General features: G+C 44.6%; 12 protein-coding genes, 1 long non-coding RNA gene and 1 pseudogene across 27 annotated transcripts; 4 read left to right on the top strand and 10 right to left on the bottom strand.

Moving 5' to 3' along the window:
- Positions 1-3,106: 3,106 nt before the first annotated feature.
- On the bottom strand, positions 3,107-8,140 carry LOC133927283 (putative cysteine-rich receptor-like protein kinase 20). Its single transcript, XM_062373676.1, has 8 exons — positions 7,604-8,140; positions 7,206-7,258; positions 5,748-5,833; positions 4,685-4,866; positions 4,345-4,540; positions 3,888-4,125; positions 3,655-3,808; positions 3,107-3,513 (listed from the first exon to the last, which is right to left on the bottom strand). Exons 1-8 carry the CDS (start codon positions 8,042-8,044, stop codon positions 3,166-3,168), a joined length of 1,698 nt encoding a protein of 565 aa, XP_062229660.1. The 5' UTR covers positions 8,045-8,140; the 3' UTR covers positions 3,107-3,165.
- A 6,034-nt stretch (positions 8,141-14,174) lies between these two features.
- Positions 14,175-20,158, top strand: LOC133927281 (uncharacterized). 4 transcript variants are annotated; one of them, XM_062373674.1, is made up of 13 exons: positions 14,175-15,069; positions 15,176-15,257; positions 15,710-15,793; positions 16,229-16,345; positions 16,430-16,624; positions 16,713-16,856; positions 16,956-17,440; positions 17,607-17,706; positions 17,838-17,897; positions 17,979-18,071; positions 18,155-18,274; positions 18,594-18,877; positions 20,031-20,158. In XM_062373674.1, exons 1-13 carry the CDS (start codon positions 14,987-14,989, stop codon positions 20,035-20,037), a joined length of 1,854 nt encoding a protein of 617 aa, XP_062229658.1. In that variant the 5' UTR covers positions 14,175-14,986; the 3' UTR covers positions 20,038-20,158. The 4 variants fall into 4 exon arrangements, with proteins under 4 accessions (XP_062229658.1, XP_062229657.1, XP_062229656.1 ...); XM_062373673.1 differs by having other exon boundaries at positions 19,972-20,096; XM_062373672.1 differs by lacking the exon at positions 20,031-20,158 and having other exon boundaries at positions 14,176-15,069; positions 18,594-19,151.
- A 12-nt stretch (positions 20,159-20,170) lies between these two features.
- On the bottom strand, positions 20,171-21,262 carry LOC133927789 (beta-amyrin 16-beta-monooxygenase-like; annotated as a pseudogene).
- A 1,474-nt stretch (positions 21,263-22,736) lies between these two features.
- On the bottom strand, positions 22,737-26,462 carry LOC133927280 (tyrosine-sulfated glycopeptide receptor 1-like). Its single transcript, XM_062373671.1, has one exon. The coding sequence runs from the start codon at positions 26,250-26,252 to the stop codon at positions 23,070-23,072; it is 3,183 nt and encodes a 1,060-aa protein (XP_062229655.1). The 5' UTR covers positions 26,253-26,462; the 3' UTR covers positions 22,737-23,069.
- A 4,750-nt stretch (positions 26,463-31,212) lies between these two features.
- On the top strand, positions 31,213-32,024 carry LOC133927278 (probable calcium-binding protein CML29). Its single transcript, XM_062373670.1, has one exon. The coding sequence runs from the start codon at positions 31,294-31,296 to the stop codon at positions 31,765-31,767; it is 474 nt and encodes a 157-aa protein (XP_062229654.1). The 5' UTR covers positions 31,213-31,293; the 3' UTR covers positions 31,768-32,024.
- Positions 32,025-36,286: 4,262 nt separating this feature from the next.
- Positions 36,287-37,407, bottom strand: LOC133927788 (uncharacterized). The gene has a single exon (XM_062374179.1). The coding sequence runs from the start codon at positions 37,262-37,264 to the stop codon at positions 36,287-36,289; it is 978 nt and encodes a 325-aa protein (XP_062230163.1). The 5' UTR covers positions 37,265-37,407.
- A 9,374-nt stretch (positions 37,408-46,781) lies between these two features.
- Positions 46,782-48,664, bottom strand: LOC133926006 (uncharacterized). The gene is made up of 3 exons (XR_009911044.1): positions 48,454-48,664; positions 47,275-47,608; positions 46,782-47,158 (listed from the first exon to the last, which is right to left on the bottom strand). It is a non-coding gene; the product is annotated as an uncharacterized LOC133926006 (long non-coding RNA).
- An 8,198-nt stretch (positions 48,665-56,862) lies between these two features.
- Positions 56,863-62,161, top strand: LOC133927277 (IAA-amino acid hydrolase ILR1-like 6). Of its 2 annotated transcripts, XM_062373668.1 has the most exons (4): positions 56,864-57,407; positions 59,197-59,322; positions 60,787-61,113; positions 61,208-62,161. In XM_062373668.1, the coding sequence occupies exons 1-4, from the start codon at positions 56,946-56,948 to the stop codon at positions 61,757-61,759; spliced, it is 1,467 nt and encodes a 488-aa protein (XP_062229652.1). In that variant the 5' UTR covers positions 56,864-56,945; the 3' UTR covers positions 61,760-62,161. The 2 variants fall into 2 exon arrangements, with proteins under 2 accessions (XP_062229653.1, XP_062229652.1); XM_062373669.1 differs by lacking the exon at positions 59,197-59,322 and having other exon boundaries at positions 56,863-57,407.
- Positions 62,162-67,320: 5,159 nt separating this feature from the next.
- On the bottom strand, positions 67,321-68,819 carry LOC133927787 (thaumatin-like protein). Its single transcript, XM_062374178.1, has 2 exons — positions 68,807-68,819; positions 67,321-68,589 (listed from the first exon to the last, which is right to left on the bottom strand). Exons 1-2 carry the CDS (start codon positions 68,817-68,819, stop codon positions 67,580-67,582), a joined length of 1,023 nt encoding a protein of 340 aa, XP_062230162.1. The 3' UTR covers positions 67,321-67,579.
- A 5,138-nt stretch (positions 68,820-73,957) lies between these two features.
- Positions 73,958-75,728, bottom strand: LOC133927276 (ethylene-responsive transcription factor 3-like). Its single transcript, XM_062373667.1, has 2 exons — positions 74,664-75,728; positions 73,958-74,372 (listed from the first exon to the last, which is right to left on the bottom strand). Exon 1 carries the CDS (start codon positions 75,546-75,548, stop codon positions 74,964-74,966), a length of 585 nt encoding a protein of 194 aa, XP_062229651.1. The 5' UTR covers positions 75,549-75,728; the 3' UTR covers positions 73,958-74,372; positions 74,664-74,963.
- A 7,197-nt stretch (positions 75,729-82,925) lies between these two features.
- LOC133927275 (pentatricopeptide repeat-containing protein At5g65560-like) lies at positions 82,926-88,985 on the bottom strand. 7 transcript variants are annotated; one of them, XM_062373660.1, is made up of 5 exons: positions 85,772-88,985; positions 85,328-85,543; positions 85,035-85,187; positions 84,884-84,965; positions 84,618-84,781 (listed from the first exon to the last, which is right to left on the bottom strand). In XM_062373660.1, exon 1 carries the CDS (start codon positions 88,880-88,882, stop codon positions 85,919-85,921), a length of 2,964 nt encoding a protein of 987 aa, XP_062229644.1. In that variant the 5' UTR covers positions 88,883-88,985; the 3' UTR covers positions 84,618-84,781; positions 84,884-84,965; positions 85,035-85,187; positions 85,328-85,543; positions 85,772-85,918. The 7 variants fall into 7 exon arrangements, with proteins under 7 accessions (XP_062229646.1, XP_062229649.1, XP_062229644.1 ...); XM_062373664.1 differs by having other exon boundaries at positions 84,884-84,957; XM_062373666.1 differs by having other exon boundaries at positions 85,400-85,543.
- Positions 88,986-94,109: 5,124 nt separating this feature from the next.
- On the top strand, positions 94,110-95,194 carry LOC133926004 (EG45-like domain containing protein). Its single transcript, XM_062371739.1, has 3 exons — positions 94,110-94,293; positions 94,613-94,889; positions 95,000-95,194. Exons 1-3 carry the CDS (start codon positions 94,191-94,193, stop codon positions 95,004-95,006), a joined length of 387 nt encoding a protein of 128 aa, XP_062227723.1. The 5' UTR covers positions 94,110-94,190; the 3' UTR covers positions 95,007-95,194.
- Positions 95,195-96,807: 1,613 nt separating this feature from the next.
- LOC133927274 (2-oxoglutarate-dependent dioxygenase 33) lies at positions 96,808-101,057 on the bottom strand. 5 transcript variants are annotated; one of them, XM_062373654.1, is made up of 12 exons: positions 100,896-101,057; positions 100,184-100,299; positions 99,577-99,698; positions 99,430-99,493; positions 99,276-99,343; positions 98,843-98,901; positions 98,611-98,764; positions 98,472-98,491; positions 98,181-98,227; positions 97,407-97,487; positions 97,230-97,319; positions 96,808-97,144 (listed from the first exon to the last, which is right to left on the bottom strand). In XM_062373654.1, exons 1-12 carry the CDS (start codon positions 100,927-100,929, stop codon positions 97,016-97,018), a joined length of 984 nt encoding a protein of 327 aa, XP_062229638.1. In that variant the 5' UTR covers positions 100,930-101,057; the 3' UTR covers positions 96,808-97,015. The 5 variants fall into 5 exon arrangements, with proteins under 5 accessions (XP_062229638.1, XP_062229639.1, XP_062229640.1 ...); XM_062373655.1 differs by having other exon boundaries at positions 99,577-99,695; XM_062373656.1 differs by lacking the exon at positions 100,896-101,057 and adding an exon at positions 100,588-100,770.
- Positions 101,058-103,594: 2,537 nt separating this feature from the next.
- Positions 103,595-111,291, bottom strand: LOC133927273 (uncharacterized). Its single transcript, XM_062373653.1, has 16 exons — positions 111,155-111,291; positions 110,922-111,074; positions 108,803-108,907; positions 108,639-108,710; positions 108,485-108,556; positions 108,171-108,407; positions 107,566-107,676; positions 107,370-107,483; positions 107,151-107,252; positions 106,092-106,160; positions 105,895-106,001; positions 105,414-105,497; positions 105,228-105,324; positions 104,957-105,076; positions 104,600-104,784; positions 103,595-104,268 (listed from the first exon to the last, which is right to left on the bottom strand). The coding sequence occupies exons 2-16, from the start codon at positions 111,024-111,026 to the stop codon at positions 103,980-103,982; spliced, it is 1,869 nt and encodes a 622-aa protein (XP_062229637.1). The 5' UTR covers positions 111,027-111,074; positions 111,155-111,291; the 3' UTR covers positions 103,595-103,979.
- Positions 111,292-116,681: the final 5,390 nt, after the last annotated feature.

The following is a 116,681-nucleotide window of genomic DNA, read 5'->3' as shown; positions in this document are numbered from 1 at the left end:
ACTACTCCACTCCTATATATTCCGCTCTTGAAAATCCCGTTTTCGTGTTTCACCTCTGGATCGCACACAATACACGTTGGTCGTCTTCCGCAACTTCTAACTGACGCCGCACATAGGCAAACCCAATGGCTAGTTTTAACAAAATTTACAAGCCTTATCCACGTTCTGAAATTTTATCCCAAATTAAGATACCCAACTAGCTATCATATTCCCTCTGGAAAAAAACATAAGAATATTACTAGTGCAGCATATAACTCGTGCATATAACTAGTACGAAAGTAGTATTGTTAACCAATTGAATTAGTGCTCTTCACCAATCCAAGTTCACAGCTCGCTTTCAGAATCTGACCTCGTCACCATCTCCTTACTCCCAGGTCTATCCCAGGTCTAGTTTCATAAATATAGTTATGTCACCAATTTTATATTACGATACTAGATTTTTTTACCCTTATCTATCAGACGAGTAATGGCACAAATTACAAGTAATGGCTTAATATGTAGGAGCTAAACTCTGCATTACCTTCACAACTCGTATTCTATCATTGTTAACCAGTTGGATCTATAGTGCTCTCTATCCAGTGACGGAGCTTGAAAAAAAAAAGTGGGAGACCAATCAGATTAGGAGGGACCATATTAGAGATCAAATTAACAATTTATTAGCACTTAGTAGTAAATTTAAATGTTTCTTCAATAAATTTTTAAGATTAGAGGGTCATGGCCCACCTTGGCCCCACTATCCTCGGCCACTGTCTCCACCAATCCAAGTTCACAGCTTGCTCTCAAAATCCATAGTGTGCTCTCCACTAACTCATATGTTGACTCTACTCAACTTACTTTTTCTCATCTACCTATTTATATAATACAGCTCTACGAAACGGGTGACGCGCATGACGACTTGGCCTAGGGGGCTGGCTCAGGAGTGAGCGGACGGGCCCACGAGTGGGCGGGTGGCATGGCCCAGTATGGGGAGCCACGGTTGTCAGAGGGTGAACTCCTCAAGCGGAGATCCGGAGGGACCCCTTTGAGATTCGGCCGAGGGGATGATTTTGAATCCGTTTCACAGGTGAAATAAATGGGCGTAAATGAGATGTAGGTGGAATGGAAGGATCGGATGCAGAAAGTAGTAAATGATTAGGGGATTTTTAGACAGGTTTAGGCCGCACTGAGCGTAACATCCTACTCCTGTGTGTATGCTATAAATGCTCTGAGAATGTCTCTCTGAGTATTTGCTGGGTTACAAGAATATTTGTCTAGTCTAGAGCTTCGTGCTCCTTGTTCTTCGGTGATCTACGCTTCTGGTCTTGTTGTTGTCCAACTTGTCTGTCCCTCTCTTCACTTAGTTCTGCCTTGTTCTTCGGCGAGCCCGCCCGGCATATATACCCGTCGGAGCGGTAGCGTGCCCAAAAAGGGATGGCGCGAGTTCCAAGGCGCCATAAATGGAAAGCAACCATCATGGGCTGCTGTGACGGGGAGGGTTGAAAACGCGTCCCGGCCGGTCTTGTTCGTCATCATGCCGTTTTTCAACGGGCGCCACGGGGAGGGCCCACTGAGCAGGCACCGAGTAGCCCGGTGTGTCCGCCCGGTCAGAGCAAGCCTGACACAGTAGGGCGACAGGCGGGGCGCCTTGGGGCTTTGCGATGTTATCCCGAGGCGCGCCGGATGTCGCGCGATGGGACCTGTGCATTAAATGTCCCCACGCCTCTCTGCCAGACCGTGACAGGGACTGGCAGCGAGCGTGGGGGGAGCAGTTGGAAGCGATATGCCACGTACCATCTTAAATGCAGCATCGGGTCTCTCACCAGCTAACACCTCACCGCTGGACCTCTGTGGGGGCCACCGACGAAGGACTTCTTAGGCCATCGGGGAACCGAGTGCTCGGGGGCCTCTGCTTGCCGCCCCGAGCACTCTCTCCCGAATATGCCCTTTCTTGGTCCTCGGGGAACCGAGTGCTCGGGGGTCACTTTTCATAGCCCGAGCACTCTCTCCCGGAACTGGCTGTTTGGGTACTCGGGGGACTCAGGTGCTCGGGGGTCACTGTTCGCAGCCCTGAGCACCCTCTTCCCGGAACTGACTTCCCTTGGGTCCTCGGGGGACTCGGGTGCTCGGGAGCCACTGTTCGTAGCCTCATAGCCCCCGATCACTCTCTTCCCGGTACTTGATCTTCTCGGGTCATCGGGGAACTCGGGTACTCGGGGACCACTGTTCATGGCCCCGAGCACTCTCTCCCAGGACTTGGTCTTCTCGTACCTCACGGAGATAATCCCCGTGGGAGGGCGCCACGTGGCAACCTGCTGATCTGGCCTCGGGACTCGGGGACCCTTGGTTCCTGTGTCACCGACAACGGTCCTTGACCCAACCATCGGTGGGTGTTAGGCCATTGAAGAGCTCGGTCTAGTCTGCACGCGGGAGGAGCTGCATGGGGGCGTGGGAAGCATGCGTGGGAGGGTTGTGCAGACACGTGAGGTTCGGTCCTATTTGGGCACGTGGCACGCAGGGATGTGGCTTGGGTGAGACACACACAAAAGGCATGTAGGTCGGCCACTATTACAAAATTCATAAAACTATTGAATATGTCATAGAAAATGTTGAAACTGTTCTCACAATATGTTGAACATGTTTTTTGAAAAGTTGAATTAGGTCTTAACAATTGTTGAATTAGGTTCTCACAAAGTGTGGAAACCGTTATCACAAAATGTTAAGCATACTTTTTGAAAATTTAAATTAGGTCTCACAAATGGTTGAATATATTCATATGGGTTTTAAATACATATGAAAAAATGCATTTAAATCAAAGGGATCAAATAATACATGAAAAACATATTAGAAAAACAAAGAAAAAAAGGAAAAGAATAAATAACTACATCTGTGGGTCGGATGGTGGATCGATTGGGCTAACTGGCCTGCTGCTGCTACAATCCTATATTGTTCAAAATCATGTTCATACCAAACCAATTTATTTTCAAAAAAGGAAAAGATTAAACTCATAATTCTAATAAGTTCGTTTTATTGCAATTCATACTACGAAAACATGTTTATTTCCACTCACAAAACGGCTCTTAATCTTAATTTCCAAAAAAGGGTGAAAACCTGCTCTTAAAATCTGAAATTTGCACGCTAATCAGGGATCACATTTCAACTTTCAGCTATAAAATGCTTTGTATCATATCAGGTATCTGGGTCTACAATGATGCGGATTCTAGTTGACACTGGAGCTGAACTTGTGATGGTTATATCTATTGTCCTGCTTGATTGACTAATGTATGTCGATAACTTGTCATCGGTAGCACCTCTGTTAATCAGCGCAGATGGCGGTTTAGGATCCGGTAATAAACTTGTGCTTTCAAAGTTCAGGAGTGCAACAACATCTGACATGGTGGGGCGATCTGCTGGATCTTCCTGAGCACATAGCAGTGCCACCTGAGCACATCTCACTATCTTAGCAATTTCATATCCGTCACTCAACAATGGGTCGATAAGGTCATGTAGTCTTCCATCATTCCACAGTTGCCATGCCTGAAACATGTTTCCAATTCATTAGCCATCAACAATGATTTGTACTGTAAACATAAACTTATAAATGTATGATGAGTGTTAACAATATTTAGGGTGTAAAATATAGCAAATGGGCAATGCTTTAAATGCATGTTCACTTACATCTCGCACGAGGTTACCAACGGTGTCTCCTTTCTGCTCTAGTATGGTATTCCTTCGCCCACTAATGATCACAAGAGCCAACACCCCAAAGCCAAACACGTCTATCTTGACTGAATAAAGGCCTCGAGATGCATACTCCGGAGCTATGTAACCACTGGAAATATATATCGGAATGTGGCATTAGCACATTGGATCACAAGTGTGCTATGTATGATGTTTAGTGTAGCTCTTACCTGGTTCCCACAATCCTGATTGTACGCCCTTCTGCTATATCTGAACTCAGTGCTCTAGCTGATCCAAAATCAGCGATCTTTGGGTTCATGTCCCGATCTAAGAGGATGTTTTCTGATTTCAAGTCCCCATGTATGATACATGAACGCGAGTGCTTGTGCATGTAAACAAGCCCATCAGCTAACCCTTTAATTATCTGAAGTCGCTTATGCCAGTTTAGCAATGCCCCCTTTGTTTTCTCTGCAGAATGTTCAAACAAGAAATGTGTTTATGATGAATAATTATTGTTTCCATACCGTTAAGAGTTAAATGAGCATAATTTCAAATGAGTTATCATCAAATCAAAGCAGTAATCAAGTGAAATGGGGGTTGTTCTAGAGTTCTAGTCTTTCGTTTGATAAGAGAAATGGAGAAAACACATATTGGAAAAAAAAAACTATGGTGTTTGGGAAAACATACCAAAGATGATGCGGTCCAAGCTGCCATTGTCCATGAACTCATACACTAGAATCCTTTCTTTTCCATTTACACACCACCCCAGTAACCTAATAAGATTGATATGTTGAAGACTTGCAAGTTGCAATTCACTGTCAAATACTGTTGCATGTTCATCCAATCTTTTTATGGCAACCATGATTCCATTGGTCAACTGAGCCTGCAGTTGTTACTAATAGAGTTTAGACGGCATTCTCATAACAAATCAATGTTTTTGTTTGGGGAGTGGTGAAGCCAACGAGTACAGTCAATTAGGCATTCATCGTTCATTGTTCATTTCTTTAATGATTATGTTGATAGTTACCTTGTAAACTGTACCAAATCCACCCCTTCCAACAATTCTTTTCCCCGAAAAATTGTCTGTGCCATCCACAATCTGAAAGAAATCAAACTTTTTGAATCCTGGGCAGCTCGCTTCAGTTCGAGTACAAAGCTTCACCAACTCTTCCACATCCATGATTTTCTGTTCTTGCAATTCCAATGTTCCTGAATCATTGAGTAATCTCCCCATGTCACAAAAGCAGTTCACTAAACAACTTTTTATTACCATAACTAGTGGTTTTCATGATGTGCAGGACAATATAATTGTTTTGTGGGGAAAAATCCCCCAAGAAAATGACCATGAGAACAAATGAAATAGCAGTACTAGAATGGCATTGCTATGCTGAACTTGTCAACTTCGTCAAGTGTAAAAATGTATGATACCTTAAGGGTCCTGCCAATCCAAAAAAGGTCTAAACATTTCATTTCCCTCCCGATCCAAGGGGATTTGTAACATTCCTGCCTATCCAAACAAGGTGTAAACATTTTTTCCTGCTGTTGTTTGTGGAACTTTTGTATATGTCAACCAATGCCATACACTAACTGGTACTCTTCTATGAAATGTGCTACAATTTTTCTCATGAGCTAGGATGCATGCGTAACTAAAATAATATCAAAAGTAGTCATACATGAACGAGTTTGAGATGCCATGCAATTGTATTCAGTGTTGTGCACGGGTATATGTAGTTGTTTACAGAGTACAACAGCAGATAACAAACTCCTAAACTAGCTCTAACCACTACTAACCGAGTCATACTCGATGCTAATACACAGGCAGGTGAATCGGTTAGAGAGCAGGAGCGCTAGCTGAAGAATAGGCAGGCAGCGCGACTGAACTTGGACTAGGCTATCTGCTGGAGTTTCGCCAACAATACAGACAATCTGAATTTTCCCAGTTACAAAATAGTTGTAAGCACGAGGAATAGTATTACTTCGATAAATGACAGGGAAAATTATAAGTTTCTGAAAGCGAATAGCATTGATTTTAGTTTTCATATTTTTTAGTCCACAGATGAGAACGGTAAGAAAATTGTATGAGTAACTACCTTCTAACAGTTGTCCCCCAACTTTACAAGGTACAACGGCTCCTTGAGCATTTATTTCAGTGAGCTCCGCAGCTCTTCTTGGAATCCTACGAACGGGCAGATCTTATCATTATATGCCAAAACCTTTAATTGTTCTGATTTCATTCCTAACAAAATGGCAAGCTACATACCAACTCAACTTCCAAGATATGAGTTCTACTGATTTTGCAAACAACCATTTTCAACTGAGCGTAAAATAAAATGGACAGGTATGACAATTATTTACAGGAGTTTCACTTCAATTCATTTTAAGAAAGTTCCCTGATACTATATGGATAAACGTACGAAGATCTCCTGAGAAATTAATAATTTCATTTACTACAGTTGAAAAGAAGTACTACAGTTACCAAAGTTTCTTAAAAACTCAACTTGATCACAAGCTGATCAATATGTGATGCATCCACAGTTCAAAGTTTTAAGATAAATAATGCCAAGCAATTCTACTTCTCTAATCTAAATCAATTGAGAATCAACAAGATATGGTCAACAATTCCCTAGTGTTCAGCATCAACAAGGGAAAACTGCAAAAACCCCCTCAAAAGTCACTTGGATTTTGACTTTCCCCCCCAAAAGTTGTTTTGTTGCAAAAAGCCCCCCAAAAGTTTGACTTTGTTGCAAAAAACCCCCTAAAAATTCAAAAAAATAAAAAAATCATTTAAAAAATTCTAAAAAAAACTAGAGACAATTCTAAGACCTTCTGTGAAATTTGTTTTCAAAAATAATATCCTTTGCATCATATTTCATGGAGAGGAAGTTTGGAAAAAAAAGAAAAATGTGCAGCTCATTTATTAACTCATGTTATTTTAACTTTTTTATGTCTACCATTATTTTTCCTACACAAATAATTGTTTAAGTAAACTAATAAAAGTGGTTTCACTAATTTTGGGGGTGTTATGGATTAGTTATGAATTAATCTATCTGCAACCCATTTACTGAATCCTGCACGTTACGATAACTATTTCAAGATTTCATGTATTTTTACAAGATAGAGGATCATGTAAGAAGACTAAAAAATTTTGTTTCATGATTTTTGGATTAGTAAATAATTAACTATGCATTTAACTCGAATTAATAAATGAGTTGCACGTTTTTCTTTTTTTTCAAACTTACTCTCCATGAAATATGATGCAAAGGATATTATTTTTGAAAACAAATTTCACAAAAGGTCTTATAATTGTCTCTAGTTTTTTTTAGAATTTTTTGTGATTTGTTTTAAATTTTTTTGAATTTTTGGGGGTGTTTTTGCAACAAAATCAAACCTTTGAGGGGTTTTTTGCAACAAAACAACTTTTGGGGGGGAAAGTCAAAATCCAAGTGACTTTTGGGGGGGTTTTTGCATTTATCCAAGTGATTCACCTTTTAAAAAAATGGTATTTTTGTCAAACACACAACATCTTTTTAAAACGTGAGGTGTCCAACCTTGTGTGAAGGTTTGAATAGCTTGCGACCACACTTGGCACACCCTCTGCAGACTGCCAGATAAGAGAAAATGACAATTATTATTGATATAGAAGTACAACTGACCATCATATGTCATCTGGGGGTTTTCTCTCTTTCTTTTCTATTCTGCCATTTGCCCATTTGTATATTTTTCCTTTCCATCTTGTAACTGTTTTAATCGCTCTGCGATTATCAATGAATCCATAAGGTAGAGATACTTTCTGCTTCAAAAAAGGTTGTCTAATTCGAATCTGCAATTGCTATTGGACATTTGGACCCCAATTGAGACGCAATCATTCATCCAAGCTGAACACAACTACATAATCAAGCGATCACCAAAATTTCTACTAGTGACCAACAAGCCGAAACACGCGTACCTTAGCCCGACGATCATGAGTAGTGTCGACGAGTGCGATGAGCGGGACGAGGCGGATGAACATGTCGATCTCCTGCTCCGCGGCGCGGAGCTCGTCGGCCATCCGGGCGCCGACGAGCAGGCTGCGGAGGTACCCGCAGTCCTGGCACGCCGTGACGAGCGCGTAGCACCGCCGCAGCGCACAGCGGAGCTGCTCGAGAGGGCGCCGCGTGGCCTCCCTCCGCATCAGCTCGGCGAGTTCCAGCTCTCGAAGCAGGCCTCCGACGAGCTCCACATGCTGCGCCAGCCGCCGGCACGCGTCCCGGTGGCGCCGCGCCGCCAGCGCGGCCTGCACAACCATGGACACCAGCCCGAGCGCATCCACGCCGACCAGCTGCGCCACGTTCGAGGCCTGCCCGAGCGCTGCCCACATGCCGCTCGAGCTGTCCAACGGGCTTGCCATGTCCACTTCCTGCCGCCTACGCTGCGGCCTCTCCGGCTCCGGACCTCGTCGCCGCCATTGACAGGCGCATTTGTATGGGTGAGGCGAGGGAGGGGTAACGGCGACTTTGACTAAGCGTGGCTTTTTGTGTGGAATTTCTGTTTTTTTAATTATTTTTCTGTTGCGACGATAATCTTTATAATTTAAATCTCCTCTCCTTGTCACTGAGCCACGTCGCTCATAAAATGAAATCCGTCGGATTGGGATCGGACGGTCACAGCATGATTTGCCCCCGTTCGTTCCGGAACTCGCCCCCTCCCGATTAAGATTGTCAGGATCCAAATACGAATATTAGAATCTTACGATCCTATAATACTGTAAAGTCGAAACGCTTAGTGGGTGTACGTAAAACAAGCCCCGACCCTAGCCCCATCGGGAACCCGAGACCCGTTAGGGGGTCTAAAACTCGGGAGGAGGCTAGATCTAGATCTACCTTCCTCGACGGCGATGACAGCTTGTCTTCTCTGTGGTGATGGTGTGGCGACGCAACACGGTGCGACGCAGTGATGCAACACAATGCGATGATGGCGTGGCAGAGGCGTCATCGCTCCAGGAGGGAGATGGGCCGAGGGTAGAGCAGGGGAGGCTAGGAGGGAGATGCACCGCCGCGTGGCCACGCTAGCTCACCACACACAAGCTATCGCCTAGGTTCTGCGTTACGGTGTCGCACACAAGATGGTCATGCACTCACGCGGGCTAAAGGCCTAAAGGCGCTATGTGGTATGGGTTGTCCGAATAAATGTGTAATGGGCCTTAGATTTCTGGGCCCGTGGGGCACCCGCAGGTGCAAATTGTAACCCAAACCGACTCGGGTCGGGCCCTCAACCCAATGGAATCACGGGGTTGTTTTCCTGCCTGAACCCGTCCCCACCGGGTCTAAAACTCGTGGGGACCCAACCTGACCCACTGCCACTCCTAGTCGTTGAGCCCCCCCCCCCCTCGGTCGAAGAGGAGTTGTGAGAAACTATCCAAATAGTATTCCAATTAATCATTATGATGATTATTTTCTTAATCACGACCATGATGATTAATCGAAATACCATTCTGATAGTCTCAAAAATATGTTTTGTGTCCAAGATCGAAACACATGCTTTTCTAACATATAACATCACAACAAAGCTTAAGAAAAAACGAGTAATTAAATTATATTACAAGTTCTTAAGCATTTAACTATTTACAACAATTTATATCAAAATATGTCTAGGAGGATAAAGAACAGTTCACTTAACAAAAATTAGAAACTATGCAGCGGAAGATTAACAACTATGAATCAACAAAAGCTAGGTGAAACCATATACCCTTAGGCTTCACCTAAAAATCTTGCCACACGAGTAGTTTGCACTACTCATTCCCGTTACCTACATCGGTGGGCATGAAGTAGCCAAATACAAGCTCCTCCTGACTGGTAGAACCTGAAAGAACAATGTGAGTACGAAGGTACTCGCAAGACTTAATCCATAATGGATACACATAATAACCTGACTTCAAGGATTATGCATTTAAGTCATTAGCAAGGAGTAGGTCATAAGGTTAAGTAAATTCATATACATAAACAACCTTAACACCTATGTATGAGCACCTATACTTAACCACATATATTTTTCTACTTTGTAACCCCCGACCTGCATATAAACGTAAATGGAACTATCTCATGAACATAGCTGTAAATCTAACCATCTCAAATCCATCCCATCCAACCATACCACACATCTCATATTGACAACTCTACGACTGCTGCAAATGGACAGAAGCATGCTCATGACCGAGAGCGGGGCAATTCGAATTGTTCTTACACCCTGCAGGAGTACAATTTTACTCACATGACTCGAGGACCATTCGGCTTGAGTGGCTACAAAGGCACACACAAGGAGGTACTCATGTTAGTCTTTCTCATATCCAGAACTACCCACTGGCACATACCCCTATGGCACCGGAGTTACTGCGAGCGTGTCCCGGCCACCTCCAGCTCTCCACCATTTTGCTTCTCCTTTTCTTTTTTCTCTTACTCGTCATAGGGACGCACGGCAAGCGTCAGCACAACGTATGCTAATCGGCTTGTCTTACCATTAGATCAACATGTGGTTAGTACGAAAAGTGCTAGAGCCAACTGCAACAACGAATGGTGCTTAAATAATACAAGTGATCTATAACATCTGAGTTCCTCTCCCGAACTACACTAAGGAACTCCTCTGGTGAAGTATCTAAGATACCCCTAGCACCGACCATATCTCGCCTCATACTCACAACTCATAGAATCCACATCATTATTATTGCGTTTGTAAACAATAAGTAAGCTCTAAGCTCGCGAACAATAGTTGCACCATCACTCGACTTCTATCGGGGAGTTATGTATTGGTAAACATTTCGAATAACTCTTAAATTAGACATCGACAAGGTTAACAAGGCTATAAGGATATGGATAATCAATAGCTCAAGATAGAGGTAATGCAATTCAATATAGGTTCTACCCATATAATCTGACATCGACTCGCTAACCATGCGAAGATACATAAGCGACAACTTATCGATTTAGACTCCATTTAATTCAAACAAAGATGCTATATGCTTAGATGCTTGCTTTGCTGCTTTGGTGTTTGATTAACACTCCCGACGCAACACTCACAAAACTCAGCCAGTTTGGCGTCACCTTCACTCGCTTGGACCATCGGCGCAACACTCTCTAAACAAATCAAGAAATGCATTGCATAAACAAATGAACGATAGAAAAATATGCAAGTGATGCATGCTTGGATAATAATAGAGCATCGTGTTTTAAAAATATTTGTAAAAGACCACCAAATGATTAGGGTTCCGAAGTTTGAAACTCCGGATAAGATAACCTAAGTGCACAAAGGCTTGAAGAGCTGACGGTCAAACCGCGAGCGTGCAGAGAGTTTAGGGTCCTGGCAATCAAACCGAAGGCATGGTGGTGGTCAGATCGCCGACCAATAGTCTGACCAGCCCTAATGACGATCTGACTCCTAAATCCAGATATTCTGAAATGACCTACTAGCGGTCAAACCGGCCCTAGTGGCGGTCAGATTGCTAGACCCTGCCGGTAGCACCTTCGCAGGGTCACCGGCGAGGACTCCGTCAAAACATTCAACAACGAAGGGCACCAAAATACTCCATAGAACTAAGGGAACGTATTCTATGATTATTCGGACGACATGCATGGTCCGTATTCGTAAAACCCCAAAAATGAGATCTAGACCTAGTATTCACTAGGGTTTCATGGCGAAAATCAAAATGGTGATCACCTAGGGCTAGGAAATGACGGGAAAATGGTAGGAGGATGTTTACCTCGGTGTAGAGGAACTTTGTATTGGATCGGAATCTTATAGGGAAACTTTGATCCACTGATTGGACTCCCGGAGGGTGAATGAGCTCACGGAGGAAGAAACGGCGAGGAAACCCTTCCGACGGGAAGGAAAGGGGGGAAGAAACTCTAGGAAGTCATACGGGAAGCTCGTGGGAGTCCCCACCTCCGATCTCTGGCCATCGACACATTGATTTGGAGCTATATCTCTCTCACTAGGGTTTGTTGGAGTGAGAGAGTGAATGAGAGGGAGAGAGAGGCAAATGAGAGAGAGGGAAGGAGTGAGAGAGGTGATCGACCACTTAAGGGAGCCTCTATGCGCTGGCGGTCAGACCGCGGAAAGGGTCGGTTAGGCCGCGAAAAGCTCATGTAGCAAGCCTACGTGGCTGTCCACCTGGTGGTCAGACCGCGGAAAGGGTCGGTTAGGCCGCGAAAAGCCCATGTAGCAAGCCTACGTGGCTGTCCACCTGGTGGTCAGACCGCGATTGAGCCTGGTCAAACCACGAGAAGGCTTTTTGCTGAATTTTATTCTAGTTTCCTTCTCTTTCTTTCTTTTCCTTCTTTTCTCCAATGTATTTAGGATCTTCCTATCTCTTCCTATACCATTTTCACTCTTAAAATATATAAAATAATAACTAATCACATAAAACATACTGTCATAATGATTATGCATGCTTAATCCTATAATTAGCATTTTGGGATGTGACAGGAGCAAACCCCGCGCGTGCAGTAGAGAGAGGGAGACGCGAAGAAGCTTACCCCATGCTTGGCTTGGACAGGGGAGTCGCAGTGCAGTCACTCAATGATGGTGTGGCAGAGAACCTTGCCAGCGACGGAGAAGACGGCGGGGACACGCTTGATCTGACGAGGAATTGGTGTGCTTCGGTCGGGATTTGCTCAAGGGTGTGTCGGTGACCTTCCTCCAGCTTCCTAGCAGCTTGGGCTCGACGGAAACGGCTGGAGACGCAGCAGATTTCTCTGGTGACACTGTGCAAAGGAGCTCGATGCCAGAGTCGATGAAGATGGGCGTGGCTTTGTGCTTCCAGCGAGGAGGGGCGGCACACTTGGTGGAGGAAGTTGCCGGAGCTCTTGGTGATGACCCTTGTGGCAGATCTATAGTGGAGGGCAGCTGGGCTTCGTTTGCCGACGCTCTTTTTCTCGCTGCGAAGGTGGGCGGTGACACGATGGTGTCCTGCTCATGTGTCACTCGACTGAGAGAGAAAAGAAAGGGAGGGAGAGCAGGAGGGAGCCAATGAGAAAAGAGAGGGAGGGAGAGCAGAAGGTGAGCGCGGTGACCTCCTCGCGTCGGAGGCTGCGGTGGTGGGCCTCGATGGGGAGCACGAAGGAGACGAGGGTATTTTAGTCTATACCAAAATACAACCACCTGCAGGTGGATCTAACAACACCGGAGCGGTACATAATGGCATATTGCAAAGCCACATAATTTATAATGGGACCAGCCAGGTGTTGGCCTTTGTAATATTATTTTTTTAAAAAGATTTTATAATGATATGAAACAAATTTACCCTTTTTTCTATGCCTTGTACGTAGCTGGCCAAACATTGATTGGTTGGGTTCCCTCCAAATCAATATTTGGTCAACTACATGCAGCGATGGATTGTAACTTCCTATCAAGCACTCTTACGGGCCTCAAAAGTTTGCCTCGAAGTATCCGAATGAAAGTCCAGGCTAAGATGTGTCCGTCAGTTTTGGTAACTTAGGTAGAAAATTTGACCCGGCTGCATCTTCTTATCTGTTTATTTTTTGGCCGAAGTTGTACTCTAACGGGACTCCTACTTATATAGTTATGGCATATTACGGAGTCTATGATCCATCGGTCATAGTTTATTAAGCGACCAAATCAAGGATCTAGTATTTCTCTTTTTTCTTAGCATGTTTTATCTGAGAATCACCGTGGAGTTACAGAGGAACATCCAATTAGTAAATATATGATATGATATGATTGTTGTCTACCTGTATCTGCTATAATCCAAATATCCTTACATTTTCGATGTTTCAATATTGTGCTCATGACCAAATTTTTGCATGGCAAACAAGCTCTACCCCTACTGAGCTTTAACCAATGAAGGTAGAGCTAAAGTTTTCCTTCTTAAAAAGATGAACATGGCAAATGCTGTTACTGGGACATGACTCATGACCTTTGGTCTAAAAACATGACTTCCGATTTGAACTGCAGATTAACTGTAGACATACTAGTTAGGGCTCTTTGCAACGTAGGAATGAAAAAACATAATTAAAAAAACATAGAAATACAATAGGGTGGTGGTTGAAAAATAGATAATTGAAAAACATAAGAAATTTTTCAAAGTTAGTGTTTGGATGAACAGAAAACAACGAAATCTACCTCAATCCTACACGACCAGAAGAGAAAAAAGAGCTCGAAGTGAATATTTTTTGCTTTATTTTTCCTGTAAAATCGAGCGCAAAGAAAAATTTCTTATGTTATTTCTTTATGCCTATTCTTTATGCGCAAAGATACACAGTGAGCATAGAGGAAAATTTTCTATCCCTACGACTTTTCTAAGTTTTTTTCCTGCGAACCGAAGGGGCCTAAGATGATGGAGTTAAATAAAGGAACAGTAGCAGTGCAGGCAGTAATCATCTGACGGCTGTGAATGCCACAAGGCACAAACACCCTGGCATTGAGCTGAGAGCATGGGAAAACGGCTCAGCTTTTTGACGGGAAGGCGCAGGGAAAGCGCGTCGTAGCCTGCGGGCGGCAAGAAAGAAAGAAAGGCTGTCGCTGCTCAGCTCAGCTCAACACTCCGCTCCAACCCCGGCGGAGATCCCGATCCTGGAGGCTGGAGACACCCGGATGGCGTAGTACGGGCGTCGCTTGCCTCGGAAGTTTCATGTGCAAGACACGGGATCCGAACCAAAGCAATCAAGATGTGGTCAGCTCCAGTACCAGCACTAACCTCCGACGATCTGCAGCTCAGAAGAAGAAAATTCATGGTGATTACTGGAAAGTTTCACGCGGATTCATGCAGCAATTCGTCTCGGCCCCTCTTCTGGCTCATCAACTCCACCAAACCACCTCGCTCCCTTCACTCCCGCCCCCTCGCTCTCTCCCACTGCGCCGCGGGCCCCGGCAGCCACGCGCGAACAAGAACCGACCAACCTGAGCTACCACTCCACGGCCCTTTTCAGACGCCCCTGTCCTTCCTGCGTCCTTCTCCTCGCCAGGGTCTCAACAAAACAATTATTGTTGCAGTGCAGCGACAGGTGCGGCGTCAATGGCGTGGGTCTGAGCACTGCCCTTCCTAGCTACGCTACTTAGCTAGCTAGTCATGGTCATGGCAGCCATCATCGCTACCACCTCACCGCCTTCCACGCTCATCGTCACCAGCTGCTAGCTACCGACAGTGCAGAGGCTCCGTTCACACGGTGAGTGGCCACGGGTTGGGTTGTGCCACACATACTTGCGGCGGCGGCGGCCTTGTCGTTTGCCTTGTTCCGGTTGGCCGGGGGATCGGGTTTGTTTAGTGCCGGAGCTGTACTGCGGCTGTACGTCGCGCCCTCGCGGGTGGGGAGGGGGGAGTAAAGAATTGGAGGCAGATTGGATGCTGTGCGTGCGCGCGGAGGACGCGCTGGCCGCCGCTGCAGCCGCGGCCGAGGCGTCCGACAAGATGCACTCCATGACCCTGTCAGTCTCTCGTCTCTCTCCCCCTCGGCCTTGCAATTTGCAAATGCGCTTCGGCTCCTGGAGGTTTGCTCACAGTTGGCTCTTCTCTTGGTCTGCGTGCGTGCAGGGGCGGCTCGATCCAGAGAGCGGTGCGGAGGATGGCCGGCGGCTGGAGGAGGTCGGCATCGGCGTCGGCAAGCTGCTCCGGGGTTGATTCTTCAGTTCTTCGTCTCCTTAATGATCAAAGCCCGTTCTTTTCTCATCTCTTCTTGAAGCTTCTCTTGTGCTCGCGCTACTGCCATCTAACAACTGTTTAGTTTCCGTACAATTTGGGTTCATCATTCGAGGATTTTTGTTCCGAGAATTTGGCAAGAATATGCAGTGCATCTGTCCCGCATTGGGCAGGGTAAGGCAGCATCAGCTTCAGACAAGCTGCCTGCTCGCGTTCCGTATTCGAGGGGCCCAGATGAAGTGTCACTTTCCCCTTGCTAGTTCATCACTGTCTTGTGAAGCAGTGGACGTACATGCTTGCAGGGTGTCGAGTGTTTTGTCCTCAGCTGCACCGTCCAATGGCAATCTTGGTTGTTTCTTTGTTCTAGGACCGTCTCAAGTGGACTGTGAATCTGATGCCTCTGGTCTGGTGCTTGTGTTTTCTTTGTAGGATGATAGCAGCATTGGGAGTGCCAAGAGGGAAGGGGGACGAAGGGGCAGCATGCGGCGGTACAGATCGCAGCTCGAGCAGGAAGTGAGTGCTTTTATTGGTTCCTCAGCTCTAGAATTTTTGAAGTTTGTAGAATGTTGTTTCGAATTGAAAGCGTTTTGCCTGTTTAAAGTTGTGGTGAGCTCTGTTCCAGTTAAATGGAAGCTATTACTAATGGTGCAGGCCACTAAAGGCCGTGGCACAGTTCAGTGCTTCCCTAAAAATTGTTTCTGAGGAATGGTCCTCCAAGGAAATCCAATCTCTAAAATATATCCCGTATGATTTGTTTTGTGTATGTTTGTTTCTCATGAACTGCATGGCTAGGACAGGCTTTCAACATTTTACTATGGCAAATGGGCATAATTCATTCCAAATAGACTATGCTCATGCTTGAAAAATCTTGAATTATTTGTAGTTCTGGACCAGGACAATAACTTTTGCAAGTTCAAAAGAATAAGAGGTCCTGACGTACCTGTGCAGGTTAAGAAATTGCAGAGGCAGCTCCAAGAAGAGCTTGACTTGCATCTGGCGTTGGCAGATGCCGTTACACATAATGCCGCACTGATACTTAAGTCTTCTCAAAAGCTTCCAGACAAGGTGCACACATTAGATATTATTTCAATCAAGTGTTTGTTGATCTAGGGCACCCTGTAATCTTATGTCAATCTGTCCTCTTTAAAGGCACATGAGCTAATAATTAGCATAGCCTCTTTGGAGATTGCTGTCTCAAAGCTTGAAAAGGACCTAAATCACCTGCAGTACCAGTTATGTTCTGTAAGGAATGAAAGGCTACATGCAGAAAATAACCCAGGATGCTTGCTACCTACATCATCAGATTGCCAACCGTCCACACCTTGTAATTGTCTAGGCGAAAAAGTAAGTTTTCTTCATGGTAATAATAATCTAATTTTAATGTGCCATCTTTTTGATATGCAGTTAGTGACAGTTTTATTAATTTTCTAAGCACATATTAACGTTAAGAGATTTGAGATTTGGAGATTCTCAGTCAATGTGGTCAATGAAAGAAGATTTATCAATTGAACTTGAAGACCAACAGGATTATGAAAAAGATAGTGAAGATAGACTGTTGGAGCACCGAGCTGAAGAGGTCCACTTCTTCATATTTCTCTGTTCTAGACATCTTGGTGCTAATATGCTATATGGTAAAAAAAACTAATGAAGAAAATTTTAATTTGCATTCCTGCAGATGCAAGAGGCATGCTCTACGAAAAAAGATAACAATGAAGATCAGAAGATAGACGCATTACAATTTAGTCAATCCAATTTGAAGAAAAGTAGCATCAGTGGAAATATGTGGAATAATCCAAATAAGCTCTCTGAAGAGATGGTGCGCTCCATGAGAGATATCTTCCTACATTTATCTGAATCACCCAAGATACCACTGAAGGCACCTTCTTATAATTCATCTTCATCAGCAGAGCGTCTGTCTGGTTCTACATTGACATCTTTGTCAGATTCACCCGTGATAGCCTCAGTGCTGCGCAGTCCTTCAGTTGACTTGAACCATGATGATGGTATTATCGATGAAGTAAGAAACTTCGATCCATACGGTGTTAATGGGAAGGAAGCCCGGAGAGACATTGGAACTTATTATTCAGCAGCTGAAGTGTCTTGGGTGTATGTTGGCACGGATCAACTTGAATATGCATCTGGGGCTCTGAAAAAGTTCAGGTTTCCAGTTAAACACTTGCCTTCTGCTATTAATTCTAATTGACACATTGCATTGCATGTTTACAATAACGGCCTTGCCTATGTGAGAAAATGTTGCAATTATGTTGCATTGTAATTTACTTGTGAGGTACGTGCTGTAAACTGTTTCTACCGTTCTCTTTCGCAGCTTTCTTGTGGAGCAACTATCAATGGTTGACCCTACTCGTATGAACTGTGATGAGCGGTTAGCATTTTGGATTAACCTGTACAATGCATTAATAATGCATGTAAGTATGATCTGTCACTTAGTGTTTTTTTAAGGATTGTCACTTAGTTATTTGTTTACCATACATAGAAGACTTTTTTGTTAAATAGTATGCATGCTGAATTTTTTGCATGTTTTCTTTGATCTTACCAGGCATATTTGGCGTATGGTGTCCCCGAAAATGACATCAAGCTTTTCTCGCTAATGCAAAAGGTTTGACTAATATCTCTTTGATTTAGAGTTTACGCTAGAGTTTGGACATACAGTATTGAACAGCTAGAAATAATGTTGCAGGCCTGTTACACGGTCGGTGGTCAGTCCGTCAGTGCAGCTGAAATAGAGTTTGTGATTCTGAAGGTGAAGACTCCAGTGCACCGGCCACAACTTGTATAACTCTGTTCCTCATTTGCAAGTTCCTCTATTTATCATACCATACAAGTCACAATGCATCTTACTGTTTCCCTCTTCAGTCTTTGATGCTGGCTCTTCACAAATTTAATACTTCAGAGAAGCACAAGAAATATTCTATCAGTGATGCTGAGCCCATTGTGCTGTTTGCGCTTAGTTGTGGGATGTTCTCTTCACCTGCGGTAAGTGAATGAATTACAATGGAACTCTGTTACAGAAACTAAAGTTACCAGAATATTTTGTAATACTATCTGCTTACCATGCTATAACAAATTATTCGAATACTTTGATGTACAGATCCTAGAGTTAAAACTTTTCTCAAATGGTAGTGTTACATGCTTCAGAACAATTGAGCATTACCATGGATCTGAAGACTATGGCTTTAAGAAATTCTGAAAACAAGAAATTCAAGTTCCAGTGCTCATTGTGAAAACTTTAATTATAATGAAACTGTGTTCTTGCCTATCCATATTTTGGAAATGATAACTTGCTTTTACCCAGGTAAGGATTTTCACGTCTGCAAATGTTCGACGGGAGCTTCAAGAATCAATGAGAGACTACATCCGAGCATCAGTTGGAATAAATGACAAAGGAGAGCTTATAGTACCAAAGTTACTGCAGAGCTATGCCAAGGGCATCGTGGAGGACTCTCTGCTTGCCGATTGGATCTGCCGTCACCTGACACTGGACCAAGTCGCTGCAATACAAGATACTTCATCGTCGCACAAGCAGCGGCTTCTTGGGGTGTGCAGTTTTAGTGTCATCCCGTTTGATTCAAAATTCCGGTACCTGTTCTTATCTGACAACAGTGGGTACCAGAACTGAACAAGCTGCCTAACCTATGTGCAGAAAGAAACTAGAGTGGGCATTTTAACATAGTAAAAAATGTATATCTATCTATTATATTATTATTTGAGAGCAAAAATGAGCCATCACATTCGCTCATAAGATCACAAAATTACCATGTTAATTGAAAAAAATCTAGATCACTTATTATTATGAACATCTAACAGTCTAAATTAAATAAAAGAGCATATATCAAATACGATTAATAAATAGAAAAATCCAAAAACCAAAGAGTCTATATCAAATATGATTAATAAATACCTAAATTCGGAATTAAAAATTATGAAAAATTAGCAGTTCGATTTTCATACAGTTCAGAAAGCAAAATATCTAAATAAAGAGTCCAAATAAAATAAATAAATAATAATTAAAATTGAGGTTATAATAGAAAAAAATAAGTATTCATATCAAATACCTAAATAAAGAGTCCATGTAAAATACAATTAATCAATAGCTAAATTTCATAATAAAAATAATGAAAAATTCAAAAATCTTACTAAGATAATAGATTAAGAAGCACCGTATAGCTCAAAGTCGTCACATCAAGCAGGTAGCAGGGAAGGCACAACACGTAGGCAATGCAAACCTATTCTGATTTTGGTTGGGTTGCTTCCACTTACGCACGATTTTGGCAGTTGATCAAAACGTATACGAATCGAAACAATACGTGTAAACGATTCAGATACAAGTTTGGAGTATAAATAATTTTCTTTTCCACTAACATATTTTTTTTCTTTCTAATTTTACGTGTTTTATAACTAAATGACAATAACCTTATAAAAAAACTAAAGAGACTAATTTTTAATCAAATATTATCGTGATAAAATATTGCAATGAGGCTGGCTACGCTATTAGCGTGTGCCACCTTGCTAATTTTATAAATTTTGGCGGCAATTTATGATTCTTCTCTGTAGGTAAAGTTCACTTAAGTTTTGTACTAATAACTAGCCAAATTGCCCGCACATTTGCGCATCTAGTTTTAGATATAATTGTATTAGTTGTATAACTGTAACTTATATTATATATGGTTCAGTTTCAGGTTACTGGCTTAATTACTGCAACGTAACGCAAAATTATACTGCAAATTTATAGGCACTAAACGTGGCTGTACATCAAGGAAACTGATCGGCAGCTGTTACTGAATTTTCTCAAGGCGCCTGCTGCTTCTGCGCGCATGGATTCCTTGAACTGAACGGGATGCGATCAGGAATTCATTTCTGAACATGTTCCCTTTAATGCATAGGCTCAATGTCGATGAGGAAGCCCTGAGACGGGTACGGCAGCGGGAACCTGTAGAAGCTGCCACCTGAAGCGCGTCACGATGTAGTGCAAGGTCACCAGCGTCTCCACCCTGGCAAACTCGTTCCCGGGGCAGACGCGCGCGCCGCCGCCGAACGGCACGAAGGCAAAGGGTGGTACCGCCGACGGGTTCTCGAACCGCGTTGGGTCGAACCTGCCGGGCTCTGGGAAGATGGCCGGATCCTACTGCGTCATGTTGGCCGCGTGCATCACCTGCCACCCTTTGGGTATGAGGTAGCCGCCGTACTCGATGTCGTCCACCGTCTTCCTCAGCATGCTGAACACTGGAGGGACCATCAGCAGCGTCTCCATCGCCGCCGCCCAGGTGTACGGTGTACCGCATCCTGCCGAGGTCCTCCCACGACAGAGCCTGCCCCGGCGCCTTGCTCCGCGCAATCTCTTCTTGCTCTGGTCGATCCATTACATCGTCCATGGACTAGAACCCATCAGGCCATCAGCATGCATGCTATTGTTTGCTAACTTATGATAAGACCGCAAAGCCAATTACCCTGGACAACTTTAGCGTAGACGTCCTTGTCGGCGTCGAGCTCCCGGATGAGGAAGGTGAGGAGGGCGGCGGTGGTGTCGTGCGCGGCGATCATGAGAAACATGGTGTTGTCTATGATCTCCTCGTCGGGCAGGCCCTCCGCGAGCATGTGGGTGACCACGTCGTTGGCCGGCGAGGTCTCCCCACGCTCCAGCTTGGCCCTCCTCTCTTGGATGACCCCAGCGACGGCGCGCCGCCCGCGCCGGCTAGCGGCGAGGCACCTGCCGAAGGTGGTGAAGGGCAGGTTGACCGGGACCGCCCAGATGCCCCTCACGATCATGAGAAACGCGGTGATGCTTGTTGGTTTGAAGTTGGATGTAGGGACAAGCTGAATTAGACAGCAACTGAGAGTGACATCAAGATTAACAGGATGAAGAAAAAGATGGTATCTCTGAATAGGCTGCTAGAAAGGCACCAAGGTTGTGGTTCCTTTGACTGACTGTTGGGACACAGAAATGAAGAGCTCCATATTCTGCATGTTTCTAAGTTTGGACATCTTGGTGCCAATGACAAATATTAAGTTTTCGATGAAGCAAAATTTAATTTGTATTCCTGCAGATGCAAGAGGCATGCTCGATGGGGAAAAAGAAAAAAAAAAGAAACAAAAGAAGACAGACGCGTTATGATTTTATTTTATTTTTCCTGATGCCGGTGCACTCGGGGGACAACTTAGCTTCACCTCTATTTTCTTCTCGTTAATTCTAAGTAGGAATTAACATAGCGCTCATTGCTCTTCTAGTTGTTAGTTACGTCATATGGAGTACTAACTTCGTTCTCTTTTACTTGTCATTTAAGACATCGATACGATCTCCAATAAATATGTTTAACCATTACTTTTGACAACTGTTTCTTGATAAAAATTAGATAATGTTAAAGTATTTTTATGATAAATTCATTACTATTATTTTCATATGTCAAATTCAAATAGTTTTGTGTATATTAATGGTTAAAGTTTTTAAAGTTTAATTGCACATATTTTAGAACGATATTTATTTTAGAACGGAGGTAGTAAGTAAACGTTTGCAACTCGTCATATTTTGTTATTCAAATGGCACTGTTTTTTAACAGTTGCATGCATACGCTCGCGTATGAGGAGATGAAACCAGATATCAAAAGCAGGATTATCACTGATGCCCAAGAGAGCAAAGTGCATGCCGTATGACTGAGAACAGTTCTTACATGCTTTTGCAGGTCAGCAATTCAAACTGAGTCCAAGGAATCAGAAAGTTAGCATTGCACCGACATGATTCAGATTTCTGAATTTTGGTTATTATTTAAGATTGGCCTGGTTAAGCGGTGACCGTTTTGAATTTCAGAAAATTAACCTGAAGAGCAGCACTTGTAGTAGCTAGTCTTTTACTCCCTCTGTTTTTCAATACTTATCACTTTTGATCAAACACGTATATCAAAGTAGTACCAATTTTAAATAGAAAATAACAAAAATGCTTTTAGGAACTAACCCAAATATTCTAGAACCCACCGTAAATAACTGATAAGAGATATTATTTTGTAAGGATAAAATTGTGACAAGTATTTTAAAATAGGGGAAAAGAAGCTCTTTGAATTGAGCAACACTGAGGATGCTCCCAAGTTAAATTCTAAACAGTATTAGTTTATATTACGTCCCCTTTTTGGAGCAATCAACTACAAGTTAAATTCTAAACAATTCTAGTTCATATTTCGTCCCCCTTTTGGAGCAATCAACTACAAGTGAAATTCTAAACAGTACTACCTCATATCTGTCACTTTCCGGAGCAACCAATGCAATCCATCTTTCTTTATGAATTATGCTGTCCACATATTCACGCCTTGTTTAGTACAATTGTTTCTGTTAGTATATTAAACAGACCGAGAAATGTAGATGAATTAAACAATAGCTCAATATGCTTTTGATGCACTTTCAATGTTCATACAATTGAGCTTGGAAGTGCAAGATTTCTGCAAAAAAGAACGAAATTCGAATACAGAAGCTCATAACTGTGAGCCTTTTCTTTTCAGAGATGTACACATAACTGTACAATTTGTTAGAAAACCAATGTACACGAATTAAGCACGATGTCAATGCACTTTCCATGTTCGTGCAATTGAACTGGAAGTGCAGTATTTCCACACAAAAAAAGAGAAGGAAAATTGAATACAGGAGCTCATAACCGTGAGCCTTTCCTTTTCAGAGATGTACACTACACACACAATTGTACAATTTGTTAGAATGCCATTCTTCTACTGAAGTTAAACCTAGTCTGATGAAGTACAAGATTACCACTTACAGGTTTGTTCTCCTTTAACTATATCTGCACCTGCTGGTCCACATCTACATTCTCCAGGCAGTGCACCACCTCTTGGATGGTTGGCCTCATGCAAGGATTGTGGTTGATACACTTGCAAGCGATTTCAAGCACCTTCAGCATTTGCTCTTCATGCCCTCTTCCTCTGAGTGCTGGATCCAAGACCTCAATCTCCTTTCCCTGGGACCTCATCTCCCTTACCCATTGGACTAGTTCCTTCAACTTGGTCAAGACCTGGACAGGCCTCTTCCCTGTCAGCAGCTCAAGCAAGACCACTCCAAAACTGTATATATCACCTCTCAGCGTGGCCACCCATGCTTGCCCATACTCGGGAGGAATATAACCCAGGGTGCCTACGAGCTCTGTTGTGACATGGGTGTTATAAGGAAGGATCAATCTGGAGAGGCCAAAATCTGCAACATAAGCTTTGAATTCTCTGTCAAGAAGGATATTGCTGGACTTGATGTCACGGTGAACAATGCGAGGCTTGCAGGTGTTGTGGATATAAGAAAGGCCCCGGCTTGCTCCTTGTGCAATCTTGAGCCTTGTTGGCCAGTCAAGAAATGAGTTGGCGTCGTCCCTGTTGTGAAGCCAATCGTCCAGGCTCCCATTCTCCATGAAAGAATATATGAGGAGCCTTGAGCTTCCCTGGATGCAATAACCCCACAGTGGCACAAGATTCTCATGCTGTGCCATGGAGAGTGCTTCAACTTCTGCAGTGAATTCTCTTTCCATCAGGCACATCTCACCATTGAGTTTCTTGATTGCAAGCTTTGATCCATTGGGTAGCTCTGCCCTGTAGACTAGACCATTGCCTCCACAGCCGATAATGTTCTGCTGGTCAAAGTTATTTGTGGCCTTTAAGATATCACTGAATGTAAGATTGTTAGATTCTCCCTTGCTCTGAGGTACCATCACCAAAATGCTTCCCTTTATCATATCGCTCAAGTGCTTGGAAGCAGAGTTGAATGAAGTTGCTTCTATGTCCCTGTTGTTGCTGTCCTTGTTTCTGTTGGCAGATTTTATGCTTCTGATGGACAAAAGAAGACGTCCCAGCAAGAAAAGGATGGCAAGCCCCCCGAAGAACACACCTAAAGAAAGTGCAAAAATTGTCTTCTTGTGCCTCCTTTTTATGGAGGCTGAAGGTGCTTCTACTGAGTCACAACGGAAGCTGAGCACAGGGCCACATAGCTTGGGATTCCCACTGTAGCTAGAATTTGAAAATGTATCAAATTGTCCTCCAGTTGGAACTGGTCCTTGTAGATCGTTGTTAGACACATTGAACTTTGAAAGGAAGTGCAGATCACTCAATGCAGATGGGAGTTCACCTGTGAGCTGGTTGTTTGACAAGTCTAGCACTTCCAAGCTTGCGAGGTTGCAAATTTGTTGCGGTATTTCTCCAGACAAGCTGTTGGAGCTGAAGTCTAGGATATTGAGTACTTTCAAATGACCAATCTCCAGGGGAATGACGCCTGTCAAGCTATTGTTGCAGAGACTCAATACACTGGGGAAAGCATTGAGCTTGCGGTATTGACGTGCTTGTGTCCAATATACAGGTAACTCAAGGAACTTTGGATCCAACTTGGCAGCATTCTTCTCGGATTGTAGCATCGGCATCTCCATCAATGTAGTTGGGATATCCCCTGTAAGCTTGTTGCTTGATATGTCCAGAAAGAAGAGGAGTTGCAGTCCGTTAATCCAGGATGGTATTGGTCCAGTAAGTTGATTGTTTGATAAATCTAATATCTCCAACTTTGTGAGCTTTGATAGCCAAAGAGGGATTTTCCCAACCAATGGGCATGCATCTATGGTCAGAACCTGAAGGTTCTCAAAACCATCAATTCCTTCATCTTGAGGTATGGTTTCACCGTTGAAGTTGGTTCCAATAAGCAGGGAGGTCAGGTTCTTGCAGCTCTTGAGTTTCTGAAGTGCATCTGTGATATTTGTGAATGAGTTATTGGTAATTGAAAGGAAGGAGAGGGACCTGAGATTGCCTATTCTTGGCGAGAACTGGCCACTAATATTATTGTAAGCCAACCGCAGCGCAATTAGACTGCTGCATGCATAGATGCTTTCAGGAACTGTACCAGTAAAATAGTTCATTGAAAAATCTGCAATTCTCAAATCCAACTGGGCAAAGTTAATCCTGCTAAGATCTCCCCTAAAACTGTTGTTTCTGAGGGTGATGTACATGAGACTTGTGCAGTTACCTAGGGCCAATGGCAGCTCACCAGACATGTTGTTGTTGTCTATGTGGAGCTCCTCCAATCTTCTCAGCTGGCCAATGGAATCTGGCATCCTGCCGCCGAGCCCAGTTGATCCGAGATCAAGGACAACCAGATTGCTGAGTTTGGCAAGGTTGGAACCATCAAGAACTCCTTGTAAACCATTGTTTGGAAAAGAGAGGTGCTCCAATGAGGTAGCCCTGAACAGTTCATGAGGTAGAGCCCCATTAAGGTTGTTGCGGCCAGCCTTGAGTACTGTCAACATGGAGCAATTGCCAAACTCTGGGGAAATAATGCCACTGAATTCGTTGTAACAAAGGTCAAGCATGGCAAATGATGGGGCGTGGTTGCAAATAGAAGATGGCATCGGTCCCATAAAACTGTTGTTGCTTGCATTAAGAGCAATCAGATTCTTCATCACTTCCAGTGTTGTGGCTGGGAACTGTCCTGTAAAGAAGTTGCTTGACATATTCAGTACCTTGAGAGGAAGGCCAGGATATGAGGATTGCCGCTCTTGCAGAGAACCAGATAGGCGGTTGAAGCTGACATCCAGGACGATGATGCTGCTAGAGAACACCAGTTCCATTGGCAGACTTCCGTAGAGTGAATTGTGGGACAGGTTGAGGTGCAGCAGCCCGGTGAGATTGCTGAGAGATGGTGGGATGCTCCCTTTGAGGCCTTTAGAAGCCAGCATGACATCCGTGACCACGCCATCGCTGGTGCAGGCTATTCCTTCCCACTGGCAGCAGTCTGTGCTGTTCACCCATGACACATTGAGGCCGCCATTGCCGTCTGGCGAGAGCCCATCTAGGAAGTCGACGAGGGAACTCTTCTCTTGCTCCGTGCAGGAGCTGGTGGGGGAGGCGAAGGAGAGCAGGAGGACGCAGGCAATGACAAAGAAAGGCACGGGTAATTTGGTGCTGCTGTTGTTGCTGCACGGTAAATTGAATGGCTGCATGGTTCTCTCATGAAACTGGCCTGCTGCAGAGAAGCTTAATTTGGGCTCTGATTGGCTAGAGAACCAGAGGTTCGTTCTGCGGCAGCATGGGGGAAGAAGAAGCTGTTTGCTCTTTCTGCGTTGTTGATATTTCCTTGCCTTGTACTCTTGTTCCCTCAAAGAAAATGGCAAAGGTTGATGCTACAGACACATCCAAATCAGTTTGTACACGTTTGCCACTAGAGTATTTTCAATCCAGAGTGGAAAAAATAAATACTTTCGTTGCCCAGTTCACTTGTTTAACGTTTTGCTTCGGTAGCTACAATTCTACGTGCAAAAGTCCAACTTTCCTGTTCAAAGCCTTAGTCGTTATCCTCCTCCAGATCGTCATCAAACTTTGAGAGTTGCTATTGAATAGTTTTTTTTTTGGAGCCCAGGTTGCTATTGAATATTGCACCATGCCCATAGAATTTATAGTTGCATATATTCATGCATTGATCTTCTGAATCAATGATATGACTTAAACCAAACCATGAATTTCACCAACCTAATTGCACGATAATTTTTTGCTTGATATTGTTGGTATAGCACATGAAAACCTTGAGAGGAATCACCCAAAAGTCGAAAATTCTAACCTCGGACAGTTTAAATTAAGATTTTTTTTACACAAACAAACAGCTCGATTGCCTACCCAACTTGCTTAGAACAAAGGCTGCTATTGTTGCTGTAAACAAACAGCTCGATTGCCTGTCCTGAGCACATAACAAACAGCTCGATTTCTTTACATATTTCATCACAATGTTCTCCTCACACTTGGAAACCTTTTTCTGAAATGTTTTTGCTGAGCAGGGAAAATGCGTCCTCAGTGCGCGAAAGGAACAGGTGCTGAAGATTCGAGCGTCTGCGAGGCACTTGTGGAGGAGGAAGTGGCAGGTGCATGGTGAGCACTTTCTTATCTTGACACATAATTTTAAAAAGATATCATTAGCGTCGTCGTTGTGTACGTCTGTGGTTGATTGAGGAGCAAGTGGAGCGCAGGATAATGGCGACATCGGGAGGGGGTGGGTCTATGGGTGGGTACTCCCGGGCCGTTTCAAATTATTCAGTCTTCACTTGATTACCATCAGCGTCATGCAGTTCACATCTATTGGTTACAATACACTAGGGACTAGTCAGATGTGTGCATGATTTACATACAAGCTAGTTTTCAACTCGAAGACCGTATATAAAGGAGGGATAAATCGCCGGCCTATAGACTCGATCGGCCGTAGGTCATAAAAACTTAGACAATTTGGATATGATTTGGGTTGAACTTTTGAAACTTTGACTATCAATATCTCTTAAAATATATAGTCTGAAAACATAGAAATAATATGTAGATTTGTCTTAAATGCACTTCTTAGTAGTATCATAACTTATTGGATTTCATAAATATACTTTGATACAAAATAGTGGTCAAAGCTATGCTTTGAAAACCATATCGTTATCCAAAACACTAAGTATTTATAACCGGAGCTTACATATTGCTTCCTGCCTTTACACTATGAGTTTATCGGCTTCGGGTGGTAAATGAATTGAATCACATCGATAGCCGTCTCTTTTTTTATGTAATGGCAGTACAATTTTCGACACAGTAGTTTTTTAAATAAATATTAAATTTCACGTCTAAAAGAACTCAAACTTGAATAATTTAAATCGTACATATAACACTCTGAACTGTCCCTATCTCGATGGATGGCTGCGCATTAATATTGCATGGATGGATCATCAGATGAGTGATCCATCTCATAGAAACACCAGGCGTTGCCGGGTAAGTGCTTCGCCCACATACTTATCTGATAGAGATGCGTAATGATGCTTGGGAGATATTTCACTTATCTCCACTAAAAATATACAAGCCATTGATAATCACAAGGGTCATATAGTCAAGATATTTCATCGTGCATGCTTAGCACTTAACACCACTTACATTTTTCACATAGAAACTTTATTTTTTTGCACATACAAAGCATGGGGAAAATCATTAGTCAACTAATTACGCTTCATGCACCTCAGAAAACATATGCCGTGTGTTCTGGTTTCTTAATTTTGCATGCCCAAATCTCTCTTCAGTGTAAAGTCAGAAATGTATTCGGTCCCATGCTTGCATTGTCAACGTCTTTGGTGAACGGATTGGTTTTCCCGTTTGGCATTTGGGATTAGGTGAGGTGGTTTTGACGATTGTTTAATTAAATTACATGTAACATAATCTAACACAAAGTTTAATTGGACGGCCGGCTTTCGAACGGAGACCAAACTTACTCCACCGAAAACGAGTAATATATCGAATCGCATGCCACGTAAATCCATCAAATCCTGTAAGATTATGGTGAAATCTCGACATAAACAACCCTCAGAATCCATGATTTCGGGGTGAAAACAGGAACTAAACCACACCGGCAGGTTAAGCTGGAAGAAGCTGATTTGCATGCTGAGCCCCATGTCTTACCAATTCTCTGAAAAATGAAACAGTTGGTTGCTACCTCATCACTTATTAAAAAATAGAAAATTTTATTGACTCTTATGGTTAAGGTGTACGTAATCGTAACCTGTTATTAGCTTTGACTTAAATGCATTTGCTTCCTCTGATCCTGAACCCTACTTCAGAGTTCAGACTCTCGTGTTCAACGGCACGGCTGGTCAGACTGGGTAAGTAAGCCGGCCGGATTGAAGAGCATATCTCTGCATATCTAAGACCGGTTCTTCTGGGGCCCTTGGAGAAGGTTCAGGTTCTGAATTTCAGATACAATGCCTCCTGGAGAGACTGAAAAATCGTTCTGCTGACTTTGGATTTCTTTCTTTTTTTTGAGAACGCGCAGAAGATTGAGGTGGGTTTTGACAAATTCATAGGGTTCTGGATCGGTCAATTTCATAGGGGCTGCGTGCATTCTTGTGAGTCAGTTTGATTTGGCTCCGGCGCTTTGCCAGTCGTAGCTAGGGGTTGTAATTGGACTTAGGGTCCGGGTACCTATAAGTTCTGTATTTGATAGGTCTGGATTTGGATCTAAATTTTCACCTACGGGTATGACAAGTCGAGTACGTGAAATAGATAGGGTCAAGCTCCGGTTTTCAGTTTCACCAGTGGATGCTCACATATCACCCGAAATCCATTCTCGCGGTCCAACCCAACTCACCCATAAAACGGACCCAACTCACGCATGAGCTCCGTTCAACAGCAACAACTCATGCACAGCTCGCCGTCACCTTGCCCGGCCTCCCTACCCAGCCTCCTATCTCCCCACCGCCCGACCTCCACACCGCCCCGCCTGGCCTCCCCGATGCCGCCCCGTCCGGCCTCCCTGCCCGTTGGGTAGCACAATCGGTGCTTGCCATGCGGCCGTCGCCGACTGTCGAAGCCGGGCGATGCAGCGGCCCCTCCCAAACCTTATCCCTTCGCCGGCCCCTCCCCTGTTGTCCATCTCTCCCTCATCTCCCTACTCAGCTGCAAGGAGCAGCAGGCCTCTTTTCCCCTTCATGTGTTTCCTCTCTGAACAACAAAGCAGCAGCTTATAAAATTTGTGTTCGCCTCTTTCGGCCTTGTTTGTCAGCGAAGCTCTCAAACCCGAGGGGCACCCGGTGGGTGTAGGTTTAGGTGTCATTTTTCATCTATTTGTCATTTGGGACTCAGCTAGAGTTGAGATTAACGGGTTTCGGGTTACGCGTGGTTTTGCTCCACCTGACCCGACCCGACCGTTATCATCCCTAACTGTAGAAGCATGGAAGCAATGCCAAAGCGAGTCAGTCGTATGCAGTTGGTGTTGAACAGAAAAGAGGCATATTTTCTTTTCTTTTTAGGAAAGAAAAGGATCCATGCTTTTTTAGGAACGAAAGGAAGCAATTTGATGGGTACTTAATTGTCACATGGAGAAATGGCACCAAAATTAACGTTAGGTGGTGATCTGGAAGCCTTTCTGAAGGATTTGGTAGACAATGCCGGACAAACACGTTGACGAGCATGAGTTTTTCTTCCTTCTTTTTCTTGGAGGCAAGTTTTTTCTTTAAAAACACAAGTATAACTCGTGGACGCATATATTCACACCATCATAAGAACGTACTCATACAACGACTGCCGAAGATGCTAAACTTGAAAATTAACGAAGTCACCATAAACGGCTCGCTGTCTATGAGTACGTCATCTATTACTGAAAAAATTACATGTTGATAAGACAAAAAAAACCAAATATGAGATTTGATCGTAATAGATAATAATATAACATATCTCCACTAACCATCTAGTTCTCCTTCTAGGCAAGTTGACCTGAGCGAAAAGAGAGGTCTTATACAATCCGGCGGATTTGAAATGTTGGCCCTGTCCGTACTCCATATGGCTTGTTAAGAAAAAGAATTCAGCCCCAAGATATCCTCCCTAGTCGAGTTTCTTTTTTCTTCAAAGAAAATAAAAAGAAAAAGAATCAGATAATGGAATGAGAGCCGAGATTGAGAGGATTTAAGCCCATCAAAGATGCAATTGGCGGCCTACGACATCATCAGGCCCAGTCGTCTCGACTGCTAGAAAGATGAAGCTGAATGAAGAAATGCAGATGGCCCTACTCATCAAGAGGGTTTAGGCCATCAAGATGTGTTCATTGAGCCGAAAACCTCTCATGATGTAGTGAACAAATGAAGCCCAGCAGCTGAGTATGACAGTACTCATCGAATCATTTGTCCAGCCATCACGTGAGAATCCCGGCGGCTTGTCCAAAAGCCAAGGCATCGCGGCGCCGGAACAAGATGCTCGGTTCCATTGATTCCATGTCGACACAAAGCAACCAAAGGTTCAGATTCCCCGGTCCAGTCTATGTCGTGCACCGCGGCATCGGCACAGACCCGATGCCGTGCAAAACGTTCGGTGCACACTGCCTGCTCTCACTGACGTATGATAAAAAATCGACGCGCGAGGTGGTGATCACACGCTGGCTCTCGCCCTTTTTAAGACCGCGCATGCAGCCGAACCGGGATTCACAAGCACACAGCAGCCAGCAGAAAAACTCAGTGTACACCTGCAGCCTCGTGCACGCGCGCGATGGCAGCGGCCGGGCGGCCGCTGACGGTGGACTTCGAGGCGCTGAGCTACATCAGCAGCCTGGTGGAGGCCTTCCAGGCGTTCGATTCCGACGGCGACGGCCTCGTCACCGCGCCCGAGCTCCGCGGCCTGCTGGCGTCCCTGGGCCTCGACAAGTCTGAGGCCGAGGTCAGCGACATGCTGGCGCGCGCCGACGCCGACCGCGACGGCCGGCTCAGCGTGGAGGAGCTCCTGGACGTGATGAACGCCGGGGAGCTGGGGCTGGGCGCGCTCGGCGCGCTGCTCCAGTCCGCCGTGCCCGCGCTCGAGGCCGCCGGCGGCGCGCTGATGGGCGCGGACGAGCTCGCTAGGGCGCTCGGCGTCATGGGCACTGTCAGCGTCGAGGACTGCGCGGCGATCATCGAGTGCATGGATGGAGACGGCGACGGCGCCATCAACATCGAGGAGTTCAAGTTCCTGGCCGACCTGCTCTAGATCGAGCCTTGAGTGTACACGCGTGGAGGTGAGGTTCATCTTCGTGCTGTAATCGACAATAATGAAGCAAGAGTGTTTGAGAGTCGTGGAATATGTGTTTATGCTGACTCTCCTATATAAAACATAAGTTTAGTGCGCTCACCCCTCCCTCCTCTCCCACTGTTGTTAAAAAAGAGAGTAAATTTTATTTTAGATCATGCATTAGTGTACTTGGTGCACTTTGAACTATATTTATCAACAACTTCCACTTTAAACCATATATTTGGTGCTAATATTTTAATTTGCATCGTGTTTAAGAAATCAACATTTGATTATGCTCACGTGACGAGCAATTTCATCCATTTTAACTCTATGTATTTATCTGGAAGGGTGGACTAATGTTTCCAGACCAAGCTCTCATCCTCTCAGTTCATTCTTCGTTACATACTTTCTCTTTGGCCTTAAGTTGATAGAGCTGTCTTTCCATATCACATATGATGGTATCGAGTTTATAGCGCCGGTGAACATCCAAAAAGTTAGCATCCTACATGTAATCTGCCATGTTCGCTAGCATTGCAGAGATATGCATTAGGCTGGCGGCGAGTTAGAAATGGATGAGGTGGTGCGACGATGCAAGTGCTGACTTGAGGAGAGATGGTGGCAGGTAGATATGGCTGGAGAGGAGCAGCCATGCAGACGGCAATTTGAGGTGATGGTGTCAGCGAGGAATATAAGCAGATGATGAATTCTATGAGCGGTGGAATTTGGACTCTAAAGGCTCAATATGTAAAGGTAGCCTTAGCAACTTAAGACCAAATGGGAAGCATGCAACAAAGAATGAACTAAGAGAAAGAAAGCTTAGGTTGGAAACAATAGTCCACTCTCCTAGTTGAATCCGTAGAGCTGATGTGAATGGAACTGCTCGTCACATGAGTACAGTCAAATGCCAATTCTTAGACATGGTGCAAACCGAAAGATTAGTGTAAAATATATGATTCAGAGTGACACCTATTGTAAAATATGGTTCAAAGTGCATCGAATGCATTAATATATGGTCCAAAGTGAAATTTGCTCTAAAAATACTAAAATTGTTTAAAAAAACAGCCGTAAAAAACCCCATAGAAAACCACATGAGTTTGGTGCTTTTTCTACAGTGGTGTGCAAGTGCATGCGGCTTTGAGCGGGATTTTTCCCAACTCGTGCAATCTGTAGTGGCCTTCGAGCAGGATTCTACCTAGCTTGCATGATTTGCGGAAGCATTCGAGCTGGATTCGTGTGGGGGCACGAACCAAATCCTCCCCCAATTGTTTTGGAATGGTGGCGGCCCTTAGCGTAGATGGCAGGTAGTGGTGGTGGGACTATGGTTGTTTCAGCTTGGAGGCGTGCAACGGTGGCCCTCATCGTGGCACCGATTGTCGAAGATTAGTTCCCGTCAATATGTCTGTAAATTGACCAGGTACCTTCGAGGGTAGAGATTTAATAATAAAGCGAGACAAACGATGTATACAGATTCGGGCCTTCAATTGGAGTAATATCATACGTCCTGTGGGGGGTGTTGTTGCCTTGTATTGATGATCTCGAGTACAAGCAAGATGGCTCAGACTATTACAAGGAGTTGATTGGATCTAATCTATCCTAGGGCTAAAGTCATCGAGTAACTCCTCTATTGTTGTCTTTCGTGTTGCTTGTTTTCCTCCCCCCAGCCTTTCCGCCTTATATAGGGGTAAGGTGCTGACTCCTATCTAGTTGTAGTTGATAGGGAGTTGTCTTCTTTGATGTACAAGTAGATAGATCTGTTTTGAATACATGTCGTATCAGGTTGGATAACCTTCTTGGTATATACTTATTTGATTCCAGGTGTATCAGGTACCGCTGATTCGGTTCTGTGATACCTGGAGTTACCGAATATGCGTCGTATATACCCTGTCTGTATATGATGTACTCCTTATGCGTATATACTTCATAGTTAGATATTCGACAATAGCCCCCTAACTCTACTCTGGAGGAGAGGTTTTCATGAACACCTACTCGAGTATTGCCAAGTTTAAGCTTGGTCGAGTAAAGTAGATCAGGCTCATAGTCGAAAGAATTGAGTATGGATGGATCCTTTCTCGAATATCGAGTGGAAGCTCAGTCGGGTCAATTGCCCTGTGGCTAACTGCACTTGAGACTTGAAGAAAAAGATTTAAAGAACCCAACTGATCGACATCCGACTCCGAGTAGAATTAAAGAACCTTTCAAAATTTGAAACATCGGGTATATGTGCATTTAATACAGGCAGAAGGGCATGCAGAGATTTGCACGTCGTTATCATTCCTTTTTTCGCGCAGTTGGACGCAGCAGTTGCTGGCGCCTCGCCCGATCAGTATGACGAGGCGAGGTTCATGATTGAGGTCTGGACGCCCTCAGCTATGCAAGAATCTCGGCTGGCGGAACTCGAAGCAGAAGGAGTGGTGCCGCCGCGCGGCTTGGTCGAATGGAGAACAGCAATGGGTGAGAGATTCCCTTCCTGGAAGATCGAGCACGAGTTCATAGTTTTTAAGTCTTTCTTCCATTGTGGTTTCAACATCCCTCCTTCCAAGTTTGTTCTCAATGTGCTCGATCGATACCAGATTGAACTCCACCACCTGAACCCCAATTCTGTCACCATGTTTAGTGTTTTTGTTCATCTTTGTGAGGCTTTCCTTGGTATCAAGCCAAGTTTGAATATTTTTCAGTATTTTTATAAATTGAAGAGGCTTACTGAAAATAAATGTGTCGATGATGTGGTTTCCAGTTAAGGAGTGGAATGAAAAACTCCTATATATTGGCTTCCCTAACTTCCTCTTGGTCGAAGGATTGAAAGAAACTTTGGTTTTACATCTCCAATCCCGACCCGATCGGTTTTTCTGTACGACCTGTGGAACAATATCGTACATAGAATCTATCCCAAAATGTCCACGTGACTAAACACTAGATGTCTAAACTACTCTCTCTAGCCGAACACCAATATTACCGATTCTATCATCTCCGAAAACTCGACCAATCCATCAAGTCGCTTGCTGAGTGAGCCACATCTTTAATTCCGCTTGACTAATGATTGCTAGTAAAAACGGCTAAAGCATCAACAAGGAATTTCCTATGACTTCTCTTCATGGCTTTACACGACATCTCACTCTAACTGAGCCGAAACGGATAATTAAATCACTACACCGATAAAATCTTATCAGGCCGCACATCAACAAGGAACGGCTCCCGCTAACCGTTTAACCGAATCAAACGAGACCAACACTATTAGAACGACCTTGATGATACCTATGACTTATGTTTTAATCACAAAGCCGAACTTGGCACTTATTTTCAGCTTCCAAACTAAGCCTATGCACGCCAATCGGACTAACCATCCTCAAATACGGCGATGTATTCTACCATCAAACTCCATTTATGGACAAATAAGGATTACGTAGAGGTTACCCTTGATGCAAGGATCACGAGGTGATGATGAATCCAACGAAACCCCCCGCAAATCCCTTCTTCCTCTTTTCCTCTTTCATTTTTCTTTCTTTTATTTTCCTTTTTCCTCTTATGTTCTTCCTTTGTTGCTTTGCCTCCTTCTTTTCTCATAGCAGAACAGCGCAGCAGTGCAGTCGTGGCACAGAATGGCAGCCGAGCACGCGGTGAGGAGGACGGCATCCGCAGCTACTGGTGGAACACCGTCGAGCAATAGGGTGATGTAGCGGCTAGCACAGGAACAAGGGGCGACAAGCGACGAGCAGGCGACAACACAAGGGACTGCTAACGGTGGCCTGCGGTTGGGCGGAACCGAACGTCAGCGATGGTGGATGGTGGTGACGGGGATGGCGACAGCCGGTGGCCAAGCGCGATGGAGACAACGTTGGCTTGGCGACGACACGGCTAGGCGACGTGAGCTCGAGGCGGCGATGGAGAGGCACGACCCGGTGGCGACCGACGCAAGGAGTGGCGTGGTGACTGAAGCAGGTGGCGGCGGTGATGGCCAAAGGCTGGGTGGCAACAACGGTGTGCTAGGGTTAGTGATTGGGATCAAATGGGGTTCGGGTCCGATCGATCGAGGCCTCGGTCCCTTTTATGCGACGGCTGGTCGACTAATCGAGACGGTTGGTTGGTTGGGATTATTTTTTTCTTCTTTTATCCAATGATCTAAATTTATTGGATTCTTTACAGATCACCGGGTGTCCAAACGGGGCGTTTCAATAGTCAAACGGATTTGTTTCGACGAGATCTACGCATCCACGATATCTGATCATTCATCCGAGCGATGATTCAAAAACCACTTTTCGTTGATTTGAAATAATGTACGGTCAACACCCCTTTCTTTCTTAAATTTCGTAGTACACTATTCTCATTACACTTCCCAAAACTCGGAATATTACAACAATTTCTTTAACACATACTGAACAGAACAAAGTCAGCCCTTTGTTGCAATGTACAGATGATCGCATTATGCGTGCGATATTAAAGAGAGATTTGATCCTACCATTGATGCACCAATGGCCAAACAATATTAAACTCCTACAGGGCCCTAAACTCTATGAAACGATGGCATCAAAGAACGCTTCACGGCCGTGGAGCTCGCGTATCGCGCTTGGCTCCGCTCCCGCATGATGGGGTGCATCTGCCACTGCCTCTGTTCCAGCATCTTCGGCACCTCGATGACATGGATCTTTCGGTGCCGCTTCGCGTCCGCCGCTTCTTGGTAGCCTTCGTGCAGCTTGCGCTTTGTAGCCTCCATCTTCTTCTCGGGATTGGAACGCATTACACGGTCGTCGCCGGCGGCGTGGCCAAGGAAAGGCGGCGCCTTATTGGGTAGCGGCTGTGCAATCTTGGTTGAAGCTTTTGTGTTCTCCATCCTCGCGCGATCGCTGCCAGCAACCAGTGCTGTCTTATTTAGCAACGGATCAAAGATCTCTGCCGCCTTGACACGACAGCAGCTGGCGCCGACGGGAACTATCTTCTTGGGGTACGGCTGGCTCTCTCGGAACTTGGCTTGGTTCTTCGTCTTCGCGTCATGATCCGAGGGCACGTTGTCGCTGTGGCCGTCGGAGAAGTGGTGCCCCGTGTTCTCGGGAGGCAGAGGCTCGGGCAGAGCATCCAGCTTCTCCATGGCGGCCTCGGCCCTATTGATCTCGTCCTCAATGGAAGCCCTCCACCCGCGGACGACGTCGCGCGCGAGGCCGCGAACGCGCTCCGACTCGTGATCCCTTAGCGCGGCGATGGCCTTGGCGAGGTCGGCGGACGACGCCAGGATCCTCGGCACCACCTCCGCGGGCACCGCCTGCAGCGTGACGAGCGACAGGGCCATCGCGTCGTCGAGCACGAGACACAGCTCCTCCGCCTTGCCGTCGTCCGAAGCGTCGCAGAGCAACTCGACGATCTGGCCCCTGACGAGCCGGAACTTGTCGCGGGAGAGCCCCGGGCCGGCGTCCTCGATGGCGGCGTCGACGTGACCGAACGCCGCGAAGAACGGCTTCCAGCGGCGGAGCGCGCTTTGCCCGGCCATGGCGGCTAACCTGCCTAGCGAGTGGTGGAAGGATGGAAGGGGAAGAGAGTGGCGGCGGGACTCGGGAGTGGGCGTTGGCTTATATTGCCCGGGCGACAATTCGAATCGAAAGCGGATCGGTGAGCAACGCCCTCACGCGCTTACCAGACACGTTCGGACTGAAGTGAGATGAGTTCGGATTGACAGTTCGGATTAAAAACTTATCAGTTGAGGAGGGAGTCTTCCTGTTCTTTGATTGTTTCCAGAAGCTTTAGAAGCTCTGCATGTCCGCCCTTCACCGTCACAAGGTAGAACTACGTCACAAGCAGCATCTCCCTCCCCCACATCGATCTGCATGTTGTAGCTTGCTCGACGATATGAAAGGAACACCAGGGAAGTTCCCAATGATTTGGAGATCTTGAGGCACGAAAAATGCGGAGCCACTTTATATTAATATGACACAAACACACGCGGGGAGAGAGAGATATCGATGGAGAGATAGATGCCCTTATTGAGCTCTTGCCGCCGAGCATTCCTCCATTGAATCGGAAAAGGTCGCGCGATCATTGTGAAGCCGCGCCGCCTGCCTGGTGTTGATCCATCACCTGGAGGTGCCGTTTCGATTCTGAGGAGGAGGAGGAGGAGGACGTCGTTGTCCTCCATCGACCATCGTGAGTAGTGCAATGTGTATGTGCGTGTGTTCAGTCTACTTCCGCCTGCAGTCAGTGCCAGTGCGTGCGCGCGCCGCGGGGGTTGAGCCCTGCACGCTTCTGTGGAGCTGGAGGCGCAGGGCCGGCTAAGGGCAATAGCACTGCACGACGAAGAAATCCCCATTGCGGAGCGTCTGGTTAACCGGAGTAGAACAAAAGCGTACAATGTGCTTGCACGTTAACAACATGGCTAGCACAAAGCTGCACAACTAAACAGTGCATCGTGATTCATGGTAGGGGAAGAGGTACCTGAGTGACCTGCTCCTATGCATTCAGACTTCAGTTTGGTTCCACAAGAAGGAGAGGGGGAAACCGGGCAAGCATATATGCAGGAATCTATTCGATGGGGAGCTGCGCCTGCGAGCATAACACATGTAAACATCTCATGCTGAGCAGCAGCAGCTTGGTAGGTTGCCTTGGGTTGCATCATTCTCATGCAGGGCATGGGGCCTGCCCGGCCGGCCTGCTAGTTCAATTCTTCGGAGTAGCCTGCTTTGAGAAGAAATTTGCACAAGTGTTATAGACAAGCAAGAGACTGAAGAGAGTCATGCGAGGTTGTTGTGTGCTGCAGATTGACTTGTGCTGTTTGTTTTTCATAATTACCGAATGCTATCTTCTGAACATCGACTAAATTGCACAGCTCAGAAAACAGTATGGTTTGCATAGAATCTCAAAAGTGTACTAGTACAGGCCAACATGTTCTTGCGAACAGGCACGGTGCCTAGTGGCAGAGTTCTAGGCGTGAGCCGAGCTCACCGGGGTTCCATCCTCGGTATCGCATCATGTCAAAAAGCCTCCAACGAAAGCTCAAGAAAGAGGCTCGGTGTTAAAAAAAAAAGTAACTTGTTCTCAACTTTGAGTGTTAAAAGCACACGTTTTTGATGACCCGAATTGGTATGCACGTACAAACCGTGCGCCTGACCGGCTCGCCGAGGCCTCACGGCGTCGCGCACCGGAGACTGGACTACGGGAGCAAGGTGCGAACACGAACAAACGACGCTTGCAACTGGTGAGACGACACTGATCAAGCAGCCGTGACTGAAAAGCTCAGGATTCAGGATTCGTTGCTGCCAATGCATGCGCGTGCCACCGATTTGAGCCTTGCTTTGAGCAGAAATTTGCACACAAGTTTCAAACAAAGGCATATGGTGACCGAGGTTAGGCGCTAGACACTCAACAGCGTTGCAATATCCTAAAGAATTTGGAGAAATCACACGGTTAGCAACTTAGTAACATACAGATCAAAATAAAGTCAGCTATTTGCTGCAATGTACCACATTACATGTGCCACATTAAACAGAGATTTGACTCTGGCTAGGATCGATGGCCAAAAGATTCTAAAACCCTACAGAGCCCTAAACCCTCTGAAACGATGGCATCAAAGAACGCCTCACGGCCGCGGAGGTCGCGCATCTCGCTTGGCTCCACTCCCGCATGATGGGGTGCATCTTCCTCTGCCTCTGTTCCAGCATCTTCGGCGCCTCGATGACATGGATCTTGCGGTGCCGCTTCGCGTCCGCCGCTTCTTGGTAGCCTTCATGCAGCTTGCGCTTTGTAGCCTCCATCTTCTTCTCGGGATTGGAACACATCACACGGTCGTCGCCGGCGGGGCGGCCAACGAAAGGTGGCGTCTTCTTGGGCAACGAAATCTTGGTTGAAGCTTTCGTGTTCTCCGTCCTCAATGTCAGTCGTGGAGACGGCGAACGCCTGCGGCGGACACTCGGTGAACGCCGGCGGCGAGCTCGAACACGAGGGAGAAGAAACACAACGCGAATGTTTGGACACGGGAGTTGTGCTTCAAAATCGCGCAGCCTTTTCTGTTGTATGAGTTGCTATTTATTTGAAAACGGGAGAGATCATGCCGCTCATGGCGCGCACGACGCGAGGAGTGTGCGCGTCCATCCCCACGCACCGCGACGTCCGGCCATGGCGGCATGTCAACTAACTACCACTATTCTAGCGCGCGATCACCACAAACACGATGTCTGCGCGCATGCACGAAAATGGAAACATGCTGCCTATCCTATCTATAGCACATAGGAGTGACTAACAATTCTCCTCCTACTCCTAGTGTGCCTGCTGTACATGATGAACACCAAGCTTGGAACGCAGCTCGCAGAACCGTTCACGCCCCAGAGCCTTGGTGCAGATGTCCGCCAACTGCTCCACCGTCCCAATGGACTGAAGCTGAACCCTGTTCTCCTCGACACACTCTCGAATGTAATGGAACTTCACGTCGATATGCTTACTTCGGTCGTGGAACACGGGATTCCGGCTGAGCGCGATGGCGGACTGGTTGTCAATCTTCAGCGAAATGGTGGCCGCCTCCTCGCCCTTGAGCTCGGCTAGAAGACGGGCAAGCCAGACACCTTGGCATGCAGCAGTGGCCGCGGCTATGTACTCTGCCTCGCAGGAGGACAAGGCCACGACGCGCTGCTTCTGTGACTGCCAGGTGATCACGTTGCCGCCGAGGAAGAAGACCACTCCAGTTGTGCTCTTGCGGGTGTCAATGTCGCCGGCCAAGTCGCTGTCGCTGTAGCCGACGAGCTGAGCTTCCTTCTTCCTCCTGTAATAGCATCCGAACTGCAGGGTATCGGCAACGTACCTGAGCACCCTCTTGACGGCGGACAGGTGCTCGGTGGTGGGATTCTCCATGAATCTGCTGATGTAGCCCACCGAGTATGCGAGATCGGGCCTTGAGTTCACCAAGTAGCGGAGGGAGCCGACGATGCTGCGGTACATGGTTGGGTCGACTGATGGAGCCGAACTCAGCTTGCTGAGCTTCAGGCGGGGCTCCATGGGAGTGTGACTGGGATTGCACCCAGCCAACCCCGCCGACTCCAGGATCTTAGCGGCGTATGCGCTCTGGCAGACGGTGATCCCGGCCTCACTCTGGGAAACCTCCAGCCCCAGGTAATAGTGGAGGAGGCCGAGGTCACTCATTTTGAACTTCGTCTTCATCTCCTCCTTGAACGTGGTGATGTCATCGCCGCTCCCGCCGGTGATCACCAGATCGTCCACGTAGACACCGACGACAAGCCGACGATCGCCCACACCTCGTAGATACACGGCGTGCTCGGAGGTGCTCCGCTGGAAGCCCAGCTCGATCAGGGAGGAATCGAGCTTGGCATACCAGGCGCGGGGCGCTTGACGCAGGCCGTATAGCGCCTTCACCAAGTGCAGGACCTTATTCTCTTGGCCGCGCAGGACGAAACCAGGCGGCTGCTCGACGAAGACTTGCTCTTGGAGTACACCGTTCAGGAATGCCGATTTAACGTCCATGTGGTGCACTGCCCAGCCTTGTGAGGCGGCATGGGCGAGTAGCAACCTCACGGACTCAAGTCGGGCCACCGGCGCGAACACTTCCTCAAAATCGATGCCCTGCTGCTGCACATATCCTTTGGCGACGAGACGAGCTTTGTGCTTGGTGATCACGCCCGTGGCGTCCTTCTTGGTCTTGTAGACCCATTTCAGGCCGATCGGCCTGACGCGTAGAGGAGCATCGACGAGCTCCCAGGTTCCGCTTGCCTCGATGGACGTCATCTCATCCAGCATCGCGTGACGCCAGTGCTCATGCCGCATCGCCTCCTCGAACGTCGCCGGCTCGGCGTCGCTTGCCAGCATGAGGTGCTCCTCCAGGTTTCGCTCGACGAAACCGGGCAGAGTTGACTGGCCGATGATGTTGTCGACGCGCCGAAAACGCAGAGGTGCCTCGTCGTCGTGGTCGAAGTCCAGCTGCTCGCTGAAGCCGGACCCGGGCGGCGTGGCGAACTCGACGTCGTGGGGCTGCTGTGCGCTGGACGAGCCAGGAGCTGGAGTTGAGGCCGGAGTGTGCGCTGGCGCGAACGGAGGTGAGGACGAGCCTGGGGATGCCGGAGTAGCCGAGCCTGACACAGTGCTTGCCGACGGAGTGCGTCCCACCGTCGCGCTGGTGGTGGTGATCACGGTGGGCACCTCCACCGCTGGCTCGTCGATGATGAAGTCGGCGTCGCCTCCGTCGTGATCAGCAGGCCATGCCCACTGAGCGCCTTCGTCGAAGACGACGTCCCGACTGATGTGAACTCGGCGAGTAGTAGGATCATACACACGGTATGCCTTGGACCCGGCCTCGTACCCGACGAAAATCATGCGCCTGCTGCGGTCGTCAAGCTTCTTTGGATTGGGCGAAGTTACCTTGACATGGGCGATGCTGCCGAACGTGCGGAGGTGATGAACGCCCGGCGCACTCCCCGTCCAGAGCTCGTAGGGTGTCTTGCCCCCAATGCCCTTTGACGAAGACCGATTCAGGAGATAGACGGCCGTCGAGACCGCCTCGCCCCAGAAGACGCCAGGGAGTCCTTTGGCCTTCAGCATGCACCGCGCCGTGCCCACGACGGACTGGTTGCGACGCTCCACGATACCGTTCTGTTGCGGTGTATACGGTGCCGTGAGCTCGCGACGCAGTCCGAGCTGGGCGCAGTACTTGACGAAATCCGCCCCAATGAACTCGCCACCCCGATCGGTACGGAGTGCGAGCAGCTTCTTGCCGGTCTTCCTCTCCGCGGCTGCCTGGACCCGCTTGATGGCTGACGCTGCCTCGTCCTTGGACGGCAACAACACCACCCACATGTATCGGGAATAATCATCGACCAGGAGAAGGAAATACCGGTTGCCACTGGGCGTCGGCGGCGTGATCGGACCACAGAGGTCGCCATGGAGAAGCTGGAGGACCTCGGTGGAGTGCCCCAGCGCCTTCTGCGGGAACGGCGTGCGGCGCTGCTTGCCGGCGAGACACGCGTCGCAGACTTGCTCCACCTGGCTGAGCAGAGGCAGGCCACGGACGAGCCCTTCACGGGCCATTTTGCGGAGGGCGGTGAAGTTGACATGCCCGAATCGGGCATGCCAAACCCACGCGTCCTCAGCGCCCCGCGCCGCCAGGCACACCAGACGTGCGATGGTGACGTCGAGCACGTACAGGCGGCCTGGGCTGCGGGGAATCTTCGCAAGCAGCCGCATCTCCTCGTCGCGGACGCGCATCACGCCTCCCTTTACCAGGACTTCATAGCCGCCCTCGTCCAGCTGGCCGACGGAGATGATGTTCGCCGTCAGACGAGGGAGGTAGTAGACGTGCGGTAGTGAGCGGTGCTCTCCATTCTTGCAGGAGAGGAGCGCGGTGCCGCTTCCCTCGATGCGGGCGGTGGAGCCGTCCCCGAATCGCACGGATCCGGTGATGCCGGTGTCGAGGCTGGCGAAGGCAGACCGGGCGCCCGTCATGTGGTTGGAGGCGCCCGTGTCCAGAATCCATCGGCGCGGATCCCGGTCGACCGCGGAGTCGAAGGAGGCGAACACCTTCCCCTCGGTGAGGTGGATCTCAGCGGCTGGTGGCGGCGGAGATTCGGTGGAGAGCGCAGGCGGCGTGGAGGATTTGATTTCCTCCTGGTGGGCAGTGGCGAGGGCCAGCATAAGTGTGGCCTCTTCCTCCTGGGTCACATGAGCCTCTTGTGCCGACTCCTCCTTCTTCTTGAGACGGCAATCACGGGCCCAGTGGCCCTTTTTGCCACAGCGCGGACATGGATCGTCCGGCGGCAGGCGCGTAGAGCTGGAGCCGCCCTTGGAGTCGCTGTTGCCGCCGGAGCTGCGCCCGCGGCCTCTGCTGCGGCCCCTGCCGCGACCACCGGAGCCAGAGCCACCACGCCCAGACTCCGAGGCCTTTTTCTTGTACCTTTCCACCCACTGCTCCTCGGTGAGAAGCAGTTTGCCGCTCGCGGTGTGCGCCGGAGCGGGCTCGACGTCGTCAGCGACTTTGAGTCGGCCGGTCACCTCCTCGATGGAAAGCTGAGAGATGTCAAGCAATGTTTCGATGGAGATCACGAGTTGCTTATACCGTGGACGGACGACGCGCAGGTACTTGGCGACGACCTTCTCGTCGGGCTCCGGATCACCCAGCGTGGCCAGGCGCTGCACCATGCCGGTGAGACGTAGTGCGAAGTCTTCGATGGGCTCGCCTTCCCGGAGCGCGATCGACTCGTACTCGGCGCGGAGGTTCTGCGCCGTGGCCTTCCGCACCCGGTCGTCGCCGATGCGAAGGGTTTTGATGGCCTCCCACGCCTCCTTCGCCGATGCCTTCGTCGCGAGCGCAGGCACCATCTCTTCGGGCACAGCGCTGCAGATGGCGTCGAGCGCGTTCCGGTCGTCGTCGAACTCGACGTCGTCGAATTCGACGGCTTCCCAGAGGCGCCTAGCCTGCATCTTGAGTTTCATCCGCAGCGACCACTCGTTGTAGTTGGTTTTGGTCAGCTGCGGCCAGTTGCCGGAGCCACCACCCTCGCGAATGATGTGCTCGATGACGACTTCCCGCGGACGGCGTGCGTCGCGAGTGCGCGAACGGCGCGACGGAGACTTGCTCGGCGCGCGCGGTGGCGACTTGTCGCCGGAGCCGTCACCCTTCTCCTTCACGGGCGGTGTGCGACCGCGGCCTGGAGACGCCATGGTGACGGCGGGCCCCTCGTACGGCTCTGATACCACTTGTCAGTCGTGGAGACGGCGAACGCCTGCGGCGGACACTCGGTGAACGCCGGCGGCGAGCTCGAACACGAGGGAGAAGAAACACAACGCGAATGTTTGGACACGGGAGTTGTGCTTCAAAATCGCGCAGCCTTTTCTGTTGTATGAGTTGCTATTTATTTGAAAACGGGAGAGATCATGCCGCTCATGGCGCGCACGACGCGAGGAGTGTGCGCGTCCATCCCCACGCACCGTGACGTCCGGCCATGGCGGCATGTCAACTAACTACCACTATTCTAGCGCGCGATCACCACAAACACGATGTCTGCGCGCATACACGAAAATGGAAACATGCTGCCTATCCTATCTATAGCACATAGGAGTGACTAACACTCAAGCATTGGCTGCCAGCAACCGGAGTCGTCTTCTTTGGCAAGGGATCAGAGGCCTCTGCCTCCTTGACACGACCGGATCCGACGACGACGGGAGCCGTCTTCTTGGGACGCGGCTGGTTCTCCTCGATCTTGGCAGGCTTGTTCTTCTTGGCGTCATGATCCGAGGGCGCGTTGTGGCTGCGGCCGTTGGAGACGTGGGACGCCGTGCACCCGGAAGGCAGAAGCTGCGACAGAGCATCCAGCTTCTCCATGGCTGCACTAGCCCTGACGATGTCGTCCTCAATGGAAGCCCTCCACCCGCGGACGACGTCGCGCGCGAGGCCGCGAACGCGCTCCGACTCGTGATCCCTTAGCGCGGCGATGGCCTTGGCGAGGTCGGCGGACGACGCCAGGATCCTCGGCACCACCTCCGCGGGCACCGCCTGCAGCGTGACGAGCGACAGGGCCATCGCGTCGTCGAGCACGAGACACAGCTCCTCCGCCTTGCCGTCGTCCGAAGCGTCGCAGAGCAACTCGACGATCTGGCCCCTGACGAGCCGGAACTGGTCGCGGGAGAGCCCAGGGCCGGCGTCCTCGATGGCGGCGTCGACGTGACCGAACACCGCGAAGAACGGCTTCCAGCGGCGGAGCGCGCTATGCCCGGCCATGGCGGCTACCTGCCTAGCGAGTGGTGGAAGGATGGAAGGGGAAGAGAGTGGCGGCGGGACTCGGGAGTGGGCGTTGGCTTATACTGCCCTGGCGACAATTCGAATCGAGAGCGGATCGGAGAGCACGCGGTTACGAGACACGTTCGGACTGAGTTCGGATTGCCCGTGCGGTTGCTTCGCTTTGGTTTTGCGCGGGGAAGAAGCAGATGTGGCGCTCAGAGTTGTAATGTGATTGACACTTACCATGTATAGCTCATGTTGTTACTATATAAGCAGTACGTGTGCAAAGGAATAGATTATGCCGTGACCAACCCAAATCTTCCATTCTTTCACCAACAAATACAAATTTTTAAAAAAAAGTATTTGTGGAGTACAAAATTTAGGGTCTTAAAGTGCTTTCCCACAAATACAAAATTCAAAATATCATAATATTTCTAGGCATTACAAATTAAGGATGCTAAGTGTTTTTCCACAAATACATAACATTGCCAAAGACTTATATCTATTTGACTTGCATGTGATGTGCACAACTGATTCAGATAGCTTATAAGATGAACTAACCTGATCTTCGAATAGTCTTGCAGGATTAGGATTCTAGAAACATGTTGTTACATGAAAGCAAGCAAAGGAAAATATCAAATTGTGACCATGAATCAGGGCAATATTGAAGAGCATTCAAATGTCCAAGCATCCAAAAATTCTGATCAGGTAGAAAATAATTTGACAGATGGGAATTTCTTAGACAACTGAAAGCAGTACATGTTGGGTATCAAACATTCAGGGCCTGTTTGGCAGAGCTTCTCCTGATTCAAATTCTCTAAAAGAATTGATTCTCTGAAGAAGTGATTCTGTGGCTGAAAGTGATTCTTAATGATTCTCTAGGATAAACTCTATGAATTAGGAGAATCAGCGTGGTCAGCTCCTCAGGAGAAGCTACTTTTTTCAGCTCCTCAGCTTCTAGTTCATTTCAGTGAATCAGGAGAAGTGATTCACTCAGGGAGCTAAAGTTAAATTCTGCCGTTTGGCAGAGCTCCTCCAGATTCAGCTCAGAAACTGAATCTGGAGCTCTGCCAAACGAGCCCTCAGTAGAACAACGACTATGTTGCAATGAAACTATAAGAAATTAAAATTTTAGTGCAACCATAGATAAAAAATGATATAGTTTGACTGCAAATCAGTAAACAAAAGCTATTTGGTCAACACATGCATTGTGATAACCTTCAAAGTCTGAATCATCCGACTCACCACTGCTAAATAGCTCTACTAAGACAGGAGGCCGTTTTCTAGCCATCTAAAGGTTAAAATCGTAATAAGTAAGGGCAAAGCACATAAGGATTAAACAAGATGAACAAGATCGTTCCAAAACTAAATATTAATCAAATCTGTGTTACAATATAAGAACTGATATATAAGAACATCTATATCAGGTCCAAAATATTACAATAACATCTCTCACAACTCACGAAAGAGTAAAAAAGAAAGAAAACTACAAAAGGCTAACTATTCATGTGACATACATCAAAATATACTACATGCACAAGTACAAAAAGGCTCATCATTATGCCCTGGAGATACAACTTTAAGAAATGCCATAAACAAAGAGTATTCAAGTGATGAGCAGGGAATTAATCCATCTTCACAGAGAGAAATATAACCCTGAATACAGTGAACTCAATAAATCTGCCCATCAACAACAACGGAATGCAAAAAAAAAAAAAAAAAAAAGACTGATGTTAGCAAATCTCACAACAAAAACTTCAATAATGAACAAATGTCACAATAAATCTGCCCATTACTTCAGTTATGAATACACGGACGATATGGCCCGGTGTGGTCAGCGCCTGCACAACTCAAGTATATGGGCTGCAAGGAGGGCACTACTCGGCTGGATACCTGTTGTGAGCACATAACGGTATGTCGATTTTCTGAACGTTTGATCATGATTCTGTGGCTCAGATTTGTTTTCTCTTTTGTGTTGATTTAGAAATGGGGTGTTTCTGAGCTGCTCAACACTCGATTTTCTACCCTTTTGATTTTAATCAGAGGGCTCGGATTTGATGAAGCTTTTCAACTTGAATTGGGCTAGAATTTGATGCTGGGCTTCGCCGCTACTGCCGAAGAACAAATAGGCTGGCAAAAAAAATCAGGTGACATAAAAACTGATGAGAAAAGGATTTAATAAAAAGAAAAACCCATACGAACAGGTAGGCTGAAGTGAAGAAAATACAGAATATAGGGTAATAAGTTCATAAGTTCTTTACACACACTTAGCAAAAATAAATTTATTGATTACAATCAAATTAGATAAAGAATACAGTAAAATTATCACTGTAAATTTAATAAAAATGTGTCGTAACTACAGAGTAACTAAACTGTAAAACGTACAAATGTTCATAATATATTAGTAACAAGTTTTTAAGTCATGCTCATAATTTGTTAATTTGTGATGTAACTATGCGAATTTGAACCTATAGCGTACACAAGGGATCACAATAAACCCTATACAAAGCTCGCAAGAGAGTCCACTTGACAGGTGGGGTCAGCAGGAGCCCACTCCAAATTTTAGCTGGGCCAAACAACTCATAAAGGCTTCAGAAAAAAAAATTAAACACTGCATACAAGTCATAGGACAGTAAAATGCAACAGAATGTAAAAAAAAAAAAAAAATCTTTGCACTACAAAAATTAGGATCCTATGTGCTTTCCCAAAAATACAGACATCAAAAGTGTCAAAATTTTTCTGTGATTCACAAAATTGAAGATCCTATGTGCTTCATAACAAATACAAAGAAGGCTTCAGATAGCAATCAACGGCAAAGCAACAGAAACATGGGCTAGCCCACACTACCAGCACACATCTCAACACACATCGCACGGTCACAAAATCTAGTGACAAAGCATCCTGAAACACGCGAGCATTGTTTAGCCTTTAAAAAAAAAAAAAAGAGGTGGAGGAGAAGAAGGAGGAGGAAGAACCTGAAGCATTGGAACCCTAGCCCTCTAGAGCTCGCCACCGACCGCATCATCACTATGCCCCTCTTTCATTTTCTGTAGTCCTCGTGCGGCCGCTGAATCTTATCGGAAAACGACTGTGCTGTAGAGCAACCCCTCTCACCGGTCGCAAATAATTAAGCGGCGGTTGACGGATGCCTTTTCTCATTTCGCCGCGTGATGAACGTGATCCTGCTTGTGGCGACGCCGGCGACAGGAACCGAAGCACCGCCGGCAGCGTCCTTTCTTTTCATCGATGGATTCACGGTCAGCTTCTCTCTGTCCTCTTTCTTTCTTTCTTTCTCCAAGATGCTTTTCGCACGTGCCAAACTCGATCTGATGAAGGTGATGCATATGTTCGATGCGGCCCGCTCGGTGTCTGTCTCGCATATATGCACCGGCATTATTCCGTTCCAGGTTTGAGAGAGAGCGGGAGAGATGCTGGCATGCATTTATACTTTTATAAAATAATTGGGTTATGATAAATCTAGACGATCTCTACTGTATATGTTACATATCAGATAATATATAATTAAAATTAGTACCACATTTCCTCCTTATTTTATAATATAGAAATTCATAATTAATTAGCTGATTAACAATCAATCTATTTCTCACACGTGTATTTAATCATCTTATATGTAAATTTCTCTTTTTTAAATTACTATATCCTAAGTTGATGACGATAAGTAGACAGCAGTGAGGCTGTGGCATGCCACCTCGGGGTTCACTAGATGAGAATGAGATTGCACAGTCTTGGTTCCGCGACGGCCGGTGCCAGACGGTGGTCGACGGCAGTGTAGGGAGCGGATCGATGTGGTGCCGCCGTAAGTTTCGCTGCGACACGAGGCGCCGGGCCGCCTGGAGCTGACGAGCGAGCTACCCCGAAGCCGCGCGCGGCGCGCTGTCGCGTAGCTAGCAGAGATGCCGTTACGCGACTGAGTGTCATCAGTTGCCAGCGCTGTTCAGTGTCCAGTTCCTGCTTCAGATCAGACCGACAGGTCACGTCTGCGTCTTGCCGCATTTTCCTCGTGCGTGGCATATCGCCCCCAGACATACAGGCTTGCACGGTTCTCCGAACTGGGTGGTTGCGTGCTGGCCCTGCACATGTGTAGCGTAAGAATGGAAATTTGAAAGGCTCAATCTACTATTTGATGGTCAGTTGCACTTTCTTTCTTCCAAAGGAAATGTAATTAATTCGGTAAAGCACGAGACTCTTTCTCCTTCACAAAAAGCAAAAAACTAGACTAGCATGCATGTTTAATTTGTTTGTACATGGTGATTCTACACGATAGGAGTAATGGAAGAATTCAGTGGCACCGGAGGGATCAATGGCCGGTTTGCTTTTGGCACATGCATACGCGTCAAACCCGAGCGAGCCAATTATTTGATGGAGAAATCGGCCGCTGGTGTTTTCGTACAGCGTGACGTGAACATGGGTGGGGTATTGTTGTAGTCAGGATAGTCCATGGCCGCTAGTGTTTTCGTCCAGCGTGGACGCGAAAGGGGTGAGGTATTGTTGTCAGGATAGTCCATGGTCTCTCTCGCTCAACAAATTTTCTATATTTTATAATGTATTTTTCGTATTTTATAATACGTTTTAGATTCAATCTTTAATATTTCGTTGATTCGATCTCCATATGCCTCAGTTGGAATCATTTAGCTTCATTGGTCTTTTCTGAATTTCGATCCAAACTCTGTTACTGGACACGAAAATGAACTAGTGTGGGCATAGGTGAGTCAAATATTGGCTTCAATCAAAACGATTGCACTCCTGCAGGATCAATGCCAAAAAATTGGCAGTATAAGCATCGGCTCCAATCCAAACGTGCCCTAAGAGCATACTGTCAGATGTCCGATATCGCAAGCCCTCCAGTTCTTCTCAGCCCCTAAACCATAAACACACCCTAGGCCGAAAATGCGGAGCAGCCAAAACCAACCGGGTAGCAGAAGAAAGATACTAGTGCATCATGCAGGAACTAAAATGTGGGCGAAAAAGATGCTGCCAAGCTGCCTGGTTGAGATCACTGTAGATCCTCTGGAGTGACTCCTTTACAAATCCTCTGTATTAAGTCAGGTTTAAAACAGAGAAATACTATGTATACAGTGAAATATGTCTTGTGCTACAGTACTCTGCCTTCGCCACGGATCGGACAGCTGAGATTTCTCATCACTGTAGATCTTCTGCAGTGACTCTTTTACTACAGAGGATTCGGCTCGGTATGGTTGCCTGACCTGAAAGTGGCTCACATAACCAAGATTATACCAGACGCAAGCTCTACACGTACAGGGGACATGCAACCTGAACCTAGCATTTTTCACAACTCGTGTGTCGTATCACCCTGTGCTAGAGCACGGTAGGAAGGGATCAGGAAACCTTTTTGCAACATCTGCTTTTTGCCGAGACTTTTGGCACGGCAAATGGAGACGTCTGATGCCAAAACCGTGCGATTTCGATAAGTATTTGTTCCGGGATAAGGACCGGGGCACGACAGATGGCTGCTCACATTATAAAAAAATATTATTTATTTTAGTTAGTTTTAGGCACGAACTAACTAAAATAATAGTGTTATTGTTCCAATTGGTTTTAACCATAAATATATTGGAATAATATATTTTTTCAATCGGTTTTTAGCTTTTTTTTGTCATCTTAGATGGGTAGAGCTTATTAACTGGCTAACGTAATATTATCTAAGTCGGATTTTACAATGCGACTAAGATCACCATGTTGAAACCGACTAGGATTATGCTTTTTAATGATAGTGTCATTTTTACCAAAGCTAAAGGTGCATGTATAGTTACTTGATAAGAAAAAGAAAATAAGTGAGAAACAAAGTTGAAATATGATTTGATTTATATGTGATGAGTGGTTGATATAGTTGTTATTTTGATTTGGTGATTTGTGGGATTACATAAGATGTACTGCTATTATGATCAACACTAACCAAAGTGTGGAGAAAAATAGAGTTATCGTGTTTGTCTCTGAGTCTAGGAAAATTGTACACACCGGATAGTTTGGTGTTTGAGATTTTGAACACACTGGATGGTCCGGCGGAATATACGCCAGAGCATTTCAAACCATAGGCAGAATATGAAGTGTACACCGAATGATCTGGCGATGAAGTGAGGTGTACACCGGACTATTTCTTATAGAGAAATTACAAAATAAATTTTGGTAAGAATGTATACGCTGGATGGTCCGAAGATAGAAAAATATACACGTCAGAGCATTTCATCCCAGAGGCAAAAATTGAAGAGTACACCGAATGATCCGATATGGAGTTAAGTGAATGCCAGAGCTTTTCTTGCAAAGAGGTTACAAACTGGCTTTGGTGAACTTGTACTCAGCAGAGGTTCCGACACTCAAAGGGATGAACACCGGATGCTTCATTGGAGCATTTCTTGCAGAGAGGTTGCAAAATGACTGATCCAGAGAAGAAGTACACGACGGATAATCCAACGTTCAGAAGCTAACAATGACAGAACGTTTGGCATTCACAATTTTCCTAAGATGCGCTTTAGCTGAGGATTTTAGATTATGGACTAATCTATAATAGAGGTGGAGATATGTATGTGCTTGTCTTTTGTTGTGCAAGTGATGCATACAACTTGGCGGTCACGGCGAGATGATCGGGACTAAGAGGGGTGCTTGATGCCGGACGATCGAGGAGGCCAGGCGGAGTCAAGGGTGATCCTAGATGTGCACATAGAGGTCAAAAAACATGAGAAGATGGATGAATATGACGTATTGAAAAAGCCAAGCGAAGAGGATGCTGGTGCAAATGACAAGGTGGCCCAAGGGTCGAGAGCAGGAGAAACTTACCGACGGTTAAGATCACAAAATGGAGTACACGTGTTAACATCGGGGTGCTTGCATAAGGTGTATTCAAGTGGCAGTGAGTCCCGCTTTGAGAAACCTGCGAGGCAGTTTCGCGGTTTGGCCTTAGAATCGTGGAAGGATGGAGTACATTAGCATCATCGTGAAGCTTACATCGAGTCGAAGCTAAGTCGTGAAGGCGCCACGGTCATCCGGTGGATGGAGCAAAAAATAGACCAAAACTTCTCGTGGTAGATAGGATGCTATTGGAAGTGAGAGTTATTTTTGAAACGAGGAAATTTAAGGGATAAACTACCTTTCTAGATTTATAAATAGAGGAAAAGCAACAATGACAGATTCTTCCTGTGTAGCTTATGAAACAGCATTAATGTTATATCACTACCGGCATATTAGTAATCGGCAGTGATGGGCCAATATATAAGTTCATTTCTGTAGTAGTGGTTAATCACGTTAGACCAAGCTTCTTGTGTGTGAACACTACACATTTTCCCGAAATTTTTTTTTTATGGTTGTATTGAATTATTATCAAAATACATCACAGTGGTTTGAAGTGATAACTATAGCACGTATGCGTTTAATTTGTCGTGTACAACACAACATCATTTTAATTAAATGAGAAAAGGCACGATTGATTAGAGGTGCAACTAATGTGAGAAGAATGCCGCAACCCACAATTTTAAAAGTGAAACAGAAAAGAAAATGGCATGCTTAATTGTTTATGTAAATTATGTTGGGAACTGAAAGGTTACGATAGTATTAAATAAATATTTCTACCGTATTCAATTAGAAAACTATATAAATAGGAGATTATGGATTGTTATCATTAGACGCACAAAGCAGCGGAAGAAGAGTTTGGAGTAGCCCAATCCAATGTCACGTGCGTCAATGTAGAGGAGGTAGTCGCTCTCGTCACGAACTAAACATCTCCTCCTCAAGGATCATGTGCTTGCTTGGAAGTAGACGATCATCCCAGTAGCAACCTCGTGTTCTCGTTACCGATTAGTACCATAGCAACAACAATAGTGCCACTACGGTATCCACAAGTCTAAGGGTGGAACGTCGTGCACCAATGTGCTAGCATAGCACGCCTAGCTAGGGTTTTATGGGATGATCGGGTGTAGGTGGTGGCTAGGGTTTCAAGGTGGTGGAATTCACATGCCCACACCACCCACGGCTCAAATTATATAGAGCTCGCTAATGGATTGTCACGTTGGAGGCATATTATGACTCTGATCCCTCTGATGTTATTTGTGTAGCTCACATACAGATCTAATCTGAATTAGTGTTACAACCCTTAAGTATGCGACCATTGGATTCATGTGTAAACTACCACAACCCGAAAACTATTTCCGAATTACAAGTCAATGGTGTTATCTAACTTGATATATTGACTATTGAACACATGTAAAGATTATATCGATTGAACCTTAATATACACATATATCAATTCCTTTATTTCACGATATCAGTCAAGGTCCAGGCATAATACGTGATATGTTTATGATAGCTCGACCATCCAATCTATCTTATTGTGGATTACTTAATTCATGATTAACTCTTTAATCATATTGGTATAATTATGCATTTTCTAATTTAACCACATCAAAAAGCCTAGAGATATCTTTCTCATTATCTAGGAGGAGCAAATTACGTCTTAATCGCTCACATTCCAAATTATGTTTCATAGCATACCTGAAGACTACATTTATAACTAATCAGTTAAATAATGAGTATACAGTGGTAGAAAATTCTATAGTTTCCTCAATCTCAAGAACCATAGAATCACATCTTTTGTTTACTATGTGCCATGGTATAAAAGGAGAACGAGCGAGGGCCTTATGATAGTAAAAATCCTCGTATATAGCGTTTACCTCGGACTTAAATTAGACTGGAATTACTAAAATCATAACTTGTAAAAGAGCCTCCTTGCTTGGTTCCCCTTTAAATACTCAATATACATAAGAAATAAAGGCAAAAGGGATAGCAAACTTTACTTCTTGCTAAATCTAAGTAAGGCATGCATAAATATGTGATGTTAGTATAAGGGCCGTCATCTAAGATTTTTTTTATGACGTGGAGGGTAGTTAATGAAGAGAGAGAGAAAGATTGTCTCTCGAGAAAGAGAGAGTCTGTAACACGCCAAACAAGAACAAATGTCATTTGTACTGTATTTATTATAGAAAAAAACTACTACTAACAGACATTAAGTTGTTTAAGTTGTCTTTTGAGGTGTCTCTAGAATATATAGATCGTGTTATATATAACAGCTGTCTCGTTAGTTGTATATGCCTTAAACAATTAATGTATATTTTCATGATTAAATTTTCAATGGTTCCACTGAATTATCAACACAACACAGCGCAATTGTTGAAGTCATAATTATGTCACTTATGCAATAATGTGTTTGTACAACACAAGGTCATCTTAATTAAATAAGAAAAGACTTGATTGATTAGATGTGCAACTAACGATGAAATCATGACACAACCCACGGTTGTTTATCTTGGAACTTTTAAAAAATGAAATAGAAAAGGAATTGACATGATTGATTAGTGTAGGTGTAAATAATGATCAAATAAGAGTGGAAAATTCCATCCGTCTCCTCAATTCCAAGATATACACTATTAAATCACCTTATTTTTTTACCATACGTAGTAGTGTGAGAGGAGTCCACTAAAAATCTAAAGAGAAGAAAAACCTTATATGGTTTATATCGGACTCAACTAAGACTGATAATACTAAAATCCTTAGTTCTTATCTTACACGATTAATTTGTAGGCAATTGCTCGGTTCCACTTTAAATAACATGTACATATGAAATAAAGGGAAAGAAAAGAATCTACAGAGACAAAATCGTTTGATTCCTCTCAACAAAACCGGTGACTCATTAATGCATGCTTCCAACGTGAGGCGTCGTGGCCTCCACACAGCACTGCTGAAAAGCTCTGGACAGATGGGGTGTGTTTGGTTGTCCGCATGAGGTTTTGTAGAACTGTATCGTATATCTTGGATGAGTGGAAGCAGACTGAGGGGATTCGTATTCTGGAAAAAAATATGTTTGGTTGGTTGGATGAGCGGATGCAGGTAGATTTTGAGTTTGTGTTTGGTAGGTTGAATCTCAGACTGCATGTGGGGATTTGTTGTCGCTAACAAGTGGGCCCCGCGTCGGCCAGGCTGCATCCCGTCGGTCAGGACGGCACCTACAGTCGATTCGGCCTGCTCCCGGCATGCAGCACGTGCGCGTATTCGCTGCACCCGCGGCTGCAGCGCGCTCCGTCGCTGCACCCATCCAAACGCGCTGCTCCCTCGTCGTATACGGCTGTGGCTGCACGCGCGGCTGCATGCACGCACGGCTGCACCCATCCGAACACGCCCTTGGTGGGTCGCCAAGCTGTGCAATGCTACCTCATCCGCTTGCCTGACTCGTCCGTTTGCACCGGTAATTGTTTGCCCGAATAAGCACCCGTTTAGGGGTGCAAATTGAGGAATAAAGTTACCTACTGATTCTCTTTAATTTAACTAATTATATTAGTATTCTAAAACTATATTTAATTTTTAAAAATTAGTATTATTAGTTGAACTAAAAAAATTCAGAGCGTCCATTCCAAGCCATGCTGCCCATGTGTCCTACTGCCAATAATTTTGTGTTGTAACTGTTCATTCATGACCAGAACCCAAGCTTTTTCTCAAATTTTGGACATTTGGTGCCAAGTCATTAGAAAATACGGTTCGAAAAAGGCTCGGCAATATCATACAACATACTGCTACCTGCTGGAATGGTGACGCTGATAGCAACATGAGACGCAATCTATCACAGGCGAGCGGACCACTAAACTAATCCAAACCACTCACTGATGCGTCACTGTTAGTGTGGGCTCCCCAGCGCAAATAATGTGAAGGTTGAGTGGTTACAATGGTTCGAGCACGAGCGAAATTGAAAAGGAGATATTTGGAATTGAAAAAGGTGAGGTGAAGAGAAGGGGGAGAAAATCAGAAAAATCTGTACTGCAGTGCAGTGGCCTGCAAGCTTAGGGGCGTTTGGCAGTGATTTTTGGGACGTTCTAACCAAAAACAAGAGAAATCCTACCAAACGGTCTGATGGGCAGACCATTTAAAACAGAAACTAGAGAAAATTTTCTTGTTTTTATACTACTGAGGAGAAACGAGTTAAAAGTAGTTTCACATAAGAATCACCTCCTCCTTTACTACGTCCCTCTACCATTTCAAAGTAATTACGTGTTTTGCTATTGGACCAAAAATCCTCACTAGATAGCCCGACTCATACATTAATATTTTGGATATCAGAATACTTGGATGATGTTTCTAATCTACTGTGACCCTATTAACACATGTTATTATTGTATTATGATTTCTTTTTTTGGCAAAAATCAGCACATACAAATAGGGATGTATATATATTTGTTAACTGTATCACTATCTTCTATTCAGGAATCATAATCTAGTTAATTAACCAAACGATTTTAAAGTGATTTTGATTTATCAAATAAACATTTTAAGAGAGAAGCCGAATCAGAAATGCTTTTTAGAGAATTCGGACCTCCGTATAGGCTATAGCGTAGGCGAGGCCCCCCGTGCTCACTGCCCACACACGCCAGCGCAAGCACTCGACGCCGTGGGCATGGAGCGCGGCCATGCACTGTCCATTCTCCTCATGCTGCCGCCGCTGCTGCTCGCGCCCGCCGGTTCGTCGACGTTCCTGGAGGAGGACGTGATTCTTGGCACGGTGGAGAAGGCGGCGGCGAGGCTGGGAAGCAAGGGCGCGAACGCGAGCACGCGGAGAGGGAGCAGCACGAGCTGCGGCGGCGCAGGAGGCGGGAGGCACTACGTGGCGTGGAAGGAGGAGATCGCGGGGCGGCCGGAGCTGGCGGCGTGGCTGCGCGGGGTGCGGCACCGGATCCACGAGCGGCCGGAGCTGGCGTACGAGGAGGTGGAGACGAGCCGCCTGATCCGCGACGAGCTGGACGCCATGGGGGTCCGGTTCCGCCACCCGCTCGCGCGCACGGGCGTCGTCGCCACCGTCGGCACGGGGCGCCCGCCGGTCGTCGCGCTCCGCGCTGACATGGACGCGCTGCCCATCCAGGTACGCGTGTACATGGACGTTCATGTTCATACGCTACGCACGTGCGCCATGCTGCCTCCGCCCACAGTTATTATCAATATCATGCCGCTGTCTTAGATTTGTTGGTGCTTGATTAGCTTCTCTTTTTTTTCAAAAAAAAAACTTGCTTGCTTCAAATTCCTTTTGGAATTTTGAGGAGCACAAACAAATGCATAGTATAAGCCTATTTGAAGCGTGGGGAATTTTTTTTCGTGATTAAAATGTTTCCTGCTAAATTGCTGCATAATTATTGTCACGTTCATGCGTTGCAAACCGACCCTTGAAGACTATCTCTCTCAAACAACCTGGTTACTTTTTTTTCGCCCTTTACTCTTCAACTATTTTGATTTAGAAAAGTCTGTTGGGTTGATCTATGCCTCTAGGGTGTATTTGCGTTTGCTTTTGCTTTGTTTCTTTGTGTTTCTTTGTTGGTTCTTTGTGTATGGGTGAAGCTAGAGCTCCAAACACTTGAGTACACACTTTAATATATCTAGATCTAAATAGATATATATTTAAAACTATATTGTGTATAAAAGATAAAATTAAATGACTGATAACCACTCCCTCTGATTACAAATATAGTTCGTTTTAGCCTTATCAACTTTTCTCTAAATATAAGTCATTCTCAAACTTCTATACACTTTTTTTTTCTTTTGCTTCCTTCCTACCTTTGTTTAATAAATACTACTACTCTCACAAATAAATACGTTATCTTTTTCTAATATAGAATAAATAAAGGACAACAATATCATTTAATCTACCTTCTTAATCTTTACGTATAAGTCTAAAACGACCTAGATTTGTAATTGGATGGGGTAAGTTTTTATTTATTTTTTTATGATGCCAATGCACTCGGGCTACCTGGACGACACTCCTGTGCACACGGATGTTTCCTTTCCTGAGAGAAATGTGACATCCAACCTTTCCGATCGAATACGTGACCTGTCATGCTTATCATACTGCCACTTGGTGACTGGTCCAGTGGTCCTTGCAACAGAGTTTCTGAAATGTTATCAGTGCCATTACGATCTGGAGCGCTAGCAGCAGGCTGTCGTCCTGTCGAGTTCTTCAGATCCTGACGCGTAGCTCTTGTCACCGAATCTCGAGAGATGATGCCGCCGGTCAGCCGAATCCGATCGATCGAAGGATGGAAAGCCATGCTGTTGCCCTTTCACTTTCTTTGATGAAGATTGGTGAAGTTATAAAAGAGAGTGAATTATAATATTTAGAATTATTTTGATTTTAAAAGTAATATAAGATAAATTTATATTAAATTTTATTTAGATGCTTTAGATTCTAGTGTGTCTATTCTACCGATCAAAACGTTTGCATCTTATCTAACAAAATAGATTACAAAAAATATAAATATGGAAACGTAAATAAAGTAAAGAGAGTAAACTTGTCACAAGGATTTTTTCTATAGTATCGATAATATAAATACCACCCCTATTAACTCTATTATTATTAATCATTAAAATTACAATTATTACCTAATATGATTATTTTCTAGAAACCAGGAAAAAGTTTCTCGTTTCATACCCGGAATGGCATCACTCGCTGGTAAACTCAGGACCAAAAGTTGATCCTCCTGAGTGCCCAGAACGGGCAGTTTTTTGTTTACGGCTAAAAGCCGAACAAACCCAACCTTTTTTTCACGTTCGCTTTGGCTTTTGTCTGTTCATGCATGCATATGCTTTGGCAGGACACAAACACAACCTGACAACGCGTTCCTGTTTCTTTGTCCTTGTTCGTGGCCGGCGCCGTTCATCAGGAGGCCGTGGAGTGGGAGCACAAGAGCCGGAGCCCCGGGAAGATGCACGCGTGTGGGCACGATGCGCATGTGGCGATGCTCCTCGGCGCGGCCAGGATACTCAAGTCTCGCGAGCACCACCTCAAGGTACGCACGGCACAACGCCGCCCTTTCAGCTCACACTCCTTTCTGAATCCTTCCTTCTACTCCTACCTTGCAGCAACGCCCCTCTCGTAGGTGCAATAGTTCTCGTCTGTGTGGACGCTGCTCTTGCCGTGCAAAGGACCGTGTGACCCCGTTTGGATACACTATGGCACATTAAAGATCACTGTATAGCTGAGAAAATAACTGTGATCGTTAAATTTTAATTGTTGATTTTTATAATAATTTTTTAGCTTTTAAGCACATTAAAAATCAGAAAAATTTATCTCAGTCTATTTCTCAACTTCCAGTTTATTTCAACCTAGTCACTTCCTCAACCAACTTAAAAAACAACGAAAACCAAGATCAAAAACAAGTTCTCAGAAGGTTTCTGGATTTTTTTTTAAAAAAAAAACAGGAAAAAACAAATCTAAACTGGGCGTATGTCCGCTGCACTGCAACTGCCGTACTGATGTCATCTGAACATTTTTTTAAAAACGTAAATGTGATCTGAATTTAGGCCGCTAGATTTGCTTTTGGGAAAAGTGCTGAGCTGAATGATAGTTTAAGACGAGTGTAAAAGTGCAAATATGACGTGTGGTACATATTTATACGGGGTGATCGATTGGTGTTGTCGTGGCATCATGCTAATGTCAGCATCAAGTCATTTGGGACAGCTTTAGGAAAGGTAACATTTAGCACTGATTCTCTTTCTTCACTTGCATCTGACGAGTTGCCACGATTGGTGCAGTAACTAATTATCCTAACAAGCACATACAGAGTTGCACATTTGCACCAAGAAAAGTTTATTCCTACGCACTCCAGTTTTTCAATGCAACGTGATGTTGGTACTTGGTACGACACCCTTTGAATTTGGTTCACTAATTTGGAGTATCAGATACCTCCTGATTAAATTCTTGGCGTTATTTACTGCAACCTCTGGGCACATCCTCTGGCACGGTTTTATGCTTTAGCTAGCAATGAGTCAATGACATGAACTCAGCTCACGACTAGTTAGACTTTGTGGTATTAAAATTTCCCAATAATAATATTATTTGCTTAGCTATGGCACCGAGGGCAATATAATTTTTCTTTTGAAAGCCAACAAGGGGCAATGTAACTGAATTCAGCAGAAGTTGATACCTTGGTCCGTGTAGTCATGTCGGTGTGAAAAATGGCGTCGCGAAGGGGTTCTTTCTTCTTCCTACTCTTTTTTTTCCTTCTATTCTTATTTTTCTTACTCTTTCATGCCAAAAAATTAGGGGTGAATCCGGAGACATGAGCCCCTCCGCACCATAACCAGATGATCCAAAATGATTACTGCTTAACCTCCCAAATTAATGTCTTTGAAAAACTGGCAGAAAACAATTTTGACCAGTCCTACTAGAACTTCTCTTGTCATTATGAGAAACTAGTACAAACAATGCAGCTTGAGGCTTGAGCTCACTGACATCTCATACATGCATGCAGGGCACAGTGAAGCTGCTGTTCCAGCCAGCCGAGGAGTCCGGTTGCGGCGCCAAGCGGATGATCGAGGACGGCGCGCTGGAGGGCGTGGAGGCCATCTTCGCCGTCCACGTCTCCCACCAGCACCCGACGTCGGTCATCGGGTCGAGGACCGGGCCCCTGCTCGCCGGCTGCGGCTTCTTCAAGGCCGTGATACGCGGCGAGACGGAGGAACAACTGCACGGCGCGAAGACGCGGCGGCGTTCCGCCGATCCCATCCTGGCAGCCTCCTCCACCATCATCAACCTGCAGAGCATCGTCTCCCGCGAGGCAGATCCTCTGGACTCGCAGGCACGTGCTGCCATCGCCTCGGTCTCTTGGCATATGTTGCGAAAGATTCAGCCTTTACTGTGTCGTGAGCTTAAGTGCATTGACGTCTGTGCAGGTGGTGTCGGTCGCAGTCGTGAACGGGAGCGACAGCGGGTACCTCGGGGGCGCGCCGGAGGAACCGCTGGTGCTGGGCGGCACGTTCCGTGCGTTCTCCAACGCGAGCTTTTACCACCTGCGGCGGCGGATCGAGGAGGTGATCACGGCGCAGTCGCGGGTGCACGGCTGCGAGGCGTCCGTGGACTTCTTCGAGAACCAGAGCTTCTACCCGCCGACGGTGAACGACGCGCGCATGTACGGGCACGTGAAGAAGGTCGCGTCCGAGCTCCTCGGGGCCGGGGGATACCGCGACGTGCCGCCGATGATGGGCGCCGAGGACTTCTCCTTCTACTCGCAGGCGGTGCCCGCGGGGTTCTACTACATCGGCGTGCGGAACGAGACGCTGGGGTCCGTGCACACGGGCCACTCGCCCTACTTCATGATCGACGAGGACGTGCTCCCCACCGGCGCCGCCTTCCACGCCGCCGTCGCCGAGAGGTTCCTCGCGGAGCACGCCTCCCTGATGGCCTCCCCTTCCTCCTCCTCGGACCTGATCCAACAGGAGCTGTGATCGAGACGACTCGCTTCATGATCCACCAGCGCGAGGTCGCGTCGCGGGCGCGGACGGGTCTCGCTTCGGCTGGTTGTTTTGGGGGGCGCGGGCGGGCACGGTGGAAACTGATGGATTTTGGCCGATCGCTCCGTCGTTTGTGCGGGATCCTGTTAGCTTTTTGTGGCCGTCGGGCTCGTGATCTGCAGCCGTGGCGTGCCGGCGGCGGTTTGGGTCTTGCCGTGTTTCTCATCCGTCAGCAAGGAACCATGACGGACGAACGGACGGTTGGCGCGTTTGTATTACACCCGGGAAAATGTAGCATGCTGCTGATGTAATGGGCGGTTCTGTTTTGGCTCCGGAAGGAAAATGTTCACTAGTCTACGTGGAGACATGTCTTATTAAGATGTTTATTTATATTGAGATTTGTATTAGAGGAGTAGATGAAAAAATTATAAAATGCTCTCTCTTTTGCTGCTATGCATGTTGGATGCACAGCATGGAATTGGGCCTCGTTGATAGATTGGATAGAGAACCGAGAACGTAGTGGGCCTAGCCTAATTGCGTAGTAGCACGTACAAATCAGCAGCCCATCGCGACCGTGCCGAAGGCACGGTGGTAAGACTCGAGCTCTGAGCTGAACCCACCCGGGTTTCAAGTCGGGTGACACGCGAGGGTTCTGATTTATTTTGGATTTCTTCAGCTTCTCTGGCGTGGCGCTACAGAAAGGATCACGACGTGCTCGTCGTCTACGGGATTCTCGGTGGGACCTGATGATCTTTGAATGGATGCTTTCTTCGAACTGTGTGTAGTTGTAGGGCTAGCATGTGTGTGTAGAGTGGGTGCGTGTGTGGGGGGTGAGTGTGCGTGTTCATATTCAGAAACTAGTATTCAGTGATGAAGAGTAAAAAAAAAATCAGCAGCCCATCAACTAATCATTACCCATCCACCCTTTCCTAAGTAAACAAGGACATAATCATCACCCTCACTGCGAAGTATCAAAACTCTGCTAAACGAAGAACAAATCTCGCTGAAAACAAGGCCCCAATGAATCGAGATTATTCAAGAATGGCAAAACACTTGTTTCATGATTACTCTGGATCAGAACACGGGAGCAATCTAAACCTTTTTTTTTTTGCACAGAGAGGCACGGTTGTTAACATCTAGGGCTCCTTTGAAACTAGGAATTTAATAGAAATTGTTCAGAAAATTCACAAGAATCAGTTCAATTTTACAATAGAAACGCAGAATTCAAAAAAAAAAATCCCGCAACCCAAAAAAGTCCCTAAATATGCGCTTACATCACGTGAGCACATCTAAATACAAATCAGAAAGAAGTACAACTTAATGAGAAGATCAACTGAACACGTACTAAAGCTTCAGATTCACGGAATACTAGACACACAGATGAGTAAGATTAACCAAACTCACACGTCCAAACCACAAAACTTACGAAAAGAACTAGAGCGTGTGTTAATTTCAAATCGTAAAAGATTCACTCGAGTGCTTAGACGACAGTCAAGATTCATAGCAAATGAGAAAATCATACTGTTTTTCCGATGCTCTTTTTTCTTGGATCAGATCGACCACGGTCCACGGTGCCACATGCATGCCCACATCTCGCAAACACGGTGCTGCCATGCACGCCACGAACGGATGGACATGCAGATGCAGCCGCAGCTGCGATCTGGATGTTTCTGACGCGAGTACTCCTACCAGCTGCCACGAGTTCATGTGCCCCATGGCCCATGCTACTCCTCCCTTGTCTGTTCCTACCACTCACCCAGGCCACAACCGCAAGTGTGAGCACGCACGATCTCTGATCAAACGATCCGAAGGAGGAAAAGAAAAAGGAGAGAAAACCCCTTTGTTAAACTTTCTCCTCTCAAAGGTTTGGATCGCATCACATGCATGTTCATCTCCTTTTACCTGTTGGTTTCTACGTGTTCCTTTAGATTCAGGTTAAGTAGATGTACTCCCAATGGGAAAACGAAATTTGAAGATGATTTTGCAACTACCGGCACATCTCGGCACCAGAAATTTCAATCCAACTAAGCTGAAGGGATCTGACACTGCCCGTACGGACTGCAGTAGTCTGCCTCCAGCTCCAGGTGACTGAGAATTTGGAACGGATGATTACAGAATGGGTAAAACTGGAGCAGAACGAGATTTCGCCGTGTTTAAAGGGGTAGGTCACGATACTGTATCACAGAAGTTCAAGTACAGTAGCGACTTCCACCGTTCCACGATCACGAGGGTGGTACGTAGAACTACTCCCTCCAACCTCGACCGTGCTGTGCAGCAGCCAGTGCAATAATTGTACTGTGCTTGTGCTACTCTCAAAAAGAGAAGTCTTTTGAGTGGGTGCATGACTGCATTGACCTCACCTGTACCGCTCCACTCACTCACTCACTCACTCTGCGAGGCAGGCAGCAACATTCTCACCAGGGAATCCAAAGATCTGTGGCGTACTCACCGTGGTAGGTGCAGAGGAGTGAGACTGTGAGAGGGTGGACCGGTGGAGCTCCCTGACCTAACATCTACGGAGAAGTGATTCGGTGGTAAAAAAGATTTGGTACCTAAAAATAATTCCCTACTTATTCTGTAAAATAAATTTTGCGAAGTAAGTAATTTTGTGGGGAAGTTAATTAGAAAAGGCTGTTTTTCAGTTTCCAGCATATATTTTATTTCAAAAAATCACACTCACGAAATTACTCTAAAAGTTATCGTTTAACAGCTCTTACTAATTTTACTATGAAAATTGGTCTAAAAACTCTGGCGCAGGCTCTGAATATGACAGAGAGGAAACAGGACTTGCCCGTCTAGCGAACATCTTGCATTAAAAAGAGAGAGAGAGAATCGGGTCTTGATTAAACAACACAAAACACCCCAAATCTTTAAGTCAAAACCATTTCAAAACAATTGAAAGAGCAGTCCTCTTGGACGAAAAAAAAAAGATCCCCTCCTCTTCTCCTGCTACAATAGCAAAAGGTGACACTTCGACGACCCTTCAATCCCAGCGTCGATTAGCTTGTTTTCCCCCTCCGACAGGGTTTCTATCGGCAGAGAGTGAGGAGAACAGGTTCGGGGTGTGCTTAGTTAGGTCCTGGTAGTTTATATGGTTGTAGATTTGGTGTTTTTGTTTGGTAGGTGTAGGGTTATGATTCCGAGAGGCATCGGCGGTGGCAACCCTCATCGGTTTTTGTTCTTCCTGATGGCCTTCTGCGTGTTCGTCGGCTTTTGCGTCAGATCTGGTGACAGCCATATCAGGCGACTCCCGAGGTATGCTTTAATACATGTGTTGTGATTGGGGGATATCTTTGATCCCCTTTGTTATTGGTTTCGATGGGCTTTTGTGTTGCTACATCGTTGGGCTTGCTATCGGCGATGTAGAGTGTTCGTTTGGGTCTCCATCCTTCATGTCGAGGGTGGTGGCGCTAGCTCCTAGCTCTTTGTTCCAGATTTGAGGAGGACGCTATCGATGCTCCTTCATTGTCAAAGATGCGACTTCAAGGGGAGTTGGAGTTGTTGGCTCTTGCAGTTCTCTTATGGGCCTCCAACTCTAGTACGCTGGTTGGATCCTACCTTCATCAACTTGTGTTGCTTCGCCTCAATACAGCCACACGAGCTCTGACGGAAGGTGTGTGAGGAAGTTTGCAATGAGGACCCTAGTTGCCCTTGTTTCTAATTCCTTTCGGTGTGTGACTGTTGCATGTAAAATAGGGATGTATTGTGCTCCAAAATTATTGAAATTCCTTCCTCTTTCGTAGAAAAAGAAACCATTTCAAAATTGAAGTTGCAATTTTTAATTTCCGAAATAGCTTTGAGATTCAACAATATGGGCGTATAGAACCCCAGTGTGAGACCAACTCCAACGACACAGTATCACTCTATACAGTAAATTTACCAACTGATCTCGGTCCGCATCTCGCTCCAGTAGGCAGGCATCACCCTTCGGGGAGGAGAGAGCATTCGTGAATTTACGGAAGGAATAGAGATCCCGCAATATTGTTAAAAAGAATGGGTGTAGGCTGAAGGGAGTAAAGAGTAATAAAATGTAGAAATAGGTAACGATTGGAAATAGAAAAAAAAAGGATAATAATGTTAGATGATAATAGTATTTGACGAAAAACGCTATGTAAAAGTGGCCTCGAATCCTGCGCGCCCTGAATCATGATGTTCGGTTCCCGTGGCAAAAGCCGACCTAGCTAATGCGGTGCGCTGCACAACGCTACGGCTGTCGGACGATAGCCTGGCCAGCCGCCCCGGCCAGTGTCGGGCGCAGCTAGGCCACCATCGACCGGTGGCAGAATTCAGATCTGAAAACTGCTTTTACAGTGCAGGGCGGTGCAGGGCTGCAGCAAAATTCAGATCTCAAGTTTTGAACGCGTACAACCACCGTGCTCCAATCAGGGTTTTACGTACCTTTTTAAACCGTAACTGCTCCTCAGTAATAATCGAAAATGTACGGTTAACGTGATAATCATTTGAAATTCGGTTAAAATTCGTATAAAAATTATTTGCTAAAATTTAAAATTTAGATAAAAAATATCAGATTCTACGTTCGGTAACCGGTCGAATCGGACTATTTACCGAGCGATTTTCTCAATTTATCGAGCGATTTTATCGAATTTTTCGCATTGTCGGTAACCGCTCGGTTTTGTCGGTAACTACACAGTTTTCTCGATTTTCAGTGAAGTTAAGAAAACTTAAAAATTGACTCAATCTTGTAAAATTAATAACTAATTCATCTAAGCTTCAAATCAAATGAAATAAATTTTATTGGTTTACTTGTAACATGATATATATGATAAAAGTATTTATATTTATAAAAAGTTGAAATTTTCTATGAGAAAATATATTTGTTGAACCAAGTTAAATGTATAGTTCACTCTTTACTAATCCAAAAATTATGGAACTAATTTTGTTAGTCTTCTTACATGATCGTATGTCTTTTAAAAATACATAAACTTATGAATTAGTTATTGTAACGTACAGGATTATGTAATTATGTTACAACTAGATTAATTCATAACTGATTTATCATAACTTCAAAATTAGTGAAACCACTTTTATTAGTTTATTTATATTATGCTTCGTATAGGAAAAATAATGGTTTTCATGAAAAGGTTAATTACGATATTATTTCTTTATATATTCAATTTATGCTTATGAACTTGTAAAAATTATGAAGAATTAATAAAACTCTAAATAAAGTGAAATCAATTTTAAAGATCCTCTTAAGATACATCCTACACTAAGACAATATATATATGCACCTTAAGTTTTTTCTTAATATGAGTTAATAACTGAGTTGCACGTTTAATTTTTTTCGTTTTTTCAAACTTTGTATAGAATATGATGCAAACAGATATTTTTTTTAAAAAAAATTCACAGAAGGTTTTAAAATTATCTCTTGTCTTTTTTAAATTTTTTTATTTTTTTAAATTTTTTTAATTTAAATTTAGTTACCATTCGGTAAGCACTAATTTCGACCGGTTACCCATCTAGCCTCTTGGATAAAAAATGTGGTGCATTGATGCAGCAGCGAAGACGCACATACCCCATCGAAAGCACAGTCCCACTGAATCTAATACTGGTAACAAGATCAAAGTGAAGATATACTAGATTAGTAGTGGCAGTAGCATATACTCATATACCCCTTCTTCCCGGTGGGCATACCAGTGGTAGACCACCAAATGCATCAATCACATTACGATAGTAGAAAGAACCAAGAACAGCAAGCAGCTGGGTAACTAGCTAAATCAAGGTGGTGTCCTTAGCCTCGTAAACGCCATTGATGATTTCTGTGGATGGAAGCTTGCATGCTTGGTTGGCTGTTCAGCGGTGGCGGGGGCAGAAGGTGACGACGTAGGACGCACCGGCGGAGCAGGTGAGGATGGAGGTCGGGTCGTCGTAGGCGTAGGAGTAGGCCTTGGGGCACGCCGACTTGAACAGCCGCGAGTACGTCGTGGGCTTGCACTGCTGCGGGCTCCCGAACCGCCCCGTGCAGCAGTACTGCGGCGCGCCGTAGGCGGCGCACGCGCTGCGGCACCCGACGACGCGGTTCCCTTCGCCGCCGCGGACGGCGAGGCCCGCGGGGCAGAAGCTGTTGAGGTCGCTGACGCAGCCCGCGGGGACGCAGTGGGCCCCGGACCCGTGGACCGGAGTCATGACGATGGGGATGTTGTAGCCGTCCACCAGGCTCACGTCGTAGAAGTCCTGCGCGGTGGGGACGGAGGCCAGGGTGATCTCGGCCAGCGTGGCGGGGGGCGCGCCGCCGGCGCCGTTGCAGTAGAGCGTCCCGCCGCAGTCGCCCGTGGCGCAGCGCCCGCGCCCGGCGGCGTCGAACTTGCAGCCCTGCCGGCCCCAGACGCGGCCGGACCAGCCGGGGGGCAGGCGGATGGAGGTCGCGCGGTTGGGCGCCAGCTGCAGGCCTCCGCGCGCCAGGAGCTCCTTCCCGGCGCTCGGCTGGATGCCAGGCCACACCGTCTCGCCGCACCGGTTGTACAGCGCCAGCGTCGCTGCCGACGCGATCTGTGCTAGGAACAGCGCGACCACGACGGTCGCCAGCGCCGTCGCCATTGCTTGTTTCTTGGCCTCTTGGCTGCTAGCCTGCTCTCGCGTACTCAGACGGACAAGGCAGTGAGTGAACAGAGGCTGGGAGTGTTGCGCCCTGCGCGTGTTGGCGCGCAGCTTTGTGGAGTTCGTGCGGGCAGCGGGCGTATTTAATGAGGTGGGAGTGAGACAGTGGTGGTGAATGAGCGAGGGGTTTTGAGCGCCGAAACGTTGGTAGCGGAGGGGAAATGCAACCGCATCCACGATCTCTATCTTCCTAATTTGATATTTATCTATATATTAATATCGTTATTCTCATCTATTTTATAATTTTTAATTATCTCTCTCACATATGTTATATTTTTTAGTTATCTCTCTAACATAAATTTTAATGCAAACAAACCATCCGATACCGCTTAATTTTGCGGAAATTTTCCTTCCGTAGCAAGGTTTTGGCTCGGAGTGAAATGCTCGCAGTCAAGTTCGAACTCAACGTACACCTCAACCTACCATTCTCACCCATCTCTCATTCTCTCTCCTCTGGGTTTTCAAAAAGAAAATAAAGAAGCTTTTGTCGGGTGGGAACAAAAGGACAGGGGCCGACAGGAATCTCAGTACGGAAGAAAAATGTACTGCAAGTAAAACGTGGTGGTACCGTCGCCCTACCAGCGTGCAACCGTATACGGTCATGATTCATCAACTTGCTGCTCTTTGCAGTGGTTAGTGCAGCGTTGAAAACGTCAAACCATTGTGGTTAGTGTAACGCTGAAAATATCAAATCATCAGGGCCACCTCCAATAGTTGAGGTAGACGCTAGTTTTTATTTTACAAAGAGAACGAGTGAAAGTGGAGCTGCTAATTCTTATTTGCAGATGTAAAGATGAATTTTACTAGCTCTAAATACGAAGCATGTCACACCTCAGCAGTTCTCTTCTCTCTAAGTTATGAGAAATTAAGAATGACAGAAATCATATAAATTTAAAAAGTGTGATACTAATGGTTAGAGCCACCTATGGTTTTTCTTCGAGCACCTCCAATCGAGCTGGTATCTGGCCTCCAGTCTACTCACTATCCATGCCATCATTTTCATTGGCTTACCATTCCCTTTGATTAGATATGCTCTTAGTATTTGAAATTGTATTTGGTAGTTGTGACACCTCCAAACTCGTATCACTAATGATCATCATTGGTGGGGCAGAGGGGCTTGAGCCCCTACCCTGAACATATTTTAGAGCCCTCTGCTATTTCTGGACATGATTTTTTTTTTGAAATGAAAGAGAAAGAAAAGGAGAGGAGGAGGAAGAAAAGAGAAGAGAGAGAGAAGGAAAAACCCCTGTTTGATTCTGGATGCACCTTATCCACCCACCGTAAGACCACCTCCAGCAGTAGCCGCATCAGCATCGGTATCACTGTGCGCAGCAGAAGTTTGCCGATGCAGCCAGCCGCTACCACTCCAGCAGATACTCCAAAGCGTATTTTACAGTGATACAGTGAAGCCGATCGGAAGCTGCTGGCAGCAAATTTGAGGCAGGATCCGGCCTCCTCTATCACTGTTGCTGCTGTATGTATGTGGGCCCGAGGGAAGGAGGAGAGGAATGAAAGGTAGGAAATATAGTAGCTGCTGAAGATGAAAAAAATAAGAGATACTGTAATAGTGATAGAGGATGCTGTAATAGTATTTTTGAGGATGAATGATAGAGGTGTTGGAGATGGCATAAGGCACCGTAGCACGGGATGAATTGCTCGCAGCAGGGCGAGGAGTTGTGAGGTGTTAATGTAAGAGCTGCCGTGCGCGTACGAGAGCACCTGTGAGTCTCTTTCTGCTGATGTCTGGCTGCCTTCCTGCCAACTTCCACGGAAAATGGCAGCATGTGAGGGCTTCTAGCATTCTAACTTGTTAGGAGTCGAAATGGATAGATAGGAATCAAAAAGTCTATTTTTTATATTGTTATTTATATTTTAATATGAATACGAATGCGGTTATTCTCTAATGTGAATACAAATTAGATTATTCGAATATGAATTCGCATCTGAATATGTACTTAGATTAAGTTGTATGTGAATATCTTATAACTTTAACGATAAATTGTAAAATAATAAATTTATCTGACACGAGTGTGATGGTAATTCAATATAAGGAACTTAGTTTTTAGTGGATTGATTCTCAACCTTAAGGCAAATAGCCATTTTTAATATAATACCATGACTTTAGATAATGTTGGATAGTTGAGTGGGAGATAAAAGGGCTAGACTTATCGCTATAGTATACATGGTATATTGACAAATGATAAAATAATATATATGATCAAAATAATTAAGTAAGTGAGCAAGATAAAAACATAGAATTTTATGTTACTCATATTTATTTATCATAGAAATATTTTTATATATTTAGATACAGATATTATCCGTATCCATCTTTTAAAAAACGGATTTAGATATGTCTATATTTATATTGAAAAACAAATTCGGATATATCAATATTCGTATCAATTTGTAAATTGAATATGGATTTTTCTTACCATATTTACATTTTACCAAATACAAAAAATCAGATAATACAAATATCTGCTATCTATTTTTCACCCTACAATATCTGCTTTTACCCATTTCCTAAAAATCTATTTTCCACTCCCTACAATTAGTGACATGGTGGTCACTCTCCTGTGTCTCTCTTGGAACCGAGCTCTGTGCCATCGACCACCACTGTCCACTGCTACATGCGGAGACGAAAGAAATAATAACTCTCTCACTGTCTCACACACATACACACCCATCGATGCTATGCAAAGTCAACAGAAATGGGACCAACCTCAAACAGGAACGACGGCATCGGAGCTCGCCTCGTTTTGTATTCTTGCTCGTCTCGTGGTCTCGTCTCGGGCCTTGAGATGTTGGGCACGGTAGCGCGCTACGCGGTGAGATCTGAGGAAACTCCCGTGCAGGTGCAGGGACCATGTGAATGGCGAACGAGTCTGCGTCCGGCTAGTCTTCTGCGCTCATAGTTGTACTCGGCTGTAGGTCCTGGGTTCCAGCTCCTGGCTTGCACTTGGATCTCGTTGGTGGGGCGTATGTTTTGTCCCTTGCAGTGACGGATTCAGAATTAAAATGATGGGGTGTTTTATACATATGACTATGTATATTCGGTCTGTTCAGATGTCCTATTTATTCAGATAAGGGTATCATATGAACCTAATAAATCTTTAAAAAACGAAAATTACCCGGTATTCTGTGTACCCCTGTGCCTTCACGTGGATCCACCCGTCCCCTGGTAGTTGTTGTGTAGTTTGTAGTTAAAAAACTAGAAGTAGATAATATATTTGATCGTATTTACTGAAATAGATAATATATTTGATACTAATTTATAGTAAATGAGGTGCCGAATACTAATACTAAATTTATAAATATAATTGATTATGTTATCTATTTTTTGGATTTTTGCCGTAGTTTGTAGTGTGTGTTGTATTAAAAAAAAAGGACCAGCTGTTGGAGTGTTGGGCAAACAGGAAAAAGGCAGCGGTGAGCCGGTGACTCGGCGAGAAAAAAAGTTGGGGTGGGTGTGGGCCGCCGGGCAGCGCCGTGCAGAGATTCCCTCGGCCTCTCGGCCATGGCTGTCGTATGCATGCCGTCTCGGTTCGTGCGCGGGTGTCCGAAGATAGTTTTCGGAGGGGAGGAGCGGCATGCGAGGGGCGCCGTGCAGGTCCCGGTGCCGGTGCCGGTTCACCTCCCAGCCTCCCTCCCAGTTCACCGCGCGCGTGCGTCCGGACTCCGGAGTCCAGCTCGGGCGCGACGCACGGCTCGGGGCCGCCCACACGGCCGCACTACAGGTGCCCTCGGCGGCCGTATTTTGGCAGCCTCGCGTCGCGTCTCTGTGCGTGCGGCGCAGCTGAACTAGCCGCTCCGCGCGCGAGGGCGGCATCACCACCACCACGCCATGGCCACCACCACCACCACCACGCCATGGCCACGCACTTGGTTTGATGTTGGTATGACACCGTCACATTTGGGGTAGTGCCGCATTGCCTGATGCGGTGGCGCCAAGCAAAAGCTACTGCTCGTACCACTGCGGACTTGGGTGTCATCCTGCCCACTGGGTTTGATGCTCCGATGTGATCTAAATTGGCTCCAACCTATTAAATTGACACTAAGCCTACTACATCGGAACACTAACACTTACGCCACAAGAACGAAACTTACACACAGCTTGTGGTTTCATATGCATGCGCTGTACTCAGCTCACAAAACTGCATAGATGCAATGCAACCATCCATTGCCCCCACCTTGCAAACAGAATCAAGTCGGACGGCACGGAAAGGTCCCAAATCTGTGAAACAAGTAGGAGACGAACTCGTTCAGACACAAGTAAGACAACAGTGAGGGAAGGAAAAATTGCTTCCGTCATGAGAACAGCTGTGGCCGGTAGCAGTGGCATCTGTGGTGCACTGCGCCCTTCGACACTTGCGCGGCTCCAACACATCACCACGAGCAAGCGAATTGGTAAGCGAAATTTCCACTAGCCTTTTGTGCACATATAACTTACCAGGATCGTTCATTTGTATTAAAAAGATATGTGAAAAAATATATAGTATTTGGGGAGAATTAACAGATGGATAATATTAAATGGAATAGATACACGGCTGAGATGACGTGAACTTGCATTTCGTAAAGGAACTGAGCAAGATGCAGTGGTGACAAGGGCTGAAAGCCTGATGAAGAGAAGAAAACGCGCTTACAAGGTCTAACGGAATGATCAGACGACTAACATATGACGCAGCTAGGGTCCCATTCACAAGTCAAACACTGTCAAATAGGAAACGCGTATTGCACGCCCGTGAACGGTTTGATCGGTGCTGGCCGGGGAAGACGAAGCAGATTACAGCAAGACGAACCATCACCTGGTCAAAGAAAATGGTCTGGACTCTCGAGTCCAGACAGCAGAGTAGAGTTTATTTTCAGAGAGAGACGACCGAGTGTATCATGCACTGATGCCATGGACGAGGTCATCTGAATATGAGCCTTTTTTAGAGCCCGGCAAAGATGAGGCCCACGAAAGCAAAGATGTTCTTTTGGACTGCCTAGAGAACAGGCCGAAAGCACAGCTGAGAGTTTACTAGTTACCTTCCTCTGGCAGTTTTCTCCTTTGTCCAGTTCAGCACCAAGAATTTTCTGTTTTACAGGAATACCAAAAGGCACCTCCTGTTCCACTATGTGGTGAAGTGAGAAAACGCTGCTCAGGTTGTTTCCCACTGGAGAAACTCCTGCTACTATTAGAAGTGGCAGTGGCAGAATGGATTCAGAATAGATCCAGTGAAAACTGACTTGTAAAAAGTTCAACTTCTTGCCGGTAGTAGATTCGGTTCAGAGTGCAGAGGATCCTTCTTCTTTGACAATGGCAGTAACGACAGAAGATAGAATTCAAATCCTAACTCAAAATTACTCCTACACCATACCTGTGCATCCGGCCGGCAGCAAAATACATTTCCATAGCTGAAAACGTCATCAACAACGTCGTGCCAGCGTTATCGGTATTGCCTTTCCAGGTCCAGCTGACCAGTATTGAACACAAGAAATTTTTCTCCCGTTGGCTTTTGCCAATGCTTCTTTTCAATCAGAAACACACTGAAAATGCATGTACAGGTAGCAAACTTAAGACACCAGAGAAGAATCAAGCTTATACAATTTAGATATCATCAGGAAACTAGGACTACGAACTATAACTCCTGCGGTTCAATTCGACCACTTGTTTCGAGATGAACATTCAGTTAATCAAACATGACAGATGAGCATTGTATTTGTACACTCACACTATAAGGAAGGGCCAACAATTATGCATAAGCAGGAGCTACACATGTGTTACTCATCAGAATTAGACATCCTGAAACATACACATCTCAATGAGCAAATAATCTACATCATCGTCTCGAGTCTTCAGGGAATTGCTTCAGAGTCACGACAAATGAGTCTTCAAGAAATTGCTTCAAGGCCACAAGATATGATCAATGAACCAGTCAATCTTATGCCAATGCTTACAAGAAATAGCAAACGAATAGAATCAGCCGGCTTGAGAGAAGAACCACTGCAAAATCCAAGTACTAGCTTAGAACTTTCAGATAATATTGCGAAATCCAAGTATCTGTTTAGAACTTTCAGATAATATACCCATCATACTTGCAACTTTGCAACTTGCAACTTTGCAACTTGCAAGTCATACATTGATATGATGTTTTGCACTTCAGTAGATGAATTAGTAGATAATGCTATGCATGTTCTGCTCAGTTCAGTCAGACGAGCTCAGTGATGATAAAGCAGCAGCAGCAAAGCATCAACTGCATATGAATAAATAATTTCTCTTGATTTCTTCCATTACCTTTCCAACTAATGAAACAACAGCAGCAGCAATATCACCCGAAATACTAGAGAAAGTTAAAGGAAAAGCTCAGATTTCCTTCCTCGCAGTTTACATGACAGAATTATTCACATATCGAATCATCGTCATCATCATCGTGGTAAGAAAAAAGAAGAAAAGAAAGGGGGAAAAGCAAGAATTATCCATCTAGCGAGGGAACACCACCGGATCAGCCAAAGAAGGACAAGAGCGGAGCAGAGAGCAGCGTTTGCCTCGATCTTGTTCTGAATCCTGCCTCGGAATCCTCGCTATTCTCGTGAGCTAGAGGCGGAGCAGCGTGTCGTAGCGGGCACCCATCTGATCGGCCTCGGCGGCCGCATCTAGAGGAGGCGGCAGGTTCAGATCGAAGGGCAGGGGCGCGCGGGAGGCGGCCGCGTCGTCTCCGCCGCTGTCTTCGCAGAGGACGGACGACGATGAGCCGCAGTAGCTGCGGCAGTCCTCCTCCGTCGGGGCGGCGCTGCGTGCTAGGGCGGCAGCGGCGCGGGGGGCGCCGCCGCTCCATGACTCTACGGTGCGGCTGCGGCGGCCGCTCCATGACTCTACGGTGCTGCTGTGGCTGGACGTGGCCGCCGCAGCCGCCACGGCCGCACGCGGCCGTGACGGCGGCGCGGAGGGCGCGGCGTTGGGGAAGTTGGTGCGGGCGGTGGGCCCGCGGAGGGACCGGGCGGCGGTGTCGTACGCGCGCGCGGCGGCCTCGGCGGAATCGAAGGTCCCGAGCCAGATCGGGGTCTTCTTGGTCGGGTCCCGGATCTCGGCGGCGTAGCGCCCCGACGGCCGCCTCCGCACCCCGCGGTACCGGATCTCCGTCGACGGCTGCGGCGGCGGCGGCGGTTTCGCCCGGCGCATCGTGGCGGGGCAGGCGGAGGGCTGACACGGGGCTCGGCTAGGGTTTGGCCAGTAGTTTTATTTCCCTCCCCCTGCTCTGGTTCCCTTTGGCCTTTGCCCTCCTGGTTTTTTGGTCCTTTTTGCGGGCATTCGCTTTGGTTTCGTCCTCCCCTCGCCCTCGCGTTCGCGTCTCCACCACCCTCCGCGTTGCGCTGCGGTGGCCGCTCCCTCACAAGGTTCATAAAAAATTGAATATTTTATGTGAGAAAATGTATTTTGCTAAACCTAGGTAAATGAATAGTTTATTATTTGCTAATCTAAAAATCATGAAACTAATTTTATTAGTCTTCTTCTATGATCCTATGTCTTTTAATAATATATGAAATTATGAAATAGTTATTGTTACATGCAAAGTTGTGTAAATATGTTGTAACTAGATTAATTAATAACTAACCACTATTAGTTTACTTATACTATACTTTATGTAAGAAAAATAATTGTAGATATGAAAAAGTTAATTACAATGGTATTTCTTAACATATTTACCTATGCTTGCGAACTTTGTAAAATTATGAAAAAATTAATAAAACTCTAAATAAAGTGAAACCGATTTTAAAGATCCTCTTAATGTACTTAAAAAAGATGTGTTTATATGTTAAGAATTTTTCCTTAAAATAAGTTAAATGAGTTGCACGCTTCAACTTTTTTTTTCAAACTTCCTCCTTATAAAATATGATGCAAACGACATTATTTTTTTCAAACTTCCTCCATATAGAATACGATGCAAACGACATTATTTTTCAAATTTTTTTCACATAAGGTCTTAGAATTGTCTCTAGTTTTTTTAAAAATTGATTTTTTTATTTTTTGAATTTTTTAATTTAAATTTGAAAACCGGTCGGTTTCTATTATCGATGCGGAGTGGTAAGCTCGGTTACCGTGATTTTTGAGCGAAAACAATCGATAAGTTGAACCGTCGATATGTGCTGCTCCCTCCTCCCCTCCCCCCTAATGATGCTACCCCACCTCGTGCCCCCGCCACAATTTGGTGGGTTTTACCTGGGTTGAAGTCGGCCTACCTGTGTGTTTTTTTTTTTGCTTGGGGGCATGTCTAAGCAGCACATATGTCTAAGGCAGCACATATTCGGTGCTCAAAAGTTACTGAGAAAATTCTTTATTTGCTCAAAAGATAATTGAATTTTTATATGTTATCTTATGAAATAAACTTATTTATTTGATACTGTTTCTAATTTACATTTCTTTCTCATCACTATCGTCCATTTAACCCATAAAAAATATATATTTGTCCTTAGAAAAAAGGATGGCAGCCTCGGGCATAGCCGTTGATAGCTAATCAAAGTTTAAGGCTCTTTAGATATCGAATCATAGAATGTGATATACTATAGAGTTGTAGACAATTCCTTTATGCTTTTCATAGGGTTTTTGAACATTGAATTTATGAAATCGTGTTGATGGTAGATCATTAGAGGAGCTACATAGTTACATTGTGACTATGATTAAGCATAGAAAAAGCCAAAATTAATGTTTGTGGTGAATATCAAAGTTGTAGAAAATTTTAATAATTTTAGTGTGATTATTTGTTGTGTTTTCTATTGTAGAAAAATAGATATAAAAATAACAAGGTGATTGAACTGCGGTGGTTGTATTAATGTTGTGGCTGTTTTTTTAATACGATTTAGTTTAATATTTACAATACTTTTTAACAAGAAACTATAGTATATTAAATAAGATTTTTGTATATAAGTTGTCACCTATGAATATACTTCTTAGTTGCAAGTTTTATATTTTTATACCATGTGGATGTTAAGACGTTTAATGTGTGTGACGAGAAAATAATGTGTTTTATGTGTGTGTCCGAGGCCATCGTTCTCTTCCCCAAAGGCAAATATGTCTTTTCTATGAGTTAAATGAACAACAGTGGTGAGGAAGAAATAAAAATTAGAAGCATAATAAATAAGAAAGTTCATTTCGTAGGATGATAAATAAAAAATTATCTTATCTTCTGATTACAAATGAGAAATTTTCTCAAAATTATTGGGGGCGATCAAACTTGGCTGTGGCTTGCAGCAGAGACAGAGCTTAGGCCAGCCAACATGGGTCGTGGCCCCATGCCTTTTTGCCAATTTTTTTTAACATCGGGTATGCAGCCATGTGACCTAATTTTGTTTAGATTATAGCTCACTTACTCCAACTGTCTATAAATAAACGCTTCTAGTTACAGAACAAGATGAAAAATAACTTTCCTGCCAATAGCTTGCTAGTATGGATTGATGGTCAAATTATAAATAAGTATAGCTATAAAGATATAATAAATGACTTTTGATGGAAAGCGTTCAAAAAGCTAATATGTAGTGGCTATCGGTCTAATACCATGGTTAGTTGTAATTTATATATATATATATATAATTACTTTTTAGATTTGTTTCTAGGTATTGCAATCTATTAATCTTACTAGAATATGTATTTTGAACCAAGTTTGAGAAATGATGACTATAAATTATGCCACATATTAGTTGAATGGTTTAGCACTCAAACATTTTCGAATTTATTTTGTTTTTTAGCCCCTTTGAAATTTTGGTGAAGCTCTGTCACTGGCTAGCAGAGAGACATACATCTATTCCTTCGACGCACCTGGTTACCGCCAAATCATGGAAAATACACGATAAACCTACCTAGCATGTTGGTGCTAAAAACAATTATTAATAACCAAAATATATTGGTGCTAATTTTGGATTAGCCAGCCGGTGAGCGTAACAATTGCTGTAAATGTACATATTGCACATGGCTGTGCGGTAGTGTCACGTTACACTTTCCAAAGAGTTCTCGGGTAAAAGCATTGTTGAAGTAGCATGTATTTTTTTTGTGGGTACGTGTGACAGGTAATATTCTACTCTTATGTGTTTTCTTCTTCTCAAAACTCTGAATGGCTGTTGTGAATTCACCAAGTCTGTAAACAAAATCTTTGTGAAGACACACATATATTCGCCCTTTTTTTTCTTCTAATGCTACATGTATCAGTTTCCACGGCAAAAGTTAGTTCGGATACAATTGCTTGTTGCAAACTCCTAACGCTTGTGTAACGTGTATACAATGCCTGCCTATGATTGTGCTTGGTTAAAGATGCATTTTTCTTTCTCGTCACTGGCTGTGGGCTTTTGAGTGCGACCTCATCGACTTTGCAGTAAGCAAACTGATATGTATCCAACTAGTTCTCAAGAATGACTGTCTACATCTCTCTGCTTCTTTTTCCCGGTGCACAGCATCTAAGAATTATAGTTCGATAGGTTTGTTTGACTTCTGCACCCTGGGGCGGATCTAGGGGGCTCCAATCCGCTATCGGTTGGAACTCCATTGAAAATGATGGATAAAGAAGGAGGAAAAAAAGAAAGAGAAGAAGAAGAAAGAAAAGAGACCTCACTAAAAACCCTCGCCACGCATTCTCCTCCTCCCTGTTCACCGATTTTGGCAGCTATGTGACCGCAAAGAACAGCAAGCTCGCTGCACAGTTCCGCGCACCACCAGCTCATCTTAAGCATTTTTCACACTTAATTATCTGATCATAATAGAACTACTGTATCGACACCAGTGGGGATTATGGCGACTTAACCTCATTTTTGTTTTTTCCCCTCATTGTTTGGGGTTTGGTAGGAGCTGAAGGAGATTATGCTCAACAATGGAGGCCGGTTTGTTAACTACTTCTCGAGGCATACGGTGGCGCACATTGTTTGTAGCCACCTCCCTGATAGCAAAATGAGGAATCTGAGGTGTATAATGGAGGGCAAGGGAAGGGAACCTCAGTGTTTGTTTTACTATGTTTTTTTTTTGGTTGTTTATGATGAAATTGATGATCATGGTGCTGTTTAATACAGAGCGTTCAGTAAGGGACTCACTGTTGTGAAGCCGGCATGGGTGGTGGATTCCTTGGCAGAGAACCGGCTCCTCAACTGTATTCTTCTTCTCTTACCTTTTACCTTTTGTAGTGCAGAAAAATGATACTATTAAATTATAATTATAATTTTAGTGATTAATGATAATATAATTATTAGGACTGATATATTTATCAAAAATATATGTTATTAGATCTCATAGATGTAATACATCAAGAATTCATCACAGCCGGGATAAAATTTGATTGAATTAGAGAAGTCACAGAAGATTTGTCCTACTGGAAGGTCTGGTGTAGTGAAGTTTACACTCACCGGAGCATTGCGTCCAGAGTTTGATAGCCTCACAGGATAGCCCGATGAATAGGATATGAACTTACCGGAGTATTTCTAACAAAGTGGAGAAGACTGAGGACCTCACCGGATAGTCCGGTGATCTGCACTGGGTAACACCGGAATATTTCTCACAGAGAAGAATGCAAGTGCAGAAAGACTGAACATCAACTCATCGGAAGACCCGGTGCTTGATTTGTGCACACCAGAGTATAGCACCGGAGCATTTCTTGCAGAGACGACTGTAAGTGCTGAAGAATGAAGATCAACTCACCGGATAGTTCGGTGATCACAGAGATAGTCATATCGGAGCGTCTCTAGCGAAAAGAAGATAATATTTAACTCATCGGATGGTACGGTGTGAAGGGAATGAACACCTGATGAATGGATCAGAGTATTTTACACAAAGAGGCTGTAAAGACTTGGATGACTCAAGATCACCAGAAGGTTCGATGATGGATTTGAAGGCACACCGAAGTGTACAGTGTTCACAGAGATATTGAGTGGAGTTCCAGCGGCTAGTTTCTAAGTTTATACTCACCGGATGATCCGAAATTAGTACTATTATTTTCACCGGATCATCCTATGTTAACAACCTTTTTGAGCCGTTGGAAAAATGGCTAGTTAGCGGGTTTAAGGCTATAAATAACCCTCTACTCAGTCATTTGAAGGTGTGGCATGTCGCTGAAGTATAGAAAAAGTTTATATACATTTGAGAAGATATTCAAGCCACCAAAATATTTAAAGTGATTATCCAAGATGATTAAGTACAAGATTAGAGAGTGTTTAAGTGCTTATAGGTCTAGAGTGAGTTGTAGCTAGGTGTTGCAGCTTGAAGAAGTGATCAACGAATGATCCTACCTTGTACCGAGTGGGTTGCGAGCGTATTGGAGTCTTGGTGACTCATCATCATCTTGTGCCTTGGTGGCTCAAGCTTGTTGACCCTCCGACTTGATGTGAAGCGGTGGCAAGATACATGTACGGGGATACGGAGACCCTTGACTTGGTGGTTCAAGCTCATAAGTGATCACGGCGACAAGTGAACAGAAGATAGGCTAGTGATGAGACTTTATCTTAGTGGCTTCGTAGCTCATCGTGCTTAAGATCTTATCTTGGTAACTTGATACCTTAAGAGCCATGATCAAAAGAGACTCGGCACAAAGCATATCCTTTGTGGAGCTCCAACGTGAACTAGGGGTGGTATTCATATCACCGATACTACGAGATAAAAATCCCTTGTGCTGAGTTTGTCTCTCTACCTTATTTACGTTTTCGTATTTACATAATTATAATTTACCTTAATAGAGTAGGTTATAATTCTCTTAAACAGTAGAGTAAACATACTAGATAAATCTAGATCACATTTAGATAGAAATTAAGGTAGATTTATATTGTGAAGTTTTTAGAACCAATTTATTTTAGGTTTCTAAGTGTCATAATTTATCTCGTCTTTAAAACGTCACTTATCCTCACAATCGGTGTACTGTTGCTTTTGCTTAAGTTGAAACTGATATTGAAGAGCTCCACAGATGTTTCTGCCTTCTGAAAAGGTAAAGTAAAGAACTATTCAAGCATCATTACATACAAATATATTTCTTGCAGACCAAAATCCCAATATTTGCAACCATCAAATCGATATAAATGTGTTTAGTCTTGAAGCAATATAATTAGATCAGTTACAGAACTTCTCTCATTGCAGGTTCGAGGCAGCATCAGAGTTTTTTTTTTCTGGAATTACACCGTAGCATTCTTCCTTTCCTACAGGTAAATTTTCTACATATTTAGTTATTTATCAAATTTACCTCTATACGATGTAACGGTTGCCCTTCATGTACCTTCGCTTTCTCTTTGTAGTTTTTACAAAGTCTCCCTTGCGTGTGGCCGTCTTGACCCTCCTTAGCATGTCAGTAGTAAGCCCAGTGCGAGGATGCAAAGTGCGTGGCAAATTGGCATTCCCTGGACGGGCTTGTAGTCACTTTTGTTTGATCTATGATAGTAATGTCCAGTAACAAATACCAGTAATATGAAACTCCCTGAGTTCTCTGGCTTCTCAGAGATTTGAGCGACGGTTAGACCCCGCATTACCGTGACATACAGCCAGTTATGGAAATGTGCTTCCCTGAAGGAAAAAAAGAAACCTAGCAAATGTGCAGCCGCATGAACATCATGAATGACGCCTCCCTGCTATCGAGATGCCTCATGAAACCTGATATATCGGCCTCTCTCTTCTGGGTATTGAGGATGCGGAATTTTCTCAATTCCAGCAAAAGACCAGCAGATCTTCGCTAGAACACAATGAAGAAAAAGGTGTTCCGGTGTCTTTTCAGTTTGGTCTGAACACAGAACACAATCATACCTGGTAGGATCATATGCTTACGCAAAGCAAACCTCTTGTGTTGAGTAGTCATTTAGAAGAAACCAGGGAAAAAACTTGTGTTTAAGATATCGACGAAAACTGTTGATTGATCCCTATGTAAGTCCATGTACCTGGGTTCTGTGCGCCAACTTGAGATCAAACACTCAATTTGTTGTCGTAACCTCTGAAATTACTCTCGAGAAAAAAAAACTGCCCATATGCTTCCTGAAAGTATTCTAGCTGCTTAGCTTGTGCAACTGTGCTGTTGGCTGGTGGCAAAGGAATGAAGTTGTGGATACAAATGTAGAGGTGAAATTCCATTCCAAAGATCACTCCAGAGCTTGGGCACTAATAATCAGACTCCAAATACGAAATAAGATACATCAATCTTCTGAAAATCTACTAAATAATTTTGCATGGAATACAACTATACTAGCTTGATATACATTTTGGTATCTATGCATGTATGTGTAACTTGCTAAATTAGTGGGAAAAAAATTTCAACTGTTTAGCGGTTAGGAAACGGTAAGGTGTAGACCAAAAGCATCCGCATGAGGCCATGAATCTTTAACCAAACTCCGACACTACGCTTCCTTCATCTCATAAAACTATAAAAGGGTGCATACTGCATACTCTAATCGGCATATGGTAACTTTATACAACTGCAGTTTGGATGCGTAATTTGCCAAGCAAATAGAAGCATTTACAAGCATTTCCGAGAGCAAAAATGAACACAATCTTTCTCGGTCATACTTGCCTTCTCGGCCTGTTCCTGGTGCGTGGTGCAGCAGCACCAACAACAGCAGGCTTTTGTTTCTCCACCGCTGGCTGCTCATCCTCTTCTTCCTCCTCTCCTTCATCACGCGCCCTGTCATCATCATCTTCGTCGCTGTTATCACCGGATGCCTCGTTCTCTTCCATTATCGCTTGGTTGATCTCCATCTGCGATACGCATCATTTGGACAAATGTAAGCAGCATGCTCTTCCGTTCACATATGTTCCTAACTAATCCCATGCCTCTCCTTCTTGAACACCCAAAGCACCGCTAGAATTCTATCATTGAATAGTAAAAACGCATCGTCTGATAGTTCGAATCTACTTTTTCAATTTTTTTTTCATTATTAACTAGGCTCAGCGCAGACGAGCTCATTCGAAATGTTACTGATGCTGTTAGGACCAAACAAATTTGCAATCCTTGCTGCGAGCGTTGCGTACCTCCCGTAGAAAGCGCTCGTCGAGGTCGTCGGCGACACGGGCGGCGGTGATGAGGGTGCCGACGAAGAGGGAGAGCGGCAGCACGAACGCCAGGATGAGCGCGTTCGTGCTCGGCGGCCCGCCGGCCCGCACGACCACGAGGCTCCGCCGCCGGACGCGTCCTCCCACTGGCCTGGCCGTCACTGAGACAGGCCGGCCGCAAGGGCGGCGCTTCGCTTGTGGCGGGGCGCCATACCAACCGGCGGGCGACGACACCCCCACCTCCCCTCTCCCCGTTGTTCCCCACCCCAGCATCCCCAGGCCCGGCGGAGAAGAAGAGGCGGCGGCGGCGGGCGCCTTTCGGGAGTTGGAGAAGAAACAAGGGAAGGGGTATGGGCCGGCGGAGAGAAATGGTTGATTAGCAGACTGTACGCCGTCGCCGTCCATGGACGGGTGCTCGCCGCCGCACCGTGCGCGCCATGGACGGATGGGGTGAAATCAGAGGTCGGCTTGGTCCTCCACCGCAGCGTCACTCTCGGTCTCGGCCTACCTCACCTCGCAACCGCGGGAGAGGAAGAGAGCGGCGAGATAGGATGAGCAGAGAACGAGAGAGCAGAGAAGAAGGGTCAGGCCGTCAGGGACTTCAGATAAGAACGAGAGAAAGAGAGAGCTGCTGACCAGTGGGGCCTCAGATTTATTGGGGCCATTGGTCAATGACTTCAAGGGGCTAATCTTATTGTTTTCGGGCTTCTTAAAGACCTGTTTGGTAGATTTCCTGGATCAGCTCCCATTATAAATCAGTCAGAGCTCTGTCAAATACAGTTTGCAATTTTTAGTTGCTAGAGGGATTTTATAGGATCTAAAATGAACTAAATACTATGAGTTGAAAAAAAAAATCAGATTTTCCTAATTCACTTTTCTTATAGAATTATTTTCTTCATAGAGTTTAACTTAGAGAATCAATTTCAACAATATAATCATTTTCCCTATACAATCACTCCTCCAAAAAATTTAGATCAAGAGAGCTCTACTAAACATGCCTCAAGGAATAAAAAGTTCTATTGCTTCTTGGTCCTATTTGTCATTGAGTTGTAACTAAAAAATATATAAATTATTTGAAAAAATATATGCTACACAATTTCTGTAATTTTAATTCATGTGTTCGAAACGTCTCTTCCTAATTTTTTTACATCACATTCCTATATCTTTTCTGTTTTTCTCCGTTCTTCCATTTAACATAGAGCAAGAGGTCAACACAGAAGATAATTTGTGAACCTTAATCCTTGTGGTAGATTCGAGTACTAGACTCGGTATGGGAGCCCATATTTTCTATTAGAGTTGCTAGTATAGTAAACACATGTTGAATTTTTAACATTAAACATATACTACATATGCAACATTTCTAAGTCCCGTTCATTCGGGATGATCACCCTTTTTTGTCACTTCTATAAATAATATCTGATCCCCTACAAAAGTAAATGCACCCATGTTAAAAGTGATATATGATAGTTGAACCGTTAATGTAGCAATCAAAGAAATGCAAAGGGAAAGACTGACAGATATATTACCCTAAAAGCAATTAAAAAAAATGAAACTCGATGAATCCAGGACTATTCAGCAGTTGTTCTAAGTCTCCTGTTTCCTATGGACCTGAACTGCAGTTAGGGAGCAATAGATACCAACAGAGTAAAGATGGAAGGCAGTAAACAGCAGACTCACCATAGATCTTCTGCTGAAGAGAGTAGCTTCTGAAAATTGACAATACGAAGCCATCCAAGTTGACCCAGAATACACTGATCTATGTAGAAATAAAATGGTCACTGGGCTCTATACACTTCCCTGATGAGAAGCCCGAGTGTGAAGGTGAAGCATCTGCAGAAAAAGAATGATGGAGCATAAGATTGTGACAAGAAAACTGAGAAGCTATATGTTATGACAATCTGCAAACTTGTTATGCTTTCTAGATCACCAAATGCATGGCAAAGAAAGTTGAATTCATAAGAAGTACATACCAGAATGATGAGAAGTGCCTTTCATTTGACTAGGAATTCATACGAAAATCTTGCTACCAACGAGACAGTCACCTTGACAAACATGTCTCAGGATAATGCTGATCAAATGATGTCCTAACCGTGTGCTGATTGTCTCAAGATAGTTTTCTACAACGTAATGTTCCATGTAGCTTGCATTTGCACCTCACTACTATTAACATTGCAGATTATCCCTTCCTGGCAAAGAATAATAAAAATAAAATTCAGTTTCTTTGGGCAAACTCCAAAACATGCAAGCAAATTTTTTCCTTGATCCAAAGAGAAAAAACATAGAAGGTCAAATGCAGCCATGAACAAAAAAAGAGAGAGACTGAACTATGCTGTTTCAGGCAATAAAACGTTTTAATATAATGTGGTGCGAGCAGCATTCTTTACATGATTTGTGGGGGACACTTTCACACTTACCATTGGATCAGAGTTCCCAGATGAAACGAGTTGCTGTCAAAATGTTGAGCTTGGGCTCATAGCAAGTATGCAATTAATCAATTGCTCACCAAGGAAAAGAATGGCTAATGATAAATTACCATTTATTTGCATGGAAGGAAATGTCACTCAGGTAGCTTCTCCTCTGAGTTCACCAACCACACCGACCGATGCCTCATGCATGTTTTTAGTCACCATGGCATATGTCTCAGAATTAATGGGACAATGTCTATTCTCCATAGTGGACAGCAACTGGGAACAGATATTGACATGGCCAGCTTTGAGCAAGCCGTCATTTAGAATTTTCCATGCAACTTCATCATGATTATAGTCCATTCCAAGCAAGTCACGGAATAGTGATTCAGCCTTGTCAAAGTCTCCTTCATCACAGAGGCCTATAATAAGATACTGGTAGGACTCAAGATGAGGCTGAAACCCGCAATCTATCATGTTGCCAACAAATGATAAGGCCTTTTTAAAGAACTTGGTGTCACAACAGCACTTGATAAGCATTGTGTATATCTCTTCATTGGGAGACATGCCTTTTCCACACATATGATCAAGAAGCACACATGCTTCTTCAAGACGTGTTGCTTTGCAAAATCCTGCGATGATAGAACTGTATGTCACTTTTGTGGGATTTAAACCATGCTTCACCATCGTTTCAAGAAGCTGCCATACTGTGTCCAACTCTATCACGTTCCACAAGCCAGAAGTGTCTACATAATGAACATTAACCAAACTACTTTTTAGGAAATGCTTGAGCAAAATACAATAGGTCCAGTAATTTGGCTCACATGATGCATCCATCATGCGCTTCAGAGTAGAAAATGCACGGTTAATGTACCCCATATGCCCACAACCATCAATATATATGTTATAGGTCACCACATCAGGTTGAACACCTTCTCTTTCCATGTCCACAATCAGGTTCTCAGCCTCCTCTATTCGACCTTCCTTGCAGTATGAGTTAATGAATACAGTATATGTGGGCGCACTAGGCTTATGTCCTGATGAAATCATTTCACTGAACATCCTTTTAGCATGGTCATGCTTCCCTTCCTTGATCATTTCATCGATAAGTATTGTATAGGCAACAATGTTACACTTGATTCCCCTGAGGGTCATCTGATCCAGTATAGGCAAAGCTTCCTGCAGCTTTTTTTGTTTACATAAAGCATGCAACAATACACTATATGTGTACGAATCTGGTTTACAGCCCTCACAGACCATCTTCTCTATAAGGGCCGCGGCAATGTCAGTGTTGCCTGCCTTGCTAAAACCATCAATTAAAGAGGTATATGTTACCTTTGTTAGGGTTACTCCTTTCCTGACAAGAAAAGAATAAGCTTCTTTAGTTCTTCCAGACTTGCATAGTGCATCAGTTAGGACATTGTATGCTTGCTCATCAGGTGTCAAGCCATTCTGCTCCATCATTTCAAATAACCTGAAAGCATTATCAAAATCATGTTTGTTGCACTGGCCTTGAATCAGAGTAGTATAGGTAATAACACTAGCAGTTATTCCATCCTCTTGCATTTTAGTTATTAAAGCCATTGCCTTGTGAAGCTTTTGATCCCGAATTAACCCATACATCAAAGAGTTGTATGTCCAGGCATTTGGATGGCAACCTTCATGTTCCATCAGTTTGAAGACCTCTAGTGCAGCATCAACCTTCCCACTCTTGCAATAGCCATCAATTATAGAGGTGTAGATGACGACATTAGGAACAAAACCATTTGCCAAAATTTCATTTAACGTCTCTTTAGCCTCTTTCAACCTATCCTTCTTGATGAGGCTATTGATCAACGTTCCATATGCCTGTAAATCAAGTTTGCACTTGCTTGACGTCATCATATTCTTTACCCTGAGTGCATCATCGATCCTTTCAGCCTTGCAATACCCATTGATCAAGTTAGTGAATGTAACAACTGTAGGTCTGAAACCTCTCACAATAGCACTATTCATCAATTCTTCAGCTTCGTCTGTCTTCCCATTACAGAGGCCATGAATCAAACTGTTGTATGTCCAATCATCTGGGTCACACCCATTTCCTTCCATCAGCTCCTTGATCCCCAACGCATCCTTTGTATCTCCCGACTTACAATACCCATCAATCATTGCATTATATGTCCAAACACTTGGAACCACCCCTCTCCGAGGCATTTCATCAAGCAACACCTTGGCGTCACGAATCCTACCCTCCTTACAAAGACCATTTATCAAAATTGTATACGTGTGCAGATTCGGGGAGCACTCATCCTGCTGCATCATGAACAGAAGCACAAGCGCCTCCCATACATGCCGCGCTTCACAGAGACCCTGAATCAAAATGGTGTAGGAGTACTCATTTCTCCCACAACCCATCAGCGGCATCATTAGGAGTAGCCAGCAAGCCTTCCTCAAGTCACCCGCTCGGCAGTACCCCATCACCAATGCATTACACGTGAATGTATCCGGCTCCATCCCAGACTCCCTCAGCAGCCGGAAATACCGGTGTGCCATGGTGAGGCAACCCTTCTTGCAGTACGCCTTGATCATGGTGTTGTAAGTCACCGTGTCTGGCAACAACCCATCCTGCACGAGCTGCGAGTACACCTTCCCCATATACTCTGTCATACCGTACTGCGCGAGTGACCTGAGCGCAAAGTTATAGCACTTCGGGGACAGCGCCAGGCGCGCACCACCCGTTCGACGGATTGCCTCAATGGCGTCAACGGACGCGCGCATGTCCTCCGCGGTGTCGGAGCACTTGATCATGGAGACGACGAGCTTCTCGTAGTTGGCGGGCGCGGGGCAGCGGGCGAGGAGCTGGAGCAGCGCGGCGTGGGAGGCGGCAGTGTGGCGGAACCCGGGGCGGCGGGCGACCCACTCGAAGAAGGCGAGCGCGGTGGCGGGGTCTAGAGCGGGCGCCGAGAAGGAGGCTTGGAAGAGATCGACGACGTGCGCGGCGGTGACGGAGGGGGGCAAGCGCTTGTAGGCGCGGCCCTTGTTCCAGTGGCGAGTGGAAAGGATGCGGCCGAGCTCGGCGACGACATCGGAGGTGGAGGTGGAGGCGGAGGTGGGGTGGGGGAGGGGTGGGAGGCGGCGCATGGTAGCGGCTGGGTTTTGCGGCGGCGCGGCGGAGGGGGTGGGGGTTACTGGGGGTTTAGCCGCGCGCCGGCACGGAGGCGGCGGCGGCCATGCAGTTCGGGATTTCCTCCGTTGCTTGCGCAACTTTCTCAGAAACCGCTTACTCCGCGGCAACGTGTTAGCGTATAATCCGTTTTCACCTTTGGAAGACGTAATTACATGGAAAATCCTTGCTAGTGGAGGAGAGCCAATTTGGCTCTCCCTCGAGCAAGAAGCAAGGACTCCTTACTCACCTTGCCCACCCCAAACACAAGGCTAGGCAAGGAACCAAACGTGACATACAAAATAGAAAATGCTGTCAAACATTAAACAATTTAGTCTGTGCCATTTTGATTCTCTCTCAAAATCAAGGATTTCAAGGGCAAAAAATGCATCCTTCTCCCTAGCATTGCTCGGAAAGGTTAGACAAGGAAACCAAATGTGTGATACAACATACAAAGTGCTGTTAAACATTGAACCAAGTCAGAAAGAGCCTTGGTAGTATTTAGTCTGCCCCAATTCATTCTAAATCTGAGTCCTTACTTCAGATCATCTTTGATCCAACATATGTTATAAAACTATCTTCAACCATATTATTTCTTATTTTGTTCCCTTTTCGTTTTTATTTCCTTTATTTTCTCTTATCTACAACAGTTTCCCTTCGAAAAGGATTCGTGAAGTGAATGGAGAGAGAATCTCGTCTTAAAAGAAATGACCTTGAAAATTCATTCATGACGGAAACCGTGAAGAGAAACCACTATAACACTGAAGGAAAAAAAATCCCTTCGTGAAAGATTTTAGTCCTGAAGAAAATCCCTTAGATGGTCTAATGCAGAGCTGAAGACCGCAATAAAATGTCAATGTATTCTTTCCCAAGGCCAGGTTTTTTTGCTAGATTTTCCAAAGTTTTCTTCTATATCATATGTTTCACTCAATCGGAAACCGAACACCACCGCCGTCAACACGACATCGCTCAATGTGTCACTCAATGTGTTTCACTCAATGTGTTCTTCCCCAAGACCGTCGATTCCAACGCAGGAGAACCGAACACCACCGACGTCAACATGACATCGCCATCGCAGACCTCAATACCGCTACCGAAGACTGTGAGCTTGCCATCGGGAGCCCAACGCCATCAGGAGAGAGGAGACCTTGACACCGGCGTCAAATACCAGAGGCCGTGGATGATTACTCTCGCTGCCTGCTTGTGCATGGAGAACGGCATCACGTATTCGTGTCGAGTTAGTTTTAGAGTACTACCCAATATCTAATGGACGTCCAACAGTTTTGGCCCATGTGTCATCCAAAATCCAGAATTAGTATGGGCCAAAAGTATACAGATGTCCACATATCCAAATATATAAGAGTCCAAGGAAGATAAAATCCAATTGTACACGCGCACACCACACTTACATATTCGGCACACGTCTCATATTACATGTCTACTAAACCATTACAAGCACTCGTGTGTGTATATATATATATATATATCATAGACATCAATATTTAAATGCTGATATATAGTCGTATCCTCACACCTCACTACTACAAATACTCTTATCAGTATCGGTTCAAAATCGTCATCAGTAGTGGATTTTGAACCGGCACTTATAGTCATTATCAGTGCTGGGTATAGAATCGGTACTGAAAATCATTATCAGTGCCGGTTTGTGGATCGAAACAACACTGATAATACACATATCGGTGTTGGTTTGTTTTTAACAACCGACACTAACAGGTATTTCTCGCCTTTTTTCAAAATGTAGCGGTTTCCGTCAATACCATGGTATTTTCAAATTTTGGCTGTTGCCGGTAATAATATACAGTATATTTATTAATACACACATATAAGTTTAATTTATGAGATGTCAAATTTTATCGCATCATATATACACAAGCACATATAAAATTTATTTCTAAAACATCAAATCTCGTCAAAGTATATATACACCACATACATGTAAGGTTTCATTACAACAGTGAAAAAGATTTAAGGTTTCTTGCTAATTGAAGGTTCTGAACTTTGCTTTTTCTTGTTGGATGGAGGTAACAAGAGAGAGGAGCCAAATTCATAGAATTTGCCAGTTGGACAAAAGTATCTTCAAATGCCGACATATCGAATTCTTCGTTAGTCGTCATATCGTTGCTTATGTCTTCTTCGACTGTTGTTTGCCCTTCACGTCCAACATCTTCAAATTCACCATGCTCAGTCCAACGGGTATAGCAGCCTTGAAACACCTACGAATTAAGTTTGCACGTATCTGCTCTATGTTTAAAAACTGCTTCTCGTTCTTGCAGTCGACACATGGATAACATATATAGTGATCGGCACGTTTCCTTTTTGGGTTTTTTTACACTCGGTAGCCCTCAGAAAATCCTCAACGCCAACAAAGAACTTTGGCTCTCAATCCTTGTACATCCATGACCAGTCCATCTATAAATCATTAGAATGAAACACATTTAATTTATAATCATTAAATATTTTAAAATCTAGAATAAATTCATTAAATTACCTCGCATCTTGATTGGTCCCTATTTGAGGGTCCATCTCCTTACAGTACTTGGCCCTGGTTTGGGGACCCACCTTTCAAAGGCCGCCGTGTCCGATTACGATCCGTGGGTGAACATGTCATTCCTACAACACAATATTATATTAATTATGTTAAATTCACTACGTTGATTAATGAACAGAGAAAATCTATTGAATTATTATTTAAATTCAATACTTCAAAAATATACGCAAAGCACATACTAGAAAATTGGAGCTTGATTTTAGGGTCATAATACATCCCTGATTTTTTATTCTTTATAAGGATGTCACTCGAATGACAGGTCTGGTAACATTTTTGTAATTTTTTAATAGCAATAACGGTTCAAGTAGTGACAAATTTGTAATTGTTCATAGATTTTAATGTATGCACCCACAACTATTTACATATAACTATTAATCTACTCCTTAAATCATCGATAATGATAAAATAGTGGTTTTTCTCTAATTTATATCATATTGGAGTTTTTGCTCATTCCAAAATTTAACACTAAGAAACAACCACCTAAATTCAAATCGAGAGCAATATAGCAACTAAATCCAACTAAGAATCAAATGTAGATCATCTCTATACATCTAACAATGATAAAGTTGCAAACTTTTTCTAATTTAAATCTCAATTGCATCTCTAAATCCATAACCATAGAACAAGCACCGATCATCAACCCTAGAACAATCTACTAAGTAAATTTATCTAAAAAAGAAATATAGATCATCTTATTAAACTTAGAGCACTTGACTCCTTTAAATCTTGAATCCTTCAACCGTAGAGATGGTAAAAATGACGATCAACGTTATTCTGGTGGGCTTGCGACGGCTATGATCGTGCTTGAGGGAGAAGGGTGACTTTATACTGCAGCGCCCTATAAGTGCCAGTTGGTATATCGAACCGACACTGATAGCATCTATCAGTGTCGATTCATTCTTAACTCCTCAGTGATTATTCGCGCACAAGAGTTTAAGAACCGGCACTGATACGTCAACAGTATCGGTTACTATTGAACCGACACTGATACGTCAACAGTATCGATTACTATTGAACCAGCACTGATAAGACGCTATATATATAGTGTTATATAGTAGTGTCTCCACCGTTAGTATGGAAATGAAGTGCCTAAATTCCAAGTTTTCTTGCCAATGTTGCCGGAAAGCCTGCGCCAACTTTGACAAGTATCCAACAAACTGGCGGCCGTGTGGCCCAATGCTGACCGCAATTGTGGACTCGGATGAGCTTAATATGGCCGGAGTCGCAGACTTCCACGGCGATGCAGCGCCATTTGTGTTAGGCTCCTATCACGTAATTACGTTCCAATAATCCATGAGAATTCTTGCCGGCTATTGCTATTACTCTGTCGTAACTCGTACATATAGGATGCTATGCTCCTTGAGCACATGCATACTTAATATAAGGCTGTGATCCTGTCTTGCATGCTGAAAGTTATGCCAACAAAAATGTATCAGGAAACGTGAATTCCCTTAGGTGAAAAAAAATTGCTATATTTCAATCATCTGATTTTTTTAATCACATCCTCAACCGTTCGATCGGCATCCGACGGTGTATACATCTTCTTCAACCTCCCACCTCCTCTCTCTCTCACGCGACAGCCTCCCCTAGATCCCCCACCCCACCCACCTCCAGCCGTCTCCGGTGGCTCTTCTGCCGTTGAATCTGCACCCACCGCCCGCCACCGAGCTAACCCATCTTCACCGGACCGTTTCCTTACCTTCATGCCACCAGTACTACCCATTGACTGTCCTCCGCTAGCGGCATCCCCACTACCTCGCTACTACACCCTCACGTCCGTCTTCTCCGCTAGGCCGGCCTCCCTCCCTCGAGAGGTCTTCTAAGCCCGACCTCTCTATAGAACCTTGATCTCTAACCCCTCAGCCTTAACTACGGCAGCTATCGTGTGTTCACATATGTTCGCACCCATCATCTGAAATCTATCAAGATTTTAGACGCATGAACTCTAGTAAACGCGGAAATTCTTTTTTATCCTGCCAATCTGAAAATATACGCTATGCGCAAAACTGGACTTTAGAGGAGGGCGGATTTAGCAGTCAAGTTCTATATGTATGTTGATAGTTTTTTTCGCGAAGCTATATGTATATTGATATGTTCATGATCTACTTGTTCGTAAGTTTATCCTGCATTAACTTGATAATTGTGTGCATTAGTCATGATCCATGCTGTACGTACGCAGAAGCTAGTCAAATCTTCTCTTTACCTTCTAGACATGGCAAACTTGCTGCAATTTTTCTACCGGTCTCTATCCATTTGCTAGCTTGCCATCACAAAAATTGAAAAAACTCTTCGAGACGTGAAGGAACATCCTTCAACAGTCGCAGAAAAAAAATACACAAGTTGCCTAAATTTTGACTTATTGCATGCTTCATAATTGGGTAGCGACGGGTAATTCCAGCAACGACCATTATTCGCCAATGCGGCGGCGAGAAACTCATTTTTCTTCTGACCAAAGTGACTCGCCCTCTGTATTCATCTAGATTTTCTTAATTTTCTCTGCGTCCGACCAAAGCTCTTCCAGGTTTCGTCATCTGGTACACTACACAAACCTCTCCGATTTTCCATGCACCAGGCACGATTTTCCACGCCCGTGCACGTACCCGCTCTCCTATATAAATACACAGCCCCTGCTTCGCCACTTGTGCAGCAAGAGCTATAGCATCAACTCCATCGATCTCCACAAGGAAAAGAAGAGCTACAGCATCAACCTGCCGGCCATGGCCAAGGCTGCTGCTATTCTCCTCGTCGCCGCCCTACTCGGCCTCGTGTCGGCGTCGCTCGCCGACCAGGGCACCGCCACGTACTACACCGTGTACACTCGTGAGTCGCCCTAACGGCCTAACCATCTATATTACGTGCATGAACATTATTTTACCATGACGTGTTGGACGGAGATCCGACGGCTCTACGTGTTACATGAAATGGATACTACTTTTAAGCATCTGAAAAATAGCATCACCCTTATCTTGCATGCGTGCACGCGTCCAGCACGGCAAAATCTGATCGACCTGCTCGTGTGCGCGCCTGCGTCGAGCGCAGCAAATTTTAGTCGATTTGCTCGTGCGCGCGTCGTGTTTTGCTCGTATTGCCGCGTTGTTTCTGAACCTGACGGCGGGGTCGGGTGCGTGCGTTGGTGCAGCGTCGGCGTGCTACGGGTTCCAGGACGAGGGCACGATGATCGCTGCGGCGAGCGACGGGCTGTGGGACGGCGGCAGGGCGTGCGGGAGGATGTACTCGGTGTCCTGCGCCGGGGGCACCAACGCCACCCCCAACCCCTGCAAAAGCGGCAGCGTCACCGTCAAGATCGTCGACAGGTGCCCGTCGCCGGGGTGCCGGGCCACGCTCGACCTCTCCGAGCAGGCATTCAACGCCATCGGCAACCTCGACGCCGGCAAGATCCTCATCAACTACAACCAGTATGCACGCGCCATGCTTCATCTTCCCTGCAAACCTTTTTCCTTTTTCAGGAATCACTAGAACTTGGCTGGGTTTTTTCCCCTCACTTACTCTTCGTGTTGTTTTGCAGGGTGTAGAAGAGCAGGCAAAGCGAAAACCATCTACCATATCTACGAACTATATGAGCTTCATGATTATTCAGCGATAAGTTGTTAAATAAGCACGTGAACGTGCCAATGTAGAATAAAGCACGTTGTAGTGTTCTGTAAACTACAATGAAAATAACAGATAAATAAATTGGGCATATATGCAACCCTTAAATAAAGCACGTTGTAGTGTTCTGTAAACTACAATGAAAATAACAGATAAATAAATTGGGCATATATGCAACCCTTAATTTTGTCTGTGCCATGCAACGTTCTCTCTTTTCTCAGGAAGGGTAAAAATACACTATATATGCATCATAGTATATTATATACACATCCTACCTCACCTCCTCCACTAGTATGATTCCGGTTTGTAGTTAGTCTTACCTAGACACTACGATCCTGTTTGAGATGGGCAATTTCACGAATAAATTTCTCCTATACCACTAAAATATTTCAGAATCCCTTTATACCAACTGATATCTTATTGACATGCGGGTTCAATTGTATATAAGTGAACCGTGTAATTTTACAGTGATATAGGAGAAATTCTCTTCAAAATAATTTCACAGGATTCCGATCCTCCAACACGCCCCTTGTAACAGAGCAACCCATCTTGCAGCTTGAATGGGCCAACTCCCGTGCCTTTGCCCACTAGATGACCCAGCAATTGCTTGGAGTATCGATCCGTAAATACCCCGCTTGCACCTTCTCCAACCAAACCGGCACACAGGTGGAAATTGCCAACAGTTCTTCGGTTGGTGTGGGCTCTTTGCGGACGATGAAACTTGCCTCTGTTTCCGCCGTCCATGCGAGCACCTTGTTCTTCTTTAGCAAATCAGTAAGGGATCGATTGGTTGCGAGCATGGGTTGATTCTGGTCTGTCGAACGCGTATAATCTTAGAGAAAAATATATTTGGTTACTTATATTCACTGTTCTAGTCTGATCTTAGAGAAAAGTTTGATTTAAACTTCACTCCGCAGTCTGATCTGATAGATACAGGCTCTTGCACTAACTCTTATAGATGTGCCTATATATCATTGTCACAAAATCATATTTATACAAGTAAATAATCATAATATCAACTCTTGCATCTGCTCATGTGACTTCAGATTCAATCAACCAAACAAAAACTCAGCTCAACATTTTAAGATAAATACAACCAACCAAAAACTCTTCTTTTTAACAAATATAACTCCACTTAATATGTTTCCTCTCAATCAGCATATACGGTCCTTACAAGACATCATGTGGACAACCTATCACAACCTAAAAAGCCGACTAATTTCCCCCAAAGTGCCACACAAACTTACGGTAATATCATACCAATCCTAAAAATCAACCAACTTCCTTCAAAGTGCCGACTACTTTTCCCCAAAGCCCCGCACGAACTTAGGTAATATCCGGCCAATCCCAGAAATCCACAAACTTCCTTCAAGTTGGTTGGCCGTGGCCAATTCTTGACCGCCTCAATATTCTTCCCATCAGTCTACACCGTGCCGCCTCCGATCACGGGGCACGGATAGGTACGCTTGGATCGTTTCACCTCCAACTGATGCTCGGCCAATATCGCGAACACCCGGCGCAGTAGACGTTCGTGCTCCTTCAGGGTCTGACTGTAAATCAAGACGTCGTCGATCAAAGCAAGCACCCCCTTCTGAAGCAGAGGAACGGACAATCGTGGCTGTTCCATCGGAAAGGAACGGACAGGATGCAACGCTCGGAACATTCACTGCCTCTTTTGACGGACAGGAAAGATCCTGCACTTCGCAAAATTAACAGCAGGCTACATTGACTGAGCAACAGAATTGCTCTCAGACTCAGACATGCTGTAACTTTGTAGGTAGTATGAGATCATACAAAACAAACAGCGTTGGACAAGGCGCTTATACATCAGATCCACAGCAACATCGCAAATGATCCAACAGATTTTATCGATGAAACATTGCGATCCGAATGTAATGTTTCGGTACAGATTTATTTCGGCAACCCCCAAAATTTACATGACGAAGTTCGTCTGGACTTTCTGAACCAAATGCTCCCCATACACAACCTTTTGGTACTTCGCGGCGCCACCCGTTTTCTCGCGGCAGAACTCGACAGGCTCTATGGCAGCATCAAAGTTGGACTGTGGCATCGGTTTCAGAAAACTGAGTCAGAAAGATGGCACCAAAAAAAAGTGCAGAACTGCGAAAACTGAGAGCTATATATACCTCATAGAAGAACGCAACAGATACACGGTAACAAGGGGAGTTGTTGACAACTCTATGGAGTGTGGGTTGATATATTCCATTTGACCAAACCTGAATCCGAAGCGTTTATCAGTAAGCGCATCATGTTAGGAAACAATCTAAGTAATCAGGGAAGTTGCAAGGAAACTAAGAAAAAACCTTCAGCATGTCACCGATGTTGCAAACGAAGGTTCCAGGAATCGGCTTGGCATATATCCACTCACCAGAACGGTTTTGGACCTGAAATTTAATTACCAAAGATTTTATGCAGATCACTTTTTTTTGTTTCACCCAGTGAAGATAGGAATCCTGGACAATGGACTGCAAGAGCAGGATACGTAGAAGTAATTTGAAGATACATAGAATGCAAAGAACAGGAGGACTATGGAAACAGAAGTCTCAAGCTTGTTTATCAAATCAAGTTCTCATCTTGGGTCCCTTTTATTTGTAGAATAGAAGAAACTGGACAGAGACAATTTCAAACATAAGAACTAGTGAAGAGAAAGGACCATCAAGTATGGCGTGGACCTAGATTCAAGGTTCATGTAATGAAAATAATAAATTGTATGGCCCTTCTGAGGAAACGAGAAATGTTGATGATTCAAATTAACCGTACGACCTTATGTTTAGTTCTAGAAGTGTTAGTGCTCTGTACTGGTCCTGTAAGCTGGCAAGTCCAGCATAAGACTGGATTCCATATTCGCTTTCAAAGCCGGAACATTTTTCTTCAAAAAGAAAATAAAAGTGAGGACGATCCTTTTGTCTAAAAATTAACTTCGTGGTCACATTCTCAGAAACACGATCATATCCATAAAAATGGGGAGGCAATAGATTCAGATAAAAAAAAATCTGAACACGATTGACATGGGAAGCAGATGGTGCAAGTTGTGATGAATAAATACATGATATACATGAGAGTGAAGAAACAAGTACCTCAAGGGCACAAATATCATCATCCTGATTGACCAGTGTCAGAAGCCCTGCAGTTTTAACCAAATGAGGAAAATGATCTCCAATTTTTTTATAAGTACAACAGCCACCACCAATATTCAGAGATAACACCAAAGATCAAAAAAGCAAGTGGTTTTCTTAGGAAGTAAGACAATCATAGTATGGAGTGTTAACAAGACAATGATGGCATACACAAATCAAGAGTTACTATAGTCAGCAATTCCACATATACAAGTCTACTTCCAATGAAACTTCTTGAATAGATGTACTAACCATAATCTGTATGAGCTCCACTGGATTTGTCGTCGAACACAGGAAAGACAAAAGAAAAGCAGTGTGAGAAGTATCCACCCAGTAAGCATAATTTTCAGGACATACTGCAAAATAGAAATGGCCGGATTGTATTGATTACCATCCAGTATCAGTGCGCTGCTCTTCTGGAATATCCACCGGATAACCAATCAATCTTAAAACCCAGAAAGGATCTCCAGCTGTTTCCCCTTCAAAAGCATCAATTGTCCCTCCCAATGCCAAGGCTATACCTCGCATGATCTTTCTTGAAAGATCTGCAATGAAAAATGGAATAATAGACACTACCAATGATGAGCAAAAAAAGAATGTTGAAAGTAGGTCGAGAAGTGGACCTCTGCATAGGTTGATATAGTCTTCCAGCAATACTTCAAAATTTGATGGGTATTCAGGCCTGTATGAAAGGTAAACGATTATTTTCTTTGGTAGAAACAACATAAATTGAGTGGCCGCTTGGTGCAAGAAAATCATCACTTGATGCAGCTATTGTTTCACTACTCTATCTCATGAATGATGAAGAAAAATTGTTGACAAGTGAATGGAACTGTGTCAGTGCTAAAGAAGTTATTAGTTATCACGTCATCTTTGCACTCAGTTCACTGTGCTCATGTGTGTACACCTATTTCATATACAATCTTTGTCGAGTTTAATGCACAAAAAACAAGCCAGAATTTGCCATATTTTTCAAGAGTACAAACATATGTGGTGCCCTAAGATGTACCTTGAGAACAAAGAGCAGAGATGGAAAGTTGGAATTTTGAAACATACCATAAATTAGATCCTGCCATTGGTTTACCAAGATCTCCATATTTGCCAGGTTCAATAGGAGTGTAGCACTAACATGTTTGTTCTCAGGGTTTAGCTCTGACCTCTGAACAGCTCAAAGCATGACAAGAATATACACAGGCAAAAGTAAACTTACATCAATTGCTTCGTGCATATCAGGTTTACCCTTGGTAACATTCTCCCCTACTCTTTGATACCCTCTGAAAATAAACCATCAGAAGTTTGTCAAGGACCAAACATGGAACTATAAGGAAAAACATTGGACATATTTAAGCAACCACACCTATATCCACTCTGAGGTGTCATCTTGATCTTTAATTTTTCCTCATAAGGAAGCTGAAAGAATTTGCGCGTTACATCCCTGACTTCCCTCATTAGCGATTCAGAAATACCATGGCCTTTCTGCTAACAATGTAAAAGACTGAATTTACCTTAGTCAGCTTTTACAATAACACATTTTTTAGCATGTGGCAGAATAACTCAACTGCATAAAGATTCATTTTCCCCATTAAATAGAATTATGGAAAGCCAACTGTATATATGCTTCCATCGTACAAATAGGTCGAACATGATATAAAAAATATTACTACGTTACAGGCTATTAATGATGTAATTCCAACATGTTTCTTGTAAATTGTTAATGCTATATATTCCCATTTTTATTTGAAACATCATGACATAAACAAACCTGCTTGTGCTTTATTGGTACAGTTTACTTAAATTTTAAAACGGGTTGTTTTGCTATCACAAAGTTAACAAGTAATTATTTCAATGTTTTATTGTTCAGACACCATAGCATCGGGGGACAAAAAATGAACCCATACAATTTGCTTAAAAGTTTGAACAGGTTGTCGGCTATCACGCTATCACAGAGTTAAACGAGCGATTACCACATAAAAGAATCCGGCCTCCTTACAAGCGTCTTCCAACATTCGGACAACTTCCAACAAATCCTTGTCGTTGGCCATATTTGGATCATCAATCTTTTCAACAAGTGGGCTAATATCTGACGATGAGAAAAATAAGGTAACTCCATTTAAATTGAGATATCAAAGTATCAACTGCATCCAGCTCTCTTAAGACAGAAGCTGCATCTACCAAAAGTTTAAATTTGGCATCGCTTAAAAAATCATTGAAGAGGTGCACCTCCTCAGGGGGAAAAAATCCTTCTTTATAATTTGGGAAAGCTGTCTTTGAAACCTTTTTAAAGTTGAAGTGGTAAGATTCGCAAGAAGAGTTAGAACGGTGCCAAACTTGTCCGAATTCTAACCCAGATTGAAGTAGTTATTCCTACCACATCATGTAGTGAACAAGCAACTGGAATTGCCGTCCCGAACGCACACAGAAAAGCTGCAAAAGCAGAACCTGCAATCCAAAAGGGCATCTAATTCTGAAGGATGGGCGGCTTTGTTCCACCGAAGGAGTCAAAGAGGGAAGGAAATGTGGCGAACCAAAATTCCATATTTCCGGAAGCAGAAGCCGATCCGGATACCAGAATCTTTTTTTTTTTTTTTTTACGAAGCAGAATCTGGATCTTGCAGACAGAATCGTATCTAGAGAACAGATAGACGCGCAATTAACCGGAGAACGATAGCTGCGTACCGATCAGGGGGATCGCCTTGAAGTCGGAACCCATGGTGTAGAGAGAGAGAGAGAGAGAGAGAGCTTGGGGTTTGGAGATAAGCGAAACCGATCGTTGTTTGGGTTAGCAGCGATGGGCGACGGCTGGGCTAGCTATCTCGTTGACGACTGGAGTGAGGACAAACGGCGTGACGTCTGATTCGCCTCCCTCAATCATGTGACGCAGAGGGGGTGTCTGCTGCGGATCCAGATTCAGTAACAGTATTTTGCAGACGGTACATAGTAATGTAACTGTGAATGAGGTAATATAGCAAATATACTATTCGCATAGATACTATATTATTGAATTTCATCCGTTCATATGTGATCTAACTACTAAAGAGTGGAGTAAAGTCACCATGATTTCACTATAAAGTCCGTGAATTCGAGTTTGCTAAGAGAGACCGGCTCTTCCGCTTTTTGTTGCCAATGCAGCCAAGTGGAGGCCAATCATAATGCTTGCAAACTACAACGGCTACGTTTGTTAGAAATCAAATGTCACCTACTACCAGACTACCGGTAGTTGTACCCGCCTGTTGTGTATTAGACGTTCGTTAACAGATATCTTTCGAATAGATATTTTTTTATTATATATATTGTATATCTATTATGTATGTAGATGTATTGTAATTCACTATTGTGTCACACTGCAGTTACGATAAAAATAGTATAGTTGCAACTTATAAGATATGTCAGTTATTACAAACATATATTGTTGTAATTAGGTACCTTATCTAGTCGTAATTATGCACTTTTTTTTTGTCTCTGCGCACATCCCCGGTTATGATCCAAAAAGTAATATAGTTGCTATCGTAACTAACTGTTTTGTCATGTGATTGTAACTCAACTATCTGTCATTACGTAATTGATTATTTTCTTAGTCGTAACTGTGATCGTAACTAGATCACCTCTGCGCACACCTTAGTTATGATCCAAAAAGCAGTATAGTTACTATTGTAACTGATTTTTTTGTTATGCGATCGTAACTCAACTATCTGTCCTGTTGTAACTGACTACTTTCTTAATCGTAACTGTGATCTCAACTGAATCACCTCTGTGCACGTCCCAATTACGATCAAAAAGCAATACAGTTGCTATCGTAACTGATTTTTTTATGCGATCGTAACTTAACTATATGTGCTGTCATAACTGACTATTTTCTTAGTCGTAACTGAAGGTGACGCAGCAGTAAACTACGATATTTCTCCTAATTATACACTTTTTATTATGTGATCGTAACTCATCTATATGTGTCATCGTAACTGATTAGTTTTTTAGTCGTAATTAGGGTGGTGTGAAGATGGTTGCAGCAACTGAAGGTGACGCAATGTAGTTCACTGTTACGACTAGATACAGAATAGACTCGCTGAGTGTGTGTATATATATATATATATATATATATATATATATATATATATAATATTAATCAATAAGAATAAAAAGTTCAAATCAATTTATTCATTATCTACTACTTTACATTGCAACTCTTACTCTAATAACGTTCACATTCGTCACACCACCTTTTTAGAGCAATGCTGATTGATCCCTGCTGCGATGAGAGAGAAAATCCGTTACACTTACGCCACTTCAATTTTCGCACTTTCCTCAACTTGCCACTCTAGAGATTGCTTTGCAAAATACCGGCTTCGAAGGTGGCAGGATGTCAGATAAACATTAAGGGTGTGGTTGTTTCCCAACGAGGTTTCGTACAGTTTATCGTGTAAACCTATTAAGTGAAGTTATATTTATTTAGACAGACTAAGTTGGGTTTATATTTGATCAAATAAATTTAAGGTTGTATGAATAGAAATAATAGTTGATATTTTGATTAGTTACTCGCATAAAAATACTTTAATATAACCTATATCCGCTGAGTTATGCTACGTAATGAAGTTCAAATCGAGTTTTACTCTGGATAAAACCATATATTTATACCTAAAGATGGCCAACAAGAACGTACCGGGTAGGCCGACCCGAGGTATGATATTGTAGGCACGGTCCAGACAAGAGGGTAGACGGGCTGAGCCGTGCCTGGGCCACACCTCGGCACGGTGGACCGGCACAAGCACGGCCCAGGCACGCCTCGCACCGGTTGTCCGCCCCTACACCATCTCGCCGCCCCACCCTGCACTAGCTGCTCGCCCCTACGTTGCCTCATTGCCTGATCGCGCCTATCCTGCTCGATCGCTCTACCCGACCCCACTGCCCAGTGGCCCGGCACGATACTATGCTTCACGGATCGTACCATAGGCTGAGGACGCAATACGCGGACCGGTACAGCACAACTCGTTACAGTATATAGACCTATCAAACCGTGTCAAGCTAGACCCGTATCGAGCCAACCCGATTAACCCATTTAACCATCTCTCTTTATACCTATCGAGCTATACTATAACCATAGACGAAAATAACCAAACATTTTTTTAAAGATTTTAAACATCTGTTGAGCCATGACAGGAGATGCGAGAACCAAACACACCCTACCATGCAAACTGTGTGAGAAAGACATCTTTAATGATCACGAGATGAAAAAATTAGATTGCCCAACCCCACAAATGCATTTGTTAACTAGATACATATCGAGCTGTTAGCATGGCAAGATTAAACGACGACGAGACGGCCAGCTTATAAACCATTCCGGTTTATATACTGGTGACAAGTTCTTCAATGATTCCATCCAGTTAAATAAAGATACATAATAGAAACAACACCAATCAATGTGTCTGCCACGTTAGATCGTTGACGTCCCAATATGAATCTTTCGATGGACCATTCTACATCAAACACTAGTAATTTGGTACATAATCTCAACCACTTTTCACTCTCTTTTTTGTAACACATGTTTACTTTACACTTCATCCCAAAGATAACCTGCTTGGGCTGAACACATTGCAAAAGAATGGGCTGTTAAACCCTACTACCAACTATGAAAGAAAGATCCCATATATGTTTGATAGTCATATAATCTGCCACCTCCCTCAGCAGTCAGCACATGCATCTCATAGCATCCGGCCGTTGTCCATGATGTGAAGAACAAGTTGGCTGAAACAATCTTGTAACGCCCAACTATGATGGAGGGCTCACTGAAGGTCTGATCCTCGCAGGCATGCTAAGGCCAGAATCACTGTTCATAGTCACTGGATGGTAGAAAGAGCGGCGCGGCGTTATGGACATCTTGTTCATCGAATATTCCAAGTCGTCATCACTGTTGAAATCTATCTCAACATGGTCATCCAAGCTGCCCACATTCATTTCAGGTGCATCAAGGTCCCCAAGCTCATCATCATCATCACTGTTGCTGTTGCTGTATGTTGTCTTGACCATGGACCAGAACTCAAAATTTGGACGCATATATCTGCAGGGACAAAGGGTTATCAAGCAGAAGAAACATTGATAAATAGGTCAATTAGCAACTGGATTATAAAAAAAAAAACCTCCCCATGCAGATTGAATGCACATAAAAAAGGATGGAACAATTAGGAACTGAAATTCCTATAAACTTATGTAGTATAACCTTATCCAATGCCATCACCCCGGTATAGTGTGGCAACAGTTTAATGAGTTGAGGATTGCTAAGACAGACTACTGAAAATCTACCAAGAGCGCAAACAAGCAGCATTGGAGGAGTAAAAATATGGTGGTGCTAGAACTGGCCTAAGAGCGCTCTTATTTTGTATGATACAAACCTGTCAGATTCTTTCAGCAAATATGGATCAAATGGGAAGAACATGTCAAGTCTATTAAGTCCCCCAAAAGCCTTTGATAAATCAGATTCAATTGAGTCTTCAAATGCTGAATCCAAAGATGCATTGAACAGCCTTGCAGCCTTAGCCTGTCTCAGGAATTCGTTTACTATTGAAGGCAAACATACCTACAAAATCAAAAGGCATGTAATTACAAAATGTAAATAACAGCATATTGTAAGCAACTAATGATCTGCAGGTATCAATATGGAGCTGCTATCGAGATAAGTAAAGAAAAATGATGAGTGTGGTAGCTATGAAAGGAGATATCAAAGGTGATAGGGAATGTGCCATACAAACCTTTAGAGGCTCCAGTGGGTGGGTAAAGATATATCCGATCGGCATTTGAAAAAGCTGTGATTTAAGATTTGGGTAGTCCATAATAGACCTCAAGCGAAAGCAAAGGATATACATCACAGCCTGCAAGATAAGATATGTGTAAGAATATGTCCAGACAACATATGATGCTGGGACAGGCAAAAGGAAGGTTTAGCAAACAACATTTGGATATGAACAACTATACTTCTCGTTTGGCATAATTTACATACTAAAAGAATACGGCACAACAAACCTGGCAGGTAGCATAAAATATTTGATGATTTACAGCCTTGGTCGTCGTCCCTCTGTTATTCTGAAGGTCGCAGTAGTCAACACACCAGTCCACTAACCTGTGCAAAGCATATAAAACAAATTTCATATCTCAAATGAACAAATATACAAAACGTAGACAAATTCTGTGTTCACTGAAGAAATCAACCTTTTGAGTACACCAACAACTGTATCCGCGGAAATGAACCTTGCCCTGGACAGATAGCTTCCAACATATGAAACTGCAGACATTCTGCGCTTGAAAAACATAACTGGTTATTAGCGTTTCTTCAACCTTTAACTTGTACAGATTATATATCAAATTAGCTACAAATTGATATTAGAGTCATATGTGCAAGTTAGTTAAATCTCTGAATCTCCGTCAGTGATTCTGTTTGTCCTTGCCCACACCTTTCTGCCAGAAGTGTAGTAAACTTTTGTGAAGAAAATGTGTCTCTGCCAGGTGGCTTACACAGCTAAGTGTGGCCAGTGATGTGCTACACTTGTGGTTGTGAAGCAGACACCAGTCTCAGAAATGTCAAAACTTTCTTTACATGATTAAGGCAAAGCACGACCGAACAACCTTTATATGCAATGGCAGTTATGATTGAGACAAAACTGCATTCCTGATATGGTAAAAAAGAACTTACCTAGATATTGGATCCTCTTCCTTCTTAGTGAAAATGTCAGTAAGAAAAAGGGCAAACTCAAGACCACAGATTTCAGGATCCAGTGAACAGGCATAAAACATGATAAACTGCAAAATACAATTGAAAAGTCAATAAATGAGGTTGAAGTGATAGCAAATAAAGTGAATCTAGTTTAAAGAGGGAAAGTTAATCATAACCTGGGCAAATTTGGATTTGTGCACCCTCAGGACAGATGCTCGAAAGATGGTCTTCAGAATGTCAAATTCCTGTCCAGGACAAACAAAACATGAGTAATAGTATATCAAAATGGAAGTGCAGAAACTTATTAACAGATCATCTAGAGTCGCAAACTACCATATTAACTTCAATCAGTTACGGGTAAAGCATTTGATGAGTGCCAGTTATCAATTATAGAAAACACAACAACCTCTAACAGAACAAAAAATCCTAAATAAATGCATCGCTCAGGTTTTGCTTGACATTGACCTGGTTAAGGGTCCATTGTTAAACAGTGGTTGGTGATGTACTTGAATTATCTGGTGGGTTGGGTTGAGCCTAGTGGTTTTGAGAGTTTCTATGGGTCAAGTGGAACAAGCAGCATAGAGACCAAGGCAAAGATTAGAGCTCTCTAGTTTGCATGTTTGAGACTAAATATGCCCAATGACACCATAATTAAAGGACCTCTTAGACTAGTACATAGTTGTGGCAAAAAGAGGAGCTCGACCACGAAGCAAATTGCAATTGAAGGGCTAAAGGATAGATGAAGCCTTTGAACTATTGGGAAATACATCTCACAAGATGATGTCTGTTGCCTGTTACAGGGTAGCCAACTAGCCACTACCATTGTTCAGCTTCGAGCCACCGGCGACACCAAGTAGGTCACCATCGGCTGTCAGAGAAGCAGATGAAGAGGAAATTGCCCATAATCCACCACACCCCATGCCATCAAAACTTTTGCGTGTTGATTTGGTTTGGGTTGGGCAGGGGGTAGCTGGGTTAACCTGGCCAATAAACAGCCGTGCAAGGCATTTTATGGGTGACAAAATTAGAAAAAACCAATAGAGGCATACCCATACACGCATAGGCATATAAACAAGAAAAATCCCTTAATAAACAATTAGGTTATAACAAACTTTGTGTGGCAATGTTTTCATATATCAGTGCTATAATAATATTTCCTTATTCCCAAGCAGAATAAGATAAGAGATGATGACAGAGGATTCATTTTCCAAGTTAAGGACCAACCATGCACTCACCTTGGGTAAGCGACCATTTTCTGCGCATGACTTAAGGTGCTCGCACACAACAACCATTAAACCATCAAGTTTTTCGGCACAGGCATTTCCTCCAAAAAGGGCCTAACCAAAAAGTAAGGCTTGAGTCATTCTCGATTAAGTACGCAACAAATCTGCAGCACATTTGTTATTAAAGCTACTAAATTAGTAATGTACAAGAAAATTCCAAATAAGACAAACCTTTGTTCCTTCTTGGCCAAGGTTATCCTCATCCTCATCCAAATCTTCAAGCTCCATGTCGAATATACCTTTGTTATGTTCCTCTTGAAGAATGTCTTCCCAAGTTATATTAACCTGTAGGTCGCCAATCAACTAATAAGATCATGAATTAATTGCAGGATAGACTATCTAGCAGTATAAAAAGAAAGACGCATACGTCCAATTCCGTAAGTAGATCCACAACTTTCGCCAACAATAAAGCTCCAATAAGGTCCCCCATTCTGTCAATATCAAGACCCAACATGCACTCGACAAACGATACCATCTTCTGCAAAGACATTACCCAAAAGTAAGATCGTTTGCTTACAAGCAGCATGAGTTGTACATGTGTACATATCACAAGGTAGGAACCATAAACTATCAACACAACTATTGATAAAAAAAGCCCAGATAGTTTTGCAAGGATAAATGCATGAAACAAAACATGCCTAAGCGCTAAAAAGGTGTGCAAAGGCATCAAATAGGTAAACACACGCAGAAAGCATTTCACAGAAACTGGACGGACAGCTAAAGGCAACTAATGTAGTTTAGTTTACTTCACATTTTTTCAAGCATCCCCCCATCCCACCGTGGCAACAAGAAACAAGATAAAGAAAGAAATAAAGGAAAATACAGAACGCATAAACAGAGAGAGAAATAAGGAGATAGCTTGAGTTCCTTTTTAGGATACATATATTACTAGAAATAACTCAAGAAATTTGGGATATATAAGCACAGCAAAATTGCTACCGAAAAAAATCATCTTACAGAACTGACACTTACAGCTTTGTTATCAAATAACTTTGGCATACTCCTATCTATTATATCCTTTAACATCCTTGGTGCTAATGGTACAGTGTCAGAAATCATTTTCAAACTCTCATGCAACTGAGAATAGATTTCTTTCTTCCTTGCAAACCATCTTGGCTGCTCCATGAACAGAATAAGTGGTCCAGGTGGAGTGAAGTTATTCACAAGCATCTGCAAACATTCTCTAAGGAACTGGTCTGCCACAGCAGCCTGCATAAACAAAAAATAATCAGAAACTTGTACACGGATCTTGCAGGAAACTCTGAATATGCGATCGGGGAAGTTACCAATCGGGTGATTAAATCCAAAAGTGTATCCCTTGTGTCTCTGTGGAAGTACCAGATGCACGTGGTAAATATCTGAAAAGAATGTTTTTAGTATGATCTGATTTATTCAACATATATAAGGAAACTTAAGAATGAGCACTCAGGATTACGTTACATTGTGCAATAGTGCATGATGGTATATGATGTCTATCTTGGATACTGCTTCTGACAGTGCCTTCAAAGTGGTCTGAAAAAGTAGGGAATATAAGCATTTAACAGATGAGATAATGAACTAAGTATGGAAAGGGTGGACAAGTCAAACTAGGGCTAAGAACTTACAACAAGCAAAGCTTCATCATCAGGACTCCTTTTTTTGGTAGAGTCTACAATGCTGAGCAGGATATCATACTGATCCTTGTCCCTCAGATCAACTAGGAATGGATCCTAAATGAAAGGTGGGCATGTTAAAAGTTTTACATAGTATTCTTGAGGGAAGTAGGAAAGTTGTAAGAATAAAAAATATAATGTTAATAATTTACATAGTATCCTCCAAGGAACTCATAAAGTCATTAAAATAAAATAAAAAACAATTTTGCTCCTGAGTCCTAATAGACCCTTGTTGGAGGATGAAACCATAAGAAAAACTGATAGATGGAGCAAATTCCCCGTAGCAAGGGATTGAACTAAAGGTTGATATATTCAATCAGCAAACTGAGCTCAGAACAGGAAAAGCAAAATATACACGATGTACATCATCCACAAATGATCGATGCATTTTGCATTCCATCTGGCGAGCCTTTTAAATGACGAGGTATTCTCCAATCTCCATGAAAAACATAGCTGCAATAAAAAGATTGCAACTACAGACTACTCTCTAAAAGTGGCACTGCGACACTGCAATTAACTCTGTTTGTTACCTGTTGAAACATGTACAGTATGCAGGTTCCATAGTTAGTGGGTTTCATTTGTGAATATCAGAAAGAACCAGAATTTGCTAATCAAACACCCATAACTTGAAAATAATCACCTTCCAATTTTCCTAACTCCACACCGCATATGCAGCTGGAGCATTTTGGCATGTCTTCCAGAGCACTCTTTGATTTTGAACTTGAATGCAGGACTAGAAAGTTCACTGCAAATCTCGATTTTGTTCTGAAGAATATATTTTCCATAGCACAATAAGTGAATGCATTATTGCATTTGTTATTCAGATAGCAAAACTTTAATGTTTAACAAACCTCCGCACAAACGATTGATGAAAGATGTATGTCACTTTACTCATCCCTAATGTTCTAGAAGCTAAGAGAAATTTAGACAGAAGCTCTATAGACACGAAACAACATCAAATGGCAGAATTTAATTACATATCAAACGCCCTAATATTATTTAGAATACTCTCACGTTTAGCCTGTTTTCAAGTTTAAAGTTATTTGCTAGGAACTACTTCGAAATTCGAAGATCATGTCCTAGTTCTTTCAAATTGGTTTCAGGACATGCCTAATAGCATTTCCAAAACAGGCGAAACTACAGCAGCTGTTTAAGGAGGTGCTTTCTCAGCATAAGAATAGGGCCTGGTATACTTCCATGCCTCGCGTAGTAACCACGTACAAGACTTTAGTTGGAGTACAAGCAACCTAGTATATTGTGTCTGATTTTACAGTCCCACGAACAACTCTGGAGAGATGCAAGGGTGCGTTTGGTTGCCTGCATATGGCTCAGCCTGGCCCATGGGATGCAGGCAGCAGGTGTTTAGTTGCTTGCGTGCCACCCTGAAACTGGCTCTCGAGATGCAAATGCATGCACTTAGCCTGGCTCTGCAGATACGGGATGCAAATGCGTTTCTACATAGCCAGGCTTGCTGGATGCAGTATAGTGCCTAGCTAATGATGTTATTAGTGTGTGATTAGTGCATATTAAGTGATATTAATGTACTTTGAAGAGTATTAAGGCTTAATAAGATAAACTAATGATTATAATAGTATAATGACATAAAATAAATATCATGATAACATTTGTTTGTACATTTTTGTCTCATGCAATATGTCTTAGCACGAGCAACCAAACACTATCTCTTCTCAGTCAGGCTAAACAGATACATGCAACCAAACAAATTGCTACTATATGCACTCAGCCTGGCTAAGGTGAGCCTGGCTCACAGATACGGGCCAAGCTCAAGCATGCGAGCAACCAAACGCCCCCTAAATTTACTAGCCTCTACCAGCACCCTTTTCGCTCATGCCCACAGCTCAACGCAAGGCTAGACTGAAACTTTGGAGTCTTAATTGCTTCATAATTCAATCCCAAATAGAAGAGTAAACACCAAACGCAAACAAGCCAGCCATCACCAAAACACCAGTGCCGAATCCTCCCCCCGAAACCTCCCAGAATCACTCTCCGCATCATCTTACACGCGACTCCAACAAAAAAACCAAAGGAGGGAGGAGCAGGAGCTCCGTACCATTCGCACGGACTGGAGCACGTGCTCCACCATCCAGAACGCCTCGGAGTCGCTGATGGCCTCATCCGCCACCTCCATATCGTCGCGCCGCAGCTCCGCCCCCATCGCCAGCTGCCCACGACACCTCCCCGGAAGAATCTAGCGCGCGAAAACCTACAAAAACCGACTTAATCAAGGATGAATCCGGCGACCAAGTGGCGGAGATTCGGGAGGATACGGTCGGGGATCCCTACTTGTTCGTCGGGAGGAGGAAGGCGGCCGCGAGGAGGCGGTTGGCGGCGGCGAGGCGCGAGGCCTAGGGTTTTTGTGGGAGCGTGAGAGAGGGAGGGGAAGCGCGTGGGAGTGAGAAAAACAAGTTTATTCGCGGGCAGTGAAACGCGGCGTCGGGGCGGTTCCGGAATTTTTTTATGTTTATAATTTTAAAATTAAAAAATTACAAAAATATATTTCCGTTTTAAAAATTTACGGATCTACGCTCCATGTCGTCCTTCCAATTGTATTCCAATGCTATCAAAATCAAAATAATATTGGAATAGTTATGAAATTTTTTGAACAAATATATGATGTAGATGATGCTATTATCTAACTCTTAAAAAAATAGACAAGAATGTGACTTCCGCAATGAGAAACATATTGTCGGAGGATTAACTCCAGTCGTAGGGATCCCGAGAGATCCCTTTTTAGAGATTCGGTCGGGGGATGATCCTGAATAAGTTCGTCGGAGAAATAAATGGGAATGAACGCAATGGCCGGTGGTGGGGATGTTGACCTAGTGCAAGAAGAAGTAAATGCACCAAAATTTAGACAGGTTCGGACCGCACGGGGGCGTAATACCCTACTCCTGTATGGATGCTATAACTGTCCTGAGGAAGTCCCTCAAGGATGTCGATGGTTACAAGAATATGGGCCTATCTAAGAGCTTGAAGCTCCTTGTTCTTCGGTTGGAACTGGGCTCAGCCTTCCTCATGGTGTTCTCTTGCGCTGTGTTCTTCGTGTCTGCTCTTGGTCTCTGTTGTGCTATTCTTTGTCTCTTGTTCTGTCTCTATTTTTTGTCCTCACTGCTTCTGTGCCGCCGGCTGTTTTAAGTACTCGCTGGCCGTGCATGCCCCGAACGGAAGGAGGGGGGCTCGAGTTTCGAGACACCATAAATGGAAAGGGCGTCATCATTTCCTCTGGGCGAAGTGACCGGGGGTGGAAAATGCGTCGCACGCCCGGTCACCCGTCACCATAAATACCCTGGCAACGGGCGCCGTGGAGAGGGCCCACCGGGCAGCCGTAGAGCAACCCGGTGTGCTCGCCCTGTCTTGTTCCCCTGCCATAGCAGTGCGGCAGACCGAACGTCTTGATCCTTATGACGTTATCCCGAGACAAGCCGGATGGCACGGGACGGGACTCGTGCAATTAATAACCCCACGCCTCTCTGCCAAAACATGGCAGGGACTGACGCTGAGCGTGGCGGGAGCAGTTGGAGGCGTCAGGCCACGCACGCTCATTAAATGCAGCTTCGTGCCTTTGACTGGTTGACACCTCATCGGTAGGCCCCTCGGAAGTCTTTCTGGGTCGTCGGGGTACCGAGTGCTTGGGGGTACTGTTCACCTCCCCGAGCACTCTCTCCCGAGAATGCCTTTCCTTGTCCTCGGGGGACCGAGTGCTCGGGGGCACTGTTCACCTCCCCGAGCACTCTTGTACGGACCTTCGGGGAACCGAGTGCTCGGGGGCTGCCGTACGCAGCCCCGAGCACTCTCTCCCGAGCACTCTTATACGGACCTTCGGGGAACCGAGTACTCGGGGGCTGCCGCACGTAGCCCCGAGCACTCTTGTACGTACCTTCGGGGAACCGAGTGCTCGGGGGCTGCCGCACGCAGCTCCGAGCACTCTCTCCCGGAACTTATCTCTTCTGGTCGTCAGGGTACTAGGGTGCTCGGGGGTGACCGTACACCTCCCCGAGCACTTTCTTCCCGGTACTTGGATTCCGTAGATCATCGGGGAACTGGGGTGCTCGGGGACCACTGACTGTGGCCCCAAGCGCCTTCTCCCGGGACTTAATCTTTTCTCATCTTGCAGGAGAGATCCCGCGGATGGCGTCATGTGGCGGATGGCTGGCTCGACCTCGGGATTCGGGGACCCCCAGTTCCTGATACACCGACACATATGTTGTCACTAAAGGTAAAAACGGCTCAGAATCGATCGAAATAAGGCTCCACTGTATTTAAAATCAATTTTTTTTTGTCAGAAGCATATTCGAATATGAATAGTTCAAATACGAATATGATTACAGATAATATTATAAACGAATACAAAATGAATATGGATTGAAAACGAATACAGCCGGTGAATATTTATCGGACCATGAAAGACCACTTAAATTATAAGTAAGATCATAACAAAAATAATAAATATATTCATATTAAAAAGTTACTATGCAATAGTTGCGAAGGCAGGGACCAAGATAATGGTTGGTTAATTGACTTCATATCATTAAATTAAAATGCAATCTAGGATACAACAGTTAGCTTGCTTACACTCGATGTATTTCTTCTTCCAGCAGCCATTTAGTCTCCGTTTGGTTAGGCTCCTATCCGGTTTCTCAGTCCAGAAGCCAAAAACCTAACCAAACAGCTCACTTTTGGAAGTAGCTTGCCAAAAGCGAGAAACAAAAATAAACTACTGGAAGCTGAAAGCTAGAAGTAAGTCGAAACATGCTTCTCTAGCTTTTGCGGGTGGATGACATGAGAGTGAGCATCGAGTTGAGTCATATTTACTCGAAATTGCCATCACATAAAAAGGATGAATCGGTGTCATCGTGGCCCCCCACGTGGCCTCGCGACTGAACACAGTCTGCACCTCTAGCGATTAGGGTTCTGAGCATCGTTGCCTCCAACCACAGCCTCCCGCCACCACTGGCCATGGACTCTGTCCATGGCTACCCATCGACGCCGCCTCCCATCAACGCCACCTCCTGCAGTAAACGGTACCGCCTCCTGTGGAGGCCGCTGCCTCCTCTCGTCGTTGCCGCCGCCCGTCAACCGTCGCCGGCCTTCACACGCCACCGAGGAGAGCTTCCCGAGCTATTGCTCCTCTTTCTCCCATCCTCTCTGTCGGAGGGTTAACTCCTGTCGCAGAGATCCTGGGACCCCTTTTTAGAGATTCGGCCGGGGGGATGATTCTGAATATGTTTGCTGGAGAAATAAATGGATGTAAATGCGATGGCAGGCGGGGTAGAATGATCTAATGCAAAAAAGAGTAAATGCACTGGAGGGATTTTTAGACAGGTTCGGGCCACACAGAGCGTAATACCCTACTCCTGTGTGGATGCTATAAATGCCCTGAGAATGTCTCTCGGGAATGTGCTGGTTACAAGAATGTCTGTCTATCCTAAAGCTTCGGACTCCTTGTTCTTGAGCTTCTATGCTTGTATGAAGATATTCTTCGATCTCTGAGCGAATGCTTGAGAGTTCGAGCGTCCTCTGTCTGGGATTCGCGTTGGATTTCACCTTGTCTTGTTCTGTCTGCGCCCGCCGGCTCTTTAAATACTCGCGGGCGGTAGCGTGCCCTGAAAGGGAGGGCACGAGTTCCAAGGCGCCATAAATGGAAAGGGCGTCATCATGGCCTCTGCGCGAGGTGACGGGGGTTGAAAACGCGCCCCCCGCCCGGTCTTCGGTTGTCATCATGGCGATGGCAACGGGCGCCGTGGAGAGGGCCCACCAGGCAGCCGCTGAGCGGCCCGGCGTGCCTGCCCGATCTTGTTCGCCTGCGACAACAACGCGGCAGACGGAACGCCTTGGGCCTCGTGATTCTATCCCGATGCGTGCCGGATAGCGCGGGATGGGACTCGAGTATTAAATGTCCCCACGCCCTTCTGCCAGAATATGGCAGGGACTAACACCGAGCGTGGTGGGAGCAGTTGTAGGTGACAGGCCACGCGCGCCCTTAAATGCGGCATCGGACCTTTCACTGGCTGATACCTCATAGCTGGACCCCTGTGGGGGCCACTGACGGAGGTCTTCTTGGGCTATCGGGGAACCGAGTGCTCGGGGGTCACTGTTCACCTCCCCGGGCACTCTCTCCCGGAAACACCCTCTTTTGGTACTCGGGGAACCGAGTGCTCGGGGGTCACTGTTCACGGCCCTGAGCACTCTCTCCCGGACTTGACTGTACGGGTCCTCGGGGAACCGAGTGCTTGGGGGCCGCTGCTCGCAGCCCCGAGCACTCTCTCCCGGAACTACCTTCCTGGGGTCCTCAGGGTACTCGGGTGCTCGGGGGTCACTATTTACCTCCCCGAGCACTTTCTTCCCGGTATTCAGCTTCCCTGGTCGTCGGGGGACTTGGGTGCTTGGGGGCCACTGTTCATAACCCCGAGCACTCTCTTCCCGAACTTGGTCTTTGCAGATCATCGGGGGACCCGGGTACTCGGGGACTACTGATCGTGGCCCCGAGCGCCCTCTCCCGGGGCTTAGTCTTTTCGTACTTTGCGGAGGTGAACCCCGCGGGAAGGTGCCACGTGGCGGATTGCTGGACTGGCCTCGGGATTCGGGGACCCCTGGCTCCGGATTCACTGACACTCTCTGTCCTCTCAGATCTGTTTACAACTAAACCTCATTTTGTTTAGCGGAAATCAAAATATTTCTTTCTAGGATGGGCACTCGAATCCATTGGGCTTGTCGCTGATCTGTTTGTTGTGTGTTGGAGTAGTTCATTTCTATTCTCCTTTTGTTTTGGTGCATGGTTTAGATCTGAAATTTGTACTTGTTCCATGTAGTTTAATCCTATAGATAAACTGGTATTGTATATTCCAAAATTACTATTGCTCGTGTTTGTATTGATAAATTTGGTGGTATGTGCAGGTATAGATTCCTCACCATCATTGATGTATGCTTCACACCTTCTAATACAATGTTTGTTTGTACTTACATTCTTCACATCACAATGTCTTTTTATTTTCTAGTTTCAAATTTGTTCAGATCATTGAGATGACCCTCGATTCTGGTTACAGTATATGCATGGCCTCTTTTACCTCCATGCTTTTTTGTTGTGTCAGATCTCCATTGGGCATCACGATGTCAAATTGCTGCTCTAAAAAATGTTGCTGATCATGAGTCTTCAGTAAACACAAGTACGCATTGAAATCATTTGATATACGCATTGAAATCATTTGATAAATTGATCATTTTGTTCCTTTAGCAAATGAGTGTTCGAGATTATCTTTTCCACAAATGATATTACCTCGTGTTTGTATTCTTAATGTTTCATTCTTTCGACTATCATATATTCATATTGTAAAATTAAAAGTAAAGTGTATGCCCTTTTGATCCATAGACATGTAATTATGCTTAAATACATTGGAAACTTATCTGGAAGTTTACTGTCTTTACAAGTGCTTTGACACACTTTACATTGCAGGTATTTGGTGATTCATCATGATCACTTTCAATTGACATGGGTCAGCACAAGCCAAACTAAATGGAGCTGCACAAATCATAGAGTTCTTCATAGTCTGCTTCCGATTTATGTAGATTAAGTCCTTTTTTTTAACTTAGGTTCATGCTTTTGGCCCAAACAAAAAGTCCCAAACAGACAGTATCCTCCTGTCCAGTTGGTTCTCTGGAATGTTTTCTAGGACCTGATGATGAATGTGAATGATTTGGTGATTGTTACTATTGTTTGATCAGGAATCTTGGTTGTAAAACTGAAACAAGTGTACTCTCTTCTAGCTGAAAAAAAATATATGTCATGACATGGATCCTAGATAGCCTTTGATCA

Source organism: Phragmites australis, chromosome 8, assembly GCF_958298935.1.
Source record: "Phragmites australis chromosome 8, lpPhrAust1.1, whole genome shotgun sequence".
NCBI lineage: Eukaryota > Viridiplantae > Streptophyta > Magnoliopsida > Poales > Poaceae > Phragmites > Phragmites australis.
This window is presented reverse-complemented; position numbering and strand designations above follow the sequence as displayed.

Excerpts from the sequence above, each read along its gene's own strand:
- LOC133927283 (XM_062373676.1), bottom strand. The coding sequence starts at position 8,044 with ATGGCAAGCCCGTTGGACAGCTCGAGCGGCATGTGGGCAGCGCTCGGG. Across the intron at positions 5,834-7,205 it reads TATTCAAACCTTCACACAAG|GATTCCAAGAAGAGCTGCGG; the intron begins GTTGGACACCTC and ends GCCCGTTCGTAG. Across the intron at positions 4,126-4,344 it reads CTTGGACCGCATCATCTTTG|AGAAAACAAAGGGGGCATTG; the intron begins GTATGTTTTCCC and ends AACATTCTGCAG.
- LOC133927281 (XM_062373672.1), top strand. The coding sequence starts at position 14,987 with ATGCTGTGCGTGCGCGCGGAGGACGCGCTGGCCGCCGCTGCAGCCGCG. Across the intron at positions 15,070-15,175 it reads AAGATGCACTCCATGACCCT|GGGCGGCTCGATCCAGAGAG; the intron begins GTCAGTCTCTCG and ends GCGTGCGTGCAG. Across the intron at positions 17,441-17,606 it reads GGGGCTCTGAAAAAGTTCAG|CTTTCTTGTGGAGCAACTAT; the intron begins GTTTCCAGTTAA and ends TCTCTTTCGCAG.
- LOC133927280 (XM_062373671.1), bottom strand. The coding sequence starts at position 26,252 with ATGCAGCCATTCAATTTACCGTGCAGCAACAACAGCAGCACCAAATTA.
- LOC133927278 (XM_062373670.1), top strand. The coding sequence starts at position 31,294 with ATGGCAGCGGCCGGGCGGCCGCTGACGGTGGACTTCGAGGCGCTGAGC.
- LOC133927788 (XM_062374179.1), bottom strand. The coding sequence starts at position 37,264 with ATGGCCGGGCAAAGCGCGCTCCGCCGCTGGAAGCCGTTCTTCGCGGCG.
- LOC133927277 (XM_062373668.1), top strand. The coding sequence starts at position 56,946 with ATGGAGCGCGGCCATGCACTGTCCATTCTCCTCATGCTGCCGCCGCTG. Across the intron at positions 59,323-60,786 it reads CTCGCGAGCACCACCTCAAG|GGCACAGTGAAGCTGCTGTT; the intron begins GTACGCACGGCA and ends ACATGCATGCAG. Across the intron at positions 61,114-61,207 it reads CAGATCCTCTGGACTCGCAG|GTGGTGTCGGTCGCAGTCGT; the intron begins GCACGTGCTGCC and ends ACGTCTGTGCAG.
- LOC133927276 (XM_062373667.1), bottom strand. The coding sequence starts at position 75,548 with ATGCGCCGGGCGAAACCGCCGCCGCCGCCGCAGCCGTCGACGGAGATC.
- LOC133927275 (XM_062373662.1), bottom strand. The coding sequence starts at position 88,882 with ATGCGCCGCCTCCCACCCCTCCCCCACCCCACCTCCGCCTCCACCTCC.
- LOC133926004 (XM_062371739.1), top strand. The coding sequence starts at position 94,191 with ATGGCCAAGGCTGCTGCTATTCTCCTCGTCGCCGCCCTACTCGGCCTC. Across the intron at positions 94,294-94,612 it reads GTACTACACCGTGTACACTC|CGTCGGCGTGCTACGGGTTC; the intron begins GTGAGTCGCCCT and ends GCGTTGGTGCAG.
- LOC133927274 (XM_062373654.1), bottom strand. The coding sequence starts at position 100,929 with ATGGGTTCCGACTTCAAGGCGATCCCCCTGATCG. Across the intron at positions 98,228-98,471 it reads TGGAGCTCATACAGATTATG|GGCTTCTGACACTGGTCAAT; the intron begins GTTAGTACATCT and ends TTAAAACTGCAG. Across the intron at positions 97,320-97,406 it reads ACATCGGTGACATGCTGAAG|GTTTGGTCAAATGGAATATA; the intron begins GTTTTTTCTTAG and ends CTTCGGATTCAG.
- LOC133927273 (XM_062373653.1), bottom strand. The coding sequence starts at position 111,026 with ATGGGGGCGGAGCTGCGGCGCGACGATATGGAGGTGGCGGATGAGGCC. Across the intron at positions 105,498-105,894 it reads GAAGAGGATCCAATATCTAG|AATGTCTGCAGTTTCATATG; the intron begins GTAAGTTCTTTT and ends TTTCAAGCGCAG. Across the intron at positions 105,077-105,227 it reads TATTTTATGCTACCTGCCAG|GCTGTGATGTATATCCTTTG; the intron begins GTTTGTTGTGCC and ends CTTATCTTGCAG.